This window comes from Bactrocera neohumeralis, chromosome 3 (assembly GCF_024586455.1).
Source record: "Bactrocera neohumeralis isolate Rockhampton chromosome 3, APGP_CSIRO_Bneo_wtdbg2-racon-allhic-juicebox.fasta_v2, whole genome shotgun sequence".
NCBI lineage: Eukaryota > Metazoa > Arthropoda > Insecta > Diptera > Tephritidae > Bactrocera > Bactrocera neohumeralis.
Window position 1 is genome coordinate 27,311,778 of NC_065920.1, and position 144,179 is coordinate 27,455,956.

At 39.1% G+C, this 144,179-nt stretch overlaps 1 protein-coding gene across 9 annotated transcripts; it reads left to right on the forward strand.

Moving 5' to 3' along the window:
- Window positions 1-2,670: 2,670 nt before the first annotated feature.
- On the forward strand, window positions 2,671-112,751 carry LOC126753306 (uncharacterized). 9 transcript variants are annotated; one of them, XM_050464655.1, is made up of 5 exons: window positions 2,671-3,925; window positions 51,476-51,502; window positions 103,576-104,075; window positions 105,799-107,129; window positions 107,250-112,751. In XM_050464655.1, exon 5 carries the CDS (start codon window positions 107,420-107,422, stop codon window positions 108,092-108,094), a length of 675 nt encoding a protein of 224 aa, XP_050320612.1. In that variant the 5' UTR covers window positions 2,671-3,925; window positions 51,476-51,502; window positions 103,576-104,075; window positions 105,799-107,129; window positions 107,250-107,419; the 3' UTR covers window positions 108,095-112,751. The 9 variants fall into 9 exon arrangements, with proteins under 9 accessions (XP_050320612.1, XP_050320613.1, XP_050320615.1 ...); XM_050464656.1 differs by having other exon boundaries at window positions 2,671-2,933; window positions 2,997-3,925; window positions 105,799-112,751; XM_050464658.1 differs by having other exon boundaries at window positions 2,671-2,933; window positions 3,292-3,925; window positions 105,799-112,751.
- The last annotated feature ends 31,428 nt before the right edge of the window (window positions 112,752-144,179 follow it).

The following is a 144,179-nucleotide window of genomic DNA, read 5'->3' on the forward strand; positions in this document are numbered from 1 at the left end:
GAAGTTGGCATATCGAAAGGCTCAGCCAATACCATTTTGAAGGATGTTTTGGACCTCAAGCGCGTCAAATCTCGACTGGTACCGAAAACATTGAATTTTTTGGAAAAAAAAGGCGTCGCGTTGAAGTGTGTGAAACGATGCTTTCCGACTACCAGGGTGTCATGAAACGCATTATAACTGGCGATGAGACTTTGGATCTATGCTTACGACCCCGAAACAACCGATCAATCGAGCGAATATCGTGCCAAAAGAGAGCCGAGACCAAAAAAATCGCGCCAAAGTCGCTCAAAAATCAAGGTCATGTTGACTGTTTTCTTCGATTATCGTGGTGTTGTGCATTATGAATTCCTTCCAACCGGTCAAACAGTCAACAAGGAATATTATTTGAACGTTATGCGTCGTTTGCGTAACGCTATCCGCCTAAAAAGCCGGAATTGTGGAAAGACAATTCTTGGTTTTTACACCACGATAATGCACCATCCCATACTGCCCTCGTAATTCGTGATCATTTCGCCAAAAACTCAACCCATATCGTTCCGCAACCACCGTATTCACCTGATCTGGCGCCGTGCGACTTCTGGCTGTTCACCAAGCTCAAAAGACCGCTCCGGGGACACCGTTTTTATACGATAGAGGAGATTCAAGCCGCAGCGAAGACGGAACTGAAGGTCATCCCGGAAAGTGACTACAACCAGTGTTTCGAAGATTGGAAAATCCGTTGGCATAAGTGCATTGCATCGGGAGCGGATTACTTTGAAGAGGATGAAATTGATTTGGAAGAATAAATAAAGACTTTTCAAAATAAATACAATGTCACCTTATTTTTTGTAGTTCAATGTTATAGGGAAGAATTTAACCGTCTAAACTTCTTGCGCCCTAGGCTAGTGCCCAACGTACCTAAATATAATTTCAGACGGCTGACGGCTCGGAAACACTGGAAGGAAACTAGCTCGCTCTGCGGCAGCGTCCAGGATTATGGGGTGTTCAGACTGATGGAACATTGAGACCATATGTGTTATGGAAGAGGTCACAGTAAAGGATAGGCCGCACATAAGATCTACGCTGGTTTGTTGGCGAAGCTGGTACAGCGGCAAGAAAGCAGTGGCAATTGGCGATCGTTCATTTGGGTTTTCGGCACAGCTCGGATTTTCTTCCAACAACACAATGTTGTGATGCGTCAGCTTTGGGCACATTGAAGTGCTGAAGACAATGAGCGCGACCGACTGCAAGCGACATCTGTCAATTATTAAATACACACGTTCTTAGGGACACATATTGTGTCCATAAGAACATGTGTATTCTAATATTTGGCAGATGTCGTTTGCAGTCTGTCGCGCTCATTGTGTTCAGCACTTGACTCTTTGACTTGAAAGCAAAAAATATGAGCTTCGCCATTGGTTGTTCGCGTCAACGGAAATTTCGCATGAAGCGTTGTATGTACATATTTATATACATTTGTTGCATGTAGACAAATTTACAAACATTATGCGTATGGTTCTTATATTTGTTTACATGCACACATAATTATATATGGGCAAATGTGCGACCGCTTGGTCTTTTAACATGATATCGAAAAGTTTAATGACCAAAGCAAATATTTTTTTAAGTATGTAAATGCATACATACATATGTATATGTATGTCGTACCAAACCTACTTATGTATATAAAATGCATATTTAGGTAGTAATACCTAAATTCTTATTGAATTATTTATGTATGCGCATATATATTTGCAAAGATTTTATGGAATTCATCATAAAATAGCTCAATTTTAAAATATATACATATGTACATACTTATGCGCTTTCATAACAAATACATACTTATAAGTATGTATAGCATCGTTTGCGCATAGTAAATATGCGAATCTGTAAGCGTACATTCCTTAACATTGGAATTATTATTTTTCTCATTTAACACTGAAAATGCTCAATTCTGCTATTTTCGTGTCCCCTGATGTTAAGTGGTGAAACACGCTAATGATTTTCTGTGGTGAAACACGCTCATCCAAAACAGTAAATATCCCAAAATTGAAATATCCCTAAATTTTCGTCATCGTGAACCTTCTCTATAAATATACGTTCTCTGCCTTCTCTATAAATATACGTTCTCTGCAGTGAAAACTATTTGGTTTCACACCTCAAGCTAAGTATCAAACCGTGTGCTGAATACAGGGTGTACACAAAGCAAGAAAAATAGTTAATATATGTTGGTGTTAAATATTTAGAAAATGGAGAAATCTTTTGAACTTTTTTTTTTTAATTTGCTTATTTTTTGTTTAATTATATTATTTTACCTATATGTTTTTAAAATTTTGTTGATTAATTGGATGTAATGCTTTATATTTGTACCGTAATAAAAATGAATTTGTTAGAGCTGCGAACTATTTAGCTGACATCGTCACCCTATTACAGCGAGTGGCAACGACTTTGTATAATCCCTATTACACTGAGTGGCAACTACTCTAATTGACAGCTGGAAGTGAAACTGCTGTTCACAATAAACAAGTTTCTAGCAGCGTTGTATTTCCCTCCGGATAAAGCGAAAATTTTATTCAATAAACAAACTTTTATGAAATAAATATTTATTAAAAATGAATAATTGAATTTAAAAATCATAACTATTTATTATGTGAAATATAGCCTTAGAAAGACTTCGTTTTAAACGCTCATAGGCGAAGAATAATATTGCTAAATATTTCGTATTTCAAGCCCGAATTTCAAACGATACCTGAGTGGAACAGTTTAGATTTGTCCGACAAGCGACGCGCACGCAGCGACGGAGTGTAACAAAAGCGCGACGGTGGCATTTGTGTGGAGTCGAGTTAAGTGGTGGCAGAAAATTGGTGAAATTAACCAAATTGCAGTGAAAGAATTGAATATAAATAATCATAATGAATGCAATTAACAAGTGAAAAGTAATTGAAATACGTGTAAGTAATTGAGTCGAAGTTTAGCAAAAGTGTTTTCAAATCCAGTTGAATTCATACACATAGTTTTCTACAAGAAAAATTCAGAAATCGGTGAGAAAAACGAAGGAGTGGATGAAAAGTGTACGCAAAACAAGAATTTTTGTGTACTCCACGAGCGAGCGCGAGTACGAAGCAGCGGCGAAGAAGATTGCCGTCGAGCCGTCACTGAAAATCAAAGTGGAAAGCAAAACGGGCGAAAAATAGTAAAGTAGCAAGGAAAAAGTCCTTAAACGAAACGAGGAAAATTTGTATTTTCTGTGAGAGATAACTTCCAAAGTATAAAAGTTACGTTTTCGTTTGTGTTTATATATCTGTATAGGTGATTGTGAAAATTTTGAAAAGTGAAAAGTGAAGAGTGCATGCAAATATTTATCCCTTTTGCAACGTTGGAATGCGCATTTGTGGCAGCAAATATATCGCAAAGGTTTGTGCAATGTATGGTGTTTAAGTGTTGTTGAAAAAGCCCGTGGCAGTCGTGAGTCGTGTACATATTAACACGGCTGGAAAGTTTTGGCATTAAAATAGCAATTTTCAAAATAAAATTCAATATTAATAGTTTGTGCAATACAAACGGTGTAACGAGAAGTTTGTATCTTTTGGTTTTTCATGTCTCGACTGCTTTAATTTAGCTACATTCAAAGTGTATCTGTGTGTGAGTGTTGTGTTGTGTGCGTGCACGGATTATTGGATTATTACCTGTTTCGCTTCTTCTGCGAGCGCTGTCGACTGCGGCAGCGCCGTCAACGTAGACGACGACCGACGACGTTCAGCACAGCGACCTGACATTTTTTCGGCTTTGCTTTATGGATTATTCGTTGTTGGTTGCAGTCGCCGCTTTATAACTCTGATTTGTCCGCAACGTAAGCAGCAAGAGTATCAGCATCGCCATCGCCAACTCCATCAGCATTAACGGTGCAGCAGAGGCAACTAATGACCGCATTGCCACATTAAATGTAAATATTATTTTTGTGTTAACATTTTTATAAGCGTTTAGTTGCAAAGCTACTCCACAAAAAACTTGTATAAAACATGCACATTCATGTATCCTTTTTTTGACGTGCTTTAAATTGGCACGATTCCGATTACTTTGGCGGAGGGGTAAAAAAAACCGAATTTCCGTGTAAATGGGGTATGTGCGGATAGGGGAGCTTCTCCAGAGAAGAAATTTCCAAAAATAATACAAAAAAAACTTATATTTTTAAAATATTCACTATTAAAAGTTCAAAAATTTGCACTAATAACACATGGTATTTCTCTATGTTTCTGTTTCACTAAATTTTTTCACGTTTTTCACTCTGTATATTTAAATATACACTCTAAACATTTAACTAAGTTCACATTTCACTTTTATTTTGGTATATTTTACCTAAATTTATTCATTTAAAAATCGCTTAGCACACTCATCGTTGAAAAGGTTAGATTGTTTACAATTATGAGGAAAACGAGCCTTGCCACATCTTAAACAGCAAATATGTAGGATTTTTAACAAATTTTCTTTATTTGTTTTTTCGCGTGATTCTTTTTTCTATATTAACTATAAAAAAAATACTTTCTACATATATACATATGTGTAATATGTGATTTATGTGACTGAAGTACTTTCGCGTTGTACTCCTTTCTGCGTTGGCGGCCTTCGGCCGCGCTTTAAAAAAATAACCCTGGTCGAGCGAATACCCGGGGTGACCGTAGTACTTCCGCATAGTACTCCTTTCTGCGTTAAAATAAAAAAAAATTTTTGAGTTTCGTTATAAAGTGGTTATATTTTTTGGTTATCTTGAACTGATATTGAAACAAAATTTGAGTTTTCGTTATAAAATGGTTAAATTTTGGTTATTATATCTGTCAGCGCTTTCCATTTATTTTTAATAATATTAATAATATTATTATATAATACATATTACTTATTTGTTTATTAAATTAAATAAAGAACATATCCACATGAATGGATAGAGGAATTTTTGGGAAAAATGGCATTTCAGCGAATTTCCTTATTATCACACACACAATTTTTAGCACACACATGGTGTTCACTACGAGTGTAAAATGTAATTTTTAAAATAAAGATTTCTTCGATAAAAAAACTGTTAAAAGTGTAAAATGTGGATTTATTTAAAAGTTTATAGTTTAATTTAATTAATTTGAAGTGAAACATGTGAGTAAAGTGTGTTTAATGTGGTAAAATAGCTTGTTGAAATGTTCGAATTTTGGGAATTTTTGAACTTTAAGGTCGAATATCTCGTAAACTAAGCGTTTGCGGTACCTATGTATATTTTTTAAACAGGATGACTTCCTCTTTCCAACGATACCTTCAAATCGCGGCGCCAAAGAAATCGGAATTGTGCCTTTAAATTCATGCTTAAAACGTTTTTTTGTTACTTTGTTTTCGTAATAATTATATATGTATGTATGTATAAAAAGGTTAGATTTAGCATAGCATCCCCCGATTTCGGGTAAAATGGGTATGTACGGATAGAGGAGGTTCAATGAAACTTCAAATAGTTGAATTTTTAACTTCAAATGCAAATATTGCCAAAACCATAAGTCAACGGCAAATATGTATGTATACAGTTACGGACAATAATATAGAATCAAAGGTTTTGTTTCGAAACAATGATATAATTTTTTTCATTTATGCATTCACTTTTTTTACATAATGACAAATGCAATGAAACATCTACTTTTAAAAGGGAGGAAATTAGAGAATTGTCGAGTTTTACAGTTAACTGTTATTCAAAAAATGTAAATAACGTGCCTTAATAGCGAAATGGTTTCATAAACAAAAAATATTGAATTTAAAAAAGCGCAATAAGTTGATATATTAACTTAGTTAGATATGTGGAACGAATATCTGTATCAGTTATGTATTATGTAGAAAAATGGGTCGAGCAAAACAGTACAATAGTATTTATATTAATCTTTACAATGATTTTTTTTTTTTATTTCGGAATGTTAAAGACTCAAAAAGTGACTACACATATAAAATGGAGTATATAACGATTCCCCCCAAATTCCCCCTAGAATAATGAAATTTAAAATTTTATTATGGACTTAGATGTCGTCAAAGACAAGAAAAATTACAAATTTATATAATTTTTTTTACATTTAAATCATTTTGTTTTATAAAAGTAAAAACATAACATCATTTAATTTGAAAAGCATTGGCTGATTGTGTTGATACAGCTCCAACCAAACCTCCTTGTCATGACCTCCACTATTCTTTGGAAATTCATCTAAAGTCTTTTATACAAAAAAAGTTTAATTAATAGAGGATTGAAGCCTTTTTAATTACAAAATGCCGGTCTACCGAAAATTTTATAGAAAATCTACATATTTGGTGAATATGAATGAAAATGCAATTTTATTGTAAGGAAATGGTTATAAATGAATTATTCAAAGTATTGACCATTGTTAGTCTCAACTTTTTTGCATCTTTCTGGCAAAGCTTGAATATCATTACGGTAAAACTGTTCATCTTATGATGCTATCCAAGAATCAAGCCATTTTTCGATGTCATCTTCTGAGGGAAACTACTTCTGAGCTATACCATGTGCCAACGAACGGAACAAATAATATTCGGATAGTGCATTATCTAGGGAATATGTCGTTTGAGGTAGCACTTCCCATTTCAGCGCTTCCTGGTAGGTTTTAACGAGTTTAGCACTTGAGGCCGCGTGTTGTCATGCAGCAAATCACTTTTTCATGCCTCTTATTGAGATCATATGAGACCCAAGTTCTTTGTTTCAGAATTATTTCCAGCGGATGTAATTGCTTTGGAATGTCTGGCGAGTGACTTCCAATGCTGAAGCAAGCTCTTCTTTCGTTTGACTCGGATTCTCATATAGCAACGTCTCCAATTCCCCGTCTTCGAATATTTTTCCACTTCCTTCACGCGAACGGCCGATAATATCAAAATCACCGTCTTCGAAGCGACGAAACAAATCACAGAGCTGTGTCTAACTTGAGACATCAACCAGAACAAATGAAAGTCAGGTAAAATCTAGGCTTTAAGACGGGTGAGGCAAAGTTTCCCAGCCGCTGTTTTCCCAATAAGTCTTGCAACAAGAGGCCGAACGCTGTCATGATGGTATACAGGACGCCCTTATGATCCCACCAAATACAGAGTATTACCTAGGCTCCATTTATATTATATTCGAGTTTGGCTTTTAAAATTTAGTGTTGTAATGGTTCTATATTTCATCACCAGTCACTATTCGCTGCCAAAACGACTTTCTGACATCCAAAATCGTCTTTCAACGTCTCTTAACTTCAAATCATGACGCACCTAACTTTATTTGCTTTTGAATATATCCGGGTGCTATTAAACGTTTCTTTTTTTTTTACAAAAATCTCTGATCCAGATTTCCGTCAGATTCTATTACTCTCGGTTTTAGTCGAAAGCGGCAGACGGGTTGAAAAAAAAATATACCACAAATCATATGCTTTTAAAAGTTCTGCACATTTGTATACAATGCCCATCACTCCGAATCCAGATATGCTCTCAAATGTGCATCAAGTTTACATATTTTATTGTCACTTTCGTGGTAGCTGAATTTGGTGGCAACAATAACAATTTTAGTTACAAGAAAGCAAATGTAAATACAACCAACATAATTGAATGCACAATTTGTTGGCTGTTGTTGCATGTTTGCAGTGACTCTTGTACTTACAAGTATACAATGGTTGTGCTCAGCTCATTTGCAATGGGGTCAAGGTAGCGAGCGTCGAGCGGCTCACTTTACGCTACGCTTTTGCATGTTGCAACTGTTTATTTCGCTGTTTATTCGTATGTTTGCATTGTTGAATGCCTTTGTGTTATTGTCAATGATATTGTTGCCTTAATGCGCTCATAATGTGGCAAATGCACGTGACGAAATACCACCGCCACCACCACCTGCCGCAACGCGAACAAAAAGTAAACAAGTCCAAAAATCGCACATGAGCGTACAACAATTATACTACACAAATGTGTATGTATGCATATACAAAAAACATTCAGTTGCGTTCCGATTTAAAACAACAAAAATCCTTATCTTCGGTTGCACCGAGGCTAAATACCCTCCACAGGTGCATTTCTGTTACTAACTATGTGTTCAGTTTGTATGGAAGCTATATGCTATAGTCAACCGATCTGATCAATTTCTTCGGAGATTACATTGTTGCTTTAGGAAATAATATATACCAAATTTCGTGAATATATCTTCTCAAATGTGAAAGTTTTCCATGCAAGCATTTGATTCCGATCGTTCAGTTTGTATGGTAGCTATATGTTATAGTGGTCCGATATCGGCCCTTCCGACAAATGAGCAGCTTCTTGAAGGGAAAATGACGTTTGCAAAATTTCAAAACGATATCTTAAAAACTGAAGGACTAGTTCGTATATATACAGACAGAAACAGAAACCGACTCAGCTCAACATACTGATCATTTATACATATATATACTTTATAGGGTCTCCGACGATTCCTTCTGGGTGTTACAAACTTCGTGACAAACTTAATATACCCTGTTCAGGGTATAAAAATACACGCTATAGTCGTTCTATCATATCGAACTTGTTTTGATAATAATTTATGCCAAATTTCGGGAAGATATTTTGAAAATAAAAAAAAAATTTCAAAAAGAACTTGATTTCGTTCGTTCAGATTATATGACAGCTATATGATATAGTAGTTCGATCTGAACAATTTCTTCATAGGATGATCTCTAGTACAGCCAAGTATAGTTTAGTTGACAGCTATAGTAACTCGAGTATGTATATAAAAGCAGACGGGCATGGCTAAGACGACTCAACTTGTCACGTTGATAGGTTATGTTAAGTAAATAGACCGACTTCTCGCGAAGCCACCAATAATCCCAGTTGGAGTGCTACACACGTTTGTCCGTTCTGATAGGTAGTCATTCGACAGTGCCCACCTAAGACGCCGAACATAGCGGCGATGAGATCCTTGCTAAACACTAAAAGTACAATGGACTTTTTACGTTCCACTTGCGACCTACGGTTGCTGAACTCGCGCAAAGATCTAACGCATGACAGAGGAACTACTGCTCGTTCCCAACCTTGTAAAATTTGGGTTTTATTGCCTTTTTTTGGCGCCAATTGGAGATTCCAAGTGTAGCCAGGTCCTTCTCCACCTGATTCGCTGAACTATGTCAATGTCGTCCAATAACTCGTACAGCTTATTGTTTCATCGACAGCGGTATTCGCCGTTGCTAATGCGCAAAGGACCATAAATCTCTCGCAGAACGTTTCTCTCGAAAACTCGTAGCACCGACGTATTAACCGGGGATACCAAGTTCATAGAGGTAGCTCCTTTTCGTGTTGTCGCAGGCGATTTTCAAATCCACGAAGAGGACGGTGTGTGTCGATCTTCCTTTCACTGGTATTTTCCAAGATTTGGCGTATGGTGAAAATCTGGTCGATTGTAGATTTTCCAGGTTTAAAGCGACACAGTTTTCCAATCAGTTTGTTCACTGCATTCACACAGTACGCTCGATAGAACCTTACATGCGATGTTGAGTAGGTTTATCTCACGGTAGTTGGCGCACATTGTGGGCTCTCCCTTTTTGTGGATTGGGCAAAGCACACATAAATTCCAATCGTCGGCCATGATTTCGTCCGACCACATGCTACAAAGAAGCTGATGCATGCTTCTTATCAGTTCTTCGCCGCCGTATTTGAATAGCTCGGCCGGCAATCCATCGGCCCCCGCCGCTTTGTTGTTCTTCAGACGGGTAATTGCTATTCGAACTTCTTCATGGTCGGGCAATGAAACGTCTGCTCCACCTGGAGAAGAGTTTCCTCCATAATTTCAGTACGCTCTGGGCATAAGTCACTATGAAAGTACTTTCGTAAATCCAAAGCACAACTTTTGGTGACAGACCCCACCGCTTCCTAATAGCTGCTTTACAACTTTACTTTCTCATCTAAAGTTTATGTATATATATATATATATATTTTAAAGGGTCCGTTCAGAGTGTAAAAAGCGCGACTGTCGGAAAATGATGAAAAACTAAAAAAAATCGAAAATTGTCAAAATTACTGTTGGCAAGCATAGCAGCAAAGGCAAGCCAGCCCAGCCGAGTCAGCCCATGCGGTCGTAATATGATTGCGGACCGTCGAGGCGAATGAAGCCAACCGTGGCAGCAAAGCCGTTTCTACTCCGAGCCTAACAAAAATAGCTTTGCAGGCATAAGAGCAGACGAAATGTTGCAAGTGTGTATTATAAGCGAAGCATACTTGAGTGAGCGCAGATGAAAGAGTTATGCGATGCGAAAATGCAGGAAGTGTCCTACACAGTCTAAATACGCGCTGCACTGTGAATGTGTGTGTGTGTGTGTGCACATGCATATGGATTCGTGAATGCTTCAGTTATGCTTTTTCATACGCTCGCATCTTTTGTGCATGTGTATGTGTGTGTGTGTGGAAATTATTAAATCTGCTCTTATCATTTGCGACTCGCATTGTCTGATTTTTATGCACTTTTCGCTGAATGTGTAGTTGTTGTTGTTTTTCCTTGCGTGCATGCATGCATGTCCGTCCATTTGATTGTTTTTAATCCCTGCTTGCATAAATACTGCTTCTTATAGCGACACTCTTGTAACTCATGCGTGTTTGCCTTTCCTTCGTCCTTTCTTCAATTGCCAAACACATCATTTACCCAAGCTGTTCTCTGTGTTGTTGTTGTTGACATTGTCATCGCACACTGGCGGGCTTTTGCGCAGACATATTCTCAGCGCAAGGAAGTTGTCGCCTTCCTTGAAACACTTAATGTTACAACATTAACAACAACAAAAATAATATGTGTTGAAAAAACAATGTGCAGAAGCTGATACAACAATAACAATGAAGTAGTCATGCGATAGGCCTTATATGCTCATGCTTCCTTCGCCGAAAGTCTGGAGCACAGTGACAATAATGCGACAGTAACAACAACACAAGCGATATGCAACAAGAGCAACAAACAATGAGGACATACTACATACAAATATGACAGCGAAACGACAGACAGAGTTTAATAACGACGTGCCAAATGACAAGGATATACCCGCTTGCACACATACAGTCACACTTTTGTAGACATTTAAGCGAATTTTCACTTTTGGCTGCGAGTTGCCATATTTAAAAATACTTTTGCTTTGCATTGGTTTGCTGTCATTTGTCATCGACTGTCCATCATATAGTTTCTTATACAAAAAGTAGCCGGAAATTGTAAATAATACGCAAAATATTTAATAATTCATCAATATTTATTTTGTCGCCTTCAAAGTAATCCCAACCAGATATAATACACTTATGCCAACGATTTTTCTAGTCCTCAAAACACTTTTCATAAGCACTTTTTGTGATGGCCTTCAGCTCCTTCAGCGAATTCTGTTTTATCTCTTCGATCGACGGAAAACGGGTTCCAATCCGATGATTGTTGACTTATTTGCATGTTAAACTCATAAACCCATGACTCATCGGCAGTTATAATGCTCTGCATGAATGTGGTATCGGAATTCGTAAGATCAAGCACGTCCAAAGAGACATGTTTATGGTTGACGTGGTTTTTTTGGTTTCGACTCTTTTTTTCCTCCATTTTGATGTTTGTTGACTTGTTTGCATGTCTTTTTGAAAGAAATTTAGCTTTACCGGGACGAGTCGAGCAAGAATGCATTTCATACCCAAAATATCCAACAAAATCATTCGAACGGACTCGCTGTCGAGCTCCTTTGTCAATCTCTCTAACACTGACCTATTTCAATTTAACTTTTTTAATATTTTCATCAGTTGAAGAGGTCGAAGATCGTCGAGAATGAGGCATGTTTTCAACGATCTCTCGATCATTTTTGAAGGCTATGTATCACTGAATCACATTATGGCTTTGCCAACATGTTTTTTCCGATAAAACTAGAATACAAATTAAGTTTTTCCCAGATTGATACGGCCTTTTTATGATTGATCTCCTTATGTCATGGAAAAAAAGTTAGCAACGAGTATTTTTAAAATTTTATGTTGCCCTTGGAATCGTGGCTATGGAATCATTGAAAATGTTGCAGAAGTGTATTGTGAAGTCCACTTTATCACGTCACAATTATTTCAGTGGCCCAAAGCATTCAGTGCAGGTCATGAAGTCATCGAAAACTTGGCTTATACGAGTCACTCAGCCACCAATATTACGATATCATCGAAAAAGTTAAAGAGACATTGCTTGAAAATCCTCGTGTTGACATCAGAGATATAATAGAGGATCTCAACATATCCTGCGAATCGATTTAACACATTTCGCTTATTATTTTAGGTATGCAGCGTGTCAATGGCAGACTCGTACGAAAGAACGGCGCGTCACATTCTAGCATGATTGTAACTGACTTCTTGGCCCAACACGAAATGAAAGTCGTTGCACAGCCACTGTATTCTGCCTGTGGCTTTTTTCTCTTTCAAACTATAAAATACAGTTCAGGGAAAACGCCATGAGTTCTTAGACACAATACATAAATTACGTCTACCATGCAACATAACTGTCATTGCGCTAGATATATGAAGATAACCTTCAATAAATATGATTTCGTCTTGGCTTGAAGAAATTTGAAAAAAATAATGATTTTAAAAGGTTTTTCCTGTTCCAACCGAACCTCCTTGCGGTAACCATCATAATCCTTTGAGTTTCATCTAAAATTGATGGGACAAAACAAATTTAGTTTTATTAATAGATAATCTAGTGCTTGAACGAAGCTTTTCTTTAATTAACAAAATGGCGGCCTCAGAAAATTACTTTCCTGATTTTCGGGAAAAAAGAACAGTTAATTGTTTATAAAAATTCGAAATTAAAAATCCTTCAATTAAGTTTTCACTAGTTGTTCATGTTTTCAAAAAGCTGTACAAATTTCGTTAAAATCTATCGAGCTGTTTTCGAGTTTCAATGGTCACCAGTTCAAAAAACTCTAGTTTTGAGTAAAAGTTTTTGAAATTTTACACTCAATCAACCGGTTACTTGCAGCTGGCTTTCCACATCGTCCGAGAACACTTATAATTATCATTTAAGTCGAAAAATATTTGTCGGATTTACTCCAAATTTTCAGAGAATATTTCTAAGATATTATACTTCAAGAAAATCGTTTTTTGGATGAATTTTTCGGCTAATATTCCTAGGTTATTATACTTCAAGAATATGCAAAAATCGATTTTTGGAAAATTCTGTCTACCCCTATCACCATAAATATAGTTGAGTTCTATAACTTAAACTTTTAAACTTTTATAACTCGAAGTTCTTCATAACTCGAAATCTTGGTTTGGCAATAAAAGTCAAATTTTATACAAATTTCCTTCCATAACTCGAATTTTTTTGTGGATTATGGTGATTCGAGTTAGGGAAATTCAACTGTAATTCATAACACTAATTGCCGATATTTGCTCTTTCAAAATGTCTTCAGCTAATAATAGTAATTCTCATTGATTTTAACACACTTATGCACAACTTTTAAAAATTTCTTATAAAATAGGGCTGGTTGAAGAAAAAACTATTTATTAAGCAGATTTGATTCCTTTCAGCAATTTTGGCTTTATGTAAGTGCTAATTGCAAAACGGGTTTGCACTTACACTCGCACAAAATCACATGAAAAGCCAAGTCAACACTTCTCATCTAAGCATATGCGAGTACCTGCTTTACCATGCACTCAGTCAGGCAGTCTTTCTTTTCTATTTCCAAATACCACACTCTCAGCACTTTTCCTTACCATTTTCATTACTGTTTTTGCTGTGCTTCCTTTGCCTCGTCTCACGCTAAAACCCCTCGGCGCGTTAATTGACATTACATTTTGTGCGCCACATGCCAGACAAGAAAACAGGGACGAAAGGAAGCGATGCATGGATGTACACCAACAGCAGCGCGACGTGTTTTTTCTCAAGTTTGTAGAATTATAGTGACACCTTCCGGAATTAACGAAAGGCTCCTACGGGTTGAAAATGTGCGTTTATTTGCTCTACATACAAACTTATTTTGTCCTTTTGATGCATCAATTTTGTTTTTATACCCTGAACAGGGTATATTAAATTTTCCAAGATCTTGGTGAAAGAAAGAAACGTCGGAGACCCTATTGAGTCTATAGTACATGGTGCATAAAAGATCAGCGTGATGAGCTGAGTCGATTTAGCCATGTTCATTTGTCTGTCTGTCTATATATACTTGAACTAGTTCCACAGTACTTGAGATATCGATCTGAAATTTTGCACAATATTGTTCAAGAGAGCGTTATAATTTCCCTAGAAAATTTCCAGATCGGATCACTATAGAATTTAGCTATACAAACGGATCAATCCAAATAAAGTTCTTGTATGCCAAATGTTTTTATTTTACGAGATATCTACAAGAAATTGGACCTCGATTATTGCTTAAGGCCATGGTACAACCTCCTTATATATTGGGCAGTTCGGACCACTATATCATATATTTTTGGTCTTTGCGGGAGGTATTTTTTGTAGCATCGGTGACCGGATAGCAGCTGGGTTGTGTAAAAGTCGACTTCTCCAAATTTACGGCCTGTCCGTAAGTTTAGGTCTTTTATTAGTCTGGCCGTCCATCTGCCGCGACTCTCATTCTCCCATCTTCGTTGCTATGTTATTGTATCTTGCTTTATTTGTGGTATTGCGCTCTTGTTATTTTCGGATGTTTTCTTTAGCTCTCACAGCTTTTTCGGTTCGTATGCCAGAAGGTATATTGGGACATTACCGCTTATAACTAAGATTGTATCGCCTGACACTGTTCGGTGAGCTGATGCTACGCTGTGAGCTGTGGTGCTGTGCACTCTGCCCACTACCTTACGCCGGTTTTCCTTTTTAAGCACATCTGCCCAGACCTCAGCTCCGTATAATAGGACGCTGATTATCGGGCTGACATTAGGAGCTTCCTCTTTTCTTGACTGGTGCCGCTATGTTGGGCATTAGTCTGCTAAGTTGGGAGGTAATTTTCGCTGTCTTTCTTGCGGCGTGCTGGACTTGTACCCAGAAGGTTAATGTGGGGTCCAGTCTCCTAAGAATATCCGTAGTCGTTTGCATACTTATTTCGAGGAGGAATGTGCTTATGTGTTAGCAGTAGTAGCTCTGTGTTTTGCGTACCGAGCTGGAGGTTGTGTGAGTCGAGCCATGCTTGCGTTCGTTTCATGATCTGTTTAAGTTTTCTTCCGGCTTCTTTGTCTCGTGCTGTAATTACTGCTGAAATGTCGTCCGAGTCCCTGAATTTTTTTGTTTAGATCGGACCACTATATCATAGAGCTGCCATACAATCCGGCAGATCAAAATCAAGTAGGAGTAGGTCCCTGTGAAGGGTGTTCCAGCTTCCGTCCAACGGAAATTTAACGCTGTTTTCATAAATTTTTTTTGTTTTTTTTTTTCTTTTTGGTTTTTTGTTATTGTCCTTATATTTTTTGTCCGTATTTGTGTCTGTTGTTGTGTTGAAATATTCTTTTATTGAGACTCCGCTGCAAATATATGCAGACTGCAGGAAGTTTGTGTCTTTTCTGCTTGATTGCAATGCGTGTTTATTTTTGTTTCTTTTTTCCGGTTCTATACCTTTGTTACATATTTTTGTTTTCTATTTTTTTACTGTTATTGCAATTGCGTAATGTCGGAAAGTCGCTGCATTGTTGATTGTGTCGACTTTGAGGTCGTAATTGTTTCTTTTTTTTTCTTGTAGGAACTTTCTTTTTTTCGCTCTATGTCAATATTGCACATTGTTGTACTTTGTAGGTGTGTTGTTGTTTTTTCCTTTTGTAATTATCTCCTTTTTGTGCCTTGTCATTTTGCTCCAACCCGAACTGCTTGTTGTTGCTGGCATTTCCAATGCAACATCGCTTTGTCATTTAACTTGGAAATCGCCTCCGGGCGTTACTACAACGCACACACTCTCGCTGCAGCGCCTGCTCTCACTCTCGCGCCCACTCTTAATTTGCACAACGGCACTCGCAACTTCATCCTCTCGCGTACAATCGTACAAAGACACCACTACCACCACCCACCTAACCTCCTAATTCACTGGCGCTTGTAGTATTTGTCTTTTTCCTGCTTTGTTGTTGCTTTTTTTTTCACTGGCGCTGCTGTTGTTGCTCCTACTTTTCTCATCGATGTAGTCTCCCGTTCATTTTGCTGGTACTAGACCAGCAACACTGCCGTCTGCCAGTCCAACTGTCTGCATTTAAATGCATTAAATTGCATTGCTGTGGGGGCTTTTGCCTCGTTTTATTTTCGCCTCAATTCTTTCGGCATTATTTCGCAATGAAGTAAGTGACTGGTGGCGCATGGACTCACCGTGTGTTTGTGCTTGTGCCCGTGCCTGTGCCAGTGAGTGGATAGTAAAAGTCAGTTACGAGTGGCATTTGTATTTGTTGCAGCCAAAGACCACAGTGACGACGGCATGCTGCCAATGATGGCACCCAAAAAAATTCCAAAAAGTCTTAACTAACTCGCAATCGTGTCGGCCACATTCTGCATCTATGCGCTTCCACTTACTAAAGATTCACTTACCTCCCGCACCTCATTACCGGTTTGCTGCAATGCTGCTCGTACCAATGCCTTGTTGTTGCTGCCACACTTTGCTCCATTGTCTTTGCCACTCCCCCACACACGCCGTGATTTTATGTGGCAGTCGGCAAAGCTTACACGAAGCTCCATTTATTTGCTGCGATTTTTTGTTGTATTTTTGCTCCTTCTTCGGCCCAGTTGCCTGGTGAATTGGTGGCATTTTTTCGTGTGGTAAATTAATAATTTAAATTGTGTTGAAAATCAGCTATGTTGGCAATGTCGTAATGTGGATTACGTGTGAATTGGGTTGAAATATAGTTTGCATTGTAAATTCCTCGATAAACTTTTGTGGTTTTTGGCATGGAAGCAAAACTCAGCAAAATCAGCATTATTGTTGTTGCTGTTAACGCGGCTATTTGCGCCTACCGCAATTGATTATCCTGATTGCAGTTAATCGGCTGCAAGGCTTGATTGAAGATTTGTGCTTGGCGTAAAGTGTTATTGTCAGTTGGTGAATGTGAGTTGATATGATTATACTGGGCTTTCCATTAATTGGCGTTGAGCGTTAGTATTTTGAGCATCATTCTGAAGTTTATAACATTTTAGTCGGATTGAAATTAAAACAATACTTTGAGTATGAGTTTATGTTTATTTTCGAAACTATATTTTGGCAGGGGGAAAGGACAATATTATTAGATAGCTCGATATAGTTGGGCATACAATCGGTATAAACATCGAAGTATTGTACTTAAGATTCAATATTAAAAATTATTAATTAAAATATAGTTTTTATATATTTCTTCATAATTTTTTTACATTTAAAATAATTGAGGTATAAACTATCCCATCTCTTAAATGGGATCAATCCAGACACAGTATGATAATTTTTACTAAAATCCGTTGAGTAGTTCATGAGTTTACCCCGGACAAAATTGTATGAATATGATGGGGTTACGATATATGGTGTTCTATGACGGGTGATTATACTTCAGATTCAATATTAAACATACAAACATGATGTCTTTCTAATATATATATATTTTTTTATGAAACGCTTTGACTTTTAAAACAATTGAGATATAAACTAGCCTATCTTTTTTAAGTTGGATCAAACTAGACAGACTCATTATACTAAATTTTTTAAAATCGCCTCAATAGCTTACATAGAGGCTTAGCCCAGACAAAATTTTATGAATGTGATCGGGCTACGATATATGATGTTAGAATGATAATATTTTGTACTAACCTGCTTATAATTGCTGAACTCAGTATTGTTTGAACAAGAGTCTGAGATGGCACCGACAAAAAGAAAATATTTACTTAACATTTTTTTCCGATAAAAGCGAAAACGTTAACCAAGCATCTGAGGATATGAATAGTGTTTATCAGGATACTGTAGCAGTCAGTTTTGAGAAAATTTCTTTTCTTGACAACATCAAGCGAAAGCGGTTGTGGGCGAATCGTTCTGAGCCGACGAAGACGGTCGCCAACACTACAATGACTGTCAGGAAAGTTTTGTTATGTGTTTGCTGGAATTGGCAGGCAAGCATCTACTAAGAGCTGCTCCTCTATGGCCAAACTCCTAATTCGGTCGTGTACTGTCAACAATTGGACCGTCTGAAGTAAGCAATCGCCCAGAAATGACTAACTGAGGACAATGGGAGAGGAATTGTGTGCCCTCAGGGTAATACCTGGCTATACACATTGATAGTGACACGCCAGAACCTCCGGAAGCTTGGTTGGGTGGTTCCTATGCATCCACCTTATAGCCCGGAACTAGCACCAAGTGGTTACAATCCGTTCCTGTCTATAGCAATTGACTTTTTGGGTGAAAAATTCTTGTCAAAGGAAACTTGTGAAAATCTACTGTTTCAGTTTGTTGCCAATATTGCGCTGAACAGGGTATATTAAGTTTTCCACGAGGTTTGTAACGAGGTTCCACCTTGGTCGGTTTCGAGGCCGACCTAAAATCTCTGCCGTGCTGTGGGTCCGGCACCCGGCCGCAGTGCGACTCTACACTGAACTGAATTTTCAATTTTACCTGCCTTTAGGTTTAAACCACAGCCATCACGAGTCTCCCCAAAGGGCCAAACCCAATGAGCAGATTGAAGCGAACTTTAAAAGCTAACTGCTCCTCGTGATACCAGATTTAAGTCTCCGGTCAGATCTTGTAGCTTTTGCTACAACCAGTATGAGCACCAATCAAACTCAATGACTAGTGGCGTTTGACGCTTGAACTTCATATGTCTTTTCATTAGAAGGAATCTCACTCAAAGTCTGTAACATCAGTTGAAGTTGAGTTTTATAGTTTTATATATATATGTATAAGTATTTCTGACAAGACTATACTGAAATTTCCAGTTAATCGCAATAACAGGCTTGCAGGCTTAGTCCAGGCATACCTTACCTCGGACAAATTCTACTCCCTGCCTGCTGGGGGAACGCAAAAGTCAAAGTCGGAGATCCCTTAAAGTCCCATATATAAATGTTCATCGTTACGAGCTGAATCGATTTAGTTATCGTCGTTTGTTTATACGCTAACTAGTCCTTTCTTCGATGCCTCCTGCCATATTACTCAATTCCCTATCAGTAGTTTTAATTTTTTAAGATTGTGATACTTTTTGTATTTAGAAATCACAAAGTAGTTCACCTACAACCAGCCCCTTACTGCTTACGTAAGTCTTGAAAGTAATCCAGCAATTTCTCTGCCCACTTGCGACTAAATACTTTGCAATTATTTTGTCATTGCCTTTTATATGTGTTCAACAGACTCGAAAGTATTTATAGTGCTGTCAAATGGGTCAAGCCCGGCTATAACAGCGGGGAAGCGGTGGGTGCAATGGCAAAATCGATTAGATTTAGGTGCTTAGCGCTAATCGCCCACGCCTGAGCGCGTTGCTGACTCGCATTACCAAGCATTGCCGGGGAAAACCAACAACATGGCGCCGCGCGGAAAACAGAAAATGTGCTTTTCTACACACACACACACACACACACATTTTATGAAATATAAAATGCAAAAATGTGAAGCTTACACACTTTGAAATAGCTGACACACGTAAATATTTGCCGCTGGCTGGCTGACTTGCAGGCCTATGTATGTGGAGGTGTGTTGGCGCGCGCGACACAAATGAGCATTTGAGTTAATTGAAAATCGGTTTTAAATTAATTTAATTCGCATTAAAACAAGTCTCTCGAAGTCTGCCAAAAACAACAACAAAGCGAGGCAACAAACCAACAGCGAGAGACCTAATAAAATGCGCCTACATGCGAGCGAGTGGAAAGGCGGCAACGGCAGCGCAGACGAAGTGGCGAAAAAAATAGATGCGCTTGCTTGAAAAACAACAACAACAATAAATACCACAATTGTTAGCAAACAAATGAAAAAAACATGAACTCAAAGCGCGCGGCGGCGCGGCGAATCTTTAGCTCCAAGCCGTCGCTAATACGAGTGCGCTTACATGCGCCAGGGAGACGCTGCAGCGACAGAGGAGACGGCAACCAACTCAACTTTGAATAAAACCCATTCTACCAGTTTTTGCGCTGCCACTTCGCGCTCTGCCGCCGCCAGATAGCAACCTACTCGCCACTTTGCTGCATAAATTGCCATTTATAAGCGTACCCAAGCACACACACATGCACACACAGGTACGTGTGTTTGTTATAAAAAGATGGTTAAAAACAAACCAAAGGCCGATCGGAGATTTTCTACCAAAAATAATAATATTAAAGCAGAAAAATGTTGTTGTTGCGGTGGCATGAGCGTGAATAGAGATGAGTCGCTTAGGCGGCAGAAGTGTGGAGTGGCTGCAGCGGCTTAAACGACTTTTAATAGAGAGTAATACATAATTATATACAAGTCTTTTTTTGTCTGCTTGACAATTTGTACGAGTAGCATGAGCGCTGGTTGGATGCTTCATTAAGGGTGGTCCTAATGCACATAAAGCTTGATATGTGAGGAAATTATGACGCTGGTGTAGTGCTGACTTTGTCACATTTATTTTAAACAACTGCCAATACTGTTTTGAAAGAGTTACATAAATTTTCATAATTTTGCTAGCATGAAACCTAAACTCTTATAGAAACTAATCAGACATTAACCATACGATTAGCGTATACTTGAATTTCATATGTAAACGAAGTACATTTTTGCAAGCAAATCGAAAGCAAAGTGCTTGGAACGGACACTAATTTGTACAAAATACTAAAAAAGTGGAGAAAACGTTAACTGAACTGAATGCCTTTCACAAATAAAAAGTTTTTCATACAATAACTTAATTTTCAATTTTCGGTTTGTATGGCAGCTATATGCTATAGTGGTCCGATTTGGAAAATTTCTTCGGATATTGTAGCGTTACTTTGAGCAATAATGTATGTCGAGTTTTGTAAATATATCTCGGCAGATAAAAAAAAATTTCATACAAGAACTTAATTTTTAAGGTTAGGTTTATATGACAGCTATAAGCTATAGTGGTCCGAACTGGATAATTTTCTCAAATACTGTAGCGTTTCCTTAGGCAATAATGTATGCCGGATTTCGTGAAAATATCTCTTCAGATAAAAAAGTTTTCCATACAATAACTCAATATTGATCCATTCTCCTGTAAGACAGCTATATTATATAGTAATCCGATCTTGAAATTTTCTTTGAATAATGTAGCGTTGACTTGGACGTTCGTCCATGTCAAATTTTGTGTATATAACTTCTCAAATAAAAAAGTTTTCCTTATAAGAAGTTCATTTTGACCGTTCAGTTTGTATGGCAGCTATATGCTATAGTGGTCCGAACTGTAAAATTTCTTCGGATATTATAGCGTTGCCTTGGTAAATAATCTGTGTCAAATTTCGTTAAGATAACTTGTAAAATAAAAAAAATTCCATACATGAACTTAGTTTTGAGCAGTGAGTTTGTATGGCAGCTATATGCTATAGTCGTCCGATTTGCAAAATTTCTTCGGATATTGTAGCATTGCCTTGGACATTAACCCATGCCAAATTACGTAAAATAAAATAAAAAGGTTTTCCATGTAAGAACTAAATTTGTATCGTTCTTTGTATGCCAGCTATATGCTATAGTCGTCCGATTTGTTTTCCGGATATGCCTTGGAAAATAATCTGTGTCAAATTTCGTGAAGATAACTTGTAAAATAAAAAAAAATTCCATACATGAACTTAGTTTTGAGCAGTGAGTTTATATGGCAGCTATATGCTATAGTGGTCCGATACCGGCGGTTCGAATAAATGAGCAGCTTCTTGGCGGGAAAAGGACTTGTGCGAAATTTCAGATCGAAATATCAAAAATTGAGGCAATGACTATTAAACTTTTTAAAAATATGAGATATCAAGGCATTAACAGCCACACAAATAAAGATAGTATTTCCTTAAGCTACATAATGAGTATTCTTATGCTTTTGTATTCCTGTTCGAACCACGCTTTGCGTGTGTACATCAGGGTGTGTGCGTCGCTTTTGAGCTGTGCCGTATAATTTGAAATGCTAGAACGCCTCTTCACAACACTTTTGCCACTGTCCCACTGCCCACTGCTGGCTGCCGACTGACGGCTGCTTGCTGTTATATGCCGTAAGTGTTTGTTGTTATTGCGGCCGTTTGGTTGCTTGACTGCCTGTCGTTTGCGCCTGCGCGCGCGCACATTAACATTTCGCGCTACATTAAGTCAACAACAACAAAGGCAATAAAGCTAAAAGAGCATTAACGAAATGCCAGCAACTTCTGTATCGGCATATGTATGTGTGAATGTATGTTGTATGTGTGTATATGTGTGACGGTGTTGGTGAATACATTTATGATGGCGGCGACCACATCAGAAGCAGCAGCAGCAACGGCAGACCGGCCGCCAACCGTGCTGGCAGGCGGCGGCAGTACATAACTAATATCAGCAACAAAAACAATGATGAGTGAACAACCCAAATACGACATGGGCAAATAAGAGAAATATGTATTTAAATTCTGAAATTCCAATTATCAATTAAGTCAGCGTGTTTTCCCTTTATTCGTATGCGACATGCATATAATGTACGTGTGTGTGTGTGTGTGTGTGTGTGTGTGTTGGACTGCCACTCAGCGGAGAAACTGTAATAAAAATTACAAGGCACAACAACAGCAATAAAATAAAATAAGAGTTAAGAAGACAAGCGCATAGTTCAAGCACCAGCCGCAGTAGCGTTGCCACATGTCTGTTTGTATGCCCCTTTATGCATATATATCGTCCAACGTGTATGTGTGTATGTGCCTTTGTATGTGTATTTAAGTAGGTATCCGACAAACCTGCAGCAAAGGCGACGATGTCGACGACGACGACGACAACGACAATCAGCCGTACAAACACATAAAACAGCGCACAACAACAATAGCAACAGCAACAACAATGGCAACAAAACAAAACGTAGATAAAACATTAATTATTATTAATTGCTTTTTGTATGCGAACGCACACCGCGGCCCGCCTTGCCGTTGCCAACAGGAGCGCACCTCTAGCAGCGGCCTTTGCTTCTGCGCATAAGTGGCTCTGAAGCTGTGTGTACTTTATATGCTTGCCAGTCGCTTGGTCGGTCGGTCGGACGGTGGGGATGCTTAAGAACATATGCGCTTTACGCATTTTTATATTTGTCCATTTTGCCGTCGCTTCGCCATCGCCATCCATGTACGGTGTGCCGCACAGTTGCAGCCCGGACAAGCCACTTTGCTCATTTCAACTTAGTATAATTCTTTTGATTCGTTTTCTGCCAATGTGGCACAGCACACAGGTAATAAATGTGGCAATAAAGAATTATTAAATATTTTTAAGAACTCTGGACATAAATGTGCTCGAACACTGACTATCTAGCATGACTACATACGCATATATGTATGTATGTATGTATATAACGGTGTATAGGTAAATATGCGATGAGATTAATGTACGTGACAATTGATATTACGGTAAACTCTCGTTGAGTGAAATCGTAAACTGTGCTTTCTCCCCTCTAAGAAGGAAAGTGCACACAGCATAATATTTATGTATAATGGCTCCCTCCAGCCATGACATTACTACTGGCCTTCCGGACGAGCGCCACTCTAACCTGCCTCCAAGTCAACGCAATGTAGCCTAAACTGACGCAGTTCGCACAGACGGGCTCAAAGCAGCTGTATTATACCTTTATCGTAAGCAGAAGCTGTGGTATACTGACGTTGGGGCCTGTAGACTTCAACGCCTTAAAAGACGTTGCACCTCCAAAAGTCTGAGAAGGCTATATTGAAGCTCTCCAAGAGGTACTTCTTCCGTAGATAGATTTAGCGTTCAGCAATAGCTTAGCGACTACTCACTACTCACAGTTCAGTTTACAGCCACATCTCTCAAATACTCTGAATTGGAAGGATTCTTTGCGAAAATACGCATAAACCTAGAGGACTCATGGCAGTTTTCTATGCTTTCACAGAAGGCTCTGAAAGAACACCTCCTATATGCAGCAATTCCCGCTTTATACAATGTAAAATCTTAGCTAAGTCCGCTTCTACGAGCTTAATGAACAGTCTTCTGTTTGAAAATCTGATTTCTGATAATTTCGGCGTCCTTGCCTTTTTGGGTTTTCACTGGACAACAGCTTTCAAAGGCAGACTTCCTTACAAAACTAATTTCTAATAACTCCGGCGTCCACCAAAAGGATTTCTCCTTGCCTTTTTAAGTTTTCAGCGAACAACAGCTTAAGGGCAGAGCTACAGACAGAACTGCAAACTTCGACGCATTCATCAATCCCGCTGGCAGTTGGCATTTAGCCTTGAGCTGGCGCGACCGGAAGAGCTAATCGAAGCTTCTTGCCCCAAAGGTCGCAATTCGTGTTTCTATAGGTTTCACTAACTGGACAAACTCTGTGCAAGTTAAAACTAATATACCTGTGACCAGAGAAAGAATGGTCATTAGGAATCCTCTAAACAGATATTAAAGCAGCTTTTTCCCTTGATGTTTCTTACTAACAAATAGATCTTCAGTACAAACGAACTGAAAAATTGTCGTTATTCCTGAAGAAATTTCAAGGAATGATGCCAAGTTGACAGTCCTTGACCGGATTAAAATTCGGGTCCGTTCTGGTTTTTTAGACCCGACTGTCGTGGGAACAGTGAAAAAACCTGAAAAAAGCTTGCCGAGACAGTAACTTGAGTTCGTCGCCAAACCAATAATGCCTTTCTTGCAACGGGTCTCGAACAGAATCTTCTTCATCATCACTGTAGGTGGCTCCACCTCGTCTCGGCATATAGGGCGAGACAAGCCAGAGTTCTCCGGCATCGGCCGCGAGCTTAGCGGTCACAACGTCCTCTTCGTTGAAATAGGGTAAGAGGAAAACATTTAAATACATTTAAATAGTTTCGGACCAGCAAAGAAGCTCGGATACTATCTGTACTGTTGGCCTACTGGAGCTTATGGCTACTCGTGCTTAGTCCAGAGATGCCACTACTACTGAGCCACAGCTATTGAATTAGTATTAGGATATCGGCAAATCTTTCTGGGATGAAGCAAAAAATTTACTGACGCCGCCTTTGCATGCTGGAGATTCATCTGTAGGGGCTGAAACCTCCAATATCCAGGAGTGTTGCATTCCGCACTATGAATACTTTCGATTCGATTTGTTTCGAATAACAACTCGAGATTGAAAGCAGAGTCGTCAGTCGACGATCTGTTCCCAACGCCCGTCTCGTCCGAAAGGCACGAATCCACTTCCATGCCCGTTTGAGCCTCAGTTCCTTTCTTTCCTGTCGCTTCTAGAGACCGTGGGACATCCCTCTTAGCATCGGTAGGGAGAACCCCACTTCTCAAAGCCATAGCTGATGGCACTCTTTAACACTTAAAAGCAACAAACAAACAGTTCAACTTGGACTCAACACCCCTAACTGTTTTATCTGTAGAACCTGAATCAACTCAAACTAATCCCCCGCCTCCTACCTGATTGAGCTTTTGTAAATTGCTGTCAATAAAACTACAAAGACATGAAATTGGCATGCCTTAACGGGTGCTTGGGACAGGTATTTTACCTTAATGGCGGAAATTGCGGGAGACGGGTGACAACGCGAAGCTCAGCCTTTTACGCACAGCCGTATGTTATGTAGACATTTTTGAAATGCTATACTCGCATTACTTTCTCCGCCGTACCGTAAATTTGAGCCATCAATAACAAACTTTGAAACGGCTCAAAACTCCTCACTCCACTGCTCACTTATTCGCAAATCCCAACATTTTTTTGTTTTTTTCTTTTTTTTTTCATAATATTTCACAACAATTTATGCTTCATCATTTTCCCGGCGTACTCAAATTACCGATGCCCTATGTGCGTGTTTACTTAACACCAACCCCTAACAACTCTGTCTTTCTCTCTGCAGACACATTTTTCATTATTTTTTCTCTGTTGGTATTTTGTACTGCTGCGCCCAAAGTCGTCGTGTCTTCGAGTGCGTGTACGAGTGGTATTTGCCTCGCTGCATTTTTCCGCTACTAAACACACACATAACTTGTCTTCAACATTTCATTTTATTTATTTCTTCATTGTCTTGTTTTATTGTCGAAAATTTGTTGCACCTTCTAATTGCCGTCTTACGGGACTTACACCAAATCTTCAGACATATTTCTGTTTGCTTCTTGTTTCTTCGTGGTAGATTTGTACATCGTTTTGACGGTAATACATATTTCGTTTGTTTTTCAATCGCTGCGGTAGCTGCTTACGCTTGAGTTTCTTGTTTATGCGCGGTCTTTATTGACGCTTCTCTCAATGTGGAGTTCCAACCGTTTTCGGCTTTTGTTTTCTTAATGTGTACTTTTATTTGCTCGCAGCCTAAAGTCGACAATTTGCTTCACTCTGCTGTTGACGTTATTGGCGTTAGCTTTGAATGTTTCTGCTTAGTCTTGTCTTAAATTATGTTAAAAAGTTAGAAGTGCCTATAGCGGCGGCAAACAAGTCGTCGGCCCCGCATGGTCTGAACCAAACTCAGAAAAGTTATGTCAAAGGAATTGCATCTCTCGACCACAGTAATGACCTTGGTCGAAATGATCTTCACATGAATGGCTACCGTCGGTCATCTTGTTGTTGTAACGGTTATCTAGGCCCGGAAAACGGCCCATAGAGATAGGGGCGTCAGATGTGTAGGGCTAGCTGGGCGTACAAAGAGACTGTTAGTGTTTGGATAAGTTGGAGTTTAACCTGCTACAGTATCCAGTATGAAGCTGCGCAAGGGTCTCACTCGATTTTCGCGGCAAGTCGAGCTCGTCGTCTGCAAAATTGGTTTGTAGCAAGCGTAGATGCAATCGGCTTCTGCAGTGACACTCGGTCAACGGCTATGAAAGTGCTGCAGATGAGTAAATGTTCTCCGTTGAAGTAGTTTTTAATAACATCTACGCAAAATACTTCCAATAACTGAAAAAATGTTATCCGAAGGTTTCAATGTGGTCACCATCTAGCTGCTGTAATACAGTCTCCAGTAGAGGCGCCACACCTCTTCACTTCTGCCGTAGGGAAGCCGTAATCTCTTCGAATAAGATCTTTGGATCTTCCAGCACAGCACAACACAAGACAAAAACCACTTTGCAATGGCTTAAAAGCAATATTTTTGAATTCATAGCTACAGCTGTTTGACCGTCTGGAAGTTCAGAATTGAATCCATTGGATTACTGTTTAGGGTCAGAATTGGAGAACATTGTCTATCGAATACTCCATAGTAGTTTGGAGCAATAAAATATACTTGGTTCTTTATTGGTATATTCTTGCATTGTCTAAAAGGAGATCTGGTCTGAAACATAGCAAGGAAAATCAAAACACGATAGAACGATCTATACCCTGACACTGTAAAAGTCATCTGTTAAACGGTAGATCGGATATTACAAAGTTATCTACTGACCCTAGACTTCAATTCATGAAGGGACTGTAGGGACTTGGCGGTACATGCCTGACAAAACGCGAAGACTGCAAAAAATGTTAAGAGCAAGACTCCAGGAAAACACTGGAGCAACTCTTGTGCACTTGTCACGCATTGCCAAGGCTACTCTTTAAACATTTGGGAGCCCCACGGTCTGAGTCACTGGATGAGGTATCGATAGTAAGGCCACAGTTATTAAATTTCGCGGCAAACGTGAGCACCCTAAAGGATGACTATTCCTTATGGACTTCATAACGGAACTCCAGCTGGTATCACAAAGCACCAAAACTGGTCTATGTGTGGCTCATTAGCCTACCAGGCTAACCTCATCTAACCTGATATAATTGTAGGAAATACTCTTTGTTTATTTTTTCTTTTATTCACTTTTACAAAGTTTTGGTTTTAGATAATTTTAGTCTTACATTTAAGTTTTTAAAATACATTTTGCGACTTACTCGCCGCGCTGGTCAACTTCAACTGTCGTTGTCGTTCTGTTCTTGTCCGTGTTAGGGTCCGTTTCGTTAGTTTCGTCAAGTTCGGTCAATCCGTCAGGGATGTAATTATTAGTATTTCTGTCCGCTTCTGTGTTCCCTTCCTACATAAAATATATACTTTCATTTTTATAACGACCTGAACTTGTAACAGAACTTATGGCAGGTCCACGCTTTTGATCGGCTTGTAGCGCTTACGCCACTTTCGGTGCTATCTCTGTCGCTTTGCGCTCTTTCGTGTTATTCTTCGCTGCTTGACTTTAGCTTTTTCCTTACCTGTATTTAATGTTTTGCCATTTTTCCCTTCGCTTCCGCCACATGCTCCATGTGCAATATGTGACCGCGTCGCCGCAGTTTCTTCCGCACTGCTTCGTTTGCCAATTGAATTTTCGCCTTGGCGTTGAGTTCACCACTCTGCTTATGGTATTTTTGTGTTGTGGTCGCATGTAGCCTGTACTCATTAGCCACTCTTCCTTCTTTTGCTGCCGCCTATTGTTGGGGCCGCCTGCTGTTGTCCGCACATTCGATACGCCGCGTACACATGCCGACAGTTGTTGAAATTAAGTGTGCTTGTGGGAGCTTTGCGCCCTTTCGCTGCCTTGGTGTCGTACTGCGGCGGCAGCGGGCGTCTTGGTAACAGCAAAGCGACCACCAGCTGCTACAACAACAACAATAAAAACTGTTTTTTAATGAAAAAAGTGAAAGAAAATACTATGGCTGCGTTAGCGCTGCTGCGCGCTTCGCTCTAACCGCTTACACCGGCAGCCAACTTAACGAGTTTTTACCTGCGCTCATTGTTGTTGTAATTTTTATTTTTTTCTTAATTTTATTTTTATTAATGCTTAATTTTTTGGTTTTATATATCATCAATTTTTTAATTTTTACCACAAAATTTTTGGCATTTCTTTTCTTCATCAAGTCTGTCCGTCCGCTTAGTCCCTTACTGATTTTTACAATTTTTTTTCCATTATTCTCCTTTTATTGCTGTTCGCCAAGCCGCAGTTGAGCGGATTTTTTACTTTTGCTTATTTGTTGTATTTGAGTCATGTTGCTTTTGTTGTTGCGTGCTTTTTGGCATACTGTGCGCCGCCGGTCGCGCATTTCGCTGTCTGCCATGATTGAAGAATTTATGAGATTTGTGGCATTTGAGTAATTTCAGTGAGATTTGTTGTGTGAGCGGTGGCATGAAATTGTATTCAACTGCGTGCTTGTACATTTGTCTGCAATATGTCACTACCGACAGCGACAACAACACAACGAAACGAAACGAAAGCGCATACAATTTCAAAAAAGAAGAAATATTGATATCTCAAAAACAAGGCAACATACTGAAACAAAATATGTATTTACTTGCGTCGCTTGATTTACGAAATTTATTTACCGTTATTCTGTGCTGTTTTTGTGAGCGTTATACCCTGCAGGGCATATTAGGCAGTTTGCCACAAAGTTTGAAAGAAACGTCAGATATCCTATAATATATGTATGTATTGAAATGATCGGCATGAGAAACTGAGTCGATTTAGCCAAATCCTTCGGTCCGTCTGTATTTACGCGAATTAGTCCCTTAGTTTTTGATATATCGGTCTGAAATTTTGCACATGCCACTTGCTCCCCAGGAAGCTGCTCATTTGTCAGAATCGCCGATATCGGATCACTATAGCATGCCATACAAACTGAACGATCAAAATCAAGTGCTTATATGCAAAACTTTTTTATTTGTCGAGATATCTTCATGAAATTGGTCATGGATTATTATCCAAGGCAGCGGTATAATCTTCGAAGAAATTATTCAAATCGGAGCACTATAGAATATAGCTGCCATACAAACTGAACGATCAAAATCAAATCCTTATATGAAAAACTTTTTTATTTGTCGAGATATCTTCATGAAATTTGGCATGGATTATTATCCAATGCAGCGTTACAATCTCCGAAGAAATTATTCAAATCGGAACACTATAGCATATAGCTGCCATACAAACTGAACGATCAAAATCAAGTGCTTATATGAAAACTTTTTTATTTAATCGAGATATCTTAACGAAATTCGGCAGGCATTATTATTGAAGACAATGCTACATTGCTGCCGAAATCAGTCAGATCGGACTGCTGTAGCATATAGCTGTCATACAAACCATATCAAGTTCGTTGATGAATTGCCTTCTTGTGATGGGTATTACTGCTGCGTTGCAACTGAAGTTGACAGTTTTTCTTTTTTTGTTTTTAATACATACTTTTTATTGTTTTTTGGCAGGCAATTGGACAGTTGAATTATCATGTTATTGCTGGCAAATTGCTTCAGTTAATTAAAAACTTAATTGAGACTACTTTCGCCACTGCTGCGTGCCAAACGCGAAAACGGGTTGTTTGTGCCTTTCATGAGCCTACGCCATGCGCCACAAATATGTACCTAAATACAAGCATCCACCATATGTGCATATGGGTGTGCGTGTGCGCCTAAAAAGTAATCAAAATTTATATACAACACGAGATTTTTTCTCAGCCAATCTGCCATAAAAATTTGTAAGGGGTAATGGCCTTTGCCGCCGGCCATACGAGATAAGTGGGACAGATGTGTATATTGGATAATAAAGTTTATAAATAAAAACGCGAGAGAAGGCAAAATTTTCAGCTCCAAGCAAAACTAACGCCTTCATATATTGAAAATAAATAAAATGTTCAGCTTAAATGTTGGTTCAGATTTTAAAAACAGCGGTGCTCAGCATAGAAACGCTTACCAGCAGATTTCTGATCGATTAAATTTAGTCGGTTTGAGGCTGAAGCAATAATGACAGAAATAGCCTTTACAATGGTTACCTTCCGTTACTTTTTTTGAGAGCATAGGACAGAAAAACATCCCAACGTAATGAGCGAATGGAGGAAAGAGATTTTTTTACAACTTCAATTAATTTTTTAACTGCGGAATATTCTGTATACCTGCTAGTCGATTCCGATTGTCAATAATCCAAATATTTTAGGTGTGACTTTCGACAGCCTGTGCTCCTTCACTCCTCGCACGACCGCGTTTATTGCCTAAGTACAGAGCCGCAAAAAAACCGGCTGGTCGGTTCCTAACTACCCCACATCAATATGGTCGCCTGGATGCAGTGAATCGCAGACGAGGAAGCCACAAACATGTCAGAATACCGCACTACGGACTACGACAGGATGCCTCTTGTTGTCTACCATCGAACACCTGCATAGTAAGACCCGTACGCTCCTAGTTATGGAGCATAATAAATCCTCTATAAGCAATTTCTGCTGGATCGCTTCCGCAGAAATCATCCCTGCAGTCACCTGAGTGGAGCGGAACCGTCTCCTAGAAGCATCAAGAGGTACTTCCTCAACTACGTCGACGACATAATTACAGTAGATCAGACTTCGGATGCCACAAACTTCAGACAGGCACTGACCGCCATTCACAATAGAGCCATTAACACATTCACCGACTTGGAGTCAAACCACCACCCATTGCAGACGAAGAGCTCGAGTTGCCGCGAGAATGGAGAGTGACCCTTGCCCAGCTTCGTTCTGGATACTGCAGCAGGTTAAAGTCCTATTTATACAGAACAGGCCCTGACTTATCAAACATATATCCACCCTGCTAACCCTACACATCTGACTCTATTTTCAATATGGTCCAACTCCGTCGAAATAGCACGTTTCGTGGGCCTACCATTAAATGACGTCGATGACAACATACATATCTAATCTTTACCATCCTAACGACAATTAGGTACCCGTTACAACAACAACAATAGCGCCAGATCGAACTTTTTTATTTTAGAAATAGCGAGCTCAATTTTTTTTTGGTTTTCGAGAAAATATCTAAAGTTAGATGTTTATAAAAATTCAAAATTAAAAAAACCTTCGATTAGGCACTAGCTTTTCATGTTTTCATAACAAAAAAAAATCATATAAATGTCATAGAAATCTACGGAGTGGTTTTCGAGTTACAGTGGTCACCAGTTCAAAAAACATAACTTAATGTTTTACCCAAACATGCTAGAGAATCATAAACAAATTATCGAATAACTCGAAAAGTATTAGTCAGAGAAGAGATATACTTTAAGATAATGCAAAAAAATATATAAATGGACTACCACTAACCCCTTAATGCGTTCTACTATTTTTCATTAGCCTTCTTCTTGACTCCTCAAATTCATCTTCTTTTTCTAACAGCAATTACTTAGTACTAGTGCACTTCCTTATGTCCATATGTATGTACATATACCTAAATATGGCTTGTGTGAGAATGCGCTGAAATTAACTTGCGAATCACTTTGTAAACTTTTAAATTCTTAACTGAACTTAGTAGTGCACAGAGTGCCGCAGTTGAGCAGGCAAATTGGAAGCAAAAACAAAATAAACGGCCAAGAAAAACAACATCAATAACACACAGGCTGGCAGACGGGCAGACAGGCGAAATGAAAAATCGTTGCATAGTTGCTGCAGCTAACGGCATATAATACTTAGCATGGAGCGGTAAAAGAACTCTTTTAGCAGCACAAACAAAGTAGCATGAAATAATGGTGCCTTTCCGCACTCTCTGCTGGCTTTCAGCTACACGTAATCTAGAGTAGAGGCTGCTTTTTGTTCTTCGGACTACCGACGCTCAATACCTTTGCCATATCCTTAGATCGGCGAGCTACCGACGATTATATCTAGTCGAAGGGTGCCAAAACTCAATTATTTTCAATCTATATCTAATTGACTTGCAATTCAAAGCCGGGCTTTAAAGAGGTCTTATAAACTACATGTATGTATATGAGAACAATATTTCTGATACCTTTATTATAGTCATTCCATCAGACTGCTTTCTGCTTTCAGGGTTGATAGTTAAATAACCTCAGAAAGCTTCTTTATAGTGATTACAAGGAAGAAATCATTGTGTTTTGCACCGACCTGGCCCATATGCGGACTCTCAAAGGTATCTGAAACGATCTTTCTCATACCCTTCTTTTTTCGTTTATCTTCTAAGAAGTGCTCTAGCCATCTCAATCTACTACTCTCTCTCTCTCTCTCTATGATTATTTCTCTCCCTCAATCTATCACTGTCTTTCTTTCTATCTATCATTATTTCTCTCTCTCTCTCTCTCTCCATCTGCCACTCTCGTACTCTCTCTATATATAACTCTATCTATGCCTCTCTACTTTGCAACTGAAAACTTCAAACAAGTGTGCCTCCACCATGCGAATTCATTTTGATGTAGAGGCCCCCTCAGTATTTTGCTGTCGTTGCTGTTCGTCTCTGTTTATTTGTTGTTGCTACTTGTTACCAACTGCACTGCACTGCAGGTTGCAACTTGCCACACCAAGCGCTTTATGTTTATGTTACACGTACGCATTGTTGTTTTTGTACAAACATATGTATTGGATGTGAATGTCTGTATATGTTGGCGCTTGCAATTGCAACAAAACTAAGAAGGCAATATTCAAGCGTTTAAGTGGATTTCTTGCGTCCGTTATTTTGTCTTTAAAGTTCTCCTTAAGTTGTATACCCTAAACGTTATATTAAGTTTGCCACGAAGTCAAAGAGGAAGCGTTGAAGAAGCTTTAAAAGATATAAATGTAAAGCAGGACAAGGTGACCTGTCCCTTGTTGTTGTTGTAGTGACAGAAATATGCCCAGTTGACAGTCCTTGGCCGGATAAAAATCCGTCTCCGCTTCAGTTACATAGACCCGACTGTTGTGGGAACTCTGAAACTAGTCTCTCTTCTCTCAGTTTTTGAGATATCGATCTGAAATTTTGACCACGTTATTTACTCCTCAGGAAGCTGCTAATTTGTCGGAGGCCTCGGTGGCGGACCTCAATAGCATATCGCTAACATACAAACCGAACGCTCAAAATTAAGTGCTTTTAAAGAATCTTTTGTATTGGTGAAGGGTATATAGTTAACGTCTCTGCTTTTTTTTTTACTCTTTTCCATTTTTTGCGCTGTTGGCTTCGTTTATTTTCCTCAAGTTGCGCAATTATTTCGCTTAGCACTCTAAAGAGTTTTATTTTCTGTTGTATTTGCTCGTTTTCTCATCGCCTCCTGTCAGTTTGCACTAACCTTCGAGTGTTTCCTGTGCGCTCTCCAACCGTTACAACCGTCTCTTTCCCTAGTTCTTTGTGCAAATCACAACTAAAGAAAAAAGTGAAGCACATAAAGCCGAAGAATAAATACAAAGTGTTAAGAATGCGAAAGGTAAAGAAATTGCTTTGTGTTGTTGCAATTTGAATGCGTGTTAAATGGAAAAACTTGTAGACGAACTAATGTGCAGGTTCTCAGCGATAGTAAGAGCTTTGCCGTTCAGCTGATTATGTTGTTTTTGCCACTAGCAAACTTAGATCTAATACTGTGCACTACTTTTACATAGGAACGTAGCACAAAGATAATTTATTGAATGAAATGTCATACATACAGACTTCGATTTACCAAACCGTTGAGAGTGGCGAATCGAACAAAAGCGTTCGCAGATTGAGCGTGGTTTGTAATGTCCGTGAATTGTGCGAGTTTAAGAAACCGAAAAGATATATGTAATATATACTAATAATTTAGTCCTTGACAGCATAATGAAAAACACCTTCGGTTAGGTTAGGTTAAGAGGTCGATCTCTAACAGTGATCTTGTTTGGATATAACGTTGGTGCACCAAATTTAATCATTGAGCACTTAATGAAATGCACTTTACGTTAGATTAGGTTTGGTTAGGTTAAGAGATCGGTCCTAACAAGAACCTTACTTGGATAGCTTATAAAGTCGATCCCTTGTGGTACTTTGACTCATCGTCAAAGAGCTTTGAGCCCATCACAAATTTGTTGATACGGCTAATATCAGTATCGTCTATGTGTTCTGGTTCGCCGAAGATAAGACTGCAGAGATGATTCAGTCTCTGTCTTCCAAACGTTGAACATTGGCGGAGAAAAGGCCTGGTTGTTTCCACTTTACTCTTCTCGGTACAACTTTGAGAACTAACATCTGTCAAGGTTTTTAACCTTACCGCTTCAAAGCTTTTGAACAAAATTCAGTAAGAAGCTCTACCCTAGGCCAAAAGGATTTTGCTGTCTTACAGAAGCGGGACGTCGATCAACAGTTGGCGACATCCATTGGTCCAGTGCTAGAACGCAAGACGCCAGTGGAGATCCAACTCGGTTCCATTTCGATGTGAGCGGCGCAAGGGTGCTCCCCGAACGAGTTGAATGATATTTCTAGGGAAAACAAACAATCCTCGACTAGCTTCAAGCGAACAATCAGCGAGCTCAGCGCTAGTATAGCCGCTATGTTGTCGGAGTAAATGCTCAACTCCCTGAAAGAAGCTGCACTCCGTCTACTACTATCTTAATAGCAGCCCCTTCTGCCTAAAAAACACTACAGTAGGCCATGAAATGCTTACTCTGTCTCTTCTCCTATTCATCCCATCATAATCTTCTCCTTTCCATCCACGAGAATATGATCGGTATGTGAGCAGAATAAAAGCCGTCTTGGGTGGCCTTTGCGACGTAGTGTTCCCAGTTTTCAGGAAAGCAGTTGAAGGTGGAGGGAATTTGAGTATGCCCTTGATCGAACCTCTTCATACAGCTTCCTTGAGCCATTGAGCGCACTTCGCAGCAATACACCAGCCGGTGTCCACGGGTGCTCTATGTGGAATGGCATTAAGTGGTACTGTTGGTGTAGTCCGTAGTGTTCCAGAGATGTCGATGAGAGTCGAGGCATTTCTAAAGAACATGAATAGTATTGAACTTATTTAACCGGAGTCTCGTCTTGTTCGTACAAGTAACGCCCAATAGACCTGATTATTAGCTTTGTACATCAAGAATAACATACTCTCCGAGTTTTCTGGAAAAATATTTACCCTAATTATACTTTAATTGGAGCAAAACAGTCTTTATTGAAGCCCTCAGCTACGGCGGTCACCAGCTGTAAAGCGATAATTATGTGAATGGTGGAATGAAATTACAATTTACCTCCAATCATTATTATTGTTGTTTTTGTGGTGTTAATTTTTATTGAATCTGCTGTTCATCATTAATACGAAATTTATAGAGAATATTTTTTAATCAGAATTTATGTCGCTTGTGAGCATATGGCTTATTTTTATCGCTTTGTCCTCGTTTTCTAAAGACATTTGATCGGTTAATGTCCAGCTGTGCGCATGGAATTTATACACCGGGCGGTGTTTTTGTTGTTTTTGTTTTTGTTATTATACCGCACTCGTAACATCTGTTGATGAATCAGTTAATATTTACAGTTTTCCCAGCATTAAGCCTACATTGACGGTTGTTAAGAGTGATTTCATGCAAACTGACAGGTGGTTTTACACTTTAAAATGCACACTTACATTCGCAAAATTATTCATATATGAATCGAAATTATAGATTTAACTTTTATGCAGTTAATATTACCGTGAAACAATCATAAATACTTTATAATAGCAAATTTTTAAATTTTTTATTCGACCATGAAACGGCTCAACATATGATATGTACGAGTGCATATGCCTACGGTATAGAGTGGTGAATATGTGTTTTGTTGTAAATCGACTTTTTTTCTAGATTAGTACAACCTTTTTTATGTTCGTGTGAAGTTTGATCTCCATATGTCAATTAGTGTGTGCTTGGCAGCTGTTTGTTGACGACACGAAAAGTTTCTCTCTTGGCTACGCGAATCACTAAAAATGTTGCCGAAAGGTTTCGGGAAGTATACTTTATTACTTTATCCCAAACATAAGTACTTGAGTGACACAAAACATCCCGTGAAGTTTGTGAATTAATCGAAAACTCGCCAAATGCGAGTTGCCCATCTTTCAATGACGATAACGTCGAATACTTTAAAGAAGCAGTGCTTAAAAATCTTTGTATTGGAATCAGATAGATGTCAGAGCATTTAAATGTTTCCTAAGGATCGGCTCACCACATTTTGGCTTTTGTTTTGGGTACGAAGGGTGGCAAAGTTAGACACGTACGGTATTTTGGTACGCATCTTTTGCAAAAAATTAGTCGAGTATAGTACGCAAAAGGGATACTTGGCTACAAATCTAAGGAACCCATTACATCATTACTGGTGACGAGACTTGGGTTTATGAATCTGACGTCGAAACTTTCAAATAATTTAGCGAATGGCGCTCCAAATATATTCTAATACTGATAACAACCGAATAGCTTTCCACACAACAACTTGATTTTAGACAGTAGGCTTGTGTGGCAACTTCTTCTGTTTTGGCGTAGACACCGCTTACGCGGTTATAGCCGAGTTTACAATAGCGCGCAAAGTTTAGCCAGGTCACTCTCCACCTAGTCTTTCCAACAAAGTTGATGTCTTTCTCTTCCTCTGCTTCCCACGGCGGGTACTGCGTCGAATACTCTCAGAAATGGAGTGTTTAATCCATTCGGATGACATGCCCTAGCCAGCGTAACCGCTGTCCGTTAGTTCACTGAACTATGTCAATGAAATTTAGGACTTTACTTTTCCATTGCATACTCAGTCCGAAGTACCATCTGTTGGCAAGAGTTATTCCGCGTTGGATTTCGAGGATTTTGTTGGTTTTAATGCTGGTTTCACGATAGACAAAATTATCTAAGACTACGAAGTTATGACTGTCAACAGTGAAGTGGGAGCCTAGTCGCGAATGCAGCGACTGTTAGTTTGATGACAGGAGATATTTCGTCTTGCCCTTGTTCGCTACCAGACCCATTTACTTCGCTTCTTTGTTCAACCTGGAGAAAGCAGAACCTACCTCGGGGTTAGGGCCAACGTTTTCAATGTCATCGACGTACGGCAGCAGTTGTACACTCTTGTAGAAGATTGTACCCTCTCTATTCAACTCTGCAGCTCGAATTTTCTCTCATCCGAGGCTGCTTTTTTTCATGGGGGGTGTGTTTTACGTGGCGAGTCCCACACCCAGCACACAGTCCTTGGGAGCGATGATTCGTATTCTCACTTTAGCTCGCCTTCGAATGGATGCTTTTTGGCTACCCAGAGGATACTTAGACCGATTGTGGTGTGCTACTTGAGCCAGATGTAAGATAATCGTTTATGGCCAATCCCACGTGAATGGCGCTCAGTAAACTTTCCTCACTTGTGTGAAATTCACATAACCCCGCAAAAAATATAATGCGAAATAATGTCCGGACCAAAAGTTAGCTTCATCGCTGAACGAAGATCTCGTTTTGTGGTAATTTACTGAATATGCGACGCGCTTGATGGTCGTCCGGCTGAGATTCTTGCACGAGTTAGATTTCGCAAACCCGCAAACCAAGATCCTTCCGCAAAATCTGCCATAAAGTGGTTGGGCACGCGATGGTGGATGGTTGCATTCGGGTCTTCTTCGATATATTATCCACTAGGGTTGAGTAGTGGTGCAAAATCGATCCATGGTTGCTCGAATTATCGACTCTGATGAACGATTATGGCGACCGAGACATAGCGTGTTATGAGTCGCGCCAAGCGAACCATTATTTTGGCAATAATTTTGCACAATTTGCAACGTCGTCCTGTGGAAGCTGGGAGATGATGTTGTGGTTGTAGCGGCAAAACTCTGCTGAGTTGACAGTCCTTGGCCGGATTAAATCAAATTTGGGTTCGTTCCGGTTACGTAGACCCGACTGTGAAAAAGTCGAATGGATTTTGGATATTTCTCTTTTCAGATACATTTTTCTAGGAAAGATAATCATTTTCAGGAAGATTTTAACATATATGTATTCTGTTCCTGAGATACACCGTTATGTGAGCGCTGCTGAATACTCTTTTGGCTTGGTATCGAAACGACCTTAAGCGCGTACCAATGGCCCAAATAGACAAACTGTTAGGTTAACAAAACTACCATACTGCTGTGCAACATGTTGCAAGTCTAGGACATGGCTAAATTATCTTCAAAATGTACCGTATTATATTTATGAAAATGCACACTAAATCTTCGGATAGCCGAAAATGCATTATCTGTCTATGTTGTCAGCTGCTCTTGTCTACCATAAGACCGCCGCACCTCCCCGCACACGCGCTCGTTCACCAGAAAACTCACCATAAAACTTTGTTTTATTGGTATTCGTGTGTTGCAGCGATTTGTTGTTGTTTTCACGTTTGCTTGCGTCGTGAAGTGTGCGAGTCTTTCAAGTGAAGAGCGAGTTGTATGTTTTTGTTGTAATGCAATGTGCTACATGTTGTTTGGGCGCGCTTTTCCCGTACCTAATAGTATGGGCTCTTAAGCTTTTTTTCTTTTTTTTTATAAATTCCTGCTTTCTTTTTGATTTCACATTCGGCTTTTGAGTTTTTGTTGTAATTTCACTTTAAAGAGCTTACCATTAGAGTTATCAGTTTTTGGGTCGTAAATCGTGGAATTTAGAGAATCGAGCGCACACCTACATGCATGCACACAAAGGCACATGTCTGTCTACACCAGAAGGCACAGAAGAAAAGCCAACCCAACCGCCAACAACAGCAACAGCATTGCTGCACACAAACTTCCAGCCGAACACCGTACACAGCGTGTTCCAATTGTTCAGCTGTCTGAATTGTCGCTTGTATTGTTTTTCTGGCTTTTGTGTTGTTTCGTATTTATTCTTCACAAAACTTTTATCCCGCCACTTGAAAGTTTTCAACAGAATTTTTAAGGTTTCAATGTTTGGAAGTTTCTTCCTACGTCTCTACGCGTCTCCATTACCCCATTAGCGCGCCTCCTTGCATTGTCTGTTGGCCGCAGTGCTGACAATAATGAAACGAAAAACAACAAAAAAAAAAGCAAGAAAACACAATGCAAAAACAAAAATGAGTACATTGTTTGTCCAGGCTTTAACTACAGCTTCGCCACTTATGCGCAGACACACACAAACACACCCATAAGCACATGCTTGCCCACATGAAAGCTTACCGCTTGCAAGTGTATATTCATGCAGGCAAGTGTGGGTGTGTGGGTGTGTGTGTGCTGCTGCTGGCCCCACAAGTGGCGCTGTCAGCTCAATTAAAATGTCGAGTGCTATTAAGTGTTCAATAACTGTATAATACAGTATAAAAATACATACACACATGCATGCACACAAATCTACATGTATTCGCACTTAACAATCATATAACAATTGCACACACACACAAACGCACATAACGCACATCGTTGCGGCCTCAATTGACTTGAATTCAATACAAATTTTATTGCAATAGGAAATCAAGTGACTTTTCAGTTTCGGTTAGACACAATTTGCCCATAAATTCCAGCATATTTTAAAGGCTTTAGTTTTCAAATTCAAAGAAAATGCTCGGAAAACTAAAAGAAACTCTGAAAACTTTTGACATTTAGGCGCACCAACACACAAACACATGTGTAGGACTCTGATGGCTGTAGACTTAGGTATATGCATATTAGAGCGGGTCGTTTTTATACACTCAATATGTACAGGGTCCGGCACTCGAAGTGTAACCAAAAAAATTAAAATTAAAAAAAATTAAAAAATGCTAAATTCGATTTGAAAAATTATTTTTGTTTATTTTAAGGTACAAAATGTGTGAAGATAATCATAAATTCAGGATCAATTCACTTTTGCTCGATATGACCACCTTATGCCTTAACTATGACCTTTCTACGTTCAAAAAACGAATCGCAAGCTGCCCGAATGTGACTTGCCGGTATTTTGGCTTCAAAGCAGCCTCCAGAACACTTTCCCGATAATATGTCGCATTTACTTTCACACCAGGCTCGATGAAAACAATTGGAGAGCGCCCATCTGCGGTGACAGCGGCCCAAACCATTATTTGTGGCGGGTGCTGCCTCCTGGTGGACAACCGATGACTTAAATTCTCGTATAAACGGTCGGTCAAGTAAACTCTATCGTTTTGAGATTGATTGGAAAAATTTTTTCGGCAGAAAACACAATATTCGGAATTTGACCGCTTTCGGCTAAGCGAAGTAACTGCTTCGCTCTTTCAAGTCCTACTTGTTGCTGCTTCGGTATGAGATCATGCGCCTTTTGGAACTTATAAGGCTTGACCTTGAGCTCATTTTCCAATATGCGTCGGATGCTGTGGTCGGATATTTTCAGTTCTTTAGCCATTTGATTGGCACTTCGTCGTGGATTTCGCTCAAGTCGCTTCTTCACTTTCCGAACCATCTCACGTGACGTTGCAGTCTTTTGATGACCACCTCTATGGCGTTTTGCGATGCTACCAGTATCATTGTAACGAGTGATGACGCGATAAACAAAAACTTTATTCACATTAAGGTGTTTACACTTCGAGTGCTGGACCCTGTATATACAGTTTGCCACTAAGTTAGTAACAAATTGAAGAAAATATCGGAGCACCTTTGGGATATCAATGAAATTCTTTATTCCTGTGAAAGTACTTCGATGCCATTATGTATGGAACTCGATTTCTTTTGCATGGTCACCACGGGCACGCTTGCAGAAGTCCAGACGCTGAACCCAATTTTCGACGGTTTTAAGCATAAATCGGCCGATACTGCTGCAATGTAGCGATACAATGGTGACCTTACCAATAACGCATATTTTGCCCTTTGACAAAGCCATTCAGCCAAAAATTATCCTCATCGCTGCAGATGATTTTTCGATGAAAATACGGATCGTTTTCAAATTGTTGCTCAGCCCAATTCACGAACATACGACGATTCTGGTAGTTGAGCGGCTTCAGTTATTGCGTCAATTTGATCTTGTAAGATTGTAGGCCAAGATCTTTTCGTAAAATTCGTCATAACGACACCACAGAGATGAGAACCGCTTGATAACGACGTGTGAGAGACTGATTTGGGTCTTCTTTAATTGATGCACTAGTGGCAGCAATAAGCTCTTCTTTGCTTCACTGGCACGGGAACATTTTACACTGTGCCTGTGGATTCAAATTTTTCCACTAGACGCTCAGTTGTTGATTTGACAATGCGATTATGACAACCATAAAATGGACGTATCGCTCTTAAAGTTGCGGCCACTGACTCCGAATTTCGGTAGTATATTTTAATAATTTCGACTCGTTGGATCGTATATCTTCCATGATGAAATGGCAAACCTGACTGAAGAGAAATGTCAAAAGAACGAGAAAAATATGGCGTTGTTTGCTGTCCCTATCGGTCTACTTTTGTAGCGTCGTTTTGAAAAAAAAAACTGACCGATCAGAATTAAGTTCTCGTATGAAAAGTTTTTTTTTTGTGACCATTTTTACTTTTTTTTCCAAAAATGTCATATTAAGGAAATTTTCTAGGAATCATTCTGAACAACTTAGCTTAAAACACTATCTATCTATCTAAAATCGTTTCGAGCCAGCTGTATTTAGGAGAAAGCTCATCTTTTGGTAATTATAAATAGTGTCCGCTAGTATTGATAGAGACTTCGAGACGTGCTGTCTACAAACTTCGAAGAACCAATTGTGGTTTTTTCCAGGAATCCTTCAATCTATTAAAAATTTCTCATTTATAGGAATAACAAGAAGATTCGTGGGGCTTATCATCCAAATATTGCCATAAATGCTCACATTGGGACTTAAGTCAAAGCTTTGGGCAGGACGTAGTGGTAGATCTGAAGTCACTGTGTTGCTGGTATATAAAGTAAAAATTGGTATTCAGCATCTCTAAGAGGTACTCTTCTGTCTTTTTGCCTTTGCCCAATAGCAGATTTGTTAGACCACTGTAGCTAAAACAAACTCAAACTAAGACATTTTCACCTCGAACTTTCTTTAATTGCTGTGATCTCCGCTTGGAAGTCACTGCAGTGGTCTGGTAGTCGAATGGCGACTCTGATATCCAATTTTTGTGTAAAAACATTACCTATCATTCGATTATCCAGTTTGGGTGCGTTGGTATGGATATTTATCCCTTTGTCTTTGATCACCTCATCCCTATCCCACTCATCTATGTCAAGGATGGTGCTTTGTGTGCACTTACTTTGACTCCTCTCATGACGGCTGACCCTTAAATTGCTCAGAAACATTGATGTAAAGGCTCTGCTGAATAATTCGCGCTGAAACAGTCGGTTATCTCTACACTTCTCTGATAATTTTAATCTCTTCGGGAACACTGATTGCCCTCTGGAGACCTTACTTATTTTTCTTGTAACTTTTTACTACTTTTTAGTTTGAGGTCTGTTTCCCTAAAATATTTTCTGCAAATTTTCCGTACCATATTCCATTAAAATAGTCGTGAACAATCAATTTTCGAAAATCAACACTCGCTTTTCATACTTTTGTAGGTTACTGTATCTCCCATACAACTAATTACTGAACGTTTTTATTTCCCGTTATAAGGCCTTCAATAAAAAGGCTAAAACAAATAATTTTAAAAAATTGTCCTCATCTACTTAAAAATGACAGTGAAAATAAATATAGACTTATTTTCCGGTTCCGTTTTCCTCTTCTCCTGCTTCTCCTGTAAATCGACCCACTCTAATGTATGTATGTGTATCTGGGAAACCAATTTAAAAGTTTTAAGTGCTTTAAAATATTGCCTCGAAATTTCAATTTATTGTAGTTTTATTTCTCAAAATTGTACTTCAAAACTTCTCTGTCTATTCTGAGTTCATTGTAGATCTTTAACTGGTTACTTTTTTTTTAGAAAAACACATACATATATGTGCAATTAGATCACAGCAATTAGAGAAAGTCTTCTTGTTTAGACAAATACTGACTCACAACAAGGAATATGTTTATATATATGCAGATAGCCAAGCTGCTTTGAAATCACTGAAGTACCTTAGGGTTTCATCGAAGGTAGTGAAAAAACGTCTTGAACTCTTAGTGAATCTATTTCACGATAAATGGATTCCAAGATATAGTGATATTCCTAGTAACTGTGAAGAAGATGAACTAGCCAGAACAGCCATTACCTTATCATGAGAGTCCGGAAAAGGAGAGATTTATGTATATGCCACTGGCTGCTTATCGACAAATATGTTGGAAATACTTATAATCGGGTCTCAGTGGAGTGAATTCATAAATTGCTCAATTAGCAGGCAATAAAAGGAATATGCGCCGCACATGCCGTTTATAGAAACTCAAAAGAAAAGTTTTATTAGCAGACATGACGGTAGGAGATACCATACAACGATTATTAAAGAAGCTGTTAGAAGAAGAAAAGACTGTAGAACATCTTTTATGCAAATGCAAGGCTTTGTATAGCAAAAGAGTCACAAATATGGGACGAGGGGTTCTTGACAGAGTGAGGGTATAGATTTTAGTATCGGTGAAACCACAATATACACTGGAGACAGAAATAATAGGAACGAACCCATACACTTATTTCGAAGCTCAGAATTCAGTATGTTTGTGACATAAAAAAGTAAGTTTGCACTAACTCAACTTATGGTCAACATAATCAGTCTACTGAGCGTACTATTCACAAAACCATCACTCATCTTGAGACCCAACATTTATTATTGGATACTATTCGACCGAAGCGACCGAGTGATGAAGTCCATTTCTGGCTCAATAGGTATGTAAACAACAAAATTGCCGCATTTGGGACAAAGAGCCACCTGAAGACAACAACGGTTTGGTGTGGCTTGTGGGCCGAAGGAATGAGAACATAACCGTCAATGGCGACCGTTATCGCGCCATGACAACCGACTATTTGATGCCTGAAATTGAAGCTCGTGATTACGGCGACATTTGGTTTCAACAAGACGGTGCCACTTCCCGCATATCGCATCAATCAATGGATTTATTGAGAGAACACTTTGGTGAGCAGAAATTTCACGTTTTGCGCCCGTCGTTGGGCCACCAAAATCGTGTGATATCACAGAGTTAGACTTTTTCATGTGGGAATATGTAAAGTCTTAGGTCTATACGGACATTCCCGCTTCGATTCAGGCCTTGGAGCAAAACATCACACTTGCCATTCGCTAGTTACCGGTCGAAATGCTCGAACGAGTCATCGGAAATTGGCCTCAACGGTTGGACCATCTGAAATGTAGCCGCGGCCAACATTAGAAAGAGATAATCTTTAAAAAGTAAATGCCAAAGAATGTTCTTTCGCTCTTAAATTATGTTTTCCTTTGATTTTTGCTATTATATCTTTTGTTTCCAATGGCTTTCATCCCATTATGATTTTTATACCCTGAACAGGGTATATTAAGTTTGTCACGAAAGTTCCTATATGTATAAATGATCAGTATGTCGAGCTGAGTTGCAAACGTCATTTTCCTTCAAGAAGCTGCTCTTTGTCGGAACGGCCGATATCGGACCACCATCACATATAGCTGCCATACAAACTGAATGATCGGAATGAAGTCCTTGTATGGACAACTTTCATATTTGACAAGATATATTCACGAAATTTGGTATTTTTCCTAAAGCAACAATGTAATCTATATCTTTTGTTTTCCAATGGCTTTCATGCACCTATTATGGTGTATTTTTTTCTTGTTTTGGTTTCAAAAACTATCTACCCTCGTCTAAAGCTTTGAAGTATCAAAGACAAATTGTAAATGAAATTAAAGGGAATTTTTAAGTAGTAGCTAATTAAATCATTACTTATATGAGTATATGGTATATATGATTTCTCAGCTTAATGATGCCTGATGAACAAATAGTTCCTTTTTTTTGGGAACATGACATGTAAATGAGCACTTAATTTGCGCTTCACTCGCTGACATAATTTGCGCACTGCCATCGCTCGTAAAACAAGCGTTCAGCCGAGTATGCAATAATGTTTAGTGCCCATGGTCGGGGCGCCCCAACAGCCATACATACCACATATATGTATGTATATTTTATATGCTGAAGGCTTTGAGGAATCACCGCTAAACTGCTGCGGCTGCTGCCTACGTTAGCTGCGCCATTCTCTAAAGCATTTTCTAAAGTGTGATACAAATAATAATTACGCCTGACAGACGTTCGACTATAAAATGTAATTAAAACGTTAATTATTTCTCTTGACATTGCCGCGCACTCCACATGCTTGCCACACACTCACACACACGCTGATAACTTCTTCTGGTGCAGCTTCGGGTTTCGGCCTCACGACCGCTCACCGCCACTTAATTACATACCAACGAACATGCGACTTGCATGTGAGCGTGAGTGTATGTAGCGGCATATTAAATTGCATGCTGTATATTTATGCGAGCGCGTATGCTTACGTTCGTACAATCGACGTACGTATACTTAGTGGAAACACTTTAAGTAAAACGCTGTACCCACGTAAATAACAGTCACTTAAATGAACTACAAGCACCACATCGCCGCAAGCGTGCAAACACACACTCGGCAAATCAACGTGCTGTTGTACCCCAAACAATTTTCTTCGCACCTGGCCACCCTTTTTTGCCGTACACGCTGCCACTGAGTGTGTGTGTGTGTGTAGTGCTGTGTATGTGTCCGCGCTGCGATCACCTGGAGCCGTGAACAGACATTAACCACACATTACTCACACGTAAGAATGCCGAAATGCTATATGGCCGGTAAAAGCATGTGTCGTTCGTCGCCGCCGCCTCGGGCTTTGAGTGCCTCTTCGTGCATTTAAGCTCGCCTCGCCACTGCAGCACTAAATATGACCCGAATAGTAACGACCACCCTGCCTCCGCTTGCACTGGGACTGCCGCCGTTCATTTGATTGTCTTCTTAAAGGGTCCGCCTCATTGGAGGAGTGCCTGCCTGTGTGTGGACAGTGTACAAGCGCAAATGCAGAAAGTTGCACGAGCTGGCTGCTTGGCGTTGATGGCAGTGCGGTGGCTACAGCAAAGCTCTGTTCGAAAAAATATCTTGTTTCATATGTACGTTGGACGTTAATAGCCCCGTCAATCGAGTTTACTTGCTGCTGCGACCGGCTGATCTGATCAGCGATTGCTTAAAGTGCAGAGAGTTGTGAGCGTTTTGGCTTTGGCTTCGGCTTTGGTTGGCACCACAACCACATATGCGCTTAGAGCGCGGCTGCAGCCGCAATTCCCAATGGTGCAGTGTAGAACTCACCAGTGTGGTACAACTCACTAGCTTGCTGCTGTAGAGCTGGGCCCGATCTCTACAAGTAGGTGACTTGTTGTTCTTGTATGCATACAGACACACGACTATCTCATATTTATGTTGCTTCTTTTCCTTCTGTTGCTCCCGCCAGTTAACTTTCCTGTTGTTGGCTCTTGACTTTCTTATTACCTTTCGGAATGTTCATATGTTTTTATTTTCGTTATTTTTCTTCATCGTCTCGTAATCGGGTAACGAATCATACTAGTTGTTTTGTCGTATCAACAGCCACAAGTTGGACGTTTCTTAATCTTTTACTGCCTGTACGATTGCGGTCATATTCGTAGAATAGAAGAAATAGAAGAAAAAATAAAATTTCCGAAATATTTCAAACAAAACGTTTTAGTATTTTTCCAGCATAGCCTTCAAGACCTTCTTCAATTCGGGTTTTTATATGCTCAATCAAGTCAAAATGGCGCCTGCTTTGTTCTTTAGAGTTCGCTGAATAGTCAAAAGTCACACGGAGCCAAATCAGGTGGCGAAACGATATGAGTTGAGTTTTTGGGAAAAAAGTCGCAAAGAACCTTTGCCTTATGACATGGTGAATTATCTTGATGAAGCAACCAAGAGTTGTTCGCACATAATTCCAACCGTTTCAGAGGAATTGCTGGAAGCCAACGACGCATAACGCTCAAATAATATTCTTGGTTGACAGTTTGGTCACGCGAGGTGTTGCAGCACAACACCATAATAACCTCACCTTATTTTTTGATGACAGTAGTAGCTATTAGCGTGACTTCGTTTATGAGATATATTGGAATAGACTTATAATACTAAGGGAGGCTGGAACCATGTCCAGAAAGGAGGATGGAGCCATGTGTTGAAGTTCACTTAGGAGTGGCCAGAAACGATACTTTTAAATATGGCTCAAGCAGCTTACGACTTCCGGTCTTAGACCAAGTATTATCTGGGTAGCCAAAAAACATTCGTTTGAAGGCGAGCTAAAGTGGGAAGGCGAAGCATCCTTCGTCAGAGTTGTGCGTAGGGTTTGGAACCCGCCATATAAAAAAAATACTCCCAAAGAAAATAATAAAACAGCATCGGATGAGAGACCTCTATTTCGACGACGAAGAATATTTAACGTAACGCATTTACTCTGAATTCTCTATGGGTGTTCTTATGTTTTCCACAACCTCTTCTACCATATTACAGCTGTATTCTCCTTCATATACCCAATTCTTCACTAAGTGTTTGAAATTACTTACGGTTCATAGTTTTAAGACTGTAACTGTATGTATATTTGTAGACATAAGTATGTACCGATGTGCTATGTATAGCGGTTGCTTTGCTTCCATACTTTCGTTTGTCGCTCGACTCTCAAAGCGTTTGCGGTTAGTCATTTAGTCTTAAGTGTATCCTCTTCTTCTATTTTTCTTGCATTGTCTTGAATTCTTTGACCGATATGGATTATCATATTATAGTTCACTTTATCTTTTGCATTTGCGATCGAATGTTGCTGTAGTTGGAGCCTTAGACTTGGAGAACGGAAGGCTTTCATATCGAAAATGTTCAGATATTTCAGCTAAAGAAGGATATACACTTCTATGGCATTTTATTTCCCATAAAGTCGGAAATACCATTATATATGTTTAAGTATCACTCTGATTTCTTGAGACAACTCGGTCTCCTCATCTGCGATCTGTGGTAGTTTAACTCACAGAATACCATTCTCGGAAAAAGAGTCGTAGATGTTTATAACAGTGCCTCTGTTAATGGCTATATTCTGTTGAAATGTAGTCCGTTTGAAGTCTCTCCGGCATAACAGGGATGATCTCTAGATGTATATAGAAGACGACGTTTCTTATACAAGGCTGATGTCTATAATACGAAAACATTAAAACAAAAGCTGCTTGCGGTCATTTGTCGACGCTCTTGTAAGGCATATTTTGATAATCCGAAACCCGGTGTTCTAGAATACTTGAAGCCTTTTCATTTGCCTCATAAGAGAAGCGGCTAGATGGATTCTGCGTAATTCTAGACCGTCATTCAATCAGCTTGTATGTTACCAATAATATTTCCCTGCCTTTTCCTCACGTACTGATAGCTAGCGATTTGAGGAACTTGTAATGGCGCTGATCGTAATTGCGGTTATCACCGAACTGAAGGAACATAAACTGTTATTTTGAGGTTACTGATTGACGTTGAAAAATATAAAATACAGTGGTTAAATAGCTTTATCCTCTCAATAATAAATAGTATATACTTCGTTACCACACGACTAGAGGTAGGGTCATCCGCCTTACCCATTGCTTATGGCCCCTTGCGCGTCGATAAAAGGAGCGAGAGATTCCATGTGTGTATAGGAATATCATCGCTTGTCGATATGGCTCCTTTAAGCTCTCCTGCCTAATAATCCTCGAGTCGCGGTTGAGTAGAAGATTGCAGTAACTCAAAATCTCGATTTTCGTGGGTGTAGGGTTCGGCTGGAAGCCAGGCACTACCACCGTATAGATTCTTGCTCCCTTCCGTACTTCCCCCTGCCTGTCAACAATTTATAAAAAGCTGGTGACCATTCGCTGACACACCCATATCAATTTGTGCAAACCGTGGAGCTCTCGCACCTAAGAGCGGTATTCCGGGGTCATTCCATTCATCATAGGAGATGGCCCATCTTCACTGCTACGGACGTACACAACAAGCTCTACTGGAGTATTCCCCTTCTGCGATCTTTTCAGCTTGACATAGGATTGGGTGTCTTTCGACCCTGTTTTCACATCGCTTGCGGCGAAACTGCTGTACATATGTAGTAATGACTTGACACAAAAAAGAGTCTAACATAGTGAAGTCACATTTCCTAAGTGGCTGAATTCAGTCCTATTTCGAGATTTTAAACAAAATTTGATAGAATTATTTAGATTAACATAACCGTTAGAGAGTTGAAAATAAAAAAAAAACAATATTGACCTTCGGCATCTAAACCTCAGGAATTAATTTGCAAATACAGATTTTATAATATGTTTGATAACAATTATTCCAAATTTAAAAAAAAAATTTAAAATTGAATTATGTATAGTTATGTACTGTTAACCGCGAAATATTTGCGCCGCATGAGGTCCTTTCTATTCACCAACACACATGCACTTAGGTGGCTACGTGGTATATCGGCGCTAACAGACTTCAATTTCAGGTTTCACTCGCTTTTGTAAGTCCAGACATACGAACATACCAAATTGCTATGTAGGCATTATTACACCCTGTACAAAACTTGTAACACCAGCCTTGAAATCCAACGCACAATCACTCTTTCCAACTGGTGTTACTTTGGACTGCGTAGGCACTCGAAAAGTAAAGTCATCTCCCGACGAACAAAGACCAAACTCTACAAGTCGCGCATCATTCCCTTCCTAATTATAGTGCAGAGGCATGGACAAAGACATCATCTGATGAATTGGTTCCAGGAGTGTTCGATGGAAAAGTTTTACCGAAGATTTATGGCGCTTTACGCGTTGGTAACAGCGAGTAGCGCAGCCGATGATGGGCTGTACGAGATATGCGGCGACATTGACTTGTCCGGATGGAAGAGAACACTCCAGCTTTGAAAGTTTTTAGAGTCCGTAAACGCCAGTGGAAGCAGAGGAAAATGAAGACTTCCACTCCGTTGGAGAGATCGGGTGGAGAAGACCTGGGGCCCTATTCTGTACCTCGATTCGTAAATGTATTCTAATCGAAATTCGGATCTACTTAATAATTATGTGAAAGTTGTACCACCCTGTGCCAGAATAAATACGTACAATTTTCGTTTTTGCTTTATACAACTCAAAGGCTAGCGAATACTTTATTCGAAAATTAGCTGGATAATGCGAAAATCGGGTTACAGAATAAAAAATCCGAATTCGAGTAAATTTTTTTTCGAGTCGAGTTACAGAATAGGCCCCCTGATTGCACTTGGTATCTCGAATTGGCGCCAAATAGCAAAAATAACAAGCGTCTGTCGCGCTGTTGTTAACTCGGCGAATAACCGCGTAAGTGGTGCCTACGCCAGTAAAAAAGAAGAAGAAGGAAAGGTTTGAGTCCCTGTAAAATTTTATATGTTCGTATAACTGATCAGCTGTTCGAATAACTGGCGAGCTGACTCGATTTAATCATATCTGTGATATGAACTAGTTCCACAGTTTTTGAGATTTGGCTCTTAAGTTCTGCACGTCCTTTTCTCCTCACGAGGCTGCTCATTTGTCGGAGCCGCCGATATTGGACCACTATAGCATATATGTATGTAGCTGTCATACAAACTGAACTATCAAATACATGGCCTTGTATAGAGAAGTTTTTTATTCGACTAGATATCTTTACGAAATTGGAAATGGAGTATTATCCAAGGCAACACTATAATATCCAAGTAAATTTTTCAGATCGGGCTACTATATCACATAGCTGCCATACAAAGTGAGCGATAAAAAATCAAGTTCTTGTGAGAAGACTTGCACCTATGGAGGGTATCAGGCTTCGGTGCAACCAAAGTCGTAATTTTTTCTCTTTTTTATTTCTTTTGCTTTCACAAATTTGTGTCGAATGTTATTTAAGCCGAAGTGCGCCGGCATTAACGGACCACAACAAATATTATAGGTTTTTTAATGTGGCAATTTTCGTTTAATTTTCGGTAGTGTTTTTGTGGTAGCTTTAAACTGCAGAGCTCTTCACATTTCTTTGCTTAAACATTTTAATGTACCCTCATCTTTTCTTTTATCTTTGCAGGCAATTTCGCGGCATTACTTTTTAACGGTACGTAGCTGAAATTTATTTATGCTTTATATCCTGAAAAAGTGAGTGAGTGTAGCGCTATGAGCAAATATTTGCGGGGTCTCGGGAAGCAGCAGCAGCGAAAAGTGGTCTTAAAGTGGAGCACAGCTAACTAAGGCTGAGAAAGACCGGCTGTGGAAATGTGAATCTCTGTGTGTATGTGTGTGTGTTAGTGGGTTTTCTGCTCGAACTCAAGAAAGCAGGAGCGAAAGGAAGCGAGCGTAGACAGAGAGCGCAGAGCCGCAATGAATGTGTGTATGTGTGTGTGTGTGTGTGAAATGTGTGAAAACTAGTTTATGACAACATTACAGCTCAACGCTGGCGAATAAATGCGCTATTTATGCGAACAGCTAAAGTGCCAGTGGTAGCAAAACAGCAACAAATCAACGAAGAAGACACACGAGTATGTGCGTGTATGTGTCGTTTTGCAGCAAACAACAATAACAACAACATACGCACGAGTGGAAGCAACTCGGAATCTCATGCAAACCACTTGAAGAACCGCTTGCAACACACCGCAGCGCCACGTTCGGGGCAGCGCCAAAGCAAGGCAACAGTAGAGGACGTTTCTTTGTGCCGCACGGAGCTGCATGGCAAGTTTTATTATTTTTTTTTTACTTTGCTGGCATTGCAGTTGCTGCTGCAGTTGACTCACACGCGGAGTGGTAGCTGCGGTCTTGCCACCATTGCCTTACACTCGCTTCGACTCGTCCCCGGCTTGCACTCGCTCCTCGACTATTGCAAATATATACATATGTATGTACATACATATGCAGGTATTTTTAAATCCACTTAGATACACGCGTGCTCCGCGGCGCATGCAGTCCACTTGGAGTCGCCACGGCCGAGCTTACTGCCTGCGCACATTCCCAACTAAGCAAACAATACGTGGCTTCGCTGGATGCGAAATGCGCCTTGGTTGCGCTAAGCTCACCACCGTCGCTTCTGAGGTGTGTAATTCCCATTGCATGCCTGGTGTCGTTTACTTACCGGCATTTGTTATTTCTTGCCTTGCCCACTCCTCCTTCCCTAGCTTGCTATTCTTGCTTTTGGTATGCCTTTCCATTGTTGTTATTGTTGCTTTTATTTATGTTTTGTTGATGAAGCTGACAAAATACGTAGTTATTCTGCATGCCGCGCCGTCATTACAGCAAGTATTTACCATAAGAATTGCCGGTTTAGCTGTGGAGCTGATTCGTAAAGAATCTACGCATGAGTGCAGTAAAATTTGAGGAGATCAATTTGTTTGGCAAGTCTATAAAATGTAATTTCTATATTTATTCTTTCAAATCAATTGCACCCCCTTCAAAGTAAGCCCCGTTCGATAAAAGGCAATTTTGCTAACATTTTTTTTCAGTTCTCCAAACTGTCGGAATAGTATTTTTGCGGTATAGCGTTCAAGACTTTCTTCGAATCGTTTTTTTATATCTTTAATCGTGTCAAAAAAGACGTCTCCGCATCGACCTTTTGAGTTTTCTGAATAGCCAGAAGTCTCAGGGAGCCAAACCAGGCGAATACAATGGTTGCGGAACGTCATGAGTCGAGTTTTTGGCGAAAAAGTCGCGAAGAATCATATCCGTATGACATGGTTTATTATGGTTGTGAAGAAACCAAGAGCTTTTCGTCCATAGTTCCAATTTTTGAGACAAATAGTTTGAAACAAACGACGCATAACGCTCAAATAATATTCTTTGTTTAGCTCGGCGGAAGGAAGTACACCACTCCAAAATGATCACTTCACCTTACTTTTTAATCACAGTAGTACATATTTTTCTTTTTTCAAAATTTGATCATATATTTATGAAAAACATACTCGATATGAACCGTATTCCACTGTTGCGCCTATCGACCGGCTAAGGTTGTTCAGAATGGCAAAATTGGCTATAAGACAGAAAATTCCCAATTGTTTTCCTACGCCTTGCAACATGAGGCTGAGTTGCCATGACATAAAATATCCTTTGTCTAGTCGCGAATGTTTTTTCGGCGAAGTTCCCACCTCAATTCGAAGAGCTGTTGTTGTCGGTAGAGTTCGTCATTAATAGATTCACTCTGTTTTAAAAAGCCATAATACAGCACTTCCTGCTGATTCCACCAAATACGGAGCACTGTCTTGGCGTTATCTATTTTGTTGTTATATTTTAGCGGCAGAAAACAAATAGGAATACTGCCGAGTTGACAGTTTTTGGCCGGATGAAAATACGGGTCGATACTGCTTACGTAGATCTGACTGTGCAGGGAACGGTCCACACCTGGCGAATGTGAAGGAGCGACTGCAGGCAACCATAGGCAAAATACTACGCATTTTGCGGGTGATTGGGGTCTCGGACGTCGTGCTGTTCACATCATATATCGTGGCTTGTTTGTGACCTGTGCCACTTATGAAGCCGCTGTGTGGTGACAAGCAGTCACGACAGTCTTGGGGTCCCAAAAGCTCCTCTCAATACAGCGTCATATGATGCTTGCCTGTATGTCGCACCGTCTCAACGGATGCTATGCAGGCTCTGTTAGATGCACCTCCTCTTGACCTACATAATTGTCATACAGCGTGATCTCGCATTCAAGTTGAGAAAGGATTTAAGAGTGTCATTGTTACGAAATGACTGGATTTCCGATGATGATGTGGAGAGAGAGGGGCATCTAGAGGGAGCTGGAAGCTTCTAGATGATAGGGTCACGTGTAGGCGGCAAGACCATTGGGACGATAGACCTAACGCCCGAGTGGCTTATGAGTACATTCGGGATGTTCGGTTGGTTGAGCGTAACCCAGACTTCAGATTGTGTCTGAGTCTGTATTTTCTACTTACAGGGCATGGGTCTCTGAATGCATTTTTGCATCAGTGGCATCTATCTGATAGGTCGGGGTTTTTTTTATAGTAGGAGGAAGCATCGAAAGCCGGAGTGCGGGACTTTAATCCGCTAAACCTAACCTACTCCCACCTCATGTCTCTCCCACGGGACCACTGGACAAAGTATTACTTCATGGGAGAGATGAAGACGTTTAAGTCTCCTCTATTGCACGGACTGACTGACGCCTAATCTGTTCTAAATGTCTCAATTTTGTCATAATTAGATTTGCCGCTCTGCTGACAGCTTTCCACTTTACAGAGGACTCGCACATAAGTGTAGGTCGGGTTGTTTTTGTGGGCCGGGGGTAGAGGACTGGGTGCATATAATTGCAGTATGCCCGATGTACTCGGACATTAAGGATCTGGGCGGTATGGGGATTAGCTGGACTCATGGACGTTTAGATGTTAGCGGCTCAACTGGGCGAAGTAAAAAGTCGAACATCAAAATTTTAAGGACTTTTCGAACCACCACTGTGATTTTACATGCTTCCTGTTTGTTTTGTTTGTCGTTTTGGTGTTCAGCTCATTTGCTATGGTTGTTTTTGTCATCTTTTATACACACGCACATTCTCGAAATTTTTCTCACTGTAAATGTTATATTGGTTTTCATGCCTTGCGTTCATTTTTGGTTTTACTATAGCGTTATAAAGAATGCGGAATAATAATTGTAGAAACGACTGTCCCGCAAGAGGAGTAATCAAAACCGAGCCAAATATAAAGAATTACAAGCAAACAATAAAATAATAAGAGCTCAACTAAAATGAAATATGCCCGCATATAATCGAGGAAGTTCACCAGCGCTGGGCATGAACATTCACCAAACATTCTAAGAAGAAGCGCAGAGAAATCTCACTTACAACCCTACATACTTGTATTATATTTACTTGCCACATAATACTTTCCTCGCGCTACTTCAGCCTCGCACTTCCCCCATTTTGCACTTGCTGTCGTGAGTTGTGCAAATAACTGTATACAAAGTGTGCATAGGACTACAAGCAATAACACCGACTGTCTAACAGTACTAATGCCATGAAATGTGACGAAATTAATAACTTCCTTAATTGCCGTCGACAACGCCAATACCTCTTAACTCACCTCAGGGTCGTCATTTTACAAGCCACATAATGATTGAGTTGAGCATTTACCATACATAGTTCGTTGCGGTTCCCTCACAACTGGCAAACTCTCACATCCCGTTATACTACAGACACACGTACAGTTTCGCCGCACAAAAGTAACGCCTCAAGTCTTCGCCATCGCAAAGAAATGGAAAAAATCGTAGAATACTTACATTCCACCGTCAATATTCTTCCTCCGAAAAGCGCATGATCCATTAATGGCCAGTTGGCTAAAAGTGGCAACATTTTCTTGTTTAATCTTGAATGTACATATCTTTCGAAATATTTTCCGAAAATTTGCAGTTTATTTGGCAACTAGTTTCGGAGAAATGAGCGACTTTGTAAAAATTGTTTGAGAAGCCGTGATTTTTGTCAAAAATCAAAAATTTTTACTGGTTTTTCGATGGCTACCTTTGATCATCTATTAGATTAGGTCAAATAAACTACGCATAGACCAGATTGGTTCTTTGGGATACCCGATGAAGTTGACTTACTAAGTCCAAGCTTACTACTCCATCTTTTAGGATGCCTGCGCTTGACGCGAATTTTAACAGACTCTGTGGATTCACTGTCGATACCTCCTCCTGCGTATCATACTGTGGGGAGCCTAGATGCCTACAGCGTATTCTTGCCAATGTGGGCCAAGTGCACAAGAGATGCTCCATTGTTTCCCTGGCATTAGCCTGGCTCTAAGCATTTCCTGCAGTCTTCTTAATCTGTCAACTCCATTTGCGGGCGTGTGTCGCCACCAGAGAGTGACCAGTTAGTATTCCCATCATGTTCCTACAGTCGTTTCTATCGCGTGCCAATAGACATTTTGTGTACTTCCGATCTACCGTTTTGCATAGGACTTTTGCAGTTTTGCACTCTGGTAGCTCGCTTCTTTGGTTTTTAATTTTATCGCTTCGACTCAGCTTCAGAAGGCTAAAGGAAGACTGGTGCAACATGAGCATAGCCTCTTGTGCAACTGCCGATTTTGCGACATGGAAACGGAAACCATAAAGGTCTTGGATCCATCTACGGGGACAGGTATCACAACACCTTCATCGCTCCTAGCAAGCTTCTGGAATTGTTCAGAGTGCTGGACCTTTATGACCATATGTGATATAGGAGAGGAGAGACTCAGATAATCTGGGTTTCTAAAGGAACATGTGTCTGAACATTCGGAAATCCTCACACGACTTTATAACGAATCTTTTTGATCATTAAGTCGCCAAACTAAACTCTGACGGCTTTTTCTCCGCCCACATACCTGCAAGAAAGATATGGATGGGTAGATGCCGTTGGAGTAGAGGGACAGCGGTCATCCTTACGGATAGGCCAAACTTTGGGGGGGAAGGTTAGTAGAAGGCTATATTGTCAGGTTGTTTCTACCGTTAAGGTAGCGTTAAATTTATTGCTTCGGAGTGTAGCCTCCTTCAAACCAGTGACTATCCACTTTGAGAGCAGGCCGGCGATACCAGCCTTGAGCTCACTAATCGTGCATTTAGGACTGGTAGAGGAGTGGCTAATCTCGTTGTCAATTTCATCGAGTCAATTTGTAACAAGACTAGTATAGGAGCCAGTCCACAGCGGAATCCAAACCAGTAATGGTAACCTAGCCCCCCTATAGGTAGATTAGGAACGGGGTAGTGGGCTACCATTGATTCATGCGCTATCGCATGATTAATTTGGCCCCAAATCGTTCATAATAGATCCAGTGAGCTCTTTGTCCAAAGTAGGCTTGCCTCTCCGTAGTTATAAGAGCTCTAACTCTAAGTTGAGAATCTTTCCGGACGCCAGCTGTTGAAATTGTATGGCAGAAGACGAGATTTCTTCCTGCGTTTGCGAAATGAAGACTTAAACGTTTGGGAGCTCATACTTTCTGACATCACACTAAACTGGGAATAGAAATTAAACGGCTGGAAAATTTTGTATTGACCATTAGGCGCTTTGCTGACTTATATTATTGAACACAGGATTCTATTTGTATGGCTTCACAAAACAAAGCTTATAGTCGTCCTAGTGTGATCTTCGGAGCAGAAATCTAACCTAACCTTACAGTTAATTCTTCATAAAAAACGAAATTTAAAAACTCCTTCGTTCAGGCACCAGTTTTTCGTTTTTTTTTTTTAAATAAATTTCATTGCAATCTACCGAGCGTGTTTCAAGCTACAGTGGTCATCAGTTTAGTAAACAAATTTGAGGTTTTGCACGAAAGTTCCAGTGCGTCCGAGAACCTTTTGCGAATTATCGAATAACTTCTTTACTGCCGTAGACACCGCTACGTCGTTATAGCCGAATTAACAGCAGCCAATTATTTCTTCTTTTCGCAATTTGGCGCCAATTCGAGGTACCAAGTGTAGCCAAGTCCTTCTTTATCTGATCTCTCCAACGGAGTTGAGGTCTTCCTGTGCTTCTCCCGGCGGATACTGCTTCGAATACTCTCAGAGCTGGAGTGTTTTCATCCATTCAAACGACATGACCAGCGTATCCGCTATGTCAATGGCGTCGTATATCTCGTATAACTCATCGTTCCATCGAATGTGAAATTCGCCGTTGCCAATGCAGAATGGAAATTATCGAATAACTGGAAAATTATTATATTTGGCGGTATTATTTCAAATCTTCAAAGAGTATTTCAAAAATATTATACTTTAAGAAAATACAAAAATTGTTGTTTTGAAAATTCTAGCCGCCCCTAACCCCTTAGATCTCAGTACCAAACTCATTTATAGATTCCGAAATAAGGTATAAAGACAATAATTATATTTTTATAGCTTTCGAAAATATAAAAGTTGTCGTTAAAAATAATCTTATTCACACCGAGAAAAACATGTTTTCAAATTCCGATGAATGAACACCGATCAGAAAGCAAAATCCAAATTAAAAATAGAAATTGTGTTAAGTTTTCGAAGAATTTGCATTCGACTGAAAAACATTCTTTTAATTTGTTTTTTCTCAATCGAAAAAAACTCACTTCAAATTGAGATCTCTGCATTTCGTCGTGCATTTTTTGCTCGCTTTTGAATTTAAATCAGCCATTCTGAATTTGACATGAGCTCTGCGCTGCCGCCACGAACAGGGGTGTCGATTTTGGTTGCCGTTGCCGCCGTCTTTGCCGCTGCTGTTGCACTTGCAACGCCTCATTTACATTTTGTCACACATTTTGTTGCATCTGTTGCAAGTTACAGTGCTTTAACACATTCCAACGCACACAGAAACACACACACACACGCACGCACGGCCAAATAAACACGTGCAACAGAACACACACGGCAAGAAATTGCTAAGGCTTAAAAAAGAATTAATAACATTCACACTTGGCACGCACAAGTCGGCACGCAACAACAACAACACCAACGCACGTAAAAACGATTGCATGAAAGGGGGAAGAGGAAGCGTTGCCGCATGAGTTACAACAATGAAACAGTTAAAAGGCCACAAAAGGTGGACTGAGAAGCAGAAAAAAAGTTCAACAATTTGCTCGCTGTGCGTGCTTGTTCATGCGCTCTCTCATATGCATACCTGGTACATACATACATACATACATATGTATACATACACACTAATATTAATATTATATACATATATTTTTAGTTATATTTGCCTTTCTAACGGCTTTGCATTCAAACCAACGTAGCAGGCTACGACCTTCCTCATCACCTTTCATCCACAGCGTCTCTGCCAACAACTCATTGCCGGAGGGTCGTTCCTCTTTCTGCTCGATGTTCGTGTTTTTCTAACGTAAGTTTATATTAGTTGTTGTTGTTTCATCTGTTTGCGTTTTTGTTGGTCTTATTGTCGTCTCATTTATTGCCAGCCAGCATTTATGTTGTTGTAATGTATCTCCGCGCTGATCCCTCATGGGCTGTGGAATCATTAGTACAGCCGCTGTTGATGATGATGGCATTCGGTGCTTGCTGTTGTAGTTGTAGTTGTTTTTGGACAACCTAGTTCCCCTCCTTATTTCATATACACCTTTCATTTCACTTTGTTGTTGTTATCTACCTTGCGTGTTCGGTGTAGATATGTATGTAAGTGTCGTTCCAATTTGCACCACTTTGTGATTTCCCAAATTGTAAGATATCTGAGGAATGTGACAACCCATTGTCTGGTTGGGGTGGCTTTAAGATCTTAAGAACCTCGTTTTTAACACTGACAAAAAGTTCATTTTTAAATATGTTCATATACCTATATTATGAGAATCTGAATTATAGAAAAAACTGGATATGTTAGAATACCATCCCCCAGAAAACAATTCCAGGAATTTTACTTAGACAGCTTAGAACGCCAGTCCTACCTAAATCTCTTACATGATTTATCATAGGATCTTCACAAATCGACCAAGCGCTATAAGTCTGAGATATGTACAAGATTTGTAGTCGTACTACATGAATACCCATCGGAGAATGTACAGTGAGAACCCCCACGACTGCGGCAAGATGAATTTTGCTTAGAACAAGTAGTTCAGTAGATCTCCTGCGCTCTACTCTAGGCCAAAAAGATCTAGCAGTCACACAGTGCACGCGGGGTCCATTAAACCAGTGAGTGTGCGGGACAATGGTACCTCCTCTGGCTAGTTCACCAGCTTTGCAGTTATCAGCAATTCCGCTATGATCGGGCACTCAAACGAGTCTAATGATGAAGTAGCTTGATGACATCATAAGACCCTTACAAATTGACAAAGCGCTTTGAGCCTATCACAAATTTGTTGATACGACTAATATCAGTTTCTGCAATGTCTAATAGTTCACCGAAGATAAAACTGTCGATATGTTTCAACCCCAGTCTTGTAGAGATCATGATGGGCAATGGAGGTGAGAGTGTCTGAATGTGTCCACCTCATCACTTTGACAAATTCTGGACAATGTCCAGTAAGAACTCCTACGACTGCGGCAAGTTAAACTTTACCAAGGGCAAGTAGTTCGGAAGATCTCCTCCGTTGTACGTTAGCCAAAAGGAACTTGCAAGCGCACAGAAGCGGGTCGTCTACCAGCAAATGTTAATTCATGTGGGATCCAGTATTAGAACGCAAGATGCCAATGAAGATTCAACTCGTTCCCATGCCTCCTCCACCTCTTTAAAAGAAGTCGAACTCAGAAGCAGTAAGTCGACTATTACCTTTATAGCAGCCGTTTAGCCTTCAAATACTATACTACTCCGAAAGCCTAAAGCTCAGGCTGACAGAAAGGTCATTACAGAAAACTCACCCTCCAAAACCACAACAAACTGGGCTCCTACATTGCCTACATACTACACAATCTGCTCTCCAATAGCTCCCTAGTGGGTTCATGCCATGAATTTTGCTGGCACATCACATACACTGCACAGCATTAGAAAGAATAATTGGGTTCTATGAGATTGCCATTAACTACCTGACACGCTTCCGAAACACTTGCTCTAGGAATTACCGAATGTTTGCAACACCAACAGCCACAACATGAACAACTGCACGCGTCAAGGAAAAACGCAATGCCGGCACATTTTCCGAAAATCAACAGAGCTCTTGGTGTTGGCAGTGCAATGTGCTCGCTCGCTACGCGTACTCGCCTTATGCGACTGGCTGGCTGTCTGTCTGTTTTATGAAATCGTGTTTTTGTTTTGTTTCTCTGCTTTACTGCTTTACTCAGTTTTTTCTTCATTTCATTGCGCTGTCATTTAGCCGATAGCGCTTGTTGTTGTGGCTGTGCCCTTCGCGCTGGCCCGGCACTTTGCCGTGTTCCTTTAATAGTTGCATTTGTTTGGTCGGGTCGCTTTAGTTTTGCTTTTGTTGTTTGCTGGCAAAAGTATCTTTTAGCACGCACACATAATTTAGGCGGCACCACTGACAATGACAACAACAACAACAAAATGATGATGGTGCCAACAACCACACAGAGAAAACATCGGTAATAATAATAGCAACGATTTTGTAGTTTAGCGCCTGAAACATGTTCATTTCATTAAGCGCATGTCTTTTACTTTGTACATTTATACCCTGAACTCATGTTCAGTGTGTAACGCCCAGAAGGTAACGTCGGAGATCCTATAAAATATATACATACATATGTATGTATTCAAATGATCAGCATGATCTGTCTGTTTGTATACGCGAACTAATTCTCTAGATCGCTCGTTTTAGGGATATCGATTCCAAATTTCACATGCTTTGTTTTCTTCCCAATAAACTTCTTATTTGTTGATACCGCAGAGATCTGACCACTTTAGTATATAGATGCTATACAAACTGAATCAAGTTGTTGTATGGAAATTTTTTTTATTTGGCGAGATATCTTCACCAAATTTGACACAGCTTAATGTCGAAGGCAACACTACAATATCTTAAGAAATTGTTCAGATCGGATTACTATAGCATATAGCTGTCATACAAACTGAATGATCAAAATCAAGTTCTTGTATGGAAAACTTTCACATTTGACGTGATATCTTCACGAAATTTGGTATGGATTATTTTCTAAAGCAACGATGTAATCTCCGTAGAAATTGTTCAGATCGACTCACTATAACATATAGCTGCCATACAAACTGAACCATCGGAATCAAGTTCTTGTATGAAAACTTTCGCATTTGACAAGATATATTCACGAAATTTGGTATAGATTATTTTCTAAAGCAACAATGTAATCTCTGACGAAATTGTTCAGATCGGATTACTATAGCATATAGCTGCCATACAAACTGGATGATCGGAATCAAGTTCTTGTATGGAAAACTTTCGCATTTGACGTGATATCTTCACGAAATTTGGTATGGATTATTTTCTAAGGCAACAATGTAATCTCTGACGAAATTGTTCAGATCGGATTACTATAGCATATAGCTGTCATACAAACTGTATGATCAAAATCAACTTCTTGTATGAAAACTTGTTTATTTGTGAAGGGTATTCTAGCAGCGGTGCATCCGAAGTTAAGGCTTTTTCATTTTTCTATGCAGTTGCTCTGTTTGTTTCTTTCACTGTTTTTCGGTCTGTGGTTCTCACTATTCTCAATGCCTTTGCTTAGCAGCAAGTCTTGGTTGCTTCAAATTATCGGAACTTTATCTAACTTCATTGTTCGTTTGCTTGTTGTAGCTGTTGTTGCTGTCTTGAAAATTTTAAATTTTCATTTTATGGTTAACCTTTTGTTGTTGCACGCAAGTTCTTTAATCCTCCTAAAATGGGCTTTTCCATTTTGAGTGATATGATTACTTTTCAAAAAAAAAAACACACTAATTGTTAAGGACATTCAAATATTTTTATTTAATGTGAAGTAAAATCAATAAAATTAAGTTCTGAATATATGTACATATGGCCGCCACGACTTCTTCTGCAGGCACGAATTCGATGAACCCAATTTTCGAGTACTTTTTTTGCTAAATCAAGTCAGTGTGGACTTCTAAAGCTTGACGAGAGTCTGGTTTAATTTAAACACACAAGAAGCAGTCCACTTTTGAAAAAGTCCCAACTTTCTTGGAGATCATTCAATGTCACAACTTCTTGAAATAATCGAATCTCCACACTTTTCTCACAATAATTCGGTTGCTGCAGGTATGGCACGTAGCTTCTTCGAACCAGATGTTGTCAAGATCAACTTCTTCCAATTGCGACCATAAAAAGTTGGTTATCATCGATCTATACCGCTCTCCATTGACAGTAAGGGTGTCACCAGCTTAATTTTGAAAGACGTAAAGACCGTTGATTCCACCAAACTGGCAATTTTGGTGTATGTAATGGTTGTTTATGAATAATTTGTGGACTTTCTTCGCACCAGAATCGACAGTTTTGTTTATTTACCGCCTCACTTAGATGAAAGTGAGTCTCATCGAAGATGATGAATTTCTTAAAAAATCGTTATAGTTTACATGTTGTTCCAAGGCAAAACCAGCAAATTTACGACGTTTACGGCGGTCCAATGGCTTCAGTTCTTGAGTGAGAACAATTTTCTACGGATGCAAGCCCAAATTCTTTCTCAAAAAAATATTACAGATCATGACATAATAAAAAGGCCGAAAAGACACTTAGAAACGATATCATAACATTCCTATAAGAAAAATCGGTACTTTCGCTCAATATTTCATAGATATAGCTGCTTTACTAGCCAATATGTGAGTTAAATTATACTGGTCCGGATAGGTAAGGATCCAAATCAAACAGTTTTAGTATGTTCAATAAAATATATTCACGGCATTTCCGAAAAATGCCTGCAAAATGTATGGCACAAACCCACTAGGGAGCTCTTTGAGAGCAAATTAAGCAGTTATTTTACGCCTTTGGAACCATACGTTGACCCAATTGACCTATAAAAAGTCTAAGATATTTATTTTATATATCGGGATTGGATCATCAAGCTACTTTATCATTAGATAAGCCGATGGGCTAGAGAAGGCACCTTTGTCCCCCTCACATCGTAATGGAAACTGGACTAATGGATCTGGTCTCAAGTGCTGGTCAACGACCCGCTATTGTGTGATTGCAAGATATTTTTACCCTAGAGTAAAACGCAGATCCTCTGACTGAACTAATTGTACCCAGCAAAGCTCAACTTACCGCAGTCGTAGAGGTTCTCACTGAACATTATTCAATAGCCGTTCATGTTGTAAGGCTAGAAATCTTCTTGGACGCAAATTGTGAAAGTGTTGAATAAGAAGGTGAGGTGAACACATCCAGACATTCTCTCCTCCATTGTCCAGTGTTTGCAAGACAGAGTTTTTAGAGAGACTTTACTGCATCTAACTGAGGTTAAAACATCTTGGCAGTTTTACCTTCGGTGAACTATTCGATGTTGCAGAAACGCACATTTGTCGTCTCAACATATTTGTGATAGGCTCAATGCGCTTTGTCAATTTGTAAGAGTCTTAAGATCTGTTTAGAAAAGGGGAGATATAGTAAGCGATGTCTACGCCAATAAAGAAGATGAAGAAGATAATTTTTGAAAACAAAAAAATCATGGTAAGATGAAATCCATCGGAAACGAAAGATAAAATAACAAATATTAAGGGAAAAATAATTTAGCGTTGAAAAAAGAAAAGGAGCTTGGAAAGAGGAAGGAATGGGCGTGACTGCACTTCTAAAGGTTAAGACTGGTTTATCTTGATTTCTACCGGTCCTATAGAAAAAATGTATATGGTAATGTTGTAGGTAATAAAAAGATCTATAACATTTGAATAAAGACTTTTTTCACATAACATCAAAATTTATTTGAAAAGTTGAAGTAACCAAATTTTTCGGTTTCTTAGTTTTATTTTGTAAAACTATTTTTTTTTTTTTAAGGAAATTTGGTGAAAAGCTAGCTTCTTATGGCCCAAACACACTGATTTTATATAAAAACAAGAAAAAACGTTAACTTCGGCTGCACCGAAGCTAATATACCCTTCATAGGTGCATTTCTTTTAGTAAATATGTGTTCAGCTTGTATGGCAGCTATATGTTATAGTGAGTCGATCTGAACAATTTCTACGGAGATTACATTGTTGCCTTAGAAAATAATTTATACCAAATTTCGTGAATATATCTTGTCAAATGCGAAAGTTTTCCATACAAGAACTTGATTCCGATCATTCAGTTTGTATGGCAGCTATATGCTATAGTAATCCGATCTGAACAATTTCTTCGGAGATTACATTGAAAATAATCTATACCAAATTTCGTGAAGATATCACGTCAAATGTGAAAGTTTTCCATACAAGAACTTGATTCCGATCATCCAGTTTGTATGGCAGCTATATGCTATAGTAATCCGATCTGAACAATTTCTTCGGAGATTACATTGTTGCCTTAAAAAATAATCTATACCAAATTTCGTGAAGATATCACGTCAAATGTGAAAGTTTTCCATACAAGAACTTGATTCCGATCATCCAGTTTGTATGGCAGCTATATGTTATAGTGATCCGATATCGGCAGTTCCGACAAATGAGCAGCGTCTTGAAGAGAAAATGACGTTTGCAAAATTTCAAGACAATATCTTAAAAACTGAGGGTCTAGTTCGTATATACAGACAGACGGTTAGACACAGACGGACATGGCTAAATCGACTCAGCTCGACATACTAATCATTTTGATATGTATGTACTTTATAGGGTCTCCGACGCTTTCTTCCGGGTGTTACAAAATTCGTGACAAACTTAATATACTCTGTTCAGGGTATAAACCTATTAAGGAGGAAACATAATTTCGGATTTGTAAAATCGGAAAATCATGTGCATAAATTAATAATAAGCCCTAAATTAAGGTAATGTGAACACGATATAATTCTCTTATGAAAAGCACACATAGGAATTTTATGTAATTAGCTATTCTATGGACATAGTTGTAGGAGGAGAAGTGAAAACCTCAAAGTAAGAGATACATACATACATACTTATGTATGTTAGTCTATATGTATATTCCATTATTTATATGCATTATATACAATAGATAGACTCATTCTCGTACAAATTCTCCTTGTGCGGCTAATTTCCATTACAAAACAATGAAATTTAAAAGAAATTTAGAAGAAGTCGAAATGAAATATTATGTTTGTATTGTATGAGAAAATTCTTGGGGATTATGTTTACACATTCGCTTTATTTTCATACCAATATTTAAGCCCGATTGCCATAAACGCCGCAGGCCGCGCTTATCAGTTTCATATTTGTCTGCCTCGGTGTGTTTGTGTTTAATTTATATTCAAAATCTTTTACCAAATCCGTAAAATTGCTAATACCAAAATATCTCATTTCCATTTACATTTACATTTGTATTTTTTCATTTGATTTTTTTTTTCTTTTTTTCATTTGATTTTTTTTTTGTATTTTTTTCTATTTAATTTTTCCTTTTCCATTTTTGTTTGTTTTTGTATTTTCCTGTTTCCTTTTTTGTTTGTCATTTTTAAATTTATGCCCCAACCGCTTTCCATTAGCCGTGTTATTTGCTGTCCCACTTGATATTTCTAACTTGATATTTCTACTACGATTATTTGTATTTTTGTATTTGTATTTGTCTTTCAGCATTTCAGTTTTTCACTTTCCTTTGAGCGCGTCCACTTTCAATATTTCAATATTTTATTTGCCTCGGCATGTCTGTGTCGCTTTCTATGTGTATGTGTGTGTTTGTATATTTGAAATTGTGTTGGCATTTTCTCTTTTGTATGCGCTTGCAGCGTTTATACTTTTTAATTTCCCATTTTCCGTTCTGTTTGTTGGCGTTATTGCTGCCGTTGAAATCGTCATGAGGTCGTCAGCGTCGACGACACCGACTCCAACCGGCTTAAATTCGAATTCCAACTTCATCGCCTTTCGGTCGCATTCTCGTCTGTCTATTAAGATGTACGAGTAAGTATCTGCTTGTTCACTGTGCGTCATACGGCGGCATACGCTATCATGAGTCGTCGAGGCGACAGTCATCCGTCTAGGCTAGTCGCCGGCACAGTGGTGGTATGCAAATAAAAATACTCACATGCCTTACTACTCCGCATCACAAATGCCTAATTCTAATGACATATCGATTTTTATCATAATTGTTATTTACATATGTACATATCTTTTGGGAAAGCGGTTTATTAGTCTTTATATTTACACTCCGAGTTACATATTTACTTAGATGAAATAAAAGGTGTTTTTTGGGCATGTGGTCTTCCAGCATATGATTTAATGTTAGGACCAAGAATTTAGTTGTTTAAGTGAACGCCGCGTTTGGTTCGAATAAATTTCAGCCGAGAGACCCAATTATCGACCACTTTTTGCAGCAGTTGGCACCGTATTTCAGCAATAGCACGCCGAATAACTCTGCCAAGGCGTCAGCCGTCTTGAACTTATCTGCGTAGACAAGCGACTTCACGGAACGTCACAAAAAATAGTCGAACGGTGTTAAATCGCACGAACTTGGAGGTCTGAGACGCAAGATCAAAAAATTCCTTCAATATATTGACTGTTTCATTGGATGTATGGCATGTAGTATCGCCCAGTTGGCACCAAAGCTTGTCCACATCGACATCCTCTGAGTCAGGCACGAAAATGTAATTAATCATGGCTCTATAGCGTTCCCCATTGTTTGGAACATTGTGACCAGCTTCATTTTTGAAGAAATATGGAACAATGATTTCTTCTGCCCATAGAGCACAGCAAACAGTGATTTTTTGAGAATGTAACGGCACCTCAACAATGGCTTGTGGATTCTGATCACTCCAAATGCGTCAGTACTCTCTATTGAGGTGGCCATTCAACGAAAATTGAGCCTCATCGTTGAATAAAATTTTCTGGTCAAAATCGGGATCGATGGGCATCTCATTTTAGGCCTATTCACCGAACGTGCGACGCGACAGATCGTTATTCAGTTTCAATTCTTGTACAAGTTGGACTTTGTAAGCCCGCAAACCAAGATCCATCCGCAAAATCCTCCATAAAGTGGTTGGATACAGCTCCAATTGTTACGCAAGATCGCAGATGAACTCATTCGGGTCTTCCTCAACTGCTTTACAATATCAAAAGCGTCTTCGGAACACACTGTACGTCTGACCGTTTTGTAAGCGATCACCGTGACGAGCTGAGTAGCTATGTTGGCCTGGCTGTCTTGCTGCATACACTCCAACTAGTCCCTCAGTTTTTGAGATATAGTTCCGAAATTTCGCACACGTCTTTTTCTCATAAAAAAGCTGCGCATTTGTCGGTACCGCCGATATCGGACCACTATAGCATAAAGCTGCCATACAAACTGAGCTATCAAACTCAAGTCCTTCCCATACAAGGACTTCTCAACTTGACAAAGTATTTTTACGAACTGTACCATGGTATGTATTTAAAGTGTTGCTATACAACGGAGAATTTGTTCAGATCGAACAGCTATAGCTTGTTAACTTCTTATCATAAATATCACTATATAGAACCTCAACCCTTCGAGATATCCATGCAACAGTTAAGTGCTGTATTCCTTCATTTCTCTTCTCACTTGCCACACTGTGCGACGCGGCTAGACCGCACGAATCTAGCCTTCGCACTGGCATTTCGGCATGTCGGCATTCCATCAATGCCGCAATTTCATCTTGTTGCTCCCTTTGACTATTTGCTCCAATATATCTTCATAACTGCAGATTGTCTGGCTTGTCTTTCGGCTATTTTCGCACATTCTGCACCGCTGTGTTTGCCACCGCCCGGCTACACGCAAACCAACAGCGGTAGCACCAACTACTTGCGCCCAGCACTGCCACTGGCGGGTCCAAATATGAAAGTTGAGTTCTCACATTTTACATTTATGTTTGTTTGATTCCTGCGCGCTGTCTGTCTGCTATTTGGCTATTCGGTTGGCTGCGACTGAGGCTGCTGGGGACAGTTATTGCTTTTACAAGTAATAATGTTCATAGAAATGTGTGTCTGTGTATGCATGTGTTAATATGAGTGGGTCCGTGCGTGCCGTCTGCCATTTATTTGCAGTCGAGTGTTTGCATGTGTGTGTGTGTAAGTAGGTATGTGTATCTGATGGTGAGTGTATTTGAAGTGTTTGTTCCACTTGAAAATTTGGCATCAAATGTCATCGTTCGCACAATCTATTTTGTTCTGGCAATGCCCGAATTTCTTGTGCTCGTACGATTTCATGCGCCAGGCATGCGACTCTTGGTGTGACTTGTCTGGGACGGCTGAACGCTGCGCGGCACACAACAATAGAAACAGGCAAGCACCGAGCAGCCGAGTAGCTGAGTGCTTGGAATCGAGTTGGCTGCGGCCTGCCTGTCGGCGTCAATGTTTGCTTGGCAGCTTGATTTTTGAATAGATGACGATAGATAGCTGAATGGATGGACGGATGGATGGTTGAATGCCTCAATGACGGGCTGTGAGCCACTGCTTGCTTATGAAACACCAACAATGAAATATGTTTTTCTGTTATTGTTTGTCAGTTGTTTTGCTATTTTAGAATTCTGTTCGTAGTTTTTTTGTTGACAGCTTCGCGTTTTGGTTTTTATACCCTGAACAGGCTATTTTAATTTTGGGTGGAAGTTGTAGTGCCAAATGTATATAGGAATGATCAGGGTGATATGTTGAGTCGATTTCGTCATGTCCGACAGTCTCTCCTTCCATATATTCGTCCATTTTCCCGTCTATCTTTATATATGCCAGCTACTCCCTCAGTTTTTGAAATATCGATCTCAAGTTCAGCTCATTTTTGGGAACGTCGATATCCGATATCGGACCACTTTAGCTAAGTCGATTTAGCCATGTCCGTCTCCCCGTCTACCTTTATATTTGCCAGCTACTCCCTCAGTTTTTGAAATATCGATCTCAAGTCCATTTTTGGGAACTATATCGTCCACTTTAGCTGAATCGATTTAGCCCCGTCTGTCTTTCTATTCGTTTGCCAGTCTACTTTATGTTTGCCCTCAGTTTTTGAAATATCGATCTCAAGTTCAGCTCATTTTTGGGAACGTCGATATCGGACCACTTTAGCTGAGTCGTTTTAACCATGTCCGTCTGTCACTCCGTCCGTCTATTCGTCCTGTTGCCTATCTGTCTTTATATTTGCCAGCTGCTCTCTCAGCTTTTGAGATATCGACCTCAAATTATGCAAACGTCCTTTTCACCTCAAGAAGCTCAGTTTTGGGAACGCCGATACAAACTGATCGATGCACAACCAATCCCTGCATAAATTTTTTTATTTGTCTAGATATCTTCACAAAATATCGGTCGAATTATTATCTAAAGCAACGCTATATTTTCCCGAGAATTTCTTCAACTCGAGTTATTCCTGGAACTTTTTGTATTTGTGAAGGGTATTATTATTGTTCTGTTGCAACCGAAGATAACGTTTTTCAACATTCAACATTGTTCAAATTATTTTTTTTTCATCAATTCTACTTATTTTTGTAAAGCGCTGTCGGCATTCGACATTCTTTCACTCGGCACACCACGCATTAGCGTTTCGCCGTACGCCGTTTGCCGTTTTTCGGGTGAAAGTGTGGATTTAAATGAGTTTTTAAGTTACTTGTGCACATTCTTCGGCACAACATTTCTCGTTTAGTTGTGAATGAAATGTCTGTTTTTTTTTGCCGTGACAATCGTGAAGTCTACGGTCCCGTCTTTTGTCTGCCGCCGCAGTCCGTGTGGCAACTGTAGATCATTCTTTTTTGTGATTTTAATGAGTCACTTACTTAATTGCTAGGTGTAGTGGTCTCTGCTTCGCTTTTTTCACCATCACTTCGTCTCTGATTTGTCTACAAAACGTTTAGTGGATTTTGAAATTTTCATTTTTTAATAAACCTCATTTGTACGTTCGTCCATTCTCTGCTGTCGTTTGGTTGAATGGCCCTTAGACGCGTGTTGGCGTCAATAAAATTTGTCGCTTATCTCAATTGCCGGCATATAAAATGCTCAGAAGCCATCAGGAAGTGCTCATTTATTGCTTTTTAATAGCTAATGGGTCACGTGACTGCTGCTAAGTGTAGCCGAGTGAGTCACCAAGACAGAATTATGAGGAAGCGTGAATTGGAAGAAATTTCTATTGCATGGTTTATTAAATTTTCAAATATTATTTACGAGACAAACTTTAATTGTCGCCTGTCAATTCAAGTTACTTACACATCAGTCATATTACATACTTATGTACATATATGCTATGATGGCTATGTTTTCGCAGTAGTCAAAATCTATTAGCCAAGCCCAAAACTTTTGACTTCATAAAGAAGAGTTTTGAAAGAGGTTCCTCAGGTCCACTCATGTCCCTAAGAAATATTTTTCTTATTATCGAAAGTTGGTTATTTAAGGTAAGGTGGTTCTCTGAACGCCATTCACTTGGGAGTGGGCAGAAACGATTATTTTACATATGGCTCAAGAAGCTCACAACTTCCAGCCTTAGACCTTAGTGTAGCCAAAAAATATCCGTTTGAAGACGTGCTAAAGAGAGAAGGAAAACATGCCCTTCCCGAGGGTTGTGCGTTATGTTTGAGACCCGCCACGTAAAACACATTCCCAATGAAAGGAAGAAAACGAACTCGGATGAGAGACCCCGCTTTTGATGAGGACCACTGCAAATGCAAGGACATCGTGCGGCGTGCACCTGGAATGTCCGGTCCCTTAAGTGGAAAGGTGCCAAGCTGGTTGATGTCCTCGTAAGAGTAAAGGCTGACATCACCGCCGTCCAAAAAGTGCGCTGGACTGGACAAGGGCTGAGACGAGTAGATCCTTGTGGCATTTACTGCAGCAGCCATACAAAGGAGCGCAAACTCGGTGTAGGTTTCGTGGTGAGAGAGAGACTTTGTCGCCGCGGGCTGTCATTCACCTCGGTGGATGAACGTCTAGTCACAATCTGCATCAAACCGAAGTCCTTCAACATATCGCTGGTTTGCGTCCACGTCCCGACGCAAGTGATGGACGATTACACCAGGGTGAGCAAAGAAGATATCTTTGGCAAAACGGTCGGGAAATTCAGCCCCTCCTCCTTCTTTAGTACTAGATTCCAGCATAGACAAATTCATCAAGCTGAAGTTGGAAGCAAGACGCATTTGCAAAAAACAAAGAGCGAAGCCGAGTTGGGTAGAAACAGAAAGCTTGACAAACTAGCCGACAGGGGTAATGTACGAAAATTCTGCGAAAAGTTGCGGCGACTAACAGAAAGTTTCAAGACCGCAGCATACTTTTGAAAAACCCCCAGAAGTGATCCAGTGACTGATGCGCAGAGCATACTGAAATTATGGAAATTAATAATAAATTTGTTGGGTTTTGGATTTGAGATAGTTTTAAGCAGAAAACTCTTTCTCACCGCCGGACACCATTTTCATCGGAGAGCCCAAAATATTGCGAAAAAACCTCATTCCATTTTTTATCGCCAAACTTTCAGAAACTCCATGCACACCCACCCACGCACATGGTCACACACACACACAAGAAAAGATTTGAAATTTCCACAGCTAATCCATTTCATGAATGAATTCCACAACTGCCATAATGATGCGCGGCGTACCCGAGTAGTAATTCGCTAAGCCAGCACTTGCTGGTCCCTCTTCGCCGCCATTTCAACGCCCACACAGCTTCCACAAGCACCAAGCGATGCACATACACGCCGGCAAATCCCTCGCATTATTTATAGAAATTGAAATAGAAATATGCAGCGGCTGTCGAGCGTAAAGGCTTAATTTAACGCATTATAAGTGTCGAAGGCAATAGGAGCTGCGAACATGATTGGATTGAATGCTGCTGCACGGCTGAATGGAAAAGCCGAACGGTCGGCTGGACGTATGGAGTGCTGAGTGGGTGGCTGTGGTACTGGCTGCCAACGGCTAGCGGTGTCGACTGACAGCGCTGATGTGTTGCCGCGTCTGCCATTTATTCCCCAATTGTGTGGCTCAGTAAAAGTTCTATGGCAGCCCGCTGTTATTGCGGGTCGGTCCATGCTGTTGGTAATTTGTGTGTGCGGGGGCATTTAGTCTTTTTATGAATAGTTCATTTGATTGGCAATAATTGAGAATTGTTGTTGCCACTAATGCACAAATGATGCTGTTGTTAAAAATCTATACATTTCAAAGTTGTTATTGCGGTTCTTAGTTTTCGTTCTCCATTCCATTTCGCTAAACGGTGGCAGATGTTTAAATGTTGATTGCCTAATCAAAATATACGTATGGATGGTCGAAATAAATTTTCAAGCCCTCAAATATCGTATAGCTCGACTTCTAAATTATTTTTCCTTTCAATTTTGTTCATTTATCTTCATTTTCCAATAGATTTCAATCGACTTTGAATATTTTTTTACTTTTTACTATTTTCAGAAGCTTCTGCTCTGGCCTACAGATACAAGTGAATATGTTAGTTAACTTAAAGAAATTCAGATAGAGCCTTACTATGTTAATAACGTCTCTTTGTACCAAAAATGTCAATGGTCCGATCAATACAACTCCCAGTCCCATATATTTATTTAAGAAATCATGCCAAGAAGCAACCAAGAAACTTTTAGTGAGAGCTTACTGAGTTCCTCAGGTCCTTCTGGCAGTTATGTCATTGCTCTAGATTGCCCAAATCCGTTACAAACCTTTGTAGGTTGTAGATAACCAAGAAACTTTTAGTGAGAGCTTACTGAGTTTCTCAGGTCCTTTTGGCAGTTATGTCATTGCTCTAGATTGCCCAAATCCGTTACGAACCTTTGTAGGTTGTAGAAACATCAATATAATAATTCAATGAAATTACTTTCAGGCTGTGTGGATGAACCAAAAAAGCATATTTTTAAGCGATAAGGACCTTGGTAAGATAGAGATCTCACTGCTAAAAAGTTGTTAGGTATTGATAGATAGGTTATCGATAGAATATAGCATAGGTGTTAAGAATGACAAAGCCTTCGAGCATTACCTCTGCCAATGTTTGGTCCGTTAAAAAGTTGATTTCCATAACACAGGCGCCCGCAATTAGGTCATTATTGGGCCCATTGTGCTCCCGGGTGTTAACCATATTAAGCTTTATCCAACAAACCACTAGATTTAGTAAAACGCTTAAAATTTTTACACCCCAGCTGCCCAGTGCCTCTTAAGTTGGATCATTGAGAGCCGTGGAATATTTACCGTCAATTCTCTATTCCGCTGGATCTCCTTACCAATTTTTAAAAGTTGGGATCAAACGGTAGGTGCTAAATGATGACCACCATAATATTACCAAATTTCCTTTTGCTTAGAAGTAGACGCTTTTTGGTCTTTCCACCATCAATTGACTACGGGGCACACCACAAAGTTATTTTGGGGTAGACTTTGTGGTGTACCCTGTGTTGCTAGTGTTCCAAAAACTGAGGTATTCCTCTAAGATCCATTATTTTTGTTCCCAGCTGCCCAGGAGTGAACCAATACTGCCTTTTCGTTTCCTTCTGTTACTATATTACTGGGTACCCAGATGATATTAACCGATATACCTACTGTGAGTCTAGTTATTGCCTGTTTGTATAAGCTAATGTAGTGAGACAAATCTTAATTGCCAATTAACTAACCATTAAAAGGTTTATGGACTGGACTTGTTGGTTAGAACACAAACCCACTCCGGCATGAAAGACTGAATTGTACATTACTACGTAGGTTGTTTTTTATACTCCGGAGTTAGAGAACAAAAACAGATATTAATCATCGAAAATCCCTTTATTGTTTTTCAAAATATTCTCCATTAAAATTTATAAACATTTGCAGGCGCTTGAACCAATTCTCGAAGCACTTTTGCCATTCTGGTCGAGGTATTTCTAAAATATCCGTTTAGAACGCATCAACCGCCTCTGCAAATGTCGGAAAACCGTCGACCTTTTTTTTACGAACAGGGATAAAAAAAGTCGTTCGGTGCCAAGTCAGCACTATACGGTGGATGACTACTCAAATCGATGTTTTGAGTGATCAAAAATGCAGCTATTTCAGTCGAGTTGTGAGAACTCGCATTGTCGTGGTGAAGAGTCATTCGTCTTCGGCGGTCGGTTTTCCTGATTCCTACAAACCCAACTGTCAAAAAATGGTTGTGTAACAATGGGTTGTTGTTCTAGGGGTATGATTGCGACATGTCTAGTTCTTCCAAAAAACAGAGGCAACCATTTGCTTTGAAGTGCTTCGTGTACGAACAACCTTTGTTAGGTTCGGCTCATTTTGAAACACGTCCACAATCGACTGCTGTTTACTTTCGGGCACATGCGTATAAATACACGATTCATCATCTGTCACGCTGTCATAGACATGTTTCGACGCACCGTAATCGCATTTCTCTCGACCAATCAACACGAGTTTTTTTGAGTGATCAAAAATTTATGTGGGATCCCACGTGAAAAAAATTCTGCAATCAAATGTTCCTGCAATATTAAAAAAATAGTGGTCCCCCTAATGCCTATAATTGTCTGAGTCCCACGATAGGCCACATGACGATCTTGCAATATCCATGTCTGCACAACATCAATAGTTTCCGGAACAAGAATTGGTTTTGGACAACCTTGACGAAATCCGTCTTGGAGTGATCTACGACCTCGATTGAATTCACTATACAAACGATTAACACTGGTATTTGATGAAGCTTCATCGCCAAAAATTTAATCAAGTTCATCGATGTACTGTTTCTAAGTTAATACACGTCGAAAATTGTCAAAAATAATAGCTAGAAAATGTTGTCAATTTAATTCCATTTTTTTTGGCCGAAATTACTATTTTAAGTTACTGTAAACAACACAAATAGCGCTCGCATTTAAAAAGTTTTCAGTATGCGACTGTCTTTTTGATCAATATCGAGAAGTTTTGGACATCACAACGGACAGACCCCTCTAATGCTCCAAGGTGGGATATTTCGTGATCTCGCGACAAATCAGCCATATGTACAAGATGTACCAGTATGAAGTGAGCATAAAGTTATCTGTCGATGAATATTTGGATTTTGCTGTAGGAACAGTCGATCTCAGAACCATTGTCCATTCTTCACTCCAACAAATTCAAAAAGTGCTGTTTCGAGAAAAACGCGTTCAACTGATGTAGCTGATTGAATTGAGTGACTACACTTTGGAACCCTATAACTTGAAAAATAATTTAAAAACTATTTGAAAATACGCAAAAAATAAAAAAGAAATATTTTTTTCAAATTTCACGCCTAGGGCCCCTTAATTTTGATTAGTTTGAAGTTTCACTGTACGAACAGCCAAAGTGATTAAGCGCTCATAATGAGCTCAGAAGAATCCGATGTAAGAGTAAATTGGATAAATTCAAGCAGCTACTAAAATGTTAGTAAAAAGTCCACTTAAAACGCTTGTGAAAGTAGGCCTGTCGAATACTCAGCATGAGCTCAGCCGACAAAAGTCGAAACCATATGGAGTAATAGCAAAATTTGCCAAGATTTGCATGTGACACAGCTATGAGAACACATGTATACAGTTACAAGAGACTGCCCATATACCATACACACATATGTATGTGTGCTTAGACGTTTACATTTTGTATGTGTGTGTGTGTGTGTTGTGTACCAATGGAATGCCAGTAAACCAGTGCAAACAAAGTGTAAGGCTACACGTTCTGTTGTTGTATTTCTGCAATATGCATTTTTTGTTCTAGCTAAAGCACAAAGGATTTCTTTATTATGGCTTGTTGTTGTTGAACTAACTACTTTTGTTGTTGTTGCTTCTGCAGCTTGACGCTATGCCTCCTATTGTTACTTCGCTTGCATTTGTGGCAAATTTCTTTTCAAACCGGTATACTACAGCTACAACGAAAGCTCAATAAAGCTAACCTCAACATACACGCAATGAAAGCACTTAATTGCGAACTACTCTGTAACTAGTACCAGTACGTAGCGCATGCTCAACGATGAGTCAGCTGATTCACTTTTTCCAAACAAGCCACGAAGTTTGTAATACACTGAAAGAAACGCCGAAATATGTTTAAATGATCCGCGTGACGAGTTGAATCGATTGAGCCATGTCTGGTTGTATGTCTGTATATACGCAAACTAGTCCCTCAGTTTTTGAGATATCGTACGGAATTTTTGTACACGTCATTTTCTGCTCAAGAAGCTGCTCATTTGTCGGAATTGCCGATATTGGATCACTATAGCATATCGCTGCTGTACAAACGGATCGGTCAAAATGAAGTCTTTGTAGGGAAAACTTTTTTACCTGACAGGGTATCTTCATGAAATTTGGCACGGACTTTTGTTCAAAAGAAAGCTATAATCTCTGAATAAATTGTTCAGATCGGACCACTCTAGCAAGTAGCTGCCATACAAATTGACCACTCAAACTCTAGTCCTTGTATGGAAAACTTTTTTATTTGACATTATATCTTCACGAAATTTGGCACTGAACATTGTCCAAGAGAACGCTATTATCTCCAAAGAATTGGTTCAAATCGGATCACTCTAGCTAGTAGCTGCCATACAAATTGACCACTAAAACTCTAGTCCTTGTATGGAAAACTTTTTTATTTGGCAAAATATCTTCACGATATTTGGCACTGAACATTGTCCAAGAGAACGCTATTATCTCCAAAGAATTGGTTCAAATCGGATCACTTTAGTAGCTGTCATACAAGACCATCTCTCAAAACTTTTTTATTTGACATTATATCTTGAAGTTTGGATCATTGTCCAAGAGAATGCGCTTAATATCTCCAAAGAATTGGTTCAAATCGGACCACTCTAGCAATAGCTGCCATACAAATTGACCACGAAAACTCAAAATTTTTTATTTGGCAAGATATCTTTTGTATTGGAAACTTTATCCCCAAAGAATTATTTTACAAGATATATTTACAAAATTTGTGACGGAAGATTGTCACTGAGATTGTCAAAGAACGCTATTATCTCCAAAAAAATTGGTTCAAATCGGATCACTATAGCATATAGCTGCCATACAAACTGACCGAAAAAATCAAGTCCTTGTATGGAAATTAATTTTTGTGAGGGGTATTCTAGCTTCCGTGGAACCGAATATACCTTTTTTTGTTTAATTCGACTTTTTTCAGGTTTTTGTTGTAATCATTTCACTGATGTTGATATTCTCCTACTCTTTCTGGGCCCTAATTCATAGGAAAAGTTGTAAGCCTAACTCATTTCAAGTGTAACTGTCTGCGTGGTATACTTTATTTGTGTATATTTTGTTCTTTTTCTTTTATGATTTTTTGCTTCGTAGTTTGCTTCTGATTTTATTCGCTTTCTTTTCGCAAACAAACATGAGCACTTAAAGTCGTACTCACTTAGTAATCCTTTACATATGCGCTCACTCACTGAGTAGTTACAAATGTACATACATATGTACTTCATTGTCCATAAAAAATATTTATTTGTATAGTAGATATATACTACACTCTGAAGTACATATATGTACATATTCTACACACGGGAATATGCACTTCGCTTAATTCGAGTATGTAACATTTCCTCCTTTCGTCTGTATGCATTTAATCTGGCGATTGTTGGTGTTAATACTGTTGTTGATGCTGTTATTTTATTTTGTTGTTGTAGTAGCCACAGCAGTTGTTTGATCTGCTCATTGCCACGCCAAGGCAACTTGACTAGCACTCGTAGTATAAAGCCACACTTGCGTAGACATTTGCTCAATCAAAGACTTCCATTATTCTTATTGAACTAAGCTGCTGTATTACAGGGTGTATGTAAGCGCTTTGTCGGCCTTAGTGCAAATGTGGCTTGAGATTGCGAAAATTTTATGGCATTTTCAATGTAATGAATTGCGTTTGATTTTGATATTTGCCGCCATAAAACAAACAGCCATTGAAATGAGATGATAATTAATGGAAAATGCGATGAATATGCGGAACCTTGTGTATCTGCCACAAACATGTAATAACAATGCAAATTTTGTTCATCTGAGTAACAGAAATGAATATTTTACAGTCTATAAGGTAAATTCAAAGCATTCATTCATTCAGCACCTGCAGGCAATTTGATGCTCTCAAGTGGTCTCAGTTAAACAATAAACATATACTACTCGGGTTGCTCAAACAACAAATTAATCTCTTCATACGCTAAATAACCTGACAGTCCATCTCCAACTATTTGCTTATGCAAGGGAATGTAATTCAGACTTTCATTCAGTTTTCACTCATTACTCTCCTTGGCTTGCCAATTCGAACATCTAACAATTCGATTTATGTCCACTAGATTCGAGTGTTTTTCAGCTAACTCGTGTGCGTTCTAGAGCGCTCGAGGACTACCCCTAACGCCATAAATACAGTTGATCGTCCATAACTGGTAATTCTCCATAACGCGTACTCTTGAATTGGCAATAGAAGTCAAATTTCGTACAACATTTTCTTCCATAACTCGAAGCCTCTCTAACTTGAAATTTTTTTGTGAATTATGGTGGTTCGAGTTAGGGAAATCTAACTTTATTTTCATTACTAAATTGTATAAATACACGTAATTCCTTCTAGTAATTATGAAATGAAGTCTTTTTCTCGTTTTTATATACAGAAATTACGTGTCAAATTTTTTGTCCGAGGTAAACCCCTAAACTACTGACCCGATTTTAGTGAAATTTAGCGCAATGTGTCCAATTTGATCCAACTTAAAATATAGCATAGTTTACATCTCAAATGTATTAAATAGACCAAAGCAGAAGTTTTTGAAAATCGTAAAAAGTGATAAAAAAAATCATAGTAGTTTGAAAGCCATTGGAAAAGAAAGTTAAAATATCAAAAATCAAGGGTGCATGGTTGCATTTTTAAATGTTGAAATCTAATTTAATTCGATTACCGAAAAAATGGCTGTTGCTAAGCTATCAGTAACGAAGAGATGCAAAAATTTTATATGGAAACCTTTTTCACATAGCCTCAAAATGTATGTGGAAAATTTATATTTTTTTATTTAAGTTTTTTTTTTTAATTCTGTCGTGCTCAAAAAAATTTTGTTGCAAACTTACCTTCTTATGTTCTGAAGGCACTGTATCTTTTTATTTAAAGTATTTTTTTTTCTTTCCATAGTTTGACTTGATATCGAAAAATCGCTAATTTTCAATCAAAACTCAAAATTCAATCAAACAAAAATTCTGATTTCAAAATTTTCTGATATTTTTAAAAATTCGGTAAATTTTATATTTGTTGAAATCTCTTCTTCTGACTGAAGAAGATTGAAAAGTTGCATTCAAGCCGAAAATTCAAGCGAGTTCTTTACTTCTTCCATTGACCAATATTTTATCAATAATCTTCATCAAATTATTCTCAAATACAATTCTTTGAATTCCTATACCGGTAATAACATCTTCGCCTTTATTCCTAAATCATATTTTCATTAGCTCAGTTTTTGCAAGATCGCTCTGAAATTTTGCACACGTCCAAAAAACTACACATTTATCGGTACCGTTAATATCGAACAATTACTTGTATAGTATATCAGATTAGATCTACAATACCAAATAAGCGATCGCAAACCAGTTTTTGTATGAAAACTTCTATATTTGTGTTGGGTATTCTAGTTTGCAAATAAAGTTAACATGCTTTCTTATTTCTCATCTGCAATTATATGTACAGTCTTCGCTTTGAAATAATGAGAATTCCAATGAAAAAGTAAATAACTAAACCTGTTCCATGCATACTTATATGAACATACCTACATGGGCTCTTTGGTTTCGTAAACGACTTATATGTAACTATAAAGACAATTAACATCAAATTTATATAAGAATGTAGGTAAGATTTCCGCCAGTTTAAGTTTCACTTTTCATGATATTTAATATTTGAGCAATGCTTTTTTCATATTATATAATTAAGAGCTTTCAGCACGGAATTACGCAGTCAGTAGTCATAAGTGAAAATTTATATGCCGAAAGATATCAAGTTTACAGCAAAGAGTATGGCAAGTGTAACTTTTTCTATGGAAAGCAGTGAGTAGATATACAGCTACGTTCATACCTTTCCATAAAATGATGCATACATACAGGTACTTATAGATATATACAGTGTATCACAGAAATAAGTATGCACTATATATTGGCGTAAAAAAAGTCAAATTATTTGCAAAATAATAAGTATATATTTTGTGTTTTTTTCCAAAAACAACTACTCATAATATTGCCTTCACGAATATGACAAATTGATATCATTGACATATTCCGTTATTAAAAACCGTTAGATTTTCTCTGTAAAAAGCGAAAATCATGTCACATAAATAAGTATGCAATTTACCATTTCAGTATTGTTTCGACTGATACACAGTGTTTATACGTTTTGATTTAAAATAATAATATAATTCGTTTATAAAATAATAATTTTCCGAAGTTTTCATTAAATTTCATCGTTAATTGCAATTACATTTTGATCATGGAGCCGCCCGTCAAGGAACTATCACGAAATTTGAAAGGTGCTATTATAAAACTATATAAAGAAAACAAAAGTCAGAGGCAAATTGGAAAACTAATAAATAAAAGTAATTCTGATAATCAAAAAATAGTAGAAAAATACAAAAAAGAGGTCAATACAAAAAATAAGGAAAGATCTGGACGACAAGAAACATTTGATTCCAAGGATCGGTGCATTATCACACACAAGATACAGGCTAATCTGAAGAAAAGTGCTCCAAAAGTGCGTACTGAAATTAAAAATGAGACCAGTAAAACCTGCCATAATGTCCGTAAAAGCCATTCATAAGCAACATTAACAGACAAAAAAGATTAAACTTTGTGAAAGCACGAAAGTAAACATAGAGAATATTTCTGCAATTCTGTTATTTTCTCAGATGAAAGTAAGTATAAATTTTTGGCTCAGATGGACAGGAAAAAGTATGGAGAAAAGTAAATACAGAGCTTGATTCACGGAATATTGCTGCCATGGTAAAACATGTTGGTGGGTCGCTCATGGTTTGGGGGTGTATGGCAGCAACTGGTGTAAGGAATCTTGTATTCATTGAGCAAACAATGAACAAATATTAATATCGAATTTAAACGATAGTGCGGCCAAATTGGGACTTGAAGTATCATTTGTCTTCCAACAGGGCAATGATCCAAAACACTCCGCTCACATTGTTAAGGAATTGCTACTTTACAAGACATCCAAACAATTAAAAACACCAACCCAATCTCTTGATGTGAACCCTATCGAACATTTGGGTCATTTTATAGAGAGAAAAATCAGAAGACACCAAATAACCGGCAAAGAATCTTTGATATTTGCTTTAATCGAAGAGTGGGGCAAGATTCCAACTTCAGTGACCAAAAAACTGGTAAAGTCCATGCCATCCGGATTAAATGCAATAAAAAATCCAAAAGCTATCCAATAGAATATTAACAGCCCAGCAAAGCTCAAAAATAAAACCGTTGGAACTGCTTCTTTGGAATGTATTACTATTGCATACATACTTTAGTGATGTAATTTTTACCTATTTAAGCCTTTTTTCTCTAATTTGAAAAATTATTAATTTAAGTTTCTGTTTTTTGCTATTGCTTTTTACTAAAATATGAAATAACTGAAAAAAATAAAAACATAGATATTATTATTAGTTCTGCGGCATTTTTTTCTGAAAACAAAACGGATAAACACTGCGTACTTATTTTTGTGATGCACTGTATTACAATTATTGTAGTATTATCTAAAGTAGTGGAATTCCAAGTATTCTCTAAACACAAGGTGGAAATCTTAAAACGAATTAAATTGCTTACTGCACGAAAATTATATTAGAAAAATTATATGAAAAAAATTCGTATTAAAATGTATGCTAATTGACAGCCAAAATTATATGAAAACAAGTAAGGAAGGGCTAAGTTCGGGTGTCACCGAACATTTTATACTCTCGCATGATAAAGTGATAATCGAGATTTCATTGTACGTCATTTACATATTTTTCAAATACCGTATTTTTGTAAAGTTTTATTCCGCTGTCATCATTGGTTCCTAATGTACTATATATTATACAGAGAAGGCAACAGATGGAATTCAAAATAGCGTTATATTGGAAGAAGGCGTGGTTGTGAACCGATTTCACCCATATTTCCTACACGTCATCAGGGTGTTAAGAAAATATTAATACCGAATTTCATTGAAATCGGTCTAGTAGTTCCTGAGATATGGTTTTTGGTCCATAAGTGGGCGAGGCCACGCCCATTTTCAATTAAAAACAACAAAGCCTGGGTGCAGCTTCCTTTTGCAATTTCTTCCGTAAAATTTAGTGTTTCTGACGTTTTTTGTTAGTCCGTTAACGCACTTTTAGTGATTTTCAACATAACCTTTGTATGGGAGGTGGGCGTGGTTATTTTCCGATTTCTTCCATTTTTGAACTGTATATGGAAATGCCTGAAGAAAACGACTCTGTAGAGTTTGGTTGACATAGCTATAGTAGTTTCCGAGATACGTACAAAAAACTTAGCAGGGGGCGGGTCCACGCCCACTTTTCCAAAAAAATTACGTCCAAATATGCCCCTCCCAAATGCGATCCCTTGTGTCAAATTTCACTTTAATATCTTTATTTATGGCTTAGTTATGGCACTTTATAGGTTTTCGGCTTACGCCATTTTGTGGGCGTGGCAGAGGGCCGATTTTGCCCATCTTCGAACTTAACCTTCTTATGGAGCCAAGGAATACGTGTACCAAGTTTCATCATGATATCTCAATTTTTACTCAAGTTACAGCTTGCACGGACGGACGGACAGACGGACGATCGGACGGACAGACGGACGGACAGACAGACATCCGCATTTCGACTCTACTCGTCACCCTGATCGATTTGGTATATATAACCCTATATCTGACTCTTTTAGTTTTAGGACTTACAAACAACCGTTATGTGAACAAAACTATAATACTCTCCTTAGCAACATTGTTGCGAGAGTATAAAAATTCGTATTAAAATGTATGCTAATTGACAGCCATAACTATGGTGTTATTAATAACAACATTGTGCGATTCGCAGCTTCTCGCCTCACAACAACAATGTTCAGTTCAATACAACCCCAGAGAATGTGGCTACTTGTTTGAAACGTTATATCCGCTGCTAATTTATGCACATACTTATATGTTTTTGATTATGTCAACTTTTGTAGTTAATAGCAGCGATTTGTTCTATGCGTCGATCCACAACTTTTGTTGAGCTGAAACAACTATTATTACAACTGTCAATCTGTCAACAAAACAATAAATTTCTATCGAAGATTAACCAAAATTTTACCATTAACATAACCTAATCCACTTGAATATTGAAATGACACGTTGTGGCAGACAAGTGCGAGGGATTAGAAGTTTTATGATATGTACTGAGTTCTAACTGAACAAAAAGGTCAGTAAAGTAATACATAGTATTAAATACGGTTTTGAAATCTCAAAAAAAAATTATTTAAAATTACAAAAAAAATTAAACAATACAGTTTTATTAAACTTAATAAACATGTACTTATGCACATACATATAAAGAATAAGGAAAATGACCCCATAAGAGCAAAAGGGTTAAATCGTGTAAAACAAGGCACATTCTTATAAGTTTTTTTTATGAAATAGTTAGAATCTACTTTATTATGAAATTAGAAAATTTGAAAAATATTTTGTTAAAATGTTAGGCAGAAATATTATTAAATACGGCACGCTAAACCACATCATTAAAAAAACAAAACTTGTTTATTTATTTTTATTAAAATATCACACATTTTGAGCAACCTGAAAGGTTTTATAAAAGGGACAAGCTGATTGCATTAACTTGTATATTGCTCAGGTATACTCGAGTGGTAGTATTGACCCGATTTTTATCTATTTTTGCCAGTAACACATACGACTGTGCCCAAAAAATAAGGTGACATTGTATTTATTTTGAAAATTCTTTATTTATTCTTCTTCCAAATCAATTTCATCACCTTCAAAGTAATCCGCTCACGATGCAATGCACTTATGCCAACGGATTTCCCAATCTTCGAAACACTGGTTGTAGTCACTTTCCGGGATGGCCTTCAGTTCCGTCTTCGCTGCGGCTTGAATCACCTCTAACGTATAAAAACGGTGTCCCCGGAGCGGTCTTTTGAGCTTAGTGAACAGCCAGAAGTCGCACGGCGCCAGATCAGGTGAATACGGTGGTTGCGGAACGATATGAGTCGAGTTTTTGGCGAAATGAACACGAATTACGAGGGCAGTATGGGATGGTGCATTATCGTGGTGTAAAAACCAAGAATTGTCTTTCCACAATTCCGGCCTTTTTAGGCGGATAGCGTTACGCAAACGACGCATAACGTTCAAATAATATTCCTTGTTGACTGTTTGACCGGTTGGAAGGAATTCATAATGCACAACACCACGCTAATCGAAGAAAACAGTCAACATGACCTTGATTTTTGAGCGACTTTTGCGCGATTTTTTTGGTCTCGGCTCTCTTTTGGCACGATATTCGCTCGATTGATCGGTTGTTTCGGGGTCGTAAGCATAGATCCAAGTCTCATCGCCAGTTATAATGCGTTTCATGACACCCTGGTAGTCGGAAAGCATCGTTTCACACACTACAACGCGACGCCTTTTTCCAAAAAATTCAATGTTTTCGGTACCAGTCGAGATTTGACGCGCTTGAGGCCCAAAACATCCTTCAAAATGGTATTGGCTGAGCCTTTCGATATGCCAACTTCATCAGCAATGTCTCTAATTGTTAATCGACGGTCTTTCAACATGAAATCTTTGATTTGTTGAACGTGAGCTTCGTCGGTTGAGGTTGATGGTCGCCCTGGACGCTCTTCGTCTTCGACACGTTCACGGCCGGCTTGGAACTCACTATACCACTTGTAAACATTTTTTTTAGACATAGCCTCATCACCAAAGGCTTTCTGCACCATCCTCAACGTATCCGCAGCAGAAAATTGATTCCGTAAACAAAATTTAATGCAAATTCTTTGCTCAACAAATTTCGACATCGCAAAAAACGAAAAACTCACTTTTAGCAGCTCACAAAACGACACGTATCTCAAACACTAATGAATATTTTGACATGAAATTTGACATAAATGTGACTGACAGTACTATCAACCTAAAAAAGAAAATAATTCTCCAAATCCTTCTACGCGCGCAGTTTAAATTTAAATGTCACCTTATTTTTTGGGCACAGTAGTACATACATACATTTAACGTGCCACTTACTAATAAAATGTTACCATACAATCACCAATCTATATGGAGTAAAGTCAGCTTGATTTTTGAAAATCCTTATATTAGTCATATGAGGGCTAGATCAAAATTTCGACCCATTTTAAGCACAAGTATACACAGTAATGAATAAAGCACACGCTCTCCTTTTCATTGAGTTAACTCACATATTAGGCCGGTATACGCGGTATAAAGTCATCCGGAAGTTCGAAATTGACCGGATTCAAGCCATTTTTGACACAGGCATCATGTTATCAGGACAGGATTCTCTCTGAATTTGAAATATGTATATGTCTCACACATTGACCGATATTTTCGGTAAAAGGTCAACTATAGATACTGGGTTCTTCATGTTCGGCTTGAACAGTTTTGGTTTGGTGTGTAAAGCTTTATATCATTAAGTTAGGTAAGGTCAAATGTCTGATTAAAGATCGCACGTGGACTGCTATATGTAGTCCTTTGTGAAGCCATAGAAAAGAAGAACTCTTGTGTTCGAACTTACAAATTGGCAAAACTCTTAGTAGCCAATACAAATTTGCACAGCCGTTTAAATACCCGTCAGTTCGGTGGGATGTCTGAAGGTTGCGCTCCCAATTTTTTAAGTCTTGACGCGCCCAAACGCGGGACAGTCAAGAAGGGAGTATTGAGTTGTTTCCATCTCATCTTCTTCCATACAGCTACTGCATATAGAGTTTGGTAAGACTACCAATCTTACAGCATGGACGCCAATAGGAAAAGCCGCACAACTAGGGAGATTCTAGTCTTACTGAAAGAAAAACATCACTAGATCTCTTGCGATAGATCTTGGGCCAAAGGCTTTGCAACAGCGCATGTACCGATGGTGGCTCAGCGCTGACCAAGCCCCCGCGAAGCCAAGCTATCTAGTAGTAGCAGACAAGAGCATACGGGAGCACCGACCATTGCTAGCTCATCAGCTTTACAATTTCCTGCGATCCCTCTGTGCCCTGCAACCCATACTAATCTTATCACAAAGGAACTCGCTGCTATTGAGAGCGATTGAACGTCGCCCTGCCTTCTAAGTGGTTGACCACTTTTCTGAAGGAGCCTGCACTCCGGAACAGTAGATCTGCTGCTACCTTAATGGCTGCAACCTCGGTTGGGAAGACACTGCAATAGTCTGGTAGTCTGAAGCTGGACTTGATACAGAGCTTCTGACAGTGAAATTTTTGCTCCCAATCGACCTCATTGAGATTTTGACACAACCTTGAGATATTATGCGTTCATTTAAGACAATAAAAATCAAAAAAGGAATTAGAAGCTTTACTCATCCTTTAAAAGTATTTTTTATGTAAGGCCTTTTAGAAGACGTGCTGATTGGTTTCAACTTTTTCATTTGCATTTTCTAGAGGTTTGAGAACAGAAAAAATGCTTCGAGACCCAGATCCTGTAATTGCGTTGGAAGAATCGAGCTATTGGCGCGGTGATTGTTGATTGAATAAAATTTTGAAGACTCCTCTTGTTTTTTAACTTCAGCAATAGTTTAATGCTCGGCATTTATGCACATGTATAATATACATATGTATGTATATGCATGTATGAGTGTGTAAAAAAAAATATTTCGAGCTTATTTGAGAGCTAAATTTTTAATAAAGCCCATATTTTCGGCGCACTCACCACATGATAATTGGATACAACCACCTGTGAATCAGAATAAATTAAATGGAAAAACGTCGTCATAAAACATAAAAGGCATTAATCATAAAAACTATCATATATGCCAGCGAATAGTCACTCAATCAATGGAGAAATGACAAATAAAAAAAACGCGCATATGCCCAGCGCATATTGAATTAATTGAATATTAAGTTTCGGGGGTTTTCAATATAGAAAAAACGCCACAAAACGATGTCATAGCTGTCATAAAAAGAATAGTTAAAAAATGAAGATAATAAAAATTGATTAAATGCAAAGAAATCAATAAAAACAAAATGCATACATACATATGTATGTATGTGTGCATGTATGGTTGTGTGTGTGTGTATAAATTTATGGTTGTTAATAGCTGACTGCTGCATACGAATTGGGAAAGTTCGGCGCAAAATGGAAAGTAAGCGCATAAATAATGCAAACAGTCATTCATCATATATTCATGGGAATATCTGCTTTAAATGTAAGTAAGCTTGAAATGTAACACACACACACATACACATCTACATACATATCATATGTATGAGCGCATAAAAGCTGTGCAAATAGATGCGCTTGGAAAAATAAATATGAACTCGTAAAAGCGCAAATATGAACCGATTCAATAGCATATAAAATAGGCGAGTCGAAGCGCGAATTACAAAGCAAAGTGCACAAAATTCAAATTAAATAAAAATTCTTGAAATTATGCCAAAATTCGATAATGCAACGTTGCTAGAAATAAGTATTCATTAAAGCTTTGGCTTGCAGTTTTCACTTTTGTTGGTTCAAAATGCTTGTAAGAGAGCATACTGTGGATTCTTGAAACTTCTGAACATATAAATTGTGCAGCTGATTAATTTTTATATGAAAACATGAAACTCAAGGCCACTCTTTGACTTTTGCCACACAAGCTGATAAAGTTAGACTGTCACACGACGCTTTAAACGCCGAAAGTTGAAAATGATCAATCGTAAAAGACAAGAAAACATTTTACCTAATCTGCAATACCCTGCACAAAAAAATTTCATCAAAGTACTTGTTGTGGTTTGTATGGCAGCTATATGCTATAGTGGTCCGAACTGAACAATTTTCTCGCAGGTTGCATCATTGCTTTAGGAAATAATCCGTGCTGAATTTCGTGAAGATATCTCGTCAAATAAAAAAGTTTTCTATACAAGCACTTGGTTTTGTTCGCTCAGTTTGTATGGTAGCTATATGCTATAGTGGTCCGATCTGCGCAATTTCTTCTGAGATTGCAACATTGCTTTAGGCAATAGTCTACTCCAAATTTCGTAAGGATATCTCGTCAAATAAAACAGGTTCCCATACAAGCACTTGATTTTGATCGCTCAGTTTGTATGACAGCTATATGCTATAGTAATCCGATCCGAAAATTTTTTTTGGAGTTTATAGTGTTGTTTTGCACAATCATCTGTGCCAAATTTCATGGCAATAACTTGTCAAATAAAAAAGTTTCCCATACAAGGTCTGGATTTCGATAGCTGGGTTTGTATGGCAGCTATATGCTAAAGTTTTGCGATCTGCGTAATTTCTTCAGCGATTGTAGCGATACCTTGGACAATAATCCACAGCGAATTTCGTGAAGATAGCATGTCAAATAAAAAAGGTTCCCATACAAGCACTTGATTTTGATTGTTCAGTTTGTACGGCAGCTATATGCTATAGTGGTCCGATATTGACGGCTCCAACAAATGTGCAGCTTCTTGGATAGCAAGGAACTTGTGCAAAATTTCAGATCTTTATCTTCAAAACTTGGGGACAGGTTCGCATATATACCAACAGGGTTCAGGGTATAATAGAACCCATCACAAAACTAGTTAATCGACAGCAGCTAATAGTATAAATCTGCCTCTTCTTTTTGGCGTAGGCACCGCTTACGCGGTTATAGGCTATAATAGTATGTATAGGTCTGTATAAACGGAGCAAAAATCGTAGCTAAAAACGCGAGCGGCGCCGGAAAGTTAAAAGAGTGGCGTTCGAAAGGCTTCAAGAAGCACGAAATGATAATAAACTGCTATTAGTTTCGAAAAACATATTAATAGGTACTTATTAGCAGTGTCTTGCTTGTACTGTGCCACTCTATAATTTAATGCTAATTATGGATTGGCTACAAATAACCGAAAAATACAAAAAAAGCAACGGCAATAAACGAAAATATAAACATAAATATCAAAGCAGAAGACAACGAGTCAATCAAGCGGCATAAATTACGTGTTTTTTCACTTTTTCGAGTTTTTGTTATTTTTTTTTTTTTTGCTCTGCTTCCCATCGGGCTCCAACGCTTCATGAAGCGCTGCAACTTTTAAAATTAATGACTTAAATTTAAATTAAAAACTGAAAATTTAGCATTAATCTCCGAGGGCTTAAGGCGAAACAGCAGACTTCTGCTAATCGCTGCTGCGAGCGCGCTGTCGCTCTCTCTCTCTTTCTCTCTTTGCGACGCGTACAAATGTGTTGGCTAAATGAGCATTTGAATTATTTATTATATGAATGAATTAAGGTAAAATTAATTAAATGAAGTAAGCGCACGTCTGGCGGCGGCATGCGGATTAGATCAGCGGTGTTACACTAAATGCTTGTATCAATTTGAATTTCTAAAATTGCTTAATTAAATTATAATACATTTCGTAAGTGATTGAAGAAATAAATATTCATACGTAGATAATTACTTCAATTAAGTGTTGAGCCGATTATAAATGTCGGATTTGTAATTTCATCTTTATTTTGGTTGAATTCGTATTTGTTTCGCTTTTGAAAGCTGAAAAATTTAATTCTTCTTCTTCCTTGTTGGACACCGCTTACGTGGTTGTAGCCGAGTTTATCAACAGCGTGCCAGTCGTTCTTCCTTTTGATAATGATTTTTGACTCCAATTTTTGGATATTCCAAGCTCCTTCAGGTCCTTCTCCGCCTCGTCTTTTCATGATTGTTTACTTGTGGGTCTTCCCCCAACCTCTGTCCCACGGGAACTGCGTCGAATCTCTCCAAGACTGGAGTGTTTTCATCACAACGACATGACCGAAAGAGACGTGTTTACGGTAATCGTTTTGAAAAATTCGCTGAACTATGTCAATGTCGCCGTATAGCTCATCATTCCATCGAATGCGATATTCGCCGTTGTCAAGGCGCAAAGGATCATAAATCTTCCGCAGAACCTTTCTCTCGAAAACTCGTAATGCTGACTCATCATTATCTCTTGGCCGATACAAATTTGGGTCCACTCCGTTTTTGTTACTTAAACCCGACTGGTCCTTAAGTAATGCCTCGATGAAATTTGGTCAGCAATTCAAAATTTGGGAAAAATCTTTGTCATACATGAAGACATCGTTTTTTGAAAAAATTACTCGCAACATGATGCCTATTTTTTATTTATTTATTATTTTGATACTTCATGTAGTCGCTTGACCTGCGAAGCTCCTCGATATCTAAGTCGAGTTCAATACAAGATATGACAGCTCATGACTACCTCCCTGCACTTTATGCATGTATTGTCGTTACTTACGCCCATCCAGCTCACCTGTAACGCCAGTTAGTCCTGACCTGCCATTAGGCCAATAACCGTCCTGCAGGCCTTTCGAGACCGTGTGAGTAAAAAGTGTGCGTGCTTTCTTTCGGGACTCTCGCACATGCTCTTGGTGGTCCTGCATGTTCTTACGGCATTCCATCTTATCTTGTTCAGTGTGTCATCAATTGCGGAAAGTTCATTGTATATCGTGTTTAGCGAATTACGTATTTGACGTGCTGGTTCGGTAGCCAGGCGGATGGTTTTTTTGGCACTCTCACCAGCTATTTCGTTTTCCGGAATTTCTTTGGCTTGAAAATCATTAAACGTACAGCCGCTTTGAGGCCGCCACCATATCTCCTAATATATTCTAAAGATATTTTCTGTCGTAATGCGATATGAGATTATTGTCTTAATTACAGCCGTATGTATATATTGATCTTCTTTATGTTGTTTCCTGCGTTGTTGGTTATCTCAGCCGCTTTTCTGACCGCAAAGTTTCCGCCTGGTAAATACTACACCAGGTCACCTGAGATCTAGCTTGTTTATGGTTTATTTTATCCACCAACCCTCTACTTAATGAGTTATACCCGAAAGCCCTCATAGAGAATTCACCTAGCGGCAGCAATACTCCAGCTGATTTTCCTGTTATGCTGAGATTATATCTAAAAGATACAGCTTTTCCGCTGTTCTCTGCTCCAACTGTCTGCTGTATGAGATTTTGTTGAGAGCGCGCCATCACACCAAATCACCGTAAATAAAAATTGGCCGGACTATCTCTGTGTAACACCAAAGCATGCGGTATATTACCTGGGCCCTATGTATACCCTAGCATCCTCTTACCCATTCCTTTTATAGCGCACCACTAGTCTTTTTCACACTTTGATCCACATTAAGTTTCCACCACAGTTTGCTATCCAAATTACTCCCAATAATTGGTATCGTTCTTCATTGTAAATTCAATTCCGTGGAGCCTTGAGAGTTTCCACGTCGCGATTTGTAAATGTTTATAAGGTGTACCGTATCCGTCTTATTGGCATCTACCTCTAGGTCGGCCGATGTCGCTCAAGTGACCATAGTGGTGACAATATACTCCCTGAGAAGTTCCAGCTCACTCTTATCTGAACAATCTGGCTTCGTTCCATTCCGCATGAATTCTCCTGCAGCTCAGTAGAGCCTTTATCTATGCTATAATGGCGGACTCTACCCCGCCTACTTCCTTCTTATGACAAGAAAGACACCGAGGGCATATTTCTTATGCTTTAGAGTTCTTTTCAATAACGGATGATTCAAGTAAAAGTACTTTTTTCAATAGACTTTATTTGGCAGATCACGCTTCGGTCGAGTCAAGCTGTCAAGTTATTTGGTTCAGCCTTTTGAACAACCTTTACAAATCGTTCAAATTTATTACAAAAATGCATGTTCTGTAAGGAATATATTCCACGCGCTTCGCTCAACTTATGGTCAATATAATCGTTCCTACTGAGCGTGTGTAATATTCGAAGACTGTGGAGAGACGATTCGACGCCGTTCGAGTCGAACTCGGCTTTCATGTATGGAACGACTTGGCGCATTTTACGGCGAGATCTCAAATTGAAAGCGTACAAAATACAGCTTGTGCATTAACTTAAGACGCTCGACCTTCCCAAGCGACATTGCTTCGCTTTATGGACTCTTAAAAAGTTCAAAGAAAATTCAACGTTTTTGAGCCAAAGTTTGTTCAGCGGTTAGGTCCATTTCTAGCTCGGTGGGTATGTAAAAAGTTAAATTTCCGCCTTTTGGACGAAGAGCAACCTAAAGATATTCAAGAGCTGCCATTTCATCCAGAAAAAAGTTTGGTGTGGCTTATGGGCCGGTGGAATCATCCGACCATATTTCCTCAAAAATGATTCCGGTGTGAACGTAACCGCCAATAGGGACCGCTAACGTGCCACGCTAACCGACTATTTGATGCCTGACATTTAAGCTCGTGTTCTCGGCGACATTTCAACAAGACGTCGCTAGAAAGAAGTATCAGAACGTGTAATTCGTATTTCAAAAGCACACCCATGCATACACATTGTTCACATAATTTATTTAGTGTTAAGCATGCATTTGCGCTTCGTTGTCTTCATTAAGACATCAGTTTGATTTTCGTGGGCAAAATTGCACTTGCCTATATGCATTTCAGCACACCTTTCCGCGCAGCTTCCGTGCCGCTGGCTATCGCCAGTCACGCACACAGACGCGTGCTTAAATTTGCATTCACGTACTTAATAATATAATATGCATATTAGGATGGCTAAGTTACTTAACATTAGCCAGAACTGCATCGCCAAATATGCCACATATGCTTGTTGTTGTTTGTGCGTGTATGTATGTATATTTCGGAATCGTGTTTTGAATAGCGGAAACTTAATTTGTATGCTCGTGGTAAGTTGTTGTTGTTGCCCGCAGCCGAAATGCTCTTTGTATTTTCGAGTGCAAAACTTGAAATTGAATTTCAAAATTCAATTAAAGTTAAAGATAACAAATTAACAAACAAACAACATTGCCGCCGCCGCCACCGAATCGACTAAATCAACAGAAAGCGAACAAAGCTTATTATGCACACAAATACACACACACAAATGCCACACACACACCCATATTTATTAATGTACTTTAGCCATATTTAGTTTAGGCTCGATGTGGGTGTATGCCACAGCGTGTGCGTGTGCGTGCGCCAGTGCGTTAGTGCGTGAGTGAGTGTGTGTGTGTGTGTGTGCATTTATGCTTGATAATACATTTGGAGCGTACAAGCAAAACATTTTCCGCCCGAGTGCGTTTTAATACAATACAATTATGCTTAATTACGTACTATGTACAATAATTACGCATACGAACACAACAACAACAAAAACAAAAGCAACAAGAACAACAGCAGGAAACACCGGCAATTCGCTTTTATTGTGCAGCTGCTTATGGAAAGTAGGCAGCTTGTTTGCGAAATGTTTTGCAGTCGTTTCAATTGTTTTCCTTGCGATAACATAGTGTGCAAATACACGAATATTGTGCGTGTGTGTATGTGTGCCGAATTGGTAATATACACAATTGAATGCTTATACATATATATATTTATGTCGTATGTCTGCATATAATTGTGTTATTTTCTGTAGTGGTCTTTGTGTTTGCGTGGGTGGCAGTCAATAATCAGCAGCTCATATGGCCGCACACACACCCTCACACATACATGTGAGCACGTAAGTGCATACATTTTGCAAACATATAATTAAAATATAAAATATTCTAATTTCAATTTGCGGCGCAGACGCCATTATTGTCGACATCGTACGCGTATTGGTTGGCATGTGCCTGTATGGGTGTCCAAATGTTTTGCATGCGCCTAATTACGTATACGCAGTGCCTTGCTTCCTGCCTGGCGTCCCAATCAACAGCACAAATAGTATTATATTATAATTTAATTGCAGTGAAAATGATGCCAGCAGGAATTTGATATTTAAATGAAATTTGGAGTATGTTAGCTGTTATATGCAATTTATTCTATATATATTTGTTTTTGTTTCTTTATACAATATTGGAATATTTACCTTCGGCCTGTCGATTTTAGAGTTTTTGTTGTAGTTGCTTATGAAAGTGCTTATTTGCAGTCAAACCTTAAGTAAAACTAGAAACTTAACCACTTTGGTTGTGCCGAATAAAAATACAAAAGTTTTTTTTGATTTTGATCATTCAGTTTGTATGGCAGCTATATGTTATAGTGCTCCGATCAGAACAATTTCTTCAGATATTGCACAGTTACATTGGACAATGATTCACGCCAAATTTCGTAAAGATATCTCGTCAAGTGAAAAGGCTTTCCATACAAGTAATTGATTTCGAAACTTCAGTTTGTATGGCAGCTATAAGCTATAGTGGTCCGATTTGAATAATTTCTTCGGATATTGTGCAGTTATATTAGACAATTATTCACGCTTAATTTCGTTAAGATATCTCGTCAAGTGAAAAGGCTTTCCATACAAGCATTTGATTTTGACCGTGCACTGTGTATGACAGCTATAAGCTATAGTGGTCCGATCTGTACAATTCCTTCTGATATTGTATAGTTACATTAGAGAATAATCCATGCCAAATTTTGTGAAGATATATTGTCAAGTGAAAAGGCTTTCCATACAAGCACTTGATTTCGAAACTTCAGTTTGTACGGCAGCTATATGTTATAGTGCTCCGATCAGAACAATTTCTTCAGATATTGCACAGTTACATTGGACAATGATTCACGCCAATTTTCGTGAAGATATCTCGTCAAGTGAAAAGGCTTTCCATACAAGCACTTGATTTCGAAACTTCAGTTTGTATGGCAGCTATAAGCTATAGTGGTCCGATCTGTACAATTCCTTCTGATATTGTATAGTTATATTAGTGAATAATCCATGCCAAATTTCGTGAAGTTATATCGTCAAGTGAAAAGGCTTTCCGTACAAGCACTTGATTTCGAAACTTCAGTTTGTATGGCAGCTATATGCTATAGTGGCCCGATTTGTACAATTTCTTCGGATATTGTGCAGTTACATTAGACAATTATTCACGCCAAATTTCGTGAAGATATCTCGTCAAGTGAAAAGGCTTTACATACAAGTAATTGATTTCGAAACTTCAGTTTGTATGGCAGCTATATGCTATAGTGGTCCGATCTGAACAGTTTCTTCGGAGATTACACTATCGGCTTAAAAAATAACCCTTGCCAAATTTCGTGAAGATATCTCGTCAAGTGAAAAGGCTTTCCGTACAAGCACTTGATTTCGAAACTTCAGTTTGTACGGCAGCTATATGCTATATTCGTACGATTTGAAAAATTTTTTGGGAGATTGCACTACCTTTTGAGACAATAACCCTTGCCAAATTTCGTGAAGATATCTCGTTTAGTGAAATGGCTTTCCATACAAGCAAATGATTCCGATCGTTCAGTTTGTATGACAGCTATATGCTATAGTGATCTGTTATCGGCGATTCGGGCAACTGAGCAGCTCCTTAGAAAGAAAAGGACGTCTGGAAAATTTCAGATATCGTTATCTCAAAAACTGAGGGCTTAGTTCGTATACACACGCATCTTATTAGATGTTACAAACATCGTAGCAAACTTACCTGTTCAGATATAAAAATCGCAGGATAGTTTTCAAATGATCTTTTATGTCTTTCCAGAGCCGCTCTCTCCCATGTTATTTCCACAAAATTGCCTTGAAGATAACAAAAGGCAGTCACAAGTAATATTACCAATAAATTTTGGAGGATATAAAGAAGAGGCGTATATAGAATAATGTCTTCTAAAAAGGAAAACTTTCTTGCCACCATTGTCACAGCAAATCCTCTAATAATTATCGTTGCCATTAATATCACATTGTTTTAAGTATCTTCTAGTTACACTTACAGTTTCTAGTCATTTAACGTCCTAGAACAAGACAATGGTTCATCGCCTTCGGCTCGTGCAGTTTTTGAGTGTAGTAAATCGAAAATATTACATCAGCTTTTCAAAGAGACTGAAGTTTTTAATTATGCCATAGTCTTTGGAGTACAAATATTTTATTTTTTGGTTATGGTTTCTTCTTTATCTAAGGAGCATTTACAAGTTCAAAATAGAAGGTCATCAAAGAGCTACATCAGAGTTCAACTCAATTGCAGAGCTAACATTCTTTCGATTAGATATACATATGTTACCTGGGAAAAGGGAGCTAACGTGCGAAAACTAGTTTTCTGGGAAAAGCTGTTAAAAATAATCGTCAGTTTCTCGTATTCTCCTTTTTTTGACCCCTAAGCCCCCTTTCCGTAGACCAGGTCACATATATTGGTTTCAGCATCCATGTTTCTGGATGCTTATCTCTAATTTTGTTCCAAGACCTTTGTTTCTAAATGCTTGTCCTATACCGTTAGAGATTAGAGAATGAGAGTAGTCTACACCATCACTCGCTAGCCGTTAACTAATCTCTATATTTGCTCGGATAATGTAAAGTCGAAGCTCTCTCAAGTGCCTCGTGGAATAGCGTGTATCAACTTAAATAATCTAAACATGTAACCACTCAGCGGAAGCCACATGAAAGCCACTGAAGTAGTAAAAACCAAATATAAATATAAAGACAAACAATGTGATGGAGTGCTGAAACGCTGCTGTGGATACAATATGCACACTATTTACCAGCACTGAGCGTATATAATAACTTTACAAACAAATAGTCGAAGCGAAGACAACCTGAGGTCGAGGACAGATCCGGCGTTGAACTGCGTACAAGTTGAAGCTGAAGACGTAACAGTTTCGAAGCGAAATGCAAACGAGACAAAATGAAATAATAAGCGGCATTAACGCACAAGCAAAATGATGATAATAAAAGTTGAGTTCTTTCAGAGGCAAGCCAAAAGCCAAGAAGAGTGAGATGTAAAGTGGGCGGTTAAATCGTTGGAGGCAAGCGGATAAGACGCTCAAGTAGCGGCAGTTACAATGAAAGCTGCAGTGTCGTGGCAAATCGTAGAGCACATCAATGCTAAGAACAGCAAAGAGGCAACGACAGCTGAGCAGCTAAATAACTCATATTAATATTAATAATAATAATCGGCTACTAGACCCTTTCAACTCGAACTGAATGTGAGCAGCTGACGTCGATGAGCGCTCAGCAATGCGTGGATGGATGAGCGTGCAAGCAAAATGAAAAACGAGACTATCGAGAGTGCTTACTTAATTGAAGACAGTTATAATACGAGAGTAGGTTACCCTCACATAGTCACATATGGCTCACCCACATGCTCATAAAAACACCCACACAAGCTTGTGCTCATTACAAGAGTATTATATGGAGCTATGATGATGCGCTTAACAGCTTGCACGTTAACCTATTTCTTGCTAGTGCCAGCAATTAGACACAATCGCTTAAGCTGCTCGCATCTTACTCAAGTCAAACACTCATCGACGAGAATCAAACCTCATTAATTCAACATATAAACGAGCATAAAAGCGAAGTGAAATGCTCTCAACACACAGAAGCACAGACTAAATGAAGGCGATATCAATGGCAACGCTGCAATAAATATACCAATACTTACTTGGTTGCTGGTGTGTTTGTGTGTGTGTGTGTACGGTGTGGGGGCGATGCCTGCTGGATGCTAAAAGAACGTGCGAACGATGTATTGTCGTTTTAGTTTAAGTAGATTGAGTTGATAAAGCATTAAATAAAAGGAACTACTTGCCATGCTACTAGAGACACATTTCAACGCACATAAAAGCTCACAAGTAAAACAACTCAACGGTTTTTGTGGCAGACCGAGGCTCATGCATACATACACGCATTTGTTTATTTGTTACAGTAGTGGGGAAAATATTGGCAGTATTGTGGTTTATTTACTTTGGTGGAATAAAATAAGACAAACCATTAAATTCGAAAGCTATAATAGCCTTCACAACTAAAAAAGTTTTCCATACAAGAACTTGGGTTTATTGATCCCTCAGTCTCTCAAATTTTGATTTATCGACCTGAAATTTTGTACACGTCCTTTTCTCACTAAAAACCTGCTCATATGTCGGAACCGCCGTTATCGGACAACTATAGCATATAGCTGCCATACAAACTGAACCATCAAAATAAAGCACTTGCATGGAAAATTTTTTTATTTGAAAATGTATCTTCTAGAAATTTATCGTAAGATTGTTTTCCGAGGTATCGCCACATTATCCGAAGTAATTTTTCCGATTGGACAACTATAGCGTATGGCTGTCATACAAACTGACTGATCGCACTCAAGTCCTTGTATGGCAAACTTTTTTATTTGACAAGGTATCTTCACGAACTTTAGCATAGATTATTTTCTCAGGCATCGCTAACATCTCCAAAGAAATTGTTCAGATCGGACCAATGTAGCATATAGCTGTCATACAAACTCAACCATCAAAATCGAGCCCTTGTATGGACAACTTTTTTATTTAGCGAGATATCTTCACGAAATTTGGCATAGAAAATTTTCTAATGCAATGTCATAACATCCGCAGAAATTTTTCAGATCGGACCACTGTAGCATATAGCTGTCATACAAACTGAACCATCAAAATCGAGCCCTTGTATGGACAACTTTTTTATTTAGCAAGATATCTTCACGAAATTTGGCATAGAAAATTTTCTAATGCAATGTCATAATATTCGCAGAAATTTTTTAGATCGGACCACTGTAGCATATAGCTGTCATACAAACTGACTGATCGCACTCAAGTCCTTGTATGGAAAAGTTTTTTATTTGACAAGGTATCTTCACGAACTTTAGCATAGATTATTTTCTCAGGCATCGCTAACATCTCCGAAGAAATTGTTCAGATCGGACCACTGTAGCATATAGCTGTCATACAAACTGACTGATCGCACTCAAGTCCTTGTATGGAAAAGTTTTTTATTTGAAAATGTATCTTCACGAAATTTGGCATAGAAAATTCTCACCGGATGTGCCTTAATCTCCAAAAGAATTGTTCAGATCGGACCACTATAGCATATAGCTGTCATACAAACTGAACAATCAAAATCAAGAAAAATATGTTTTTATACCCTTTTATGTCAATAAAAATGGGCCTGCGAAGGGAAGGTTAACGTTTTTTCTTGGTTTTATCAAATTCAGTATAAAGGTATTCAATTAAAAAATTTTTAAATTTTCTCAAACAAGTCGCTTATTTTTGAAAATATATACATAATTTAAAATAAACAAATGTGTCACTGCATATTGACAATCTTGAATCATGTAAGTAAGCATAGCTTGGTTGAAAAATATGCCAACATTTATCTTGACAAATAAATATTTGAGCACTGTTAAGCAACTGTCATACGTTTTGATGTACGTACATACATACATATGTAAATATAAAAAATGCACAGAAAGCAAACTTAAGAACTCCAAATATTTGACTTAATTTATCACTTATTTTACTTTCTCAGTTAGGTGACCTACCCCTTTCTCCGCTCGTTCCCAAACATTAGCTGCTCGTTTTCGTAGAATTCCAGCGCTATAAATAAATATGTTTGTTTGTGCGTATATGCAGCTACGAACATATAAAAAAGTATTTATGCATTTTCACGGCTTATCGCCGCAGAATATCTCTCTTACCCACACGGGCATTTAAAGCAAATAAGGTTCTATTTGCTTAATGAACGTGCGTAAGAATATTTATATACCGATATGTGTAACTATGTAAATATATAGAATGATTAGGCATATGTATGCTTGATAACATAATTCAATAATTTACGGGCACATGAGTTCATTTATGTATGTATGTATGTATGATTGTGTGGAAAAATGTGGCAACACTCATAAGCACGAGGAAATGTAGATTAATGTTGCCTACTTCACTGTTGCATTGACGTATTCCCATGGACACACCGGTGTAGCCAAAGAATTTGATACATATTCAAATTTACTCATACCTTCATATACATACATATGTATATATATGTACATACATACATGTATCTACTTACAGTGCTAGGAAAAATATTGGTAAAGGGTAATACATTTTTTTTTTTTTGGCAGACCAGACAAGTCCGTATGTACGCGAACTAGGTCCTCAATTTTTGAGATGTCGCTCTGAAAGGATTATCCTCCCCAATAAAGTGCTCATTTGTCGCAGCCGCCGTTATTGGACCACTATTGCATATGGCTGCCGTACAAACTGATTAAAATTCAGTTCTTGTATGGAAAACTTTCTTATTTGACAATATTACTACACGAAATTATTGTCCAAGATAACGGTATAATCTCCAAAGGAATTGTTCAGGTCGGACCCATAAAGCATATACAAAATTCAGTCGTTGTATGGAAAACCTTTATAAAGGGTTGTCAAAAAAGTCTTGCGGTATTTTTATTGAATTTTTTTTTTTTTTATTGAAATTGAAATGAATTTTTGATGACTCATGCCCAGCTCTTGACCGATGCTACGGCTGCTACTATGCCGGTCTCTTTCGACCAATTCAGCGATTTTATCGCAATTTTCGACGACAGGCCTTCCGGAGCGTGGCGCATCTTCGACCACCTCTACACCAGAACGAAAACGTTGAAACCATCGTTGTGCGGTGGAAATGGAAACTGTATCGGGTCCATAAACTGCACAAATTTTATTGGCGGCTTGAGATGCATTTTTGCCTTTATCGTAGTAGTACCGTAAAATATGCCGTATTTTTTCTTTATTTTGCTCCATGTTTGCGACGCTATAACTCACGAACGACTTAAAAGAAACGACAATCAATCAAACACGTGTTAGCGCGTGAAATGAGATTTCCAAAAAGGTATAGCATGACCCGATGCGACGAATAAAACTAGAACTACGCGCTAACCAACTAGCGAAAATACCGCAAGACTTTTTTGAAAACCTATTATTTGACATGATATCCTTACGACATTTGAAACAAATTACCGTCCAGGGCAATATATCCAAATTGAACAATCAAAATCAAGCTAAAGATCTTTTTATGCTAAAATAAATGCACCTGTGAAGGGTATTACGGCATCGTTGCAGCTGAATTTAACATTCCCACAACCCGCACAACCAACCAGAAACTATTTTCTCTTTCCCAGACTCCAAAATTGGCCAGCTGAGACTGCTTCTTTCGGTACCCAGAACCAGCACCTTAACTGACAGCTGGTTGCTAACCAGACATTGAGAAAACGACCCTAAGTATTTTAAAGTCCTCGAAGCTTCGCATTGCTGCAATGTCGGAGAATCAAAAACTTTTGGTTGTTAGGTGCCGACTTGAGGGACGCACGAAGTAGCAGCAATCTGACCGATCGCCATGCTAATATTTCTGTAGGTATGCTCTGAAGCAGCCATGTCCAGCCCGAAATTGGGTCATATAATCAAAGGACTCACCATGCTTACTCTCTACCCACGCTTTCACATTTCTAAAAATGAACTTATGTCATATCCATCTACCTTTGGAAGCCTCATCCCAGCGCATCTGCCATTCTTTAAGACTAGTTTGTTTCTCTTCCCTCAGCCCGCGTTGGCAGGATAACTTCTTACAGGATCATTTAAAGTGACGAAGGAAAAATCAAAACTGAAAATTGGATTCTTGGCAGACATTTTTACAAAAAAATTAAAATTTCAGTGAAAATTTTGCAACTTTTTTTTAAATAGTTGTATTCGAGAAAAAATCCTTTGTTCAAGTCTTTAAGAATTGTATCTCAAAGATCGGTGTTAAATTACATGAAGATCGGTTGAGTAGTTCTCGAGAAATCTGGCCAATCGTCTTCAAAAACACAGTTTCGGGAATAACGCGTTCAAAGACGGCGCACTTAGCCTAGCTAGCCTCGAACGCACAAGTTTTCAAGACGTATCTCCGAGACTATTACTCCGATCAACTTGAAAATTCAGGACAATATTCTAGAGGTTTTGTTTTTATTTAATAAGACAATACAAATAAACGATTTTTTTAAACCTGTAAACCCATGTAACCCCTTAAGCTCTAAGGTCAGTTATCATGTGACATAGTCCGGAAGGCGCGGAGGACCTTGATTTTACTTAACCAAACTATTTTTTTAAACCCGTAAACCCATGTAACCCCCTAAAGCTCTAGCCCGGAAGGCGCGGATGACCCTGATTTTACTTAATCAAACTATTGACTACGCCTTTTTTGTACACGTCTTCGATGCAAGGCTATTCCCCATCTAAGAGCTGCGTACATAACTACAGACTGGGTTACTTTGTCTAGAAGTGCGCGTCTGCTCTGGCCAGGTTCATCAATGTTGACCAGGAGGCTTGTAACCATTTTATAAAGGAAACGTCAGAGACCCTTAAAATATGGTCATCCGTCTGTATATACGCGAACTATTGTCTCAGTTTTTGGGATATTGATCTGAAAATTTCCACACGTTCTTTTCTCCCCAAGAAGGCTATCGGAACCACCGATATTTGACCACTATAGTCATAAAAACTGACTGATCAAGCTGTCTTTGTATGGAAAACAAGTCATCCAAGACTCACGACAATCTCCGGATCATTTGTTCATATCGGCCCACTATATGTATATCGCTGCCATACAAACGACCGATCAAAATCAAGATAAAGGTACTCTATATCTTTTTATGCCATAAAAAGTGCACCCGTCGAGAGTATTATAGCTTCGGTGCAGCCGAAGTTAACGTTTTTTCTTGTTCCTACCTTTGATAAGCACGACTTCAGTCGGCTCCATTTGTGTGACTGTCACTGTATGCTTGCGTATTTACGGAATGTCTACGACTGATTGCGTATGTAAATATATTTGTACTTATGTCAAAATATATGAATGCTTGAAGGTTTGGCTCTGTGCAGCTGCGCACCTTTGCGGCTCGGGCGTGTTGGGAAAAGCGAGTGAGCTTGCTGTGCTTGTGTGCGTTTACATTTCTTGTGGGGGCAAATAGCATTAGCATATATCAATGCCAGCGCAAATAAATCATTAATATTTTTTTCTTGTCTTTTTTCACATTACAGATACGACACGGCCAAACTGAGGGAACAAAGTTACACAACAACAACAACACAATTGCACATACATACTGCTGACACTTGGCAAACGCAATACGAAGACGGACTCCAGCGTATTGCAGTGCTTTGGAATGTTGCAGCAACGACAGCCGCTCACAATATTTGCCGTTTTTTGTGGCGGCTGCTGCCGTTGCTGCCAGTGACAAACAAGGCGACGTGCAACCGACGCGAAAAGTGCAGACACAACTGCTTACACTCGAAATTGTTTTAGTTTTTTCACCACCCGCTTTTGCGTGTGTGCACCGTATTGCTTGCAACAGCAGACGCGACGCGGCGCGACGCCGGAAGGCAGCAAGCAGCGTGCACGAGTGTCGCTTTATCAGCGTGAATAAATTTCGTAAGAAATTTTTATCAACGTGATAGCAGCAATAAAAGCGAAATAGTGTGCAGCAGCAGAAGTGGCAACTGAAAAGTGTGGCAGGCAAAGAAATCGATTCGATACGTGTGTAGGCAAATACGTTGCACGTTGCACTAACGCAGTCGTGTTTATATTTATTTGTTTTTCAAGTTTTATTTGTGTATGTGTGTGTGTGTGATATATTCTCGAAATGCAGTAGCTATAAACAAACCAAAAGTTATATACACTGCGCGTCACCAGGTTAGCACACCTTCATCAGCCTAAAACAATTGCTGCTGATTTTTTTGTTATTAACTTGCAGCTATTGTATGAGCAATTACTGGTCAAGAAAACAAGCGTTAAAAATCTACCGTTATATGGGTTTTGTTATTTTTTTTTTATTTTTAAACGAAAAGTGTGTTCCATTTTTGCGTCATCAGGTTAGCACATGCAATTAAATTGCAATTTTCTAGTAGTTAGATTAGGTGTTGCTAAGCAGATATTCTAATTTAGAGGCCTGAATTTCAGTTAATTTTTGAAGTAGAAATTTTCTAGTAGATATTTAGTAAAAAGTAAAAATTTCAAAAATTAGCAGCTGATAAAGTGGTGGTTCCCAAAGTAGTAACACGTAGTCATACTCACGATTTCAATATCCGAGCAATCTGAAATCAAACAAAAGTTATTAATCTAGAATAATGTCGCAAAGTCTTGAACTACGGATACGTTTGAAATAATGGGTTGTCACAAAAGTCTTGCGGTATTACTATTGTGGTGCTTGCGAGCTGCAATTGTACTTTCCAATTCCCGCCGTTTTCGACGGATGTTCTAACGCAAACGCCTCAATGCGGCCAAATAGAATTCATTATTGACAAATTTCAGAACAAATTCATGATGCACCAAACCACGAATATCAAAAAAAAGAGCATTATCTTGGCTTTTGAGCGACTTTGGCTTATTTTCTCTTTTTTTTTTTTTTTTGTTTCGGCTCGTTTTTCCAGTTCATTCCGATGACTGTTGTTTCTTTGTATGTGAAACTCATAAACGTCTGATGGCAGTTATAATCTTCTCCATGAATGTGGCGTCGGAATTCGCACGATCAAGCATGTTCAAAGTGGCCTGTTCACGGTACTCTTTAAAAAAAAAAAAAATTTATCGGGGCGAGTCAAAAAAAACTTTATCGAGGCGAGTCGAGCATCCACCAAAATCACTCAAACGGACTCGCGAGATATGCGAGCTCTTTTGCCATTTCTCTAACACTGGCCTGACAATTTTCAAGCACTATATTCTTCACTTTTTTTAAATAAACTGTTTGACAAATCCCGCTCATTTTGACATAGTAATTAAGGGGGTATTCTGGTCTGGAAAGAAAAAAAAATCGATTTTTTTTTTTATATTTTCAAAGTTTAACTATTCAAGAATATGTGTACAAGAGGATTTTTCAAAATTCAAATTATTTTCGGAGATATAGGCATTTTTCTGACTCGGCATTCAAACTGGTTCGGCCGAAACTAATCCAACAAAAGACTTTACGCGAAACTTTAAACGCGTTTTTCTCAAAACTGACTTTTTCGGAACGATACCCACGATTTCTCAGGTTCTACTGGACCGATTTACTTGAAAGATCTTTTATAGAGTCTTCTTTATAGGCTCTATGGTTGGAACTAGCCCCATCCCCAAAATTTCAAAGTCTTTATAAACGCTAATAACTTTAGGATTGTGGCTACTTTAGTTTTGATAGAAAATATTTAAATCTGAAAAGTGCTAACCCGATGACGCGCAGTGTATGTGAAAAGGCAGCCAGCCGAATACAAATTTACTGTTGTATATTTCAGTGCCAAAAAGCGAAGTGCCATTGAGCTGAGTGTGCAGCGTGGCAAGGCGTTGATAAATAGACATGAAAATAAAAAATAACACAAAGACAAATTCCAGCGGCAGCTGTACAGTTAAATATGCATGTGGAACATTGTAAATAAAAAACAAAAACAAAACTGAAAGTAAAGTGATAAAAAAATACAAAAAAACGTAAAAAAAAAATTAAAGAAAATATACAAACATAAATAAAAAGTTAAACGTGTATGCAAGTTGCCAGTAAACTAAAGTAAATAACAACAACAACAAATAAGCAGCAAATTGAAAACATCTAATACACCGAGTGCAACCGACCTGAGTGATTGTGCTGCCCTGCAAATGCGTTAATAAACGACGATTTGTTTAACATTTGTAGTCGGCGATATTAGACTGTCTGTGTGCGCAGTGCATGCTTATTGACAATCGTAGCGCAGACAGGACGGACGGCAGTCAGTCGAGTTGTCAGCGTGCGTTCGATAGACACTTACAAGGCGTCCGGCAGTGTCACACACGCACACGCAGCCGAGCGAGGAGTCGCAATTTCGCAGTCGAACACGCGCTTAGTCGGAGCGAAGAGTTAGACAGACAGTCAGTCAGTCTGATAAAGTGCAGACAATCAAGCTTTTAGTGCAGCACAGACGTCACACTTACAGTTAGACAAGCAGGCAGTCCCTGACAGTCAGTCTGTCAGTCAGCTGGTGCGCCAGTTGAGTTTGTCACACATTGAAGGCACATTGGAGCGACGTTCCCAGCATTGACAGCAGACAGCGCGCAACAACAACAACACGCCTAGCGCTCAGTGAATTTGTAAACAAGTAATAAATTTCTATCTAAACTGTCGAGACAACTGAGCAGTGAGTGAAAGATACAAAACGCAAGCGCGCGCATCAAACCCAACGCAGCGGTAAATTGACAGCTTTACGAGTAGGAGGAGTCGCGCACAAAGCGAAACAGTACACTTTGTTGCAAGTAGATCAAGAGCGCGTTGTTGTTGTTTGTTTACAAAGCGAAGCGGCCAGCCTACAAGCAGTTGGAGCAGTTCGAGTGTGTAAAAACAAAAGCCACCGACTCGATACGAGCGCGTAACCAGCGACGCAACGAGTAGACGCGCAAGCATTTCGACGCACACTGCCACGCCCATATACGCCAACCCACCGAGTTTAATAACAACATAACAGTAGGTTGGCCTCGGCAATACGGCAATACCACCCGCTGTTCCAGAGCGCGTACGCGAGTTGTTAGCCGAGCGCGCCGTGTGGTGCGACGCCTTCCAGCGCAAGCAGCGCAACGCAGCGCAGCTCAGCAGAGATCAAATGTAAATGAACAGTGAAAATATATTGAAAAATATGCAAAATATTTTTAGTAAAAACAAATAAAATTCAATAAAGCTTGCGCGCTGCAAACGATGACTTGCTCTCAAAATTTTACTCAACAGCACAACAACAAAAACAACAGCAATACAAAGAAAAGCCAGCTAAAAAAGCATACAAGAAATACGCTTGTGGACGCCGCAGAGCGAACTCAGCAGCATCTACAGCAACAACAACAACACAAGAGCGCGCTTGTTGTTGTCTCCACGCCAGAGCCACATAAATTCAATGGAAAATGATGTGCTACGCCAGCATCAGCAGCAGCAGCGGCAGCAAGAGCAACAACAACAACAAGTGTAACAACAAATACATTTGCGAAAGCGCACACAGCATTGGCAGCGACGTCGACTGCAACTGCAGTTGGCTAACCGCAGCCAGCACGACGATCAGCGCGCATGGTGCGGCGTCGTCCGCATTGGCGTCCAAGCAGCGCAGCAGCAGCAGCTATAAGAAGTATCGCAGAGCGAAAGCGCTCAACGACGTGCAAAGCAGCAGCGACTCGGGCTCCAGTAAAAACAGCAACAAAGATGACACACAGCGATTAGAAGACCATTGCGGCAGCAGCCGCAGTAGTAATTCAGTTACGTCATTAACGCCCGCATCCGCACCCACAACGGCGACAGCGTCCAAAGCATGCAGTTCCACACTACACCGACGACGGCGACGCCACGATGCTGCGTTGAGCGCTTACTGCAGTGCGGCGGCCTCAAGCTCGTCCGTTGCTGTGGCGTTGACCGCCGGTTTGAGCATTTGTCGCGCCTTCAGCTTAACGATATGCATGCTGCTGTTGCTGCGAGCAGCGCCCAGTGTGCGTGGCATTGCTGTCGGTGTGGACACGGCCAATGCCAACATCACGGATTTGGGTAGTCCCGGTGGGTATTCTACAATGATTAGACTATTTGTAGTGTAGTTTAATTATATACACATATCTTATAGTAGTCCTTAGGTATTTTATAAAGCCAAGAAATCGTACAAAACTTGCTGCTGCTGCCAACCATACATTTTCCTTCTTCTCCTAAATTATAAGTTTTTTGGGTCTGCCCTCCATAACACTATCAACCAGAAGAAAATATCGGAGTCCCTATAATGTATATGTATACATATTACAAATCATCAGCGTGACGAGCTCAGTTGATTTAGCCATTTCCATCTGTCTAACTGTCTGTCCGTCTGTCTGTCTGTATACACGGGCACTGGTCCCACAGTTTTCGAGATATCGATCTGAAATTTTACATACGTTCTTTTCACCCTAAGAAGCTGCTCATTTGTCGGAACCGCCGATATCGGTACACTATAGCATATAGCTGTCATACAAACTGAACGATCAAAATTTAGTTCTTGTATGGGAAACTTTTTTATTTGGCAAGATATCTTCTGGAAATTTGATGTGGTTTATTGTCAAAGGCACTGCTACCATCTCCGAACAAATTGTTCAGTTCGGACCACTTAACCTTATAGCTGTCATACAAGCCCACCTATCAAAATTTAGTTCTTATATGGGAAACTTGTTTATTTGTCAATTTATGTCCACGAAATTTGGCACAGATTATTGTCCAAAGCAACGCTACAAACTCCGCTACAAATTTTTGGATCGGATCACTATAGCATATAGTTGCTATACAAGCTGACCCATCGAACTCAAGTCCCTGTATGAAAAACTTGTTTATTTGTCCAAATATCTTTACTAAACTTGACATAGATTGTTATCCTAAGCAATGCTACAGTCCCAGAAAATTTTGTTTAAATCATACCACTATAGCATATAGCTGCCATACAAACTGACCGATCGAACTCAAGTCCTTATATGGAAAAATTTTGTATTTGATGAGATATCTTCATGAAATTTGGCATGGCTTATTATCCAAGGCAGTGGTACAATTTCCAAGGAAATTATTCAAATCGGATCACTATAGCATATAGCTGCCATACAAACTGAATGATCAAAATTAAGTTCTTGTGTGGAATCTTTTGTATTTTGTATAGCTTCGTTGCAGAAAAGTTAATAATTTTTAATATATTATTATGAAAACGTCTAAAATTTCTACATTAGTTGAGAACTGGACTCTTTATAAAGTCGAATATGCACGATGACCTGTAAGCCGACGCCACGTTGACCGCTTTTGTGGCTTGGTTTTCGTTACCAAAAAATGCTGAAATTATTCCTTTAATTGCTTCAACTGTTTAAACATCTCAGCTTGCTAGTTTGGTTTTTTATGTAATATAATATATACCACCTCAACATTGCCCCGGTTGATATACTACATCTTGAGGCACAATTTCCTGTTCAGCAATCATTCATTTACGCCAACAGCGGCCCCGAAAGTGGGGTAACCACGTGAATGCCTGCACCATACAAGTGCAGAGACATACATTCTTTTGTATACTTGTATATGTACATATGTATGTATTTGGCTATTTGGTATATGCTTGTATGTGTGTGTGTCACACGCGTATAAACGCCGTCAAAGTTCAGTGGCCAATTCACTTATGCGCTGCCGGGAATCATTGTCGCACCGTTTGTCATCATGTCCTTTACCCAACGCACACACATACATATATATACTTACCTATATTATCACTATATCACTATGTGTGTGTGTGTCGCAAGTGCCTGAACTTTAATAGTTTTTGTTGCGTCGACACTTGGCATTTTCATTTTCATTTCAATTTATTTTCCTACTTCTTTGCGTTGCTGCCATTCGCATTGATTTCTTGTTGTTTTCACAGTTTTTTTTTTTACCTTTTTTCTCAATCTTTTTTCGCTTTTGTCGTTGTACACCTGCATTTTTAGCGCGCCCCTGTCACACTACCGCATTTTATACCATTTCCTTTGCCGCAGCAAGCACCCGCAACCGACTTCTCAGCGTTACCTCAAAGCAATAGCGCCACCATCACCAGCAGCGGCAGCAGCAACCCGGTCCCATTCAGCCAAACAGTGCCTCTAAGCATCAATTAACCCAATTTTCAAATCCATTTGCACTGCTACGCCGCAAAATTGCAGTTGGTCGGAGCGTTGAAGTGGCGTAGTGACTACCGTTGCCTGCCACCCGTGCTGGCGCTCACCTTTTAGTAGCCCTAGGATGTGCCACCAACAACTACTGCGCCGCACGGCCACTTCATTTTCTCTTAACACCAGGGCGGCGACCCCGCCACCGCACAACCAAACGCTTCCGTCATAACCATATATAACGGATGTGTATTAGGGTGGGTCAAAAAAAATCTAAAATTTTTTTCGTTCGGTACTCGGTGCTTAGACACCTCTAAGCAAGGCATGACATAAAAAGCCTTTTTTGTTAAGCAGTAAATTTCCGAAAAAACTTTCATGATATTTTTTTTGTCAAGAAAACTATCGTGATATTTTTGTTCACTGAATTAAAAATTCAGAAGAAAAAATATTTGGGTCATAAAATCATAAATGTGTATACTAGTTTAAAAAAATTGTTGTTGGAGTGCATACTAAAATAAGTTTACGCAAATACAACTCTGAACGCTATGTTTTCAGATCGTTATAACTCATAACTTCATGAGACTATGTGAAACCCTATATGTTTTAAAATAATCAAAATTCAGCAAAACTATCATGATATTTTTTTTTCAAGAAAACTATCGTGATATTTTTTTTCACTGACTTAAGAAATTCATCAGAAAACAATGTGCCTTAAAATAAACAAAATTCAACAAAACTATCATGATACTTTTTTCTGCAAAACTATCACGACATTTTTTTCTGAGTTAAAAAATTCATAAGAAAACATGCCTTAAAATAGTCAAACTATTTTTCAGAGTACCAAGCGAAAAAAAATTTTTTCCCACCCACCCTAATGTGCTTGCTTTAAAATGTATACATATATATTTGTATTGAGTTAGCGCAGCTCAGTGCTAAATTCCCAGTGGCGCTACACGTATGTGTCTGTGTGTGCAGCGTGTAGGCCCAACCAAGCCAACACCACCCACTGGCACGCTTTAACTACATACACATACACACACATATATAATTGTGGGTATATGATTCAAGTGCGCCGCTAGTTGGTGACGTTTACCAATGGTGGCAGCAGCAGCAGCAGCAGCTTTGCCAGTTGTTGGCCATTTTCCGCCAATTCTCTGTACGATTTCCACGCTTTTCTATTTTTATTCTTACATACATACTTATATACATACATATGTCTTTATATATAGTATATACACTATTAGTTTTACGTTTTTATGTTAGTATGTGTGTGCCTTTCATGCTACACGTTTCTGCCCCCAGCGGAGTATTTAAGTCTATTTGCAGAGTTGTTGTTGCTGTCGTCAACGTTGTTGATTTGGTTTGGTTCGAATTGGATTGGATTGCCGGTGGATTGGTTTAGATTGGATTGTACTGGATGTGCGGCGCCTGCACCTGCCTAATATAATTTCTTTTTTTCTTAATTAAAATCTAATTCCCGTTACTTTGTAGCATTTAAAGCATTTCAATTTCAGCAATAACAATAATAAAATTTTCGCTTTTCAGCCAATTGAACTGTTAACGCTTAATTTCCTTACAGCATTACACTAACACATACACTAATAATATATATGTATTTATGACAGTAAAAATCCTTACTTTTCAGCAGATAATGGCACATACTTATGTACATACATGTATGTACATATGTGTATACAAGATTATTATTTTTCTTTGCAGCATGCGATTTTACGGGAAGGCCTCTTTGTTGCTGAAAAGCACGAAAATCACTAATATTTAAAATAACTTTCTTTTCAGCGTTTTTTCTAGAAATTATGAATAATTTTTTTTAGGAATTTTTAGGACAGACAGCATTATTAACATATTGACAATTTAATATACAATCATAATAGTTATATATTTTCAGAGTTTCGCTTGTGAAATCGCCTCGAAATTTAACACTTAATCGAAATATTACTTTTCAGCTTCATTTTAGAACAAATTCATGCACTTTAACACTTTGTCTTTACAACAGCAAGCAACTACTAAGGACGACTTATTCTTCATACGAGGCTGTTTTGATGCTTTCATTAGCAGCATTTTTTACGTGACGGGCACCAAACCCATTGCACAACTCTGGAGAGGGATGTTACGCCTTCTGACTTTAGCTCGCCTTCAAATGGATATTTTTTAGCTTCCCAGAGGATACTTGGTTTAAGACCGGAAATCATGAGCCGCTTGAGCCATATGTAAAAGAAACGTTTCTGGCCACTCCCAAGGGTATAGCGTTTAGAGAACTTTCCTCACTTGCCTGAACTTCTGCACTTGGCCCGATACTCCATAGGACTATTACCAGAAGCTATTTAATCCAGCGAACATCTTTTACGAACTGAATGCAACTGCCTCGACAAGCCGAAAACACGAATTCCTTTTGCTCTTATATATAACAAGGCAGAAATCGTTCCTAAAATAATTTTGAGAAATGCTGCCGAGTTTACAGTCTTTGGACGTATAAAAATCCGGCTCACTTCCGGTTACGTAGACCCAAAAGTCATGAGAACGAACATGGTTTCCTGCAAACTTTAGACTAGCCAGTTACCGCCTTTAATGCCGCTACAAATAATTTAATACAAAACTATAATTAATTATTATCACGATAATAAAAAAATAATATTTAATATATTAATGGCAACTTTCTAAAATAAAAAGTCAAACAAATATACATAAAATCAGAGGCAAAATAGAAATACACTCGTGGCCACGCAAACCTTACCACTATACCCTCTTAAAAATTTTGTTTGGTCTTTTTCGTTCGTTTGAGATTTTTTTAAATTTTTTTTATACCCTGAACAGGGTATATTAATTTTGTCAAGATGTTTGTAACACCCAGAAAGAAGCGTCGGGGACCCTATAAAGTATATATATAAATGATCAGTATGTTGAGCTGAGTCGATTTAACCATGTCCGTCCGTCTGTATATATACGAACTAGTCCCTCAGTTTTTAAGATATCGTTTTGAAATTTTGCAAACGTAATTTTCTCTTCAAGAAGCTGCTTATTTGTCGGAACGGCCGATATCGGAACACTATAGCATATAGCTGCCATATAAACTGAACGATCGGAATCAAGTTCTTGTATGGAAAACTTTCATATTTGTCAATGTATCTTCACCAAATTTGGTACAGATTATTTTCTAAGGCCACAATATAATCTCCGACAAAATTTTTCAGATCGGATTACTATAGCATATAGCTTCCATACAAACTGAACAAATAGTTACTAAAAGAAATGCACCTGTGAAGGGTATATTAGCTTCGGTGTAGCCGAAGTTAACGTTTTTTCTTGTTTTTTTTTTTTTTAATTTTGGTAAGCACAACTAAACTTAATTATATTATCTAATTATAATTATATTTTTTAATTTATTACGTCTAATAGCGGCCGATTTTATTGTTTTTAAAGTGATCCAGCGACTAAACATCGTGTTTCAATAAAATAAAATATTAATTTCAAATATAATGTAAATGAAATTAAATTTAAAAAAAATAAAAAATTTAATTTTTTCAGCGCATGTCAGTCGCTTACATTTCGAGCTCATTTTGTAAAGCTCACTAACTTTCAAATGATTTTGTCTATAGTTGAATGTGTTTTGTTTTCAATTTTTAATATTTTTGATATATAACATGTCACTAACTTATTTCTAAATAAAAAATTTCTATACCGCAAAAAGTGCCGCTATAAAGTGTTGTCAAATATATATACACAACACTTGGAAATTTTTAGTGGTAAGGTTTGTGTGGCCACGAGTGTAAGGGTATATCGGCACCTAAAATGCAAAAAAAAAAAGTATCATCAAAAAAATTATATATTATATTAGATGTACTATGTATTATATTAGATATACTATGTATTATGTTAGATATGCTATGTATTATATTAGATATACTATGTATGTAAAATAAAAATTTCGGTTTCCGCTGACAGATATAACCAATATATAACCATTTTATAGCCAGAACTCAAATTTTTTCAATATGAGTGGTTTCTATTATATCGTTTTTCCTTCGTCTGTTAACTTATGAAAAGTGATGTTCCGTTATTTTGCATTTTAGGTGACGATATGCTTATACTATATGTAAAATTTTACCAGAACCAGTATTTTAAGTTTTGTATTACTTATTTTTAACATAAAGCTATTATTCTGAAAAATGTCAACTTTTGCTGCAAACAAAAACGCACACACACACATAATAATGTAATTTATATTGTCAAAGGGCTATACTACTTGCGTTTTGGAAAATTATATTTTAATAAATTTGGTTATTTTATTGTTGAAAATAAAAGAGTGGTTTCATTTTTGTTGAGATTTTTCAAACTTTTTTTATTATAGTTTTTGCAATGGGGTTAGGTGTGGCCAGAGATAACAGGTTGTCAAAAAAGTCTTGCGGTATTTTCGCTAGTTGGCGCTGAAAGCGCGTAGTTCTAGTTTTATTCGTCGCATCGGGTCGTGCTATACCTTTTTGGAAAGCTCATTTCACGCGTTTGATTGATTGTCGTTTCTTTTATGTCGTTCGTGAGTTATAGCGTCGCAAACATGGAGCAAAATAAAGAGAAAATACGGTATATTTTACAGTACTACTACGATAAAGGCAAAAATGCATTTCAAGCCGCCAATAAAATTTGTGCAGTTTATGGACCCGATACAGTTTCCATTTCCACCGCACAACGATGGTTTCAACGTTTTCGTTCTGGTGTAGAGGTGGTCGAAGATGCGCCACGCTCCGGCAGGTCTGTCGTCGAAAATTGCGATAAAATCGCTGAATTGGTCGAAAGAGACCGACATAGTAGCAGCCGTAGCATCGGTCAAGAGCTGGGCATGAGTCATCAAAAATTCATTTCAATTTAAAAAAAAAAAAAAAAATTCAATAAAAATACCGCAAGACTTTTTTGACAACCCATTATAAAAATTACAAATTTTAAATATTTTGTTTGCCAGTAAAATGCACTGGTCTACATTCAAAGGAACATTCTTTCTCTGTTATTTTTAGACTCTTGCAACCAGTTGCTACTAAGGAAGATAGATAAGTTTAATGCACATATCTCCTAAACTAATAAAGCTACAACAACGAAATTCACCTACCAACCGATTTCAACACAAATTTGGAAAGTGGTATATATTATTCTATATTCATATTCCTTTAACACAAGACGAAAATGGGCGAAATCGGTTTACAACCACGCCTACTTCCCATATAGCACAATTTTAAATTCCTCCTGATTCTTCCACTTTCCAGTACAGAAATCGAGAAGTAATCGATGGAACAAGACACAACTTTGCACGAATAAAGCCCCAGATACCGAATATTTAGACCCCGGTACCTATAGTTGACTTTTGAACGAAAAAGTCGGTCAATCTGTGAGACTTATAATGGAAATTAAGGGATAATCCTTCCCTACATGGTATCTCAAAAACGTGCTGAATCGGACCAATACTTCCCTTAGCCCCCATATACCTAATATAAAATGGGTCAAAAACTTGAGACAGCTCCTATATGACTATGATGTCGATATGATAAATCATGTATAGCACTACTCGTATAGAACAGCTAAGTCGTCATACGCGATGTCAACGCTTTATGCGAACTTTAAGAGCGATTTGATATCTATTTTTACCAGTTCATCAAGTCCTTTGAACTGCAAATCTCCTAGATCTAATCTAAGATAATACAAGTCCTGGACAAAGGTGGACAGATGCAGGAGTTCCAGTCCCTATTTTTTACTCACTTCCTTGCATCTTCTATATGTATCGTCATTAGAAATGCCTGATTCGCATGAAATGTCTGTAACTTTTGACCGTCCTGCAGTCCTTTCGAGAGTAGACTACATGCGTGTTTTCTTCGAGGACTTGCACATAATCTCGACGATTCTGTGTTCCCTTAAAGCATTCCATCTCTCACTGATCCATATCTCAGCCATTTCGGAAATTTCATTATGTATCGTATTAAGCAACTTACGCATTTCCTGTACTGGTTCGGTAGACAGATGGTTCATACTTTTGGCAATCTCATCAGCCATTTCGTTTCCCGATTTTCCCTTTTAGAAACCCAAAATGTATGCAGCCACTTTCCGGCAGCCACTACATCTACGGGTAGTAGATCGCTCACTTCTAAGGACATTCCCTGAGATAAATCTGTGTGAGATTATAGCCTTACTGGCTATCAACGTATATAAAGACCTTCTTTATGTTGTTTCCTACGTATTTAGCGAACCCAGGCGCTTTCTTGATCCAAAGGCTTCCGTCTGCTTTAGCCATTTTTGATCCGGTGAGTAGATGTTGCAACTACCGCTGGTGGATCGCATGCTATCCATTCTCTTTTAGTGTGACTTGAAACCTTCAATACCAGATAAAACTTGAGGGAATGTGGTCAATTGGATCTGCGCTTATCGGGCTATATCCAATTGTCTTTGTGGAGACAACACCGTCAATCTTTCAATCAAGTGGAAGCAAAGCTTTTCACTGTAATGTCGCTTAGTGGCAGGTTGTGTAACCTTTCATATGTTAGAGTGGTCCGTAGCGCTTTCGTTGTACAGAGAACAGTGAGCCTCTGTAAACATTTAAAATTACAATAAATTACATAAATTTACAACAAAAAAATAAAATCAGTGGACCCTGCTAACTTGGTCACACGCATCTCCCCGGACGCAGCATGCTTTATTAGTGAAACTAAATCTACCCATGCGCATACTCGTACTTCGCTCGTAAATAACTTTAGCAAGCAGTTTAAACTGTCACAATATAATATTATATTTAAACTGCCGTCATAATTAATATTTTGCGCATTTTTTGTGGCTTCAAAAAGCAACAAAAACTCAACACACTCTGCAGGCTTCGCACTGGGCTCATTGAGCAATTCCATTTAATGCCTGCAGATTTAGCATTTCACCCGCATTCCACTCGTTGTTGGCGGAGCAGCGACCGCTTTTTAGAATTTTCCCTGACTAATTATGCATATTTAATTAGATTATTTTATTTTGTGGCTTTTAATTTCAATTTAGTGTCATTATTTAATTAAATTATATTTTAATGCGACTATCATATTAACTATCCAAACATACCCACACAAATATTTGAATATATAAGTAAGTAAGAATGTATATAAATATGCGTTACTGATGGCATAAGAAATTAAAATTATTGTTATCAACTATTTGTGGGTATCTTCAAATAAAGCTGATCAAGCATATTCAACGCTAAGCCACATTATATTTAAGAAAGCAACGTTTATTTTCTTCTTTTATTGGCTAAGATACAGCTTACGCGGTTATAGCTGAGTTTGCAACAGCCCGCCCGTCCTTCTTCTTTTTTGCGGTTAGGCGCCAATTGGAGATTCCAAGTGTAGCCAGGTCTTTCTCCACCTGATATTTCCCTTTCCGCTATTTCCCCCGACGGGTCTGCGTCGAATACTCTCAGAACTGCAGTGTTTTCATCCATTCGCACGACATGACTTAGCCAGCGTAGCCGCTGTCTCTTAATTCGCTGAACTATGTCAATGTCGTCGTATATCCCGTACAGTTCATCGTTCCATCGAATGCGATATTCGCCGTGGCCAATGCGTAAAGGACCATAAATCTTCCTCATAAGCTTTCTCTCGAAAACTCGTAACGTCGACTCATCAGATACTATCATTGCCCATGCCTATGCACCATATAGCAAGACGGGGATGATGAGTGAATAGAATTTGGTTTTTGTTCGTCGAAAGAGGGCTTTATTTATCAATTGCATACGGCGCGGTAATATCAATATTATAGGCTGACGCCAGCAGCAGTACACTCTTATAAAAGATTGTGCCTTCTCGATTCAGCTCTGCAGCTCGAATTGTTTTCACCAGCAGTAGAATAAAGAAGTCGCACGGCTCGGAAAGGCCCTTCCCTATCCTGACGGAGCTTTTGATATTGCTCAACGTCAGTTTACCCAGCCGTATTATGGTAAGGAAGATAAGGTCTGGACAGAATGCATTACTTTTACCATTAAACATATTTCTACGCAAGGATACTATGGGCTTTTATTCCAATTAGAGAAAGGTGTCGGTTTTATGCTGTAGTAGAAGAGCAATTAGGAAGAGGTGGACGCTCTCTCTAACCAAAAATGGGTTTCTGGCTCTATGAAACCGCAGTTAAGTATAGCTGGTAAGTGCTTTGGGGCAAAGCTTGTTATTATATTTATACGGACTATGAGGGGTCGCGAGTAGGGACACTAATATTCTACACTACTTCGATTGCATTCCTTACAATCGTCTCCTGGCGGTTCCTTCTTTGTTCATACATGCAAGTAATTTATGGTCGGAGCGAAGCCGTTGAAAGGAGGCGAAGTGAGCTTTCTCACGGGTGAATCGAAGCTAAGAGAGAAGATAGAAGGTGAAGTCTTCTAATGGAAGCTCTACATCAACTCTAGTTTCAGGCTACCAGACTACTGTGTGTCTTTCAAGTTGCTGCCATCAAGTTTGCAGTGGATGTATTGCTTCGAAGGGCAGCTTCCTTCAGGGAGGTGTGCATTCCGATAGCCGAGCGTCTATGCTGGCTTCGAGCTCGCTGACTGTGTGTCAAAAGCTGCATGACCTCGCTAACAGTAGCATCCGATTTTCTCCATATTACACAATGCAATCGACGGGAACTGTAAACCCGTTCAGTGACGAAAGTACTTTGCAATTTCATCCTATTGGAAGCAAGTCGGGTTTCCCTCTAGTGTTGGCCACTAGCGTTGTAGCACTGAACCTATGGACATTTAGTCAGCTCGCAAGTATAACTTGTGCGACTGCGAGATCCTTCTGTTTGTCAGTGTAAGAGGTCCTAAGAACTACTTTCTTGTGGTTAATCCCACCACATTTGCAAGTTTTCAGGCAGAATACGTGCCTTGTCCCGAACCCAGCGCACAATCCTGAAGAGGAATGGTTCATCTTCTCATTTTAGCTCGCCTTCAAACGGACGTTCCTTGGCTACTTAGAGTATACATGATCTAACACCAGAAGTCCTGAGCTACTTGAGTGATATATACTCGTAAACGAATCGTTTTTGGCCAATCCCAAGTCAATGGCAATCAGAGAACTTTCCTCACTTGCGTGAACTTTTACACGTGGCTAATTCTCCAGTCATCGAGAGAAAGCTTCTACGGAAGATTTATGGTCCACTGGAACGATGAGCTGTTCTCGGCTATAACCTCGTAGGCGACGTCTACGCCAAAAAAGAGGAAGAAGATGCATATGGGAAAGAGCATACATATGCCACATGACAAAAGAATGCACTATTATTAGAAAGATATTCACGCCGAAATTCTTTATCCTATATAACTTACATAGTGATCGATATATACGGTATAAAATCAACCGAAAGTTAAAAAATATTTACATTAGGTATATGGGGGAATGTATTGACCCGATTTCACCAATTGTTCCCCTAATCATAAAATATTCTCTCTGAAAGTTATATGTATTGTCTAATCCGGTTTTAAACGAACGTTTCAAATCTATTTGGAAAGCTGCAGCCACAAACTCGTCTTACAAACTTTCATTTGAACCGATCCGATAATCGCCGATAATTATGCTGTTGGAATTTCATTTAATTATATTTTATTGCTTTCAGTTGTTTTCTTAGTCCGTTTAAGAAACTTCTAAAGCACTTTTGCGTGGCACAACATAAATTTGGTTTTACCAGCAAAGTTTGCACAAAATTTAAGTGAAGTATTTTATTACCGTAACTTTTTATCGACACTCTTCTTCGCAACCAGATAATAACCAATTTCCAGCTGCTGCGCACCACATCCACAACAGTCAACTGCCGCCGCCGCCGGTGCACCGCTTGCCTTACCGCTGTCGTTTAGGGGGCACAATGCGGACTCTCATCCCGTCGCTTTAAATCTTCCAACACAGGCGCGTTCATAATCGCATTTCTTGTCAATACAGAAAATTTTTAATGGCTCCGACGTGTTTACTCATATTTTATTACTAAGTGTGCTCGAGCAGCGGTACATTGCAGTTATTCATCTACTGCCAGTACGTGTAGGTACAACTTTGAATGGATACATATGTATGTATGTAAGTATACACACACACTTTATCTTATCCGCACATTTCTTCGCCTCAAATCGGCGAGTTATTCGTGCTGTCGTTTTCGCCATATTGTTGCTGTAATGTGCGCTGCGAAAACTCTTACCTTAATTGCTGTAACTTTACGCGCAAAACTTCAGCGCCGCCGCGACTCTGCCAAGTTGCAACACTGTAGATGAGCTGAAGTGCACATGGAGAGATTTGTGTGGAAGTCGGGCGCCAAATGATTGAAGCTTTCAAAACTTCTTATTATTTTTCGTTTTTGTGTTCTTTTCGCGAATTTAGCTGACAATTGCAATTAATTAAAAATTGTTAAAACCCAAAACATTTGCTAAAGACGCGATGGCTAAACAAAATTTAGCTGTACGTTCGTCAAGAATGTGGCAAGCGTGGCAAACTGCACTTTAAAAAAATGTGCCATGGAAACATTTTCAACAAGAAATAAATAAAAAATCCAGAAAATAAAGTGATGGAGGTCATATGTAAAAGTAGGTCAGTTGAGGCCCATTAGTCCCATAAGTTAAAATAATAGAAAAAAGATTAGATGCTGAAGAAATAAATTTTTTTTATATTATTATATTTACTATTCCATCCTGATTCCCTCTTTAGAGCATAAATATGTATCAAGAAATGCGAACGTGTAATTATCCGACAACCATATTGAGAACCCACAACATCTCCCTTTTGTCAATTTCCAAGAAAAACACTTTCAGGTACCTTTGTCTTATGTCTGTTCTTTTTTTAAAAATTCCTTAAATCAGTGTAATCGGCTCTCAAAACTTTATACGGGTTCTCTCGAAACGCTGTTTTCAGGGCCGGTGAGAAAAATTTCTCCGAAACGGCTTGTCCAATTGGATCGCAGGGTGGTATTCTCTTCCCGCCGCTGTTCGCCATCTAAGTATATTTTGAAACTCGCGCAGCCAACAGAGCGAATTTCCATCATTTCGTTCGCAAATAATTGTACAATATTGACGTCTGGCAATGGAATTGATGGAATGTGTTCAAAAGTAAACAGCTACCTCATTTCTGGAAAGACCCCGACACTCTCCGCTACTAAATTCACCGCGGTCATATTCACGAATTGGACGAAGGACTACAGACTGGATCTTAACATCACAGTTGACATCGTTAAAGTCCCGACTGGCAACAACTATAAGTTTTAGGTGTTACATTCAATAGTCTGTGCTTCTTCCCTCCTCAAATGACCGCGATAACTGCCAAAGTACAGAGCCGCACAGAAGTTGCTAACCGGCAGCTCATAGGTCAAAGACAGAGAAACGTTGTTGGCTACATACAAGGCAATCCACCGGCCGGTCATAAACTACGCAGCACCGATATGGTCGGCTGTATGTAGGGAAACACAGACGAGAAAGCTCGAGATGTGTGAAAATACTGTACCTGCTTAGCGTTCTTAAGAATATCATTAAAATAACTCCCATACTGTCCGATATACATACTTACATATGTGATATAAAGTCAACTGAGAGTTCGAAAATTTGTATAATAGGTATATGGGGCTAAAAGAAGTAATGATCGGATTCAACCTATTTTTGACACAAAAATATGTTATTATCAAAGATACATTTTGCCCGAATTTCATTAATACATAAGTACGCACTGGGGTCTGCAAATGTGACGTCCGAGTTATTAAAAAAAAAAATTTAAATACCTTGACCCTATTTGTGCAAAGTTTTATCCTAAAGTGAAAAATTGGATGGAATTTGTTCTTGTGTTATATGGGAAGTAAGCTTGTGTTTTGTTTGATTTCGCCCATTTTGACACTGTGATGCAGGAATGTCAGGATAATAGTATGTACCGAATTTAATTGAAATCGGTGGAGGAGGTCCAGAGATATGGATTTTCCCTAGAAATTGTTCTGTCCAAATTAAGATAATAGGCTTTATTGGTTTGGAAGTTGTATACGGATTTTCCCACCTATAAATTGATCTGTTGTGTTTCGTTGTGCAAATTCTGTATTCTTAATTGACGGTTTAGTAATGACAATTTATACGTATTCTATTAATGGCGTTCTTGGTGGTGGCAGTGGTCTGTTGTGCTCTCTCTTAAGTCATAACGACCCACTTAGCTCAAGTATATTTAAAGTTCCAATATACAGCTAGATGTTAATGAGGTGATGTGATCCCTATTTGGAAACATGGATCTAAAGGCCTGCATCCTGCGTCTGCAGACTACGGTGCAGTCAACCAGCAGGTGTTCTAGAGTATCAGGCTCCCTGTCGCAGAACCGGAAATTTGCACAAGACGTTAGGCCCATGTTATATATGTAAGTGCTTCAAGAGCTTACAGTCACCAGTGTAGAATGCTACAAGTAACCTTGTCAGGTTAATTACGTATATTTAAATCTACAGAAGTTGTAACTACCCGTTAGCAACTTGACATGAGTAACAAGCCTTGGAGTCTTTGCGCAGCAGGACCCACCTTGTTTGTGGATGCTGTAGAGCGGGCGTGCTCATCAGCCAGTTCATTCCCGGCTACGCCTTTGTGACCGGGCACCCAGATAAAGTGCACCTAGAAGCGATTTGATCTCATCCTAGATTACTTTAAATGCCGCTTGGCTGTCGCTAAGTATGATTCTACTTTCGTTACGATAGTTGCGTTGGAGGTTTATCACTACGCACAGACATTTGAAAGACCTTTGCTTAAAATATGCTCGGAAAAGTTTCCTTAAGTATGGAGTGTTTGACTCCTGCACCAGTTTCCGCCGACGTTTTCGAGCCGTCAGCACTCTATTGTACAATGCCTAAGAAGTAGCTCGAAACTTGCATTCTTCCATTCAGCCTTACTGCTAAGGGTAACTTTAAACTTTTTAGTGAAGTGTACTCTTTTGGTAATGCAGTCCCTTGGAAGAAGAACCAAAAGTTTTTCACCACTTAAGTCCATCATACGCTAGGATGAGATTACCACCACCAAACCCTTTTGCTGTCACTTGAAGCAGTATGTGTTTTGCTAGTATACTCTGTAGCAACATGTTGCGAGAGAAAAAAGTCTTCATCGCCACCAGACACTTTTTTCGAAGGTTCTACTTGATATCGGCAAAGGGATCAAGAGAATCCAAAAGGAAAATGAATCGCATATTATTAAAATACAGTTAATTAAGAAAAGTACTTCTTCGAAAAAAGTCACAATTAGAGCGTTCTTTCTGATTATCAATGAAATATATCACCTTAAGGCGGAAAGCTGATCTAACTAACGCTCCTGCAAAAAACTCTGATCGTCAACTTAACCTTCAGAATAAAATACAAAGCAATATTTATAATTATTGCAACAAAATTACAGTTACATTTTTAAGTTATTCTCTTAATTTCATTAAAAAGTCTGTGGAGATATTTACTTTTATTGTTTAAACTTCCGAGCAGCTTACGTACGAGTGTTTCACCTTTCACCACACCCGCAAGGCAATAGTTCAATTAACGGTAAACAACGGTGCACCGACTCGTGGGTCGGTCAGTTGAGTGCTGCGTCGCCTTGACGCCCCCACCTGCACCGATACCCTCTTTTAGGGACGCATTTCCCGGCGCAACCAGCGTCGAACACTTGTCGCACTCGTGCAACTTCAACTTGTTATTCCGAAGCAATTAAAATGTGGAAAAGTTATGCGCGCGCACGTCCAACAACAAAACCAAACACTTGTATGGCATTCATTATTTGCTGCAAACTGAAAACAATAAAACACAAAATAAACCAAAAGGGGTGCACAAATGGAAACGGAGAAAAGAAGTGAAATAAAGTTGACGGAAAATGGAGGGAAAAATTGAATTCCGCGTAAAATGTGCAGCAAACTTTGTCAATTTTGTTGTTAGTTGTGCTGTTTGTTGTTGAACAAAAACAAATCAAATTGCAATCAGAGCAACAACAGACTATTTTTTGTTGTTATATGCTACTACCTACTGTATTTGTTGCTCTTAGGACTCAACATGATGGATAGCAAAAAACAAGAAAAATAGTTAACTTTGATTGCAGGGGAGCTGTGTATAACACCCTTCACAGCTGCATATTTTATAGCATAAAAGGGTATAAAAAGAGCCTTATCTTGATTTTGATCGGTCAGTTAATATGTCAACTTTATACTATAGTGCTCAGATCTGAGAAATATGATCAGAGTTAGCCGACTTTACAAAATCATTCTACTTTTTCGCTGTTTGAAGGCAATTGGAGATTCCAAGTGAAGCCAGGTTCTTCTAAATTCGTTGAACTAGGTCAATGTCGTCGTATATTTCATACAGCTCATCGTTCCATCGAATACGGTATTCACCGTGACCAATGCGCAAAGGATTATTAATCTTCCGTCAACTCATCAGATGTTGTCATGGTCCATGCCTCTGCACCATATAGCAGGACGGGAATAATGAGTGACTTTTAGAGTTTAGTTTTTGTTCGTCGAGAGAGCACTTTACTCAATTGCCTACTCAGTCCTCAGTAGCCCCTGTTGGCAAGAGTTATTCTGTATTGGATTTCAAGGCTGACGTTGTAGTTGGTGTTAATGCTGATTCCAAGATAAACGAAATTATCTACGACTTCGAAGTCATGTCTGTCAACAGTGACGTGGTAGCCAAGTCGCGAGTTCGACAACTATTTGTTTGATGACTGGATATATTCCGACCTGCTCTCGTTCCGCTGAGGGATTACTTCGCATATATAGTATACAAACCGATTGATAGACAGGCACGGCTAAACCAACTCAGCTTGTTATGATAATCATTTATATATAACAAAAACTTTATAGTATCTCCGACGCTTCCTTCTGCGTTTTACAAACTTCGTGGCAACCCCGTGCAGGGTATAAAAATAGCAAGTGGCTTGTTGCTTTTGTTGTTGTTGTGATGATTGTTTTCAATTTCAAACTTCTTAAACAACGCATGCATTAATGGGAGTAACTTGTCGCACTGTGCCAACTTCCGTTGTACGGCCACCCTCCACTCCATTGCTCACTTACTCGCTTTCGAATCTTCTTCACGCTGTGGCCGCTTCCACTTACGAGCTATCTTTCCTTGCATTTCCTGCGGTATGCGCTCGGCGTTTGCTTGGCTGGCTGCTATCAACCTTGACTCTGACAAGTGGTAGCTTTTAACTTTCCGATAATATTGAAAAACTGTTATTCCAGCTACATTTGCTGTGCCGCGCGAAGAACACTTCATTTCACAAACAGATACTGTATACAGATTTATACCACACAACATCATATGAAAAAGTTTTTGTTAAAAAACTCAAATTAAATACGAGGAAGAACGCGGTTATAGCCGTGTTTACGAGTACAACAACGCGCCGTTCGTTTTTTCCTTTCGCTATTTGGCGCCAATTGGAGATTCCAAGTATAGCCAAGTCCTTCTTCGTATGGTTTTTCCAACGGAGTGCTTCGAATACTCTCAGAACTGAAGTGTCTTCATTCATTTGAACGATTTGACCTGCGAAACCGCTCTCTCTTAATTCGCTGAACTATGTCAATGCCGTCGTATATCTCAGAGTTCATATGACTCTGGTATTCGCCGTTGCCAATACGTAAAGTACCAAAAATCTTCCGCAGAACCTTTCTCTCGAAAACTCGTAACGTCGACTCATCAGATGTTATCATCGTCCATGCCTCTGCACCATACAGCAGAACGGGAATATTGAGTGACTTATAGAGTTTGGTCTTTGTTCGTCCAGAAAGGACTTTACTTCTCAATTGCCTGCTCAGTTCGAAGTAGCACCTGTTGGCAAGAGTTATTCTGCGTTGGATTTCGAGCCCAAAGTTGTTGTTGGTGTTAAAACTGATTCCAAGATAGACGACATTATCTACGATTTCGAATTTATGACTGTCAACTGTGACTTGGAAGCCAGCGAGAGCGACCACTGTTTGTTTGCTGATATGAGATAATTCGTCTCATTCACTACCAATCTTTAGTACCACCATCAAAATAGTCTCTGAAGCCAGTACTTGTTATAGACTTTCGTTGAAATGACCTTCAGAGCTTTCAATGAATTTTGATATTTCGGTCACCAGTAAAAATGCGTTTGATGTATTTCGGGTTAGCAACGTTGTCATGCTTCTCGTTTGCGATGCTTCATACCTGACACGCTTCATACCCCAAACATTAACTAAAAGGTTTAGAATCAATCCATAAAAGATTTTGAGGTCCTCTACTACCTGTCGTTGTAATGATCATAATCTAGAGGTATGGGCTTAGACCAAGTACAGTTTTGCTCTAAATTGTTAACAACACTTGTTACTTTCCTATGACTCGGGAGCTCTTTAGAATAAATTATGTTAACATAACAGATCTAGATACCAACATTCTGTCAAAGCTTTAAACTGGATGTAGCTAGCGAACGGCCATGGAATTATGTAAAACTTAGACGTATTATCTCTAGTACAGTATTGCTGTTAAACTTAAGGTAGATATCGGAACTTAAAGGATCACTAACATAGCGCCATTCTGAAATTAAATAAACTTAAATAATTATAACCCACAAGGTTAGATTTCAATTATAACTTTCGGGTGAGGTTACCCGCTAAGCGTAAATGTAGAAGAGAGTTATTAGGCGAGGAAGACTACCTACTACCAGTACTACTAGCTACTACCTCTATCTATACCAACGGAAGTAAAGGCGGATAGATACTCCAATGATCTTGACATCTTTCTCTCTATCCGGTTACCATACTCAGCTACATTTTCCTAGCGGATATATTAGGTATAGAGAAAGCTTGTAGAGTTCTATTAATAACTGTGGAAGGATACAGCAAGGAACCTTGTCTCTTCGACGCCACAGATGATCATAATTCCAGCATAGTCAATATATACTAGTATAAAAGGCTTTAAACTTACTGATAGGTCGACTCCGCTTATCCATTATTTGGGACTCCGGACACAGGAACATTTTCGAAAAGGTTGAAGTTGAAGAGTTGTCAAAGCTAGGAGCCTCTTTAAACAAATCCGATAATAAGATGGCAACTGGAAACGACCAAAAAGGAGCTTTATACTCATTTTGAACAAGTACCTCACAGCAGATGGAAATCAATAACAAACTGCAAGATCCTTATCTCAGATATGTCCGAAATATGACAAGAATAGAACTAAGGACTTATCAAATTGATCTAGGGATAGAATTTACAGGCTTGCAGTAACTGTAACAGCACACTGTGAACTCTCGGCTCTATCACAAACCCGAAACAAAATACTTAGAACCCATCAGGCACTAAACCTTGAATCGCAACCAGCGCTAATTAAGCTCAGGGTTGCTAAACTCCTACCTATCTACCATTGGTATATAATATTCAAATCAAATATTTGAGGCAACCTTCATAAGTTTACCCATACTTTAGGCCACTCTACCTAATTGCTAACATACTGTATTAAATAGCGTCTTTCAGTATGACCTGTTATGAGCTTTTAATTATAATATTTTGCATTTATTACTTCAAATGAGTCCGATGGGGTCGTAGTTGAGGTAAAATTTCTGTTGATATACCAAATCGTGTAACTAGGCATTACATACCAACTAACGTTGTTGTCAGGGTCCAACAAGTTTTTTCTTTCTTTTGTTTATTGGATATCGTTCTTTAAACCCCCAGGCACCATTAAAAAGTGCATGCAACCATTACTGAGCACACTTCCAACTACTGGCAAGCGAACATTGCAGCAACTACTCATAGGCGCCACTCAGCAACCTGTTTCAAAGCAAAAACAAAACACATACATACATATATATATTTATATACATATATATGAGCACAACGATGTGTACAGTCATTTGTCTTTTATCTGCATATTATGGCATACATTACAGCCCGCCGTTTGTTCTACCCACCGGTGGTGCCCACCTCGATTACGCCCATTTCGCCGTTTATTAACTTCGTCAATTATGCAAAAATACCCAAAGCCATTCAACCGGTTTGAAGGATAATTTGTCGCGACACCACAGTTGTGCAAACGGAAATACACATGACAAACAACTACGACAATAACAAAAACACTGCTGGAGCATGGAATGGAACGGAATCGAATGGAATGAAGCAGTGCCAATGCACTCCACCGACTTTGACACCTGATAGATCAAAGCGGTTTTGCGCGCTTTCTATATTCATTATTCATTTACTAAGTGGTGTACTCGTTTGCGTAAATACATAGATACATACTAATATGTATACCTACGAGTATATGTACATATGTATGTATATAAATGCAATTATACCCTGCAACAAATTGTGCGAATAGTCTTTAAAGAGATTGGACCCGGCTTACTCCTCTCAGTCTCCAACATACTACATACTACAATGAGGCACAAATAATAAAACTTTTAAATTCAAATTTCACGCGAAATATTTCGTCGAAATATTTTTTTCCTAGGTTGATATGACTGCCAGTGATATCTGTGACAAATTTCACATCAAAATAATCTAGTGGTTAGTATACACTTGTCTTTCTGAAAAACATAACTTGCATTCGGCGAATTTTACAAAGAGTGAAATTATTCAAGAGAGAAGTTCCATTAAATTTTGTGTGTAGAATAAAATTTCGAAAAAAAAATTAAAAAACATTCAGATAGATATCTGGCAATGAGCTGGCCGACGAACTAGCCCGCTCTGGGATCCCACACCTATAGGAGTTGCTCCGTCAGGAAGAAAAGTTTGGGGAGAGTGTGGAGAGAACGGCACTGGCAGCAGGCAACAGGAATGCGCCACGCTAAGTTGCTATTCGGAGGTTAAAACCCCTAACAACAACCTCTCCCGAGACAAATTCCGTCTCCTTGACGCGCTCTATACTGAACACGGCAGGCTCAGGAAACACTTGTCCAACATGTCCAAACTACTGGTTTTGCAACACGGAACCGGAAACTCCAGAACACCTGACTGTAGACTGCCTAGAAACTAGTAAGAGTAGGCTCAAAGCTCCTGGATCCATCTACGTGGATAGGGATCACATCACCTCCATCGCGTCCTGTAAGCTCCTAGAATTGTTCAGAGTGCTCGACCTTTGTGACCATTTGTGAAATAGGAGAAGGCACAATAGATCATAGGTCGCGGTGTTAACCCTTAATTATTTCCCCATCTTCTGCTGGGATCATTAAATAAGGTTACGACTTGATTTCACAAACATTTGAAAAAGAATTAATAATTTAAAAAGTGATGGCTGTTTGTGTTGATCTGACTATCAATAATGCTTGCAGATTCACCTAAAATCAATAAAAAATCAGATAGTATATGCATCAGCGGAGCTCTTAGAACAACGGCAAACCAGGCACTAAATGTTATTTTACTTTTATTGCCCTCAAACTCGTTCTGTAATCAATTGGCAGCAAAGTCAGCTGTTAGTCTGTAGGCGTCTGTAATAAGGGACATTCTAAAATTCTTAGCAAGTTCTCGCTTCAACACAATACCAAGGATTTTCGAAATCTTTCAGAATTAAACTTAAATTTAGTCTCAAATATTGCTTTCTCTTGCAGAGAAGAATGTAATACGGATGAGGTAGACACGAACACAAGGATAAGTGTTTATGCGAACGGGTCCCAATTGGATAGTCGAGTGGATAATGGTGTTTCTTCAGCAGATAAATACAAAATTCGACATCCCACTACCAAACCATTGCAGTTTCCTTTAAGCGGAGTTCTTAGCAATTAAAGAAAGCTGTCTTGTTCAGGCAAAGAGTGTATTCACAGCAAGAAAAATATTTATTCTATATACTATATACAGATAACCATGCGGCTTTGTAATCACTTTAACAGTATCATCGAACAAAGTGAAGGAATGCATTGATCCCTCGATGAATCTAACATGTTATTTCACGACTCCCAAAGTGTTCCGAGATATAGTGATATTCCTGATAACAGTTAAGAACACTAGCCAAAGCAGGCACCACGCTACGCTTAGATTCCGATGAAGAGGGAGTGTATATTGCAATGACTACTTGTAGGTATTTAATAGATTACTTATTATAAATATGGATGGATGTGGTGTGGTGAAGTCAATCGATAACTTGCTCAAGAAACAGGCAAAAATGACATAAGAACTCTAGTAGGAGCGCTAACGGGCCAAGAAGTAGAATAAGAAAAGAGCAATGAACAACTTCTATGTGATTGCAAACTTTTGTTTGGGAAAACAATCGCAACTATTGGTCGAGGATGTCTTGATGATGTCTCGGAAGTCGCACACATATACCATGTTGCCAAAAAGGTATCCAGAAAAGGCAAAATATGTAATTATTCGTCAGTATTTATTTTTTCGCCCACACCAGATATAATAAACTTACGCCAACGAATTTTCCACTCCTCGAAAAACTTTTTTTGGGATGGCCTTCAGCTCCTTCAGCAAATTTTGTTTTATCTCTTCGATCGACTAAAAACGGGTGCCACGGAGCGGCGATTTCAGTTTGGGGAACAAGAATAAATCACACTAGCGAAATCTGATGAATATGGTGGTTATTCGTTGGTATCCGTGGCGTTTTATTCTTTTTAAATTCGGTCACAATCGTGGCTTGTTGCGATGGTGCATTATCATTGTGTAAAATCCATGAATTCTTCTTCCAAAATTCCGACCGTTTTCGATGGATGTTCTCGCGCAAACGCCTCAATATGTCCAAATAAAACTCCTTATTGACCATCTGTTCCTGCGGAACAAACTTATGGAGCACCAAACCACGAATATCGAAAAAACAGCGAGCATCACCTTGATTTTTGAGTGGCTTTGGAGTGTTTTTTTTTTTTGGTTTCGACTCGTTTTTTTCTATTTCGATGAATATTGACTTGTTTGCATGCCAAACTCATAAACCCATGTCTGATCGGCAATTATAATGCTCTCCATGAATGTGGGATCGGAATTCGCACGATCAAGCATGTCCAAAGAGGCTTGCTTGCGGTACTCTTTTTGAGAAAAATCAGCTTTATCGGTACAAGTCGAGCAAGAACGCGTTTCATACCGAAAATATCCACAAAAATCTTGCAATTTCTCTAACACTTACCTAATGATTTTCAAGCACCATATCCTTCACTTTTTTGAAATTTTCAACTGTTGAAGAGATCGAAGGTCGTCCAGAACGAGGCATGTCTTCAACGGTCTCTCAACCGTCTTTAGAAGCTTTGTACCCTTCGTAGGCTTGTGTTTTTGATAAAACTGAATCACCGTAAGCTTTTTTTAACATTCGCAAGGATACCGCACACGAAATTTGGTTAGAAATATAAAATTTTAGACAGATGCTTTGTTCGATATTTTTATCCATTGTAAAAATTACAACGTACTACTGAGGTGTACCGACCTAAACCGCTGCTGTAAGCAAACTGGGTGACAGATCGCGCTCATATTTGGCATAGTAATTAAAGACAGTCCTATCAACTTAGCAAAATATATTTCTTTGAAATAGGCCGGATATCCTGGGTACAAGTTCAGGTAAATTTATTTGTCACAATGTATTGATGAACTTTACGAGGGCTGCTATATATATATATGTATATTTCTGGCCTAATAATGAAAATAGGAATATTTATCAACGAAAATGGTTTTATTGTTTTTCAAGATATTCTCCATCAAGATTTATACAATTTTGCATGCGCTCAAACCCATTTTCGAAGCACTTTTTCCACTTCGATTGAGACACCTCCAAAACATGGTTTTTAAATGCTTCAACAGCATCTTCTGGCGACGATAATCGTTGACCACGCGTTATTTTCTTGATGTGTGGGAATAAAAAGAAGGCATTGGGTGCCAAGTCAGGGCTGTACGGCGGATGACCCATCAATTCGACGTTTTGGCCGGTCAAAAAGGCGCTGGTTTGAGCCGATGTGTGAGAGCTCGCATTGTCATGGTGCACAATGATTCGTCTTCTCTTGTTCGGTTTTCGAATTTCTCCGGCAAACAAATGGTGGTGTACCACTCAGAATTGACCGTCCTACGTTGCTCAAGCGGAACAGTCGCCACATGACCAGTTTTGCCGAAGAAACAGGCGACCATTTGCTTCGAAGTGCTTCTTCCACGAACAACTTTCGTTGAATTTGGCTCGTCTTGGAAGACCCACACGGTCGATTGCTGTTTTGTTTCGGGCTCATACGCATAGATCCATGATTCGTCACCTGTGACGATCTCATAAACGTCTTTTGAAGCACCGCGATCGTATTTTTTCAGCATTTCTTTACACCAATCCACACGAGCCTTTTTTTGAGCGATTGTCAAATTGTGCGGGATCCAACGAGAACAAACCTTTTTTACGGCCAGGTGTTCATGCAATGTCGAATGTATGCTGGTGGGAGAAATGCATAGGCATGCCTCTATCTGAAGGTATGTTACATGACGGTCTTGCATTATCAGTTCACGTACGGCATCGATGTTTTCTGGCACAACGGCTGTTTTTGGACGACCTTCACGGAATTCGTCTTTGAGCGAGCGTTGGCCACGATTGAATTCGTTGTACCAGTTTTTCACAGTGCTATAGGATGGTGCCTCATAGCCATACAAAGTTTTTGGTTCATCGATGCACTCTTGTCGTGATAATCCACGTCGAAAGTTGTGAAAAACGATCGCACGAAAATGTTCACGAGTTAATTCCATTTTTTGGCCGAGATGAATTTTTTAATTCCCTGTAAATAAAACAATTCACGATTAAATGACAAAACGTTCTGAGTGATGTTATGCTAAAAAATGTCAAACTTTCCAATGGAAATGTCAGATTGCACTTGGCAACACTAAGCCAGAAATATATATAGCAGCCTCCGTATCAGGAGAACATGGCAGTTCAGAGAGAACATAATAAAGTGAGGGCAGTGGTTTCACAATGGGCCGCCTAAAGATCTAGATGCGTCGTCTGATCAGACATCCACCAGGTATGAACGGCAGACATCCCATCTACATATTGAAGGTAAAAATATAAATTACCTTTAAATTTGACCCATATACCTTTGTATGTATGTATGTATGTATGTATTAGTGTATTAATTTAATTAAATGCAAAGTACGCGAATACTCGTAATGAAGAGCACCTGCCATGCTCGCTATTTCACTGCGAGCTCATCTGTAATTTTTCAGCACGATATTATCGGGACTAGAACGACCACTGAACGCACACACTCGCATGTAAAATACACATGCATACGCACATAAATAGTACATGTGTGTGGACTCCTTTGCTTTATGCAACGCATCGGTTGCATGTCAGTGGCAATATTGTTGCCAGCAACGCAAATCCCCGCCACCAACAACGACGACGACTACAAAACAACAACAAAGAGCTTCCGCAGTGGCTTTATGGTTTATTGGGCGAGGTGGGGGCAAATAGCAGAGAATAAAAACAATAAATACTGGTTTAAGCGAACGCAGCAAATACGCATAAACGCACCAAGCAGAGCGAAGGCAAGAGGCAAAAAGCGAAAACAAACAGAGGGAAGGCGACGCAAAAAATATGATGAAAGAAAATAAAACAATACAAAATCGCTTTCAAGGCACAATATCACAACAATAACGGTAACGGGGGCAGCCGCAGCTTCAGTTTCAGCAACAACAACAATCAGATAAACTGTGCGTTAGCGTTGGGACGGGCAGCGCATTGGAGCAAACTCCAGTAGCACTTTGTATATTTGTATGTATTTGTGCCTGTGTATGTGTTTGTGTGTGTAAATTGAGCTAATGGCGCTGGCGGAAACTCCTTGGAAGAGCTTCAAAGTGGGCAGCAATGACAGCCAATAAAGTGTTTGACTGCTTTGTAGGGGTCGTTTGTTGGACCCTTTGTGCCGTACTTTATCTTTTCTACATTGGCACTTGAAAACATATCGTCGACAATATCGACGACTTGTTATGCCAACAACATTTATGATTGTCGAAGGAAATAACTGGTTGCCGGTCGCTTCGATTGCTTGATTCATAAATATTTATGAGCGTGGCGACAGTGGGCCGGCGCACGTCAATACCATGTTTAAATGTATGAGCTTAAATGTAGTCATGCAATAAAATCTAACTGCGAATTTGAAGAATATTCTGAAGTTCATGAAGCGGTACTGGCAAGGCGGAAAATGTTACATATTCGTTGAGTTCATTTGTTGTTGCTTGTGATTTATAGGCATTTCGAATAGATGGATGGATATACATTATATAAATTGAGACTTGCAGCACGGCCGAAGGTCTATTGTGACCTCCACTGTATCACAAGAAAGCTACATAGATCCAGAACACTGATAAATTCCAGTATTCTGCTGGGTGCTATTGAGGAGATGTGATCCCTATTCGAATACATTGATCCAGTGCTGTGCCGTCTAGTGTCAGGTGCTCGGTAGTTTTCGGCGGCATGTCGCAAAACCGGCATTTTAAACAAGGTATCGAATACTTGACGTCGTGTTCAATAGGTTAAATGGTTAATTCTAACAGTAATCTCACTTCGACTGCTTAAAACGACGGTCCCATAAAATTGATCACAAAGATCTTTCGAAATGGAGAAACCTGGCTAACTTCAGTCTCTGACAAGATGTTTCCACCACACCTTCTCTTACACAACTTTGACAATTTGCATACGACTGGTTATTATCCCTTACAGCGTGAATTGGACAGTGTCCAGCAAGAACTTCTACGATTGCGACCAGATGAACTTTGCAAAAAGGCAAGTAGTACATGGGATCTCCTACATTCTCATGTAAACCAGAATAATTTCGAAATCGCACAGGAGCTGTCCGCCGACCAATGCCTGCTAAGCGCACGAGAGGTCCACAGATCCAGTTCTAAAAAGCAAGATGACAACGGAGATCCAACTCGTACCAAATCCAATATAAGCGGGATAAGGATGTCCCATTTTGTTAGCACATCGGCTGTGCAGTTTTCAGCAAATCCACTATGATCCGCGAACTCAATCCGTGAAGTCAACTGAATAACATAGTAGCAGTCAAAGCAGGGCTTTCTCCTACTGAAACCTTTTAAAGGGAATATTCAAAATTGGGCCGGTTTACACTTCCATCTTCCTCAGAATATTTAAATGGAAAATAAAGCTTGAATGGAAAAGAAGATTGAATGGAATAGGCCTAACAATTTTATCAAATCCACCGAGGCATTGAATTGTATTTAGTTTCCACTCACTTGGAAGCACAATGAGCCTAATGTAGGCTTAAAAACAGACCATATCAGCATAAGATTTTTTACCACTTCTTTTTTGACCAACCACTTCGTCATCCGTCTTTGTTACTTAAATTCCATAACGGAAGTTTATTCTCTTACAAAAATATAACTGATAGAACAGGGTATCTAAAGTTAGCATGCTTTTATCGAAATTCTGGAGAGTTCCTTTCGACCAATTGCGGCCTTTTGTCTTTGAAGGTTTATTTTTCGGGGACATCACTCCAAATGGACTTCGGTTTCAGTTACGAAATTAAAGAAGAACTTTGCGCAATAGTCGATCTTCGCCTGATATTCCTAAAATTTAAGACCGGGTTGGATTGATTGGTGGGTTCCATGGATAGTAGAATGGGATACATAGATTGATTGAATATTTTCTAAGCACAGTACATATTTTGGGAAAATACCTCGGTTTTATACAACGTATTGCGTGAAGTGAACGAGGAGGAAAGGTCCAGTAGAACAAATAGTACCAAAGTTAAGGTTGTGGTAACTTCGGGTCAATTATATTACAGTATGTAACATTATATTGAAAATTATTATACAAAAATAAGTCACTTATGTTTTCCATGGCATACAGGCAGCCACTTGCGGTCCACATATGTATGTGAGAACATGTGTGTGTTTGCAAAAATGCTCTCAGTCATGAAGAGCCACTTCAAAGTCAGAGATACATTTTCGCTCAATTGTTTTTATTAACAATTTCATGAGCCAGAAACCCGAAAAGCTGTGCGCCAAAGAAGTCCGCCGATTAAACCTACCCAAGCAATCGCCCACATATCAACCCACCCAGCCAGACAGGCGGGCAGTCAGCCAGCAAACCAAATATTCAACACTTGCCATGCTAACGGCGCCCTACTTAAAACAGCCGCCGAACCCGCAGAGTCCGCCGTCTCCTTGGGCCACAAGCGTGCACATGAACACCTCCAGCAGCAACAGCAGCAGTAAACGCAATTTTCAGCTCATAGTTTGCTGCGTCCAAAATTCATTTGCGGCGAAAAAGTGAAAATAGTTCAAAAACGCAAAAACAAGAACGACGGACAAAAATATGCGAAGCGACACGTTTGTCAAGTGAATATGGCAGACAGTCACACAGACAAAAAGTGAGGGCGAGCGAGAGAATGGGAGATATGGGGCAGAGGTTCAGATGCTGGGAGTTAAAGTGCTAAGGCTTTGGCGCGTTTGCGGTGGAGTTCGCGGACGAATAGAGCGCGTGTGTGCGACGTCGGTGGTGTGGTGGTACAGGAAGCGCGGCGCATAGAAATTGTTGCGAAATTTAATTTGCAGACAGAATGAGGTCATCCGCGCCGCCAGCCAACCAACCAGCCGAAAACCATGGCAGTAAGCGAGCGGAGCGCAGCCATTGCCGGTGTCGCTAACCGGCAACCAACATCCAGAAGGCAGCCACAACCAACTTGAGGCTGTGTGCATGTATGTATGTATGTGCTTGTAGTTATAATTATACAATATGTATGCGTGAACGCAGGATGCTGTGGCTGCAATGGAGACTGAGGTTGCAGCAACAATGTGGCTGCGAGGGTGGAAGCCGTTGTGGTGATGCTGATATTGCACACTTTCTCTGTCGCTTTAAGTACATTAGTTTTTGTTGTTTTTTCACTTTTTTATAGCTGGCGTAGAATTTGCCAATGCACAAATACATACATACATATATACACTTTTTATACCCTGCACAGGGTATATTAAATTTTGCCAGCAAGTTTGTTGGAGCCAGCAGAAAACGTCGAAGATCATATGAAGTACTGCGCGCGTCGAAGGATTTGGAGAATTATTTTTTTTTAGGTTGGTAGTACTGTCAGTCACATTTATGTCAAATTTCATGTCAAAATATTTATTATTGTTTGAGATACGTGTCGTTTTGTGAGCTGCTAAAAGTGAGTTTTTCGTTTTTTGCGATGCCGAAATTTGTTGAGCAAAGAATTTGCATTAAATTTTGTTTACGGAATCAATTTTCTGCTGCGGATACGTTGAGGATGGTGCAGAAAGCCTTTGTTATGGTATAGTGAGTTCCAAGCCGGCCGTGAACGTGTCGAAGACGAAGAGCGTCCAGGGCGACCATCAACCTCAACCGACGAAGCTCACGTTCAACAAATCAAATATTTGGTATTGAAAAACCGTCGATTAACAATTAGAGACCTTGCTGATGAAGTTGGCATATCGAAAGGCTCAGCCAATACCATTTTTAAGGATGTTTTGGGCCTCAAGCGCGTCAAATCTCGACTGGTACCGAAAACATTGAATTTTTTGGAAAAAAGGCGTCGCGTTGAAGTGTGTGAAACGATGCTTTCCGACTACCAGGGTGTCATGAAACGCATTATAACTGGCGATGAGACTTGGATCTATGCTTACGACCCCGAAACAACCGAACAATCGAGCGAATGTCGTGCCAAAAGAGAGCCGAGACCAAAAACATCGCGCAAAAGTCGCTCAAAAATCAAGGTCATGTTGACTGTTTTTTTCGATTATCGTGGTGTTGTGCATTATGAATTCCTTCCAACCGGTCAAATAGTCAACAAGGAATATTATTTGAACGTTATGCGTCGTTTGCGTAACGCTATCCGCCTAAAAAGCCCGGAATTGTGGAAAGACAATTCTTGGTTTTTACACCACGATAATGCACCATCCCATACTGCCCTCGTAATTCGTGATAATTTCGCCAAAAACTCAACCCATATCGTTCCGCAACCACCGTATTCACCTGATCTGGCGCCGTGCGACTTCTGGCTGTTCACCAAGCTCAAAAGACCGCTCCGGGGACGCCGTTTTTATACGTTAGAGGAGCTTCAAGAAGCAGCGAAGACGGAACTGAAGGCCATCCCGGAAAGTGACTACAACCAGTGTTTCGAAGATTGGAAAATCTGTTGCATAAGTGCATTGCAGCGGGAGGGGATTACTTTGAAGGGGATGAAATTGATTTGGAAGAATAAATAAAGACTTTTCAAAATAAATACAATGTCACCTTATTTTTTGGGCACAGTAGTAAATATAAATTATAAGCGTGACGAGCTGAGTAGATTTAGCAGTTGTCTTATTTGATATAGTAGGGGGAAACATCAAAAGCCGTACTGCAGAACTGGAATCCACTAAACCTAAACAAGTTCCAACTCATGTCTCTCCCACGGAACCACCGGACTAGATATCCCTTTATGGGAGAGAAAAAGACATTTAAGTCTCTTCCATTGAGGGGACTGACTGACTAACGTCATGATTAATTTAGAACAGATACTTTCTAATGTATCTAAAGCCACTCAGTATTTGGGATAGGTGGAAATTCAAGTCCCCATGTTGGCTGTCTATCTGTCGTATCCGACTGCCTGAATGTCAGTCTGTCCATTCGTCGGTCTGTATATACGCGAACTAGTCTCTCAATTTCTGAGATATTGCTATGAAATTTTGCACTTGTCATTTTTCCAAGAAGTTGGACATTTCACGGAACCGCCGATATCGGATCACTGTAGCATGTAGCTGCCGTACAAACTGATCGATCAAAATCCAGTCTTTGTATGGAAATCGTTTGCATTTGACTAGATATCTTCACGAAATTTGCTATCAATTAATTTTTCGAGACATCTGTGCCATCTCCGGAGAAATTGTTCAGATCGAACTACTATAGCCTATAGCTGTCATACAAACTGTACAATGAAAATCAAGTTCTTGTATGAAAAAACTTTTTATTCGACGAGATAATTTCACAAAACTTCGCACAGATTATTGTCGAAGGCAACGCTACAATATCTGATTATTGTTTTCCGGATCGGACCACTATAGCATATAGCTGCCATACAAACTGATCGGTCAAAATTAAGATTACGTCTTTTTAAACTCTTTTATGCTACAAGAAATGCACCTATAAAGGGTATTATAGCTTCGTTGCAGCCGGTGCTTACGCTTCCCTTATTGTTTGTTATATTTTTTGTTGTGTTTTGGGGATTTCTGATGTTGCTCCTCATATGTGTATGAAACTGAAAACTTCTTTCTGGCAGCGCTTTTGTTGTCGCTGAAGCTGTCGTATTATGTTGTAGCGCTGTTGTTGTTGTTGTTACCAGTTAGTCGTGTTGGCATCGTCAAAGGACATTCGCATGCCAGTAAGCCTGTATGCATACGACTCCAACATGCAAATACACACTCAACCATACTCACATACATTCATACATAAGTCCTCATTGACTCTGCACACACATATTCAAAGCTATAAATATGCATGTTTGTGTGTGAAGTGCGGTAAAGTGGCAGTGAAGTGGAAGCCGGTCTCTAGCTGGTGCTGGCGTAAATTGGAGCGTAGCCGCAAGCGAGGCAAAGGACTAAGGACGATAATATATGCGTAGTAAGTTTTGACGACAACGAACAATTTGTATGTGTATGTGTGTGTGTTTGTAGCTGCTGTGTGATGCGATGATAAAATAAAATGAAAGGAAAATCTTTATGCTGGTGTTGGTAATAAAAATGTTAACAACTGCAAGTGGCAGACGCCGCACAGCAACAGAAATAAACACCGGCCAATGACGTACATACATATATAGTACTATGTAGGTGTATGTATATATAAGTATGTCTGAATGTATATACATATGTGCATATATGTAGATATATTTATAAATGTGCCTACATTTAAAGAAATGTTCTCACTCCTTCACGGAATTGACTAAAATTCAACGAAGGCAGCTTCGTATGATACTTTTTTAAAGACTTGTCTAATAATTAGAGCTGTACTTCAATTTCTTCTTATTCTTTACTGTCGTAGACACCGTTTACACGGTTATAGCCGAGTTAACAATAGCGCGCCAGTCGGATCTTCTTTTCGAAGCTACTTCGAGATACCAAGTGCAGCCTGGCTCTTCTCCACCTGATCTCTCCAACGGATTGGAGGTTTTCCTCTTCCTCCAACGGAGGGGTGATCTTCTCTTCAAACGGAGTAGAGTTTTCCTCTTCCGTTTCTCCCCGGCGGATACTGAATCGAAAACCTTCAAAGCTGAAGTGTTCTTCCATCCGGACAACTGACTTGCCAGCGCAAACGCTGCCTTTTGATTCGCTGAACTATATCAAAGTCGCCTTATATCTTGTACAGCTCGTCGTTCCATCGACGTCGTTGCAAATGCGTAAGGGACCATAAATCTTCCGCAAAACCTTTCTATCGTAACGCCGACCCATCAGATGTTATCATTGGCACTTGTAGAGTTTGATCTTCGTTCGTCGAGAGTGGACTTTACTTCTCAATTGCCTATTCAGTCAGAAGTAGAACCTGTTGGCGAGAGTTATTTTGCGTTGGATTTCAAGACTAACGTTGTTGTTGGTGATAATACTGGTTCCAAGATAGGCGATATTATCTACGACTTCGAAGTTATGACTGTCAATAGTGACGTGGGAGCCAAGTCGCGACGACTATTTGTTTGATGACAGGAGATATTTCGTCTTATCCTCGTTCACCACCAGACCCATTTGCTTCGGTTCCTTATCCATTCTGGAGAAAGCAGAACTAACGGCGCGGTTGTTAAGGCCAATGATATAATATCAGAAGCGTATGCCAGCAGCTGCACACTCTTATAGATGATTGTACCTTCTCTATTCAGATCTTCAGCTCGAATTATTTTCTGCAGAAGTAGATTGAAGAAGTCACACGAAAGGGAGTCGCCGCGTCTGAAACCCAGCTTGGTATCGAACGGCTCGGAGAGGTCCATCTATATTCTGACAGAGCTTTTGTTGTTGCTCAACGTCAGTTTACATAGCCGTATTAGTTTTGCGGGGATACCCTCTAGTGGGATGGAAAATGGAGTGATTTTCTAGTTTTGGTTATAAAATGACGGGTCCTGTGATTTTGATTCAGACTGATATTGCACAAGCCGCTGAACTAGTTCGCACATATGTATGTATAGTATATGTACAAATGCTCAGACAGATGGACGGATATGGCTAAATCCAGTCATCCAGTTTCACGAACTTTCGAAATAACGAATCTTCGGTTTAACGAACCATCACCATTATCTTATTGATGTTTCTATGTTTCAAATGCCAAGAATTTTGATTATTCGATATTGCGAACGCTGCTCTACAAGAATTTGGTGAAAAACTGGCATCTAGTATAGATACTGTGGAGGCATTTATATATATATGTATATTAGAGCCTCGGTACGTGTTCGTGCGTTTCCCAATATATATATACATATATGGACCTACATGTTCATAGATTGACTTAAACAACCAAAAGGCAAGTGCGAACATCACGCAAGGGAAAAGGGATAACAGCGAAGAGTCACCAAAGCTGAGTCAGTCGAACGCCAGTAGCGCGGTCATCCCACTTGTCGGTCGGAATACTTTTTTTGTTTGGAAAACGAAAATGAACTTTTTAGCAATCGAAAGAGAGAAGCGGGGCTTCAACTGCAGACATACATACGTACATATGTACATATATCGACTTTTAAACTATTGAGGCTGCTGTTAAGATGACTGCGTGTGGCTGTAACTGTTTGGGATCAGCGATGATGACACACCCGCCAGCAGGATGGGGTGGAAATGGGTGAAAAGCATAGTAAAAACATACATACATACATGAAACAAAAACGGCAAAAAGGAAGGAAGGCAGGAATGGACGAAGGTTGGCATCGAGTGACTACATATGAGCATGAGCCCGCGTGCCGACTGTGAGCTGAGTACCGAGTTGGAGGCGTTCGACAGACATTTGCGTAAGGATGCACTTCAGTTCAGTTCAGTTGTCGCCGGCAATCAAATGTCACAGCGACGCCACCAGAAATAGTAATACGTTAACAATAGTGCCAATTGACTTTTTCAATGGGTTTCACTTTTCGATTATGTGTCCTGCAATTTCTCCACATTTTCCACACACGCTCTGCTGCGCCGAAGACCATTGTTTGTATATGTATGTATGTATTTGTTAAAACATTTTATTTGCTTCGCCGCGTGTTTTCGCTTTCTGCATGTGCCTCCGTTCTCACCAGTGTTTGTGTGCAATACTCATTTTTGGTGAACCCAACTCAATCACCATCATGCACTTCGAGTGCTCGCCACTGTGAAAATGCACACACACGCATATTTGCCTATATTTAACTCAAAGCGATACTTATTATGCACATATGTATGTATATATGTATGTGAGTGTGCTGGTGTGGCTGCTGAATATATGTTATTGACGCAATCAATCAATCACTCATCAATTCTATGGTTTGATGATATGCTTGTTCAGTATTTCAAAAAGCCTTTGTGAAGTTGCACACCTTCCAAGGGCGAATCGCTCTTCGACAACTTGTGCGATGAAGCTGTAAAAACGCACACATACACAGGATTTTAAAAATAGTTTTACTAAAGCTATGAATTTATAAACAAAATAAATACATAATTGATGAATAATATAAATGTGAGACTATTTATTGGTGCATTGCATTAAATGTTTTCATTACATTATTAATTAGTTTATATAATACAACAAATATATTTTATATTATTGTAAATTAATAAGTAAATATTGTATTGATGTCAACAGAAGCGAAAATATAATGTATAGTTTGATAGGAAGCGGGTTCATTTGCTTACAATCCGTTAAATCTTCGACATAAAACCAAGTGAAAAAACTACTTCGCAGATATGACCACCTTTTACGTCGGCGAAGAACTGATAAAGATCATACGTCGGATTGTTTGTAGAATATGGTCGGACGAAAGTTTGCCCGACGATTGGAATTTAAGTGTGCTCTGCCCAATCCACAAAAAGGGAAACCCCACAATCTGCGTCAACTACCGTGGGATAATACTCCTCAACATCGCATAAAAGGTTCTATTGAGTGTACTGTGTGAATGATTAAAGCCCACCGTGAACAAACTGATTAGACCTTATCAGTGGAGCTTTAGGGCTGCAAAATCAACAAATAACTAGATATTGACCTTGCGCCAAATCTTGGAAAAGACCCGTGAAAAGAGGATCGACACACACCACCTCTTCGTAGATTTTAAGGGGCTATACCAGTGTGACACTTTCAAAAAAAAAAATTTTTTTTTTTTCTTTTTTCGATAGCTTATATATTCAAAAATATCCTGTGAAATCGGCGAGGTCGTATTTTAAATAGTTTTTGAATGGCAGCGTTCTAAATAGCGACCGCTCAGAGGTGCAAACATATATAAGTGAAACTTTAAACGCGTTTTTCTCGAAACGACATTTTTCAAATTTGCTGACATTATAACTCAACGAGAAATTAACCGATCGACTTCAAATTAAAACTGGATATAGTTGAATACATTTGCTATACAATAGACTACGATCTTTTTGATTGGCTGAAAATTGTCAATTTGGCATTAAAAAAACGACAATTTTTTTCGTAAAAAAACGATTTTTTTTTCAAAATGGCGCCATTTTCTTAATTTTTGATATTTTTCAAAGATCGTAGTTCATTGTATAGAAAATGTATTTAAGTTTAATAAACATTTTGAATTTTTTTGTTTCGGCTACTCAATCGACCGGAATCATGCCAGCAGTTGAGGCACTTTTTTTTTTTGGCACTTCCGCAGACAGCACATTACTCCGTTATTTTTCAATATTTTTGTAAAATTTTTTTTTTTAATATAGCTAAAAATATACTTCAGCTTACTTTAAAAAGCTTCAGAAGTGTTTTTTCGGCTCTCCATTTGTCTTTCATTCAATTCATTTGGCACCCACACTTTCGGATCTTTTCCATATCTTTCAAACGGTCTTAAAATTGCATGGCTGCATTTGCTTTTTACTCAAAATATCATCTGCATCCAATATTGCTTGCAGTTCGGCATCTTCAAAATTTTTTGGTGGTCTTCCACATTCTTCATTTCTCACATCAAAATCATTACGTCAGAACCATTGAAACAATCTTTTGCAGTTTGCTTCTGATAGAGTAGATCATCATATGC

What these genes read in the sequence shown, in the direction of transcription:
- LOC126753306 (XM_050464651.1), top strand. Translation starts at nt 107,420, where the DNA reads ATGATGTGCTACGCCAGCATCAGCAGCAGCAGCGGCAGCAAGAGCAAC.